The 123,693-nt window shown below is 45.7% G+C and overlaps 2 protein-coding genes across 2 annotated transcripts; one reads left to right on the forward strand and one right to left on the reverse strand.

The window, feature by feature from the left end:
• Positions 1–9,369: 9,369 nt before the first annotated feature.
• CMPK1 (cytidine/uridine monophosphate kinase 1) lies at positions 9,370–21,600 on the reverse strand. Its single transcript, XM_088479305.1, has 6 exons — positions 21,377–21,600; positions 17,855–18,001; positions 17,005–17,157; positions 14,378–14,454; positions 13,934–14,030; positions 9,370–12,449 (listed from the first exon to the last, which is right to left on the reverse strand). The coding sequence occupies exons 1-6, from the start codon at positions 21,524–21,526 to the stop codon at positions 12,408–12,410; spliced, it is 666 nt and encodes a 221-aa protein (XP_088335431.1). The 5' UTR covers positions 21,527–21,600; the 3' UTR covers positions 9,370–12,407.
• Positions 21,601–37,917: 16,317 nt separating this feature from the next.
• On the forward strand, positions 37,918–100,572 carry STIL (STIL centriolar assembly protein). Its single transcript, XM_088479306.1, has 17 exons — positions 37,918–38,096; positions 42,327–42,412; positions 43,999–44,106; positions 44,813–44,925; positions 46,504–46,688; positions 57,740–57,987; positions 58,921–59,004; positions 67,533–67,619; positions 67,856–68,003; positions 68,089–68,189; positions 68,599–68,713; positions 76,589–77,542; positions 91,031–91,175; positions 95,538–95,763; positions 96,388–96,562; positions 96,745–97,001; positions 98,660–100,572. Exons 2-17 carry the CDS (start codon positions 42,342–42,344, stop codon positions 99,465–99,467), a joined length of 3,825 nt encoding a protein of 1,274 aa, XP_088335432.1. The 5' UTR covers positions 37,918–38,096; positions 42,327–42,341; the 3' UTR covers positions 99,468–100,572.
• Positions 100,573–123,693: the final 23,121 nt, after the last annotated feature.

Below are 123,693 nucleotides of genomic sequence, written 5' to 3' on the forward strand. Positions count from 1 at the left end.
TAATGTAGGGGACCACTATGCTTTTTATCCCCTGTATTTTCAAAACCAGAACTGGCTTAGAGCCCATTGCTGGGTGTGCTAAATACAGGAAACCCCTAAGTCTTTTGTCCCCTGTATTTTGACAACTAGGACTGACTCTTTAAAGCCCCGGTGCTGGTTGTGCTAAATACAGGGGACCCTACATCATTTGTCCCCTGTATTTTGCACAACCTGGCCCGGCTCTGAAAAGCCCAGGGCTGGTTGTGCTTTGGGGAGGGGAGAGCGCACGCTGTTTTTTTTTAATATTTATTTACACACTTTAAATTTTTTTTAACACAGGTGCAAGGATGGATCTCCCTGATCCATCCCTGCATCTGTGTCTTATTGATATTTTTTTTTTCAAAAATGCTTGTAGCACGGATCACACTAATCCGTGCGTGCATCTGTGACAGATGCCTGCATCACGGATCTCCCTGACCTGTGCAAGCATCTGTCTACTATCGTGCACGATCTAATGGTATGCAAATCATTAGATCGTGCCTGATAGATCTTGTGTCACATCGTGCAGCTTTTGCTGCACATTGTGTCCTGGTGTGCCAGGGAGAATTGCTCACGATATCGCATCGTTGAGCACATCGCACCTTGTGTAGGGGCCTTTAGCTCTTACACAGAGGCATGCGCAATCACTCTGTTAATAAGAAAAAAAAAAAAAAAAACATCTAGGTCTACAAACCACACCATATTGTATATGTAATACTATCAGGCCTGATAGTGCAGCGGAGACATGCTCAACAACTACAATACTATTGAGCTAAACATAGCTAAGCCTTTCTATAACACAGAGCTGAGTTTGGTGGTAGATTGGTTCCCATGGCCTAATGTTTACAGATAATATAATTTGCAGATACAGGAAAGATCTATTATCCAGAAAGCTTAGGGTTTGGAAAAAGTTTTCCATAATACAGAGTCAAATGCTTACAGTATAATTAACGACATAAAAAATATGGCGTTTTATTCTCATTACATACCGTACACCATTTTTCCCCGATGGTGTCCGCCTTGTATTTATGGAGCACTTAGCCTCTCTCAGTAGGATGTTCTCACTCATCATAGTGAGCGTGGACATAGCTCTATCCTGCCCTCAAGACGGGACACATGTACAGACGTAGGGTCTGATTCAGAGATGTGCGCTAATGCAATCGCAACTGCATTTTGTCACGGATCGCTGCTGCTTATAGTAATGTCTTCCAAAGCACAGTCGAGAATAGGGACGCCCACTGCTGCCTTCTCATATCCGTACAATGACATGCAACAGCGTAAATATCGGTACCATCGATGCACATCGGGCAGTCACGCAGCATGCAAGTCACATCTGATCCGCTGCAAACACTGCAGCTCTCCTGCCATGTAGAGAGCTCTCATGCTACACAGGAGATCGCAATGGCTAATATATGCACGCCCACAAAATGGCATGTAAACGATCAGTCAGGCCTGCGTTCTTCTAAACCCCCGTTACCACGCCCCAAACGTTGACTACCTGGTCACTCACTTTGTAAATGGTTTCTATGCACGGACGTAATCGTAATGGAAATCGCTGCACGTGCGCAGTGCGGCTTTCGTGCATGCACATTTGCAAACAATCGATTGTTCTGCGAAAATTTCGGCTTTGCTTAAATCTCTTAATCAGGCCCTTATCTCACAGTTAATGTTTAGCAGTGCTCCTTGCAGTGACTGAGGGGGTCTATGTGCTGAGCCTTGGTGAGAGATAAAGTGGACAACCAATCAGCTCCTGTCATTTTTCAAACACAGCCTGTAAAGTGACAGTTAGGAGTTGATTGGTTAGTACTTTATCTCTCTCCAAGGCTTCGTACATAGACCCCTAAGAGCTTGACTCTGAGGTCCACGCAAAGAGACTGTAGTTACGAGCAGACGCAAAAGCCAGATTTTACTACCCATCGCCCCTCCCAAAACGCCCTATTTCACAGAAAGACAGATCTGACCAAGTTCTGTCCCGCTCAGGATAGGAATGACACACATAAGAAATACACGTAGTCGCTACTGCTAATGTGCTGCATCCAAAAACTTACCGTTTGCGCCTGTACTAAGAGGTCCATACAACTCAGAATCAGGCCCTGTGTGAGGGAGCACTCAGTAACCAGAGGGACTTGTCTACTTTTTTCCCTTCAGGCCTTTGGAACTTTTTAGGCAGGTTCAGACAGCAGACCCTCTTATCTGTAATTTGTCCCAGTCCAGTTAATCACAGGGTGAGCAAATACAGGCCCTCATTCAGACCCACTCGCGAGCATCTGTCGGCTCGCAAGTGGGTCGATGGTCTGCACTGCGCATGCGCACGACGGAGGAAGCTCCGTCGTGCGCATGCGCGAGACGCGCCGAGCGAAGGACTTTCCTTCGCTCGTAGTGTCTCATCAAAGGGGGCGTGCTGTCGATGTTGACTGACAGCACACCCCCTTTGGTGGGCGTGCCTGCCAGACGGAGGCGTTCCCCCACTAGTGATGTCAGTGGGAGTGATTTTGGCTCTGATAGAGCCAAAATCACTCCTGGCCTTGCGGTTGAAAAACTCAACCGCAGGCTTCTGTTCGCAGTGGCGATGGTCAAGACCAACGCGACCATCATCCTGCACACTCGTATATGCTGTGGGTGGTGACCCACAGCTATACGAGTGTCCAGGAGGACGCTCCATATTAATGGAGGTGGGCCCTGATTCAGAGCGAGCGGCTCTGAATCAGGGCCACAGTCATTTATTTTTGTTCTTTTTGTACATGACCTGTTTTTTTTTTATTATTATTGTTTTTTTGAAAAAAAAGGAAAATTTACAGAATCCTTATGCTGGGCACACACTAGGCGATATATCGTGTGTAGAAGCGATATAAGATATGTTGTAGCGACAATCTTTATGTGTGTACTCCCAATTCATCTTTGGTATAATACGGAGAGTTTGCTTCGGCTGTGCTGCATGGCTGATGCAATATATCAGTAGGATAGGTTGTTGATATTGTGTTGTGTGTACGGTCAACCAAAGGACAGCCCGATAGGTCGGCCGCTGGGTGTTTGGAAACTTCATCTTCAGTGATATATGGCACAGTTCAATATGAAAATCTGACAGCGTGTACAGAGAGACGATTGATTGGTCATGATCCTCTGAACAGACATATTATTCCTATGTTTAGTGTGATATCGTTTGTGCTCGATCGTTAGGGACATCGTTAGGTTGGTCGGTAGTTACACTGTTCAAGTGTGTACCCCACATGAAGACCTCAAAGTGTTATTTCTTTTAAGATTAACTCAAGTAGGGAGTATAGCACTTATTATACTACTTTTGTTGACATCAAACGACTGCGCTTTCCCAGCTATAAAATCACAGCAGTCATAAGAGCTGAAGCATTAGAGGAAAAGGGAGATCTGAAGATAAAGTCTGCAGAATATTTACAGACGTAATGCTCTAATATGACAGGAGAGCAATGTTTTGCTTTAACTTCTGTGTGACAAAATGGCAGCTATCTCTGACCAATTGAACACTGCGCTTTTCTAGCTGGAAAAGAGTAAATGGGCGCCACCAATCTACCACGTAAACAAAATAATTCTCAAATGCGCAAATTGCCCGCAAGCTGCCTGGCTATTGATTCAAAACTGCGCAAGTACAAATAAACAAAATACCAGTATGCTATTACATAAGGGTCATTAGCCATGACTATTTCAATCTTCAAAAATTAATAAAGAGTTAAGAGCCAGAAATATGTGACTAAACTAGATGGCAGTAAAGACAGAGTCCTAACCGTACACATACTGCCAGATTGTCGCCATTGGCCATCCAGATTTCACGCCAATCATAAGCGACATCAGATCAATTCTGGGCAGATGGCTTTGCTAATCATGTTTGCATCCGAGCATGTGGCAATTTGGGACTGGTATAATGTAAAACGACCAAAGTGACCGTTCAAACCACTGCATTAAAGGAAGCTGCACAGACATGTATAGAAAAGCCTTGATATGAAAACGGATCACATTGGATGTATGAACTCTGTGCAATACAGATATAGGGCCTGATCCCGCAAGGATCGCAGAAGCTACGCAGACCCCTCGCAGATTGATTGACAGGAAGCACCATTTGTGGGTGGTGAAGGGGGGCGGTCGGCGAAACGCAGGCATGCCAGTGCATTCGCACACCGTTGCAGGGGTGTGCATAAACTAGCAACAGCGTTGCCATAGCCAGTGTCAGGTCTCATAGCGTGCGCAGTTCTTAGCAATTTCTGAGTAAGGTCAGAGCTTGTGCAAGGGTGTGTGAGGCTGTGATGGTTCTACATTGTACCAATGGTCTCACTATTCTGCTATACATAATGGTTGTGCGTAAGGTAAAGTGTGCTGAGTTTGCATTGTGCTCGCAGTGGATTAGCTTGCTATCGCAGTTGAGACGCGTGTGTTTGCAGTATTGCAATCCATAGTGAATCAGGCCCATAGCTATTTCACACATTATAGGCGCCTACACACTTAGCGATATTTTACACGATTTGCCCGATTCCGAAGCATCATGATGATAAATCGTGGAAAATATGCCCAAATCCTGAGTGTCCACTCACAATCACGATGCCAATGCACGTCCCCGCTGGTCATACATCGCATCTTCAGATCTGCCGTGCTGTAGGGTAGATCTGACAATCTCAGTCACGGTGAACTGGAATAGTTTTGAGGCACGACAGATCGTGTGTCACATGTTCCAATTGTAAAGCGCAACGGAATATGCTGCGCTATACAAGAAACTGTTAATAAATAAATAAATAATAATTGGACAGTTTTTAACACCAAATCATGTGCAGGACTGCTGGGGAGCGTTCAAGAGGAAATCGGAAACAATGTCAGATCATGACCACATCGCCTAGAGTAGACACATTCTGTTGCTGTTTCTACGGTCTAGGAAGTCTTTGGTAGGTCAAACCTTCAACTCACTCTATTTTTAGTAATGTCCGACTCCTTTATACAGTAAATGGCAAATTTATAAATAAATATTAGTAACAAATTTGCTATGTAAACTTGATTGATTTCAGAACAGGGAACAAACTGCTGTGTTGTGATTTTTTTTACATAAAGTAGGGGCCGATTCAATTGGAAGCAAATTCTGTGCTGTGTCATCAGGGGGCAGAATTCACACACATTGGACGAAATGTTCATCAATCTCCCCAACTTTTGCCTACTGATCAGCGTTACAAATGCACCTAACCCAATTCGCTCATAGCTGAATTGACCCCTTTATGGTCTTTCTCATCCTGTCATTTAAGGTTGCTTTTCTGCAAAATAATGATCAGGCACATGTGTTTAGAGACACAGGACACAGATTTAAAGGAGAGTTTGAAGAATGAGGAGTCACAGGTGCCCGAGATTGTGTAAATGCGATCACTGAAATTACTATCTATTTTATAACCATGTATGGTGTAGTTACACAAGTGTAGTGGACAGCATACACATGTCCACTACACTAGTGGTGACAATTAAGAGACGCACATCACCACAACAGTCCATGGCGCTCAGTGCAAAACGATATACCACTGTGCGGTCACACCCATCCCACAACAATCTTCTCCCGGTTCAAAAAAACAAAAACCCTGGGTGTCTTCATTATCTGTGATCTGCATGACTCAAGCACGCACACGTCAAGCCCCACCCGATGGAAATCTCTAGTCCTGTAAATAGGACTAGCGATTTCTTGTATGTGACTACAAGTCAAATTCATGTCTTTGAGCCAAGCACCTATGTGACGGACAACACATGTTGCAGACACCCTAAAGACTCATTTTAAAGAAATGGGTCATTCAAATCAACTACTGTACATGACTCCGTAAGACTTACTGTAAAAGCTTTTCAGATTGGACAGGGTACAGTAGTCACTACATTATACATCATAAAATACAGCTTATAGCGTACACAAATAAAAAAGCTAAAACAATAAATAAATAAAAAACTAAAACAATTTAGAATTTAATTTTTTTTACTGAAGAGAATAGAATAGACAGAAATACTTTCTACAACCACCAATAAACAGTCAAGTATGGAGAAGGTCAAATATTGATACACCCCAATAGTTAATACAATTCACTCAATAAAAGTATGTTTTCACCTGGAAGTCCTATATAGCTGTAAAGAGATGGAGGACACTTCTGGTCCAAAAGTATGGTGTAATAATGTCGCTGTAGTGCATATTAACCAAATAATTCCTTTTATTATGTCAAATAATTGAAGTATCAGGTTGCTGTGGATTATAGCACTTACTATGCAGCTGCCTGCGCATCGGTTTTACTAAATGTCCCCCAATGACCGTTCACTGCAACATTTTATTTGATTACAGTAAGGTGGCATTTCCAGACGTCCGTTTCCTCAGACAATGGCAGCTCTGTGTCCCATCAAACTGGAACCTGCATCTTGTCCTTAATGAAGTTATTACTGCAATACAAGTGTAGCAAAGTGTAGTTGTAACGTTACCAACTGTGTATAGATGGTTTGTGATGACAAATGTGTGCGGAACGGAATCACATTTATCTTTGCACGCCTGAGTATTAGAGCAAGCTCTATCAGAGCCCTCTCGGTATGTCATGCAAGAGAAAACATGTTCCCCTGACTAGAATACAGGTCTACATAGCTGAAGGTGAATGTACAAAAATGGTTACACATACAACAAAAATCCTCCAAAAACATCATTATTACATTTACAAAAGACAGACAGAAACAAACTGTATAAACAGCAAACAGAATTATATGTTCCCTTTAAAATTGTGTGAGAGATATCTATACACTAATATAATAAGAACGTTGTGTCTGTCTGTTCCAAGCTGGCGCAAAAACTACTGAACCAATTTTCAAGAAAATCATTGTGTAGTGGAAACTAGTAGAAATAACCTGCACCTGGTTTCATCTCCATCCGTCACGTTAAAGACGGGCAATAACAGAAACAAAATGTATTGACATTATCAGTGTAAGAGAGAAGTGTGGCACCGTGCATGTGACCGGTAAGGAGTGGGGGGAGAGGGGCTTTGTGCCTGCGTTTGCTTGGCTAGGATAAGCTACATAGCAGTCTGAGCACAGGGCACACAGTGACATTGGTGTGAGTGGTGGGTGAAGGTGCTGCAGCCACCAGTCTGTATAGCGCTGCTGGTCACATGGCCACTCCCGCAACAGGGCCCCCATGCAACGCAATACAGCTAGAGCACTTTATATAAAAGAAAACGGTCAAAAAGCGATTCCATTGTGGGTGAAGCCGCAGGGGGCGGGAGAAGAGAGAGAATAATATATATATATATATATATATATATATATATATATATATATATATATATATATATATATATATATATATATATATATATATATATAGAACAGTGGAAGTCCGGCACTCCAAATCATCAGAAAAAACAGCTAGCCCAGGTGCCCGTCCTGAGGAAAAACTCATGGATAGCAGAAGAAAATATGAACGGCACTCCGGGACTGGTTAAAAATCACAGTATACCTTGAAAGTAGTTGCCAACTACTTTCAAGTATATATATATATATATATATATATATATATATATATATATATATATATATATATATATATATATATATATATGTTAAAAAAAACAAAACCTATTTGAGACAGTACAAGAAAAAAAAATTACTTCTGCCATTTGCTCCCTGGATAAGCACTGCGGCTTAGGCTGTTTAATGTGATAATTGATCCGGCCAGTAAGCTAAACAGCTCGCCCAGCAAGCTAACTGCAGCCACTCCTGTCCCATAGCTCTATTCCACCAACCCCCCTACCAGTGCTGAGATGAAGCAGAAGGCCTTCAGGTGAGGGACTGACTGCCCCCCTTGGTATCATCAGCCTATAGAGGGCGCCTCATATCCCATCCCGCTCAGATGTACCAGTGGGAGGGAGGAGAAATTCTTCTTGTAAACAGGCTTTGAAGTGATGTACATGGGAAACCGGCAAAAAAAAGGTCCTTCTTAAACATACAAAAACCCAATGAAAATAAATCAACAAGACCTGATGTATGACTGGACGGTAAAGGTCCCAGGATTAGGAGATCGCTATAGGACAAGCATTAGTATGAATCAGATATGCTACATTAATGATTTAGTAACTATGACTGGACACAACAAACCTGTGGTAGCATGGACTATGGATGTTGTTTCTGTTTGGAGTTTGGTTCCTGGCTTACAGATATGGTACCAGCCCACTACAAATATCAATGCTAATAAAATGTCCATCTTTACAATGTCTAGTGAAGGTTTTATAGTGTACACCAGGCCTGGCCAACCCCTGGCTCTCCAGCTGTTCTGAAATTACAAGTCCCAGCATGCTTTACAAGGTGATCACTGGGACAGTATGCTGGGACTTGTAGTTTCAAAACAGCTGGAGAGTCACGGGTTGGCCAGGCCTGGTGTACACAATGCCTACAGAGTGCAGGCAGCTATTTTGTGATCAGAACCAATAATCAGGCAATAAATTCACTAGTGATGAGTGACATTACTGAGGCATGCTTTGGGCCTCATGCCTCAGTACGTGTTCAAACCAAGGCTGAAACAAACTAGCCGCCAACTCATTTTTTTCTTTAAAAAAAAAATATCTCTTCATTTTATTTTACACATAAATCCAGCTAAAAACGTACTGATTGCATTACCTGATCCAAGGAAAAGAATCAGCCAAAGTCTTGTCCGCTAACCAATTAGAGTAGAACAACATTTCTGCATATGCAAAATTAGCGGGAGATTGACTTTACAACCGGAGGTCAAGAAGTCAATCCAGCTCTAACCACCCACAGCCCTTGAGAATGACTATAGCCAATGCAGGGGTTTGTCAGTGTAGACTTAAGGTCCCCAGACATCAGAGATTGGGGGGAGATGTATGAAGCCCAGAAGCGGTATCAGCGCAACCGCTTCTCCCCGATGTATGATTGGGGGTCTGGGCAGTAAATGACAGGGGCGCTATGCACCCGTCATTATCAGCGCTGCTATCTACAAGATAGCAGCGCCGACGGCAGGGCCATGTACGAATGGTCATAACGCATGCCCGTTCAGCCGGCTGTAGCTGTCGTTATCGACAGCTACAGCCTGGCGCTAGCCTATCCATACAGCAGGGACAGTGCTGTCCCTGCTGCGGCGGCTGTTGGCTCCAGGGCTCCACGCGGGGATCTCGCGATACTTGCGAGATCCCGTGCATGCTCAGTGGAGCCGGCCGGGACAGAGACACAGCGCGTCAGCACTAGGCTGATGCGCTGCTGTCTCTAGCGGGTAGCGCCGGAGGGGGAGTTAACGTTTACACATCTCATCGGTAGTGAGATGTGAGATGTTTATACATCTCATCGGTAGTGCTTCCTGCTTCGCCTCGGTAAAGAGGCGAAGCGTTATAGCGGCACGTTAAGTGCCGCTATAATACATCTACCCCATTGATTGCTACAATCGTGCAATTTGCAATCGATTGAAAAAGGGAAAAATTTTAATAACCAATCGATTGTGGCAATTCTGCAATCGATTGAAAAAGGGAAAGATTTTTATACACTATCGATTGCAAATTGCACGATTGCTGCAAATCAATCTGTGATGTATGGGGGCCTATATTGGGCAATAAAGTGGATGTTTTCCAGGTCTCCTCACAGAATCACAAGTGAAATAATTAGTTCCACCTGTGGATCTTTTAAAATGTGTCAGTGAGTAATGAGTACACCTGTGCACCTGCTGGGTGACCTGCAAAACATGAACTGTGTGGGGTCCTGAGGACAGAGTTTGAGAACCACTGCACTAGGAACTAGCGGCACCACTGGGGCAAGAGATGCAAAATGGGTGTGCCGGCAACACAGCCACTTTAACATAAGCTGTACCAATTATTGTAAATCCTGTGCTTCCAACATGTGCGTTTTTCTAATAAGAGCACCAGAGTTTAAGGAGAACAATCCTAAACTAAAAGAATAAACAGGAGCTGGTCTTATACAATGACAAAGTAGACACGGCAGCTTGACCCCCAGTACCCTGCCCCTGCAAAGAACGCATCCTGCCCCCGTTCTGGTCAATATAACTATTTTGGATTTAATTCTTGTTTCCACCTAGATCAGAGGGATTTATTATATATATCAGCAATTAAAATTCACAAGTTATGTTGCAGCTCCCATATCACTACAGCAGGGAAGATATGATATGAGACAGTGGGGCTGAGATAAAGTGGAGAAGTTGCTCAAAACAACCAGCTTCTAACGGTCATTTATGTAGCTCAGCCTGTCAAATGACAGCTAGGAGCTGATTGTTTGCTACTTAGGGGTTGATGTATCAAACAGTGAAAAGCGTGGAGAAGTGGACCAGTGGGGAAGTTGCCCATAGCAACCAATCAGCTGTGAGTAAATAACAGGCAGTAGCCGATTGGTTGCTATGGGCAACTTCTCCACGTTTTACACTGCTTGATACATAAACCCCTTTACCTCCTTCCAATATTTGATAAATCTCCCCCTTTGTCAGACTAAACTTTACAATCAATTGTCCCTTTTAGACTCAGACAGGCGAACTATAAGAGCCTTCAGTCGTGTTACAGAAGAGACGTTCGGTGAGATAGAAACCAGTGCCTCCCGTATGCTGAAAATCGTTTCGGAAACAGTCTGTACATCTGATATTCTATATATAAAAATGGGATACGTTCAGTATCCCAACAGAGAGGAAGCCGGTGATGAGAATACAGATGCCGGATTCCCGTCACCTGTCATAATCCCGCCACTGGCATCCCGAAGGTAAGTAGCAGGGTTGGGGAGATGGTTAGGGTTAGGCACTAGGGGGGATGGTTAGGTTTAGGCACTAGGAGGGAGGTTAGGTTCAGGCACCAGGTAGGGAGAGGGGTTAGGATACCTACCGATAGCTGTCGGTATCCTAAACCGGTCGGGATGCCGGTGTCGGGATTTGGACCACCGGAATCCTGAGCGCCGGGCATACTGTACCCAACCCATAGCAGATCTGCATCTCATTAGTAAATCTTTTATACAAAATCAACTTAGTCCTATTTGCTTTAGAAAAAAGGGTAAAAGCTTAAAAGCTTGTTCTCAAACAGCTCTACCAATGCACGGTTATCAGCGCAGCCACGAGCACACGTGCCGACATGTTCTACTTACTGATTTTCCTGTAACCAAGACAAGAAGGGCATTGTAGAACACCATCATTTTCTAACCAAGAAGTCACTGCATTCTGAAGTTACTATGCTTTCAGCATTACATAGTACAGTCACTATGTGAAGTCAGGGGAGAAGGTGGCATTCACTTTCCTTATAAGAAAACAGCTGTGGTGTAAATATCCTGTCTGACAATGACTGAGTTGTTGTTGACACCCAAGGACAGCAATACACCTTTGAGAGCCATTGGTTTCCACATGTGATTAAGGGGCAGATTTATCAAAGCTAGCTTGGAGAGAGAGCCAACCAATCAGCTCCTGTCATTTTTTAAACAAAACCTGCAAAATTACAGTTAGGAGCCGATTGGCTGGTACTTTATCTCTCTCCAAGCTTTGATAAATCTGCCCCTAGTGCTTTTACATTCTGTGCTGAGTAAACAAAACCCATTAAATTACGTTACAGTAAATTTATTTTAAAAACTGTGTGCATTGTACACATTGCTATAGAAGACCTCCTGAAAGAAAGCCGTTATGCTTCAGTAGAGGACACGACACTTACATTGGTACATAAACTGGGATAGGCGTTAGGATGGGCTTAAAATATATATGAAGACTTTATATAATGTGCAAGGTTCCAATATGGCAGCCATGACAATGTAAACATTTAAAATTGCAGAACCAAGTTTAAAGTGTAGCTCTTGCCTCATGCAATGGAGGCAGCCATATTGAGGCCTGATCCAGAACGGACGACCAAGTAATTATCAAATTACCCATAAATGACTGTTCCATAGATATGCAGCCCATCGACTAGTGATGTCGCCGAGCCACTGCGCAATATTGGTGATGTCGCTGCCGAACAGGCTGCGTTCTCTCAGGCATCCATTTAAGCACAAAATGGCTACCACCACTGTGTGTAGGCATGCCGCTGTACTTAAGACTCGGTCAATGGGAGAGAACAGCATCCCATGGCTTAATGTTAAACACATTTGGTCTGTTTTGTAAATAAATAGGCAAGGTTTTCCTGCATTTGTTAATTAAAACCCCTTAACTTACTACCAAAGGTCTGCTATGCATCGGAAAGGACAACATAGCAAGGGGCTCATCTTAGGTCAGGGAAACCGGATAGAAACCTGCAGGCTGAAACAAGCAGACAGAAGGGACGTAGCGGTAACAATACATTTAAACCCAGAATTACAGTGTTTCCATTATAAAATAAAGAATAGAAAAACAAGTAAATATGAAGTATGCGCTGGAGATACTTTATCCCCACATGACTTGAATGCATCTGCGACGAACGTCGTCATCCTTCCCATTCAAAGATTTCCTGGACTTTGAGGAAAACCTGGAACAGAAAAGTGAGCAAGTGCTTTAACACCAATGACACTGGGCCACTAGTTACACTATCCACCTTCTATCACTAACTCTCACAGGTCCCTCCAATTGTTTTATTTGGTCAGAAGTTGCTGCTAACTGGACAAATGGCCGATGCATGACATTCTGGTTCAACGTATATGGTTATGGGGGTAATGGTAAAAAGAAGAGTGTGTTGTTAAAGAGGGGTGTAACAATCTAAAATATTCAGTAATAACACACATGCCCCGTTTAATAAATCTATTCACTGGGTTTTCAATATTACATGAAGCCAACAGAGCTTGATTGTGGACAAGTTCTAAAACCCCCTCCCATCAAAGCAACACCTCCACATAACTGTCCCACATCATTTATAACCCCCCCATACCTATCCCACATCATTACACCTCCACGTACCTATCCCACATCATTACACCTCCACGTACCTATCCCACATTACACCTCCACGTACCTGTCCCACATCATTACACCTCCACGTACCTGTGCCACATCATTACACCTCCACGTACCTGTGCCACATCATTACACCTCCACGTACCTGTCCCACATCGTTACACCTCCACGTACCTGTGCCACATCGTTACACCTCCACGTACCTGTGCCACATCGTTACACCTCCACGTACCTGTGCCACATCATTACACCTCCACGTACCTGTGCCACATCATTACACCTCCACGTACCTGTGCCACATCATTTATAACCCCCCCATACCTATCCCAAATCATTTACACCCCTCCCCATACCTGTCCCACATCATTACACCTCCCCATACCTGTCCCACATCATTACACCTCCACGTACCTGTGCCACATCATTTACAACCCTCCCGTACCTGTGCCGAGTAATTTACAACCCCCACATTCCTGTCCTGCGTCATTTACAACCCCCACGTACCTGTCCCGCGTCATTTCCAACCCCCACGTACCTGTCCCGCGCCATTTACAACCCCCACGTACCTGTCCCACATCTTTTACACCCCCACATACCTGTCCCAGGTTAGTTACACCCCCACATACCTGTCCCACATCATTTAACCCATTAATGAGCTTTTTAGAGAAATTTACCTGATAAATGTATTAATTGGCCAAATTATGCCATGTAAACCCCTCCCAAGGGCAACATTATTCATTGGGAGGAGTGTACCAACATTTTTACCTTAAAATAAAGATTTTCTCTGCCTTTTTTCCTGCTCAGGGGTGAGCGCACAAATAACGTGAACTTCCTCTGAAAAGTCAATGCGCGTTTGGAATTGAATTGCAAATGGAATTCGCAGTGAGAACAGCTCATAGGACCCAACTCGCACCTAATTGGATTAACCCTTTAGAAGGAGTTCACCAAGAGAATATCAAATACAAAGTTATACTTGTCTTCAGGGCGATGCTCCCTCTATTGAAATGTCCAGTACTAGTCTTATATCGCTTCTCTGGTCTGTCACATTGCCTTTTTACCTACCTGATCTACAGAATGGGAGGCATCAACTTTTCGAACTTTTCCTATTTTCTCATACAGGTCTATGATGGGCCGGGTGGACTGAAGGTATGTCTGAATCCTGGAACAAAGGAAATGCTCCCTGAGATTTCCATTTATAGGTTTATTCTCACACATACACACATCTCTACAGAGGCAATCTGGATCATTTACTCTTGTCATGCCTATATGATGCCACAATATAGCAGCATGCACAATTTTATAGCACACACTTAGACTTATCTAAGGTGCACCTGTCACAGTGGGGTAACCATTATTACATGACAGCCTATCGCTTCTTTAAGACTTCATTTTGTGAACCAATCGGCTGCAGTCTCATGACTATTGGTTTAGCTGACAAAATGTCTGCCCAAACTGTGTATAAAGAACAAATGCTCTTTAATAAGGAGGGTGAAGAGCTTTAGTTACCGCTTTTCTAAGCTCTCCCTGTTGTCATCGCTTCTTCCGCTGCTCTTCCCTCGTTCCAAGCAACGGCCGATGCAAGTCTAAGGTAAAGGATACACAGAAGCGAGTTCGGACATTACTATGAAAGCATGTGATTGATCCATATAAAATTATACATGAAAGCACGATTGCATATCCCTATCCCATCCAGCACAAATAACAGCCACATCCTACAGAGCTTCTATTGCCCGATCAAGGTGCTTCATAGTGTGATCTGATCTGTAGGCTGTTATCCTTTACATCACAGGTTCTCAAACTCGGTCCTCAGGACCCCAAACAGTGCATGTTTTCTAGGTCTCCTCACAGAATCACATTAGCTCCACCTGTGGATCTTTTAAAATGTGTCAGGGAGTAATGAATACACCTATGCACCTGCTGGGTGACCTGTGAACTGTGTGGGGTCCTGAGGACAGAGTTTGAGAACCGCTGCTTTGCATGATGGTGCAGAGAACTTGGAACACACTCATCCAGAGCCAATGTACAGATGTTCACTCATTCGTGAAGGTTTATTACTGTTCAGCAGAGGACTAACTTCGCACAGCATGCAAAAGGGCAACTATATTAGGATTGGTTTTATGTTGCCAGTTCAGACATCTGTTTACTGTGCAGTTGTGTGTACAGATGTGTCCCTGCTCATCTAGCCTCAATGCAGCGCGATATGCCTGGTGTGAGTGAGCAGTCAGGTCCCGCACAACACTGCTAGCGTCGGGTGTTTTTTTGCCGAAAAAGCGTCTGAGTAGCAATGGCATGCACCAGGAGACGGAATCGGTATGATGCATGGCTGGCGGTTCAAATCCCAGCAGCGGCAGCCCGACAGAGGAGGAAATCCTGATCATCCCCAGATAAGTATAAACTAACCTAATTTTACCCCCTAACCCTCCTTTAGGGTGCCAAACCATAACCTCCCCCCCTGTGCCTAACCCTAATCCCCCCTGTAAGTGCCTAAACCTAACCTCCCCCCGGGGGTGCCTAACCGTCCCTCCCCCTAGCCTAACCCTAAGTCCCCCCCAAGAGCCCTAAACCTAAAAGTCCCCCCCCCACGCAGCTGTCCGCACCAAGCATCCCTTCGATCAGGATGCCGGGCGCTGGTCTCCCGGCGTCGGTAAAATGACAGGCGTCTAAATTTAGACGCCTGTCATTTAACCCTCACCGGGATTAAGTAGTCTAGAAGCCGGCGGTCGGCATTCCGTCCGCCGGCTTCATAAACGTATACCCAGGAGACTGTGCCAATTAATTTGATATGTGACACTTGTATATCTGTGCGCTACGGAGACTGTAAATGGAACTTGGTGTGGAAAAAGGCTGCGGCTGCTGCATCCTAGCACTTCACATGCTGACTGATAGTCGCACACAGATATACAAGTGTCACATATCAAATTAACCAATCACAGTCTCCTCGTGCATCCTAGTAGCATCACACTGCGACAGACGCATTTTCGTCAAAACAAAGAAGCAAAAAAAGACGCCTGGGGCCAGCAGTCTCAGGGGACCAGGCGCGGTGAGAGGGGATGTTTTGGCGCGACGGCAGCAAAGAGGAGTGAGCACACACCTGTAGGTGACAGGTATTGTATGCGGATCCCGCTCACAAGAGCCATCTATTCAGATGCTGCGCCATGTCCATCTGGCACTCTGCTCGCACCTGTTGCCCATCATCACAGGTCAATTTGCAAACTGGATGTAAACATCGCCAAAACGATCTAACGCGGTGTGTAAATGTGCAGACGTTTGTTACCAATACAAACACAAAACACACAAAAAATACCCGGAAAAGGTAAAGCAGTTCCAGCAAGTGATATTATTGATCCTGCACCTTGTACAAGCAGAGACGTGTACAGATAAGTGCTGTGAAATAGGAGAAGGCAATCACATAGGCGTAAAGCCAATTTCACCCTGGCTGCAATAATTGCAGAAAAAGGCGTCAATCTTCAGTATGTGATGGGGAAGCTGATATTCATTACTCAAGACACAGCACATTCAGGTATATTAGTACTAAAAGGTTCATTTGAATCACAATTTGAAAAATCCAGGTTGTTTAGATCAATACAAAAGTTGAAAACATAAGTAGCTTTATATACACAGCCAACAAGAACATTCACATTGCTTCCTTACTCGTGGCACACCAGTCATCCAGCACCTGCCTGTCTAGTAAGAGACTCAGACATTACATACTTCATAGTATAAAATGCATGATAAAAAGCACAAGACCTTCCGTACTGTAGGTGGACACATGCAATGTATGGTGACTGTTACATATACAAGATGCCTTATCATACTTGCTAAACAGGTTTTGGTGACCAGTTAACATTTTTATAAATCATAGCCATTGTCCAGCAATTGCTAGGGCCACACTGAAATCTTCTTGTACTAGACCAGTGTTGGCTAACCCTGACACTCCAGCTGTTGTGGAACTATATATCCCAGCATGCCCTGCCACATTTTTAGCATGCCCTAATAGCAAAACTGTAGCAGTGCATGCTGGGTTATGTAGTTCCATAACAGCTGGATTGTCAAGGTTAGCCAACACTGTACTAGACCATACTGAGGCTCTCTAGGTAACCGACCGGCCAGACCTGACAATCTGCGTGTCCTACCTCATTATCGCAATCAAAGAAGAGAACAAAGGACACCTCTGCCTTCCCAGTCATTGTCCTGTCCCAGCCTTGTAGGTTGTCCTCGTTTCTGGGGAAACCATCGATGAGGAATTTGTTCTTGTCTGCGTTGGCTGCCATAGTTAGCTCCATTGCCTGCAAGTTAAAATGAGCGTAAGTGATGGGAATAAGGTCCGTTCACCACGGCACCACTCTTCAATGGGATGAGTCATTTAGTCATTTAACATAACATCTGTAGGACTGTAGAACATTCTGCTAGTTCTAGATATGGATCAAGTTAATGAAAGCCACATATTCCATTAAGCCCATATTGGAAGGATCATAGCAGCAAGAGCTAATTAACATTACATGAATTTGGTAGAGCAAATGATGTAGTGTCAAGTATTCTAGTGATACATTTAGGGATATTTCTATTAGGTTATGTCATTTGCAAAAACGTTTCTGTTTAAAACGTATTTAAAGCTATTTACTAACATTGGTGCAAAAGTGCTTAATAATAGTAACCCAGAACAGCCAGACTTCATTGCCCTAACTTGCACTAGATCACTCACAACCAATGTACGAATGGCTGCTATGGTTTTTTGGGGAATTGCGTTCTTAGACCTAATTCTGTCACTGTTGTGATGAAGATACAAAAACTGCACTGCAATAATATATTAACAATTAAAAATTTCTATAGGTTCAACCCCTGAAGCAGCGTGATGATTTTTACCCTCATAGCAACTGCATCCTAAACGCTACAGAGACTTGCATCGTTACAGCTGTGAAGTGTCTTACAGAGGAGTATTTCCATCCACACAGCCTGTCAGTCACCCACTCCAGTAATACTTACCCTTTGCAGCAGGCTGATTGTAATCTCAACCGGAACGATCTTCCCGTCTTTTATGTACGTCTCAATGAGCTCTCCATACTGAGAGCCTGGCCTTTTCCTTTCATCACGAAGCAGGTCGCCGGCTGACAGATGGGTGTAGCCATACTTCTAAAAATTGAAATTAATATTTTTTTTTTTTTTAGTCATGATGCCTTAAAAGGAAAATAAAAATATATGAAGTGCTGAGTAGCCTTGGACATCAGACATGTACCATAACTATTAAGTATTCCCATTTCTCTTCAACCCCATCACAACAACATAGTACTGGGTCGGTAAACCGAGAACTTTACAGAGCATGCTCAACAGTACACGACTTTACTGGGAGGAAGATGGTGAGCAGGGGTGAAGTTTCTTCAAAGGTCTTTTTTTCCCCGTGGAAAAGGTAAAAGGGGCCCATACATCAACAATAATCTGCCAAATTCTGCGTTGTGCCAATTATTTGGTAAAAAAAAAAAAAAAATCAATCCGTTGTATCCACAAATTGCTGATTCCGACCAAAATATGATCAGAATCGGCTAAATAAAATTTCCAACCTGTTGTATTTTGCTGATTTTTTTTTTTAACAAAATCATGAGCAAAAACGCAGAATTGGGCCGAATGATTGTTGGTGTATCGGCCCCATAATAAAGGCAATGGTATTGGAGGTAGAACTAGTAAAATAGCTGTTGCATTATATTTGTAATTATAGAACCTGCTCGTGCTTTTGCACTACTGGGAACAACTTTTAGTTCCTTACAGAATGATCTGTTGCACACCGTGTGTTTAGGATGCATGTTTAATTTAAAGTCTCATTCTACTTCTGGGAAATGTGGCTTTTCCTTGTAATTTGGAAATGCAAACCGTTTTGTTCTAGGTCTTTCACCAACAGCAGATCTGTCATTAGAGTCTGAAATGAGGCCACGATTTAAAAAATCTTTCCAGATTGCTGCACAGCCGTCTTAAAATGTGCTTTTCATTCTCAAATTTATTTTTTAAACAAATTAAAAAAATATAATGTAGAATAGTGCATAACGGTCATCCTGTATTCTTCATAATTGGTCAATGGTGTTAGAGATATCATCATACAGCTATCAACATATTAGCATTAGAGGATAATTAGGTTTTCATTTTTTTTATCCTACCTTTCCGATTATAAATAACCCCGCCTCCTACCTTTCCGATTATAAATAACCCCGCCTCCTACCTTGTCGATCATAAATAACCCCGCCTCCTACCTTGCCAGTCATAGAAAACTCCACCTCCTACATTGCCGATCATAAATAACCCCGCCTCCTACCTTGCCAGTCATAAATAACCCCGCCTCCTACCTTGCCAGTCATAAATAACCCCGCCTCCTACCTTGTCGATCATAAATAACCCCACCTCCTACCTTGCCGATCATAAATAACCCTGCCTCCTACCTTGCCGATCATAAATAATCCCGCCTCCTACCTTGCCGATCATAAATAACCCCGCCTCCTACCTTGCCGATCATAAATAACTCCACCTACCCATTCTCCCTTCATTGTGCAGAGTTTTGTTGCCATATTGAGGAACCAGTTTTCCTAAACAGCAAATCACTTTTTAGCAGAGAGTTACTCATATTATATAGTACAAATAATTTTAATATAGCAACCGTATCACTGGGAAACATTATTTGAATGAAGATTTAAAATAGATATACTATTATAAAGGACAATATTAACGGGATGCAATAGGGAAGCCGGCTGACATTATACTGACAGCCGGCTTCCCGACTGTCATATCCTGGCGAGGGTGAAATGCCCGGCCGTCGGTATTTCATACCGATTCCATATTAACACAAGGGGAACTGAGACATGAACAGGATCATTTTCAGAGAGAAGGTGTTGTCCACACTGTTTCCAGCCTCATCCATAATTATACTATTTTTAACATAGGCTGATCTCTACACAACTGTTGGACACACAGAGTGTTCCTCCAATATGCAGCTAATGTTTGATGCTGCAGTGTGTGCAAGCAAATACAGATCTCGTGATGGAAGTACCAGACTGGCATTGTAACCCATGTGCTCAAAGGATTGTTGCCACACACATCCCATTACGTAGTAAGTTTTCTTTTGCCAAGTGTTACTGAGTTACTGGCACTTAACCACATCTGTGTGAAGCAGTCACTAGTGACCTATGATGAAACAGTAATAATAAGGTACTATTGCCTAAAACAAGCATTGCCCAGAATCAGTGTCTGTACTATGTTACACACAAGCAGATTCCACTACTTCATGACAGTTTGAGGTTTCATTCCTGACACACCCTACAGAACACTGGAGACGAGATGAACTTTGCAAGTAGGAATTAGTGCTGAAATAGCTGACAGTATGATAGCTGCAGCTGGACTGAAGGTCCCTGACAAATGTGTAACTATAACTACCAAGTAACAATATAAAAGATAACTAGTCCAAGGAATAATAATAATAATCAGGCAGCTTATTTCTTTGTCATCAGTGGACACATCAATAAACAAAACAAAAAAAAGTTAGACTACTTATGTATTGTTTAAAATATCACTAACTTCTATAATTTAAAAAGTAATTTAAAGTGCAGTGTGAGGTATAACTTAGGTGCCCAGTCAGCATGGGGAAGGTTTGGTAGAGTGCTTGGGGTATGCAGTCGGGATGCCGACGGTCTAAATGCCGACTGTCGGTATCCCGACTGTCTAATCCCAGCAAGGGTCTAATGACAGGCCTCGAAATCCCGACACTTGTCATTTTACCTACGCCGGGAGCCCGGCATCCCGATCGAAGGAAAGCTGGGCGTGGAGAGCTGTGGGTTAGGGGCTCCCGGCGGAGACTTAGGGTTAGGCAGCTCCACGGAGGGTTAGGCTAGGGGAGGGGGGGGTTAGGCACTCCCCGGGGAGACTTAGGTTTAGGCTGCGGGGAAGGGGGGGCGTTAGGTTTAGGCACTTACAGGGGGGTTATGCACCCCTAAGGGAGGCTTAGGGTAGGGAATTAGTAGGGATCTTCATCCCTGCCAGGCTTCCGCTGTCAGGATTTGAACCGCCAGCCATGCAACCGGCAGTAAATCATACTGATTCCGGGCTTGGGGTCAGCCCATCTGTTGCATGAAAAAAATGTTAATATGATTCTTGGCATGCTAATGTGGAACTACAAGTCCCATAAGAACCTGCTATATATAAAGCAATGGGGACAATAACACAGAGCAAACGTTTGTCAGAAAGCCCTTAAGTTGTTTTGGACAACTGACATATAAACGTATAACATAGGATTCACATAGCACTTACACACCTATACATAAAGCAACGTGGAAGGGGATTTACCATGGTATCACTGACACATTCAGACCCCCATAGAGGATGAATATGGGGCAGTCAGGGATTGCTGGGACTAGCAGTTCCCCAGCAGCTGAGCCATAGCTTGCTGTACAGGATAATGGTAGCGAGTGATAGTAATTGGGAATCAGTGACCCCTTTCTATAGCTGCAGCCTACAAGCTCCCATCTCACTCACCTCTACTATCTTCTCACACTGGGTGCCCTTCCCAGCCCCGGGACCGCCGAGAACGAACACAACCAGGGGCTTCATGACGGCGCTGAGCAAAGAGCGGGCAGATAGTGCAGGAGGGAAGCGGGACAGGGCGCCCAGGGCACGGAACAGCATACAGAGGGAGGAGAAAGCCGGCAGCCTGCTGAGGTGTCACTGGCAGGAAGTGACAGCACCACCACTGCGCTGACCCCCCCTTGATTGGTCAAATCCTTCGTCAATCATCTCATGAAGTACTTACAACCAGCGCCTTCGTAACGATTGGTATTTGCCAATACTGTGATTCAACAGAAGCCATGATGGTTGCGGGCAGTTGCCCTTCCACCTTATCAGTAGACTTGCAAAAAAAGTTGCAAATGATCCTGAATGTGTTATGGAAAGTATGTATAGAATCAAATTGAAATACATTTACTTGTCATAGATGACATAAGAAAACCGTACTTTATTATTAGATTTTATTGATGTTTCCAGCAAGCTTACATTGTTTTACAAATTACACTTTTGCAGCTGTTTAAAATTCATTTTATTATACTTCCCAATATTAAATCATGTGGAATTGGGACATATAAGCCTCACTTACAATCAGCAGGAACCATACTTGCCTACTTTTGAAAATGCATTTCAGGGAGATTGTGAAAGCATCACCTATGAGCGCGGCGGTAAAGTGGGCGTGTACTGCTACATCTGAGAGGCGTGTCATAACATTTATTTACATCCACATGTAAACGAGCCCCAAAGCAGTTAGTAAGATCTACTTGTTGATATTGATGAATTGAAAACACACTGATACCTCTCAGAAAATGCATGTAACCATAGGGATCATTGTGCCTTATAACCAATGCAGGGAAATTATACTAATGATCCCATTTGAATGTATATATTTCATAGTTGCCGACATTCAGCTTCCTCCTTCCAGGAGGGAGCTGAATGCCTGCCAACAGCAGGGGACGTGGCTGGGCAATGGGTCCATATTGGGGACGGGGTCGCACGGTAGCATCATTGTGGCCCCACCCCCTCCTCACAATGCCGAAAATAAAGGCATTGTTAAGCAGGGGGCGGAGCCACGATGATGCAATTCAGCGCAAATCGCGTCAATGGGCCCCCGCTGCGGGGGTTTCTAGCTGGTAGTAGAGGGGGCAAGCGTCAGCCAAGAGGCTTGCCTGCGTTTCCGGGGGGTCGGGAGCAGCACCCGATATTCGGAAGGCTCCCGACCAAATCGGGAGAGTAGGCAAGCCTGATATATTTCTATTTTATTTTATATAACAGCTTCATAATGGGGTTAAGCTGCAATCAGGGAGATTCCTGGACTCTTCAGGGAGTCAGGGATTTTGCTATTACTTCAGGGAATCTCCCTGACAATGAGGGAGAGTTGGCAAGTATGGCAGGGATCCCAGCCCTGCCCAGAAACAACAACTTCGGTCAACCCTTTATCCACTCCAGGGCTGCAACTAGGGGGGGGGGGGCATTACTATATAGGCACTTCTACAGGAACATTACCTCAGGGGGCATTACTATAGGGGCACTGCTGCAAGGAGCATTATTATGGGGGAATTATCAGGGGGGCGCCAAATTACTGTCTTGCCCCGGGTGACAAAAATCCTAGTTTTGTCCCTGTCCACTCAGCAAGTTGTTATTGTCAGGCGGCTCAGGCCAAAATATGCTCAGTTTTCATAGTGCTCAATAGTCCCTATTTTGGGTTGTCCATATCCAGAGGCCCAGTTTGGGGTGTGGCATTGTGACATACTTGCCGACTTCTGACACTTCCTCCCCAGGAGAAAGCCGGGGAGGAGAAGCAGGTGGGCTATTTTGGTGGCGGGGCAAGACAATCCACATAATTAAACCCTGCCAACTCACGGTAAACACAGTGATTTTCACATATTTGAATTAGGGTGGGTCTAAATTATGCTATTATCAAATAATCGCATGGATAGGCTCCGCCCCCTACTCGCGGACCCGCCAATTAGCGAGAAAATGTTCCCTATTCTGCCCTGCCCATGGTTTGGGTTGATTGAGTGTGGTTGGGTGGATCTGGGCTATAGTTTGTGTGGTTTAGTGTATCACTTGAGGAGATTATTTATGTACAGGGAAAATGGTCGCCGCGGCCATTTTCCTGGTGACCTGTGCACACACTATAGACTCTGGGCACACTCTAGTGCCCAGAGTCTATAACTTCGGTGCTGGCTGCGCACAGCTCAGTGCGCTGCCGGGCGGAGAGGAGGGGGCCCCTGTCGGAGACTGCACAAGGGGCCCCCTCCTCTCTAGAAACGCCCCTGTTATGTCCTGATTATACTTCTGTTGCTATAGACTTGGTTATTGTTGCAGATGTATAGTAGACACCTGCCAGTCACTATCAACCTATCACTGCACACATCCAATGAGATCCCTGCCAGGGAAATAAATCTCAGTTTAAAAACAAGCACAAAACGAAGAAGCCGAATCAGCCTCCTTCTGCAACCCTCCTCCACCAGGAGTCAATAACAGCAGGGTCCTAAATATATTAATATACCTTTAACATCCTGGAGGAATGTATAATATGCAGAGTGCGGACACAACCCGTCTGTGACAATATCACTGGGATTCTGTATACCTATTACCTAATAATGTACAGTACTTTCAGTCTGTTGCTTACAAACACTTTTTAGGAGCTGTCAGACAGCTCTTGGTTGCGAACAGCTCTTCATCAACGGGCTCCTCACGAACGAACGCAAGGCGCCGTAATGACGTCACGCCCGGCATTCTGGAAGGAGTTGAGGTCCGGAGGGGAGTTATATATCGGCGGCGGCAGGTATTACCTTAGTAGTCAATCAATGACTGCTAGGGTCAGTACATCTAGCTTTCCCCCCACCATCAAACTAGACAGCGCCGGCAAAGTTACTGTCCCTTGAGCCATCCCTCCCTCCGGCAAAGGTTGAGAAGGGGAGGAGGACATTCACTCCCAAGAGGTGGGTGCGGCGCCCCTCTGACATTTCCGGCGACTGGAGCTCACGCTCCGCCAGAACCGCACTCCCTATGCCCCTGACAGCAAACACCCAGTTGCACAGCGGATTACTGACGCCATAACAGCTATGCTGGTATTAGATGTGCGTCCAGTATCTGCCATTAATGCAGTGGGTTTTAGACAGTTAATTGAGGTCCTGTGTCCTCGCTACCATGTCCCTTCTAGATTCCACTTCTCTAGAATAGCAATTCCCAATCTGTACAAGGACATTTTTGATAGAAACCTTATTAATGTCCTCCAAAATGCTGTTGTGCCCACTGTCCACTTAACCACAGATATGTGGACTAGTGGGACAGGGCAAACTAAAGATTACAAGACTGACAGCCCACTGGGTAGGTGTATTGCCTCCAACAGTGCAAACAGCAGCAGCAGCATCTAACAAATGCCAGCTCATTCAGAGGCAGGCTACTCTGTGTATCACCGGTTTCACTAAGAGGCATACCGCTGAGAACCTCTTAGAAAAACTCAGGGATATCATTGCAAAATGGCTTACCCCACTTGGACTCTCCTTGGGATTTGGGATTTCTGACAATGCCACCAATATTGTGCGAGCATTACATCTGGGCGAATTCGAACACATCCCATGTTTTGCTCACACAATTAATTTGGTGGTGCAACATTATTTTTTTTAAATTACATGGGCGTGCAGGAGATGCTCTCGGTGGCCCGAAAGATTTCTGGACATTTTTGACATTCAGCAACTGCGTTTTGAAGATTGCAGCACCAGCAAGTACTGTTAAATTTGCCCCGCCATCAGCTAGAGCAAGAGGTAGTAACTAGGTGGAATTCTACCCTCTATATGCTTCAGCGGATGGAGAAGCAGCAAAAGGCCATCCAAGGCTACACAACGGCCTATGACATAGGGAAAAGAGCGGGAATGCACCTTAGTCAAGCGCAGTGGAGAATAATTTCTGTGTTGTGCAAGGTTCTCAAACCCTTTGAACTTGCCACACATGAAGTTAGTACAGACACTGCCAGCTTGAGTCAGGTCATTCCCCTAATCAGACTTTTGCAAAAGCAGCTGGAGAAACTGAAGGAGGAGCTGAAATAGAGTGATTCCGCTAAGTATGTTGGACTTATAGATCAAGCCCTTCATTCGCTTTGCCAGGATCCAAAGATCGTCAATCTCTTGAAATCAGATCACTATATTTTGGCGATTTTTGATTTAAAAAATTATTTTAATTCTTTTAATCAAACATTAAAATAAATTAATTAAAAACGAATCAATCCTTCCGTCCTTTCCCTAGTCTTCAGTCCATAAACATATTCCAACTCCGTCAGGCCTTGACCTAGTTAAGGAAAACATTCTTGGTTACTTCCTAGGGGTCGTATAGTTTATTAAACTGCCATTCTGTCTACCACTGCAATGCCACTCTGTACCATGTTGGAAGCTGAACTGCCACATGTTAGTGCCGCTCACTGCTGTCACTTAGCTTAGTCAGTCAGCTAGCTGGATGCAACCTTTTGGCCTAAATTAGATTAAATAATATTGTGAGCTGTTGATGTTATTGAGGTTAATAATACTGTAGGAACAAAAACATCCCCAAATTATGTGATTTTAGCTGTTTTTATGATTTTAAAAAAAAAAAAAAAAATACAGATCCAAAACCAAAATACGCAAGGGCGGTTTTGGAAAAACAAAATCCAGATCCAAAACATGAGGAGATACAGGCTCTCATTCAGGACGCTCGCAAGCGGGTCGATGGTACCCAAATGCGCATGCGCGAGACTCGGCGAGCGACGGGGAAGCCGTCGCTCGGGGTCTCGCACCAAAGGGGGCGTGCTGTCAATCAACATCGACATGGGAACGCCTACCGTCTGGGTCCGGCCCCACTGACATCACTAGTGATGTCAGTGGGAGTGATTTTGGCTCTGATAGAGCCAAAATCACTCCAGGGCTTGCGGTCACCGAGACCCTACCGCAGGGTCTCGTCGCAAGCCCGATGGTGGCGATGGTCTTGACCATCGCGACCATCATCATGGACGCTCGCATAAGCTGTGGGTGGTAACCCACAGCTATGCGAGCGTCCAAGAGGCCGCTCCAATATTAGGTAGGAGGGCCCTGATTCAGAGCGAGCGCTCTGGTCAGAGCGTCCGGCTCTGAATCAGGTCCACAGATCCAAAACCAAAGCCTAAACCAAAAACATGGAGGTCGGCGCACATCCCTAGTAGAGATGCAGAGGGAAGGTGCTGGATGCGATACAGGGGTATGGCATCTCTCCAGGATGTTTTATCAGGGAAGTTCACATTTTGCCCTGCCCCAAAACTTCTTTTACGATGAGGTCTATTTATTAAGCAGTGACGTGCATCGGTGCTAATTTATTATACAACTCGCTGCAAGTAGCAGCGGTGGATATAAAAATACCAGAGCAATTCAACATTATGGAGGAAAACCATAAAAAAACTCAGAGGGGTGGCATAAAAATAACTAATGGTGCATACACACGATCAGATTTTTCCTTCAGATATGAACGATAACGATTTAAAAATCGTTCAGTCGTTCATATCTGAAGGAAAATCGTTCATATCTGACATGCCTGAACGATGGACGATCAACGATGCACGTTCCCGTTTGTCAGATAACGATATCTGACATCTGATGGGTTTGCAGTCAGACTTGGACGATTCCATTCATTTTAATGTAGTCAAAAATCGTTCAATCGTTCAAATCGTTCAAAACTTTGGTAAAATCGTTCAAATCGTTTAATCGTTCATCTGAAAAATCTGACAAATCTGACCGTGTGTACGCTCCATAAGAGTGACACTAATGGTGTAGAACAATTTTTTGTCCTTTTAAGTGACCTAACGTTGTAGTCTCAGCTGGTGGCAGGAGTCTAAAATGTATTTCACACTAGTCCCTAAAGCCATAGCTGCCTACTCTCCTGAAATTGCCGGGAACCTCCCGAAAATCAGGTGTCACTCTCTGCCCCCCTGAAGAGTGGGCAAGTCTCACAGTGTGTGTGCACATGGTATTCATCACAGTCATATTCAGGGCCTGATTAAGGCTTGGGGGGGACCCAGGTCAACTAAGTTATGGGGGCCCCATCAATAAAATTGCCACGGCCTCACGCTTCAACTACTATGCCCCTTACCTTGTCTCTAGTCTCTCCACTGACCGGCAAGGTCGCAGCATACTACTTCATGTCTGCAACACTGCTGGGAACCGACTGCCGGAAGCATAGCGGACATGATCTAGTACACAGCCCGGGGTAAACGCAGGATTTTGAGTGGGGCGTTAGAGAGAGAGAAGGAGGGAGGGAGAGATGAGGAGGGAGACATAAAGAGAGAGAAGGGGGAGAAAGGGAGAGAGAGGAAGGGAGGCAGTGAGACATAGGCCCCCATTTATTAATAATTGCAATGCGATCCAGGCATGACATTACCGCCCATGATCGCATCGAAATATGCGATCATATCGTCCAGATGTATCATCCGGCACATGCAGGGACACAGGCTCCAAAAGGCCGGAGAGAAACGGGGGCTGCTGTGCATGCACAGTCACGCTGACTGCACATTTATAGCTGCCATTGCCTGGGAGAGTTCCAGAGGTTCCTGCGGTCCCTCCTTAATACATTCGGGGGAGACTTCATATTTGTAGTTAACCCCCGAACAGGTGTTTTCTGGGATTAAACCTCAAATATTCAATGATAAATGGGCCACATAAAGGGGAAGGGGGGACAGCAAAATAGAAGGAGAGAGGGAAAACAATAGAGAGGGATAGAGGCCCTGATTCAGAGCCGGACGCTCTGAAAGAGCGCTCGCTCTGAATCAGGGCCTTTTTTTTTTTTGAGCGGCCTCCTGGCCACTCGCATAGCTGTGGGTGACCACCCACAGCTATAGCGAGCGGCCATGATGATGGTCGCGATGGTCAAGACCATCACGACCATCGGGCTTGCGACGAGACCCTTGTGGTAGGGTCTCGTGGCCACAAGCCCCAGAGAGATTTCGGCTCTAACAGAGCCGGAAGCTCTCCACTGATATTTCTCGTGATGTCAGTGGGGCCGCCCCCAAAAGGCAGGCGTTCTCCTCTGTTAGAGCAGGAAGCTCTCTGGGGCTTGCGATGGACAAGACCCTACCACAATGGTCTCGACGCAAGCCCCGATGGTCGCGATGGTCGCGACCATCACCTGGCCGCCTGCAAAAGCTGTGGGTGGCCACCCACAGCTTAGTGAGCGGCCAGGAGGCCGCACCAAAAAAAAAAGGCCCTGATTCAGAGCGAGTGTTCTTAAAGAGCGTCCGGGTCTGAATCAGGCCCAAAGACCACATGCACACTAACCTGTTTCAGACTTGCGGCATCAGGCAGGCTTCTGATGGGGGTGGGCAATTCATGGCATTAGGCTCCGCCCCCTACCCATACACCTGCGAATTGCGGAAGTATGTCAGCAAGGGGGCGGGGCTTCTATAGTCAGCCACGGTCCACCATCAGTGACTGTGCTGCCTGTCACTGCTTCTTCTGTCTGCTGCCGGGAGCCAGCCAGAGAGGGTCTAGAGTGGTCCTGAATATATGCAGTAATATGGGGGCCTTCAATGTGTGGGGGCCTCTGGACTACCGCCCCATCCGTCCCGCCTATAATCCGGCCCTGGTCATATTGAGGTTTAGTTTGCTCTTGCGCATGCTTTTTAAGTCCGTATTCAATTAGCAGCGAAAACGGATGTTTTTTTCGCCATAGACTAAAACAGACGTTTTCGCCAAAAAATCGGCGATATTATCACCAAAAAACAGGCGAAAATGGCAAAAATGGAAACAAGCAAGGATGACCAGCGCTCTATAGTTAAAAGTAACTTGCAAATTTAATAATGATACCGGGTAATAACCCAAATCACACAGTAAATAGCGAAAATGGCAAAAGGCGAACAAAAAAATGGAGAAAAGTTTTCTCCATCCCAGACCAGGCGAAAAAAAATGCAAAATCCCTATTTTTGGCTAAAAATCTGGGGATTTCTTTCAGAACCCTTTGGACACACCCCCCTAATGATAAATTAGTGTGAAAAAAAATAATAAGTTGCGTACTTCGCTGAAAATCGACTGCGCACATTTTGGGCGGAAAAAAAAAACATTGAAAAAAGATAAAAAGCAATTTTTTTCCAGGAAATTACTGTTCCATGTAAACTGGGGGTACGTTAAAATGGGTGCAAGTATATTTTCATGTCATAAAAACACAATTTTAAAATACATTAAAAAAAACACCTGCTGCAACCGTATGCGATATTTAAAACACTTGACGCAGCCATACCGCCCATCGAAAAATCAGACCCAATACCTTAAAACCATTTTCAACAATTTTTTTTTCGCCCCAAATTTGCGTGAGTAACTAAAGTTTATTCTGCGGTTCCCACCATTGACTTCAATGGAGGGAGCCATTCATTGGCTGAGTGAGGCGGGGGCTGACCTCTCTCAGCCAATGAATGCTCAGATATGGCTCTACATAGGGTAGAGCCGCGTCTGAGCTCTTCATTTGAGAGGTAGCAACCATCGTGGTTCTTGCCTGTGGCGTGGATCGCGATTCTCGTTTTTTTATTTTACCAAGACCATGGATGCCTACAGGGAGAAGGGGACCACTCCAGGTAATATAGGTGAGTATGTGTGAGTGTGTATGCGTGCAAGTATTAAAACTTTACTATCATGGTGTGTGTGTATTGTATTTATTTACATTCCTTTACAGGTGAACTACAGGTACCAGCTGGCCCTTAATGCCCCGCATGCTGGTACTTGTGGTTCTCCAAGTACTGTACCAGCATGTGGGGGAGGCTTGCTGGGACCTGCAGTTCTACTGTAAAGACAATGTTTATAGTCTTACATTTTTATACTACACCTACAATATGAACCCGCCACCCATCATCCAGGGGTGGCAGGGATAGCCCCAGGCTATCAGCCTAGGCCAGGGGTGCCCTGGAGAGGGTGACCCCTTTATGGGGGGGGCAACTCCCCAGGGATACCTGGCCTGGGCTGACTAGTGGTCAGGGCTGATGCTTCGGCCGGGGGGCCCAGCGAAAGGGACCCCCAGGCTGTGGCTCCGCCCCCCCCTCCATTAGAAAGGGAAGGTGCTGGTTCTGGGAATTACAAGGGGAACCCTATGCATTTTTTCCCCTGTAATTCCAGAACCAGGACAGGATCAGGACCCAGTGCTGTTTGTGGTAAGTACAGGAGGAACCCTACGCTATTTTTCCCCTGTACTTACACAACCAGGACTGGTTATTAAAAGTCTGTGGCTGGTTCTGTTTTAGGGGGGGACCCTACGTCATTTAAAAAAAAAATGTAACTCTTTCTAAGCTTTTTACAGTAAGATACATGAATGCATCTCACTGATGTACGGTATGCATGTATCTGTGTGAAAACGAACTGCTCATGCTGAAAATTAAAGCATGAAGTAGTTCTATTCAGTTGGGGCTTTGAAGTTCATTTTTAAGTGGGATTTGCTGTTCGATTTGTACATGAACATGCCAAATCGAACAGCAAATCACTGTTCCAAACCGAACCAAATCGAATTGGATTTAGAAAATGCTTCTAAAATCAAATTTTAGTAAATGTGGTATTTGAAGAGGGATCAAATCAAATGATATTGGCCAGTACACGCTCCCATGAGGTCGCACATCGCAGCACCCCAGATCTTACTGCATGTTCACTTGATCTGGGGATGTGATGTACGATCCCATGAAGCGCTATGCGGGTGTGGGAGGGGAGAGCCGCATATCGGACAGGTCGGCCACCCGATAGCTCCGTGTGTGGGGACTGTCCGATATGTTGCAGCTCGTGGTGCAAGGTGCATATCGCACCATGTATGGGCACCTTAAGTCAGAGCCAGGGCCGTAGCTAGGGTAGTGCGGCCGGTGCCATGGCACAGGGCACCACAGGTCAGGAGGCGCTGTTTGGGCCTGTCAAATTTCTGTTTATTATCATTCTCATTTATAACTTTCTCTTATTTCATCCCCAGCATCTCCTGGCATCCCCTATCTTTTCCCTGGCCCTTCCCCATGAGGCAATTCCCCTTTGTTGGGTGCATCATGTCCCTTTGAAAAATGAGGGGGGCGCCAATGCTCTTTCTGGCACAGGGCACCAAAAAGTCTAGTTACGGTTCTGGTCAGAGCATCCCAAACTGTGCACTGTAGCTCCATGGGGGATGCCATGGGATAGATAATACAGACTCATAGAAAGAGATCACTTATGTATCCTAAATATTGTGCTAAAAATAACTTTTGTTAAGCTTGCATTAAAATAGGCTTCACTACAATACAAAACCAGCAAAATTATTAAACTACAGATCTAATGCTACAGTCAAAATTAGTGTCTGAGAAAAAAGGTGCACTGAGCGCTATAAATGTGTCTCTATAAATGTTATGTCCTTGTTCATGAATAATGATATATAATACATACTTGCCTACCCTCCCGATTCAGCTGGGAGCCTCCTAAAAATCGGGTGCCGCTCCTGGCCCCCCGGAAAGGCAGGCAAGACTCCCGGCTCCTGGCAACCTGTTCCAGCTGAATCGCGTCATTGTGGCCCCACCCCCTGCTTCACAATGCCGTTAATCTAGTGTTGTCACGCCCATGCCCCGCCCCAATGATGCGTCATTGCAGCGTCACACACCCTTTTGCCGCGACACTCCCCCTGCCATGGAAGCCAGACAGCTCCCTCCTGGAAGGAGGAAGCTAAAAGTAGGCGAGTATGATATAATACCTATAATAGCAAGCAGGCAAACTGAATAAGAGGTTTGTGTCCTCCTCTTATGTCACACAGGGTGGCATATACTACAGCCTATGTCCATATATTAGTCACCACTATAATAATAATAACCCTCTTACCTTCTTGGGTCTACGCTTTCTGTCTTGACTAATGGGGTAAGTTCATCCATCTTTAGCCTTCGCAATGGCATTCTAAAAGGCTTTCCTTTGTCCCCTCTAATCAGTGCCCTCTATATAGATCATCTAGCTGCCAAGATTAGATTAAATAATAATCATTTTATTTAAACAGCACTTTTTTCGATAGGAGTCAAAGGGATCTATTTACTAAGCAGTGTTAGGAGACAGAGGGCTTGATTCAGACCCGCTCGCAAACATTATGCGCTCGCAAGCGGGTCGATGGTGGGGCACTGCGCGCTTGCAGCACGCGTGCGCAAGCCCCATAGCGAGTGAGAATTTCACATGCTCCGGGGCTCACTACAAACGGGGCGGCTGTCGATGTTGATCGACAGCTCGCCCTGGTTTGTAGGCGTTCCTGAAGGAACGAGTGCCGTTTGTGGGCGGCCCTACTGACATCACTCGTCATGTCAGTAGTGAGCTTCCTGCTCTGTCAGAGCAGGAAGCTCACTGGGGCTTGCGGGAACGAAACCCTACCACAAGGGTCTTGTCGCAAGCCTGATGGTTGCGACCATCGCGACCATCACCTGGCCGCTCGCAAAAGCTGTGGGTGGTCACCCACATCTTAGCAAGCGGCCAAGAGGCCGGGTAATAAAAAAAAGCGGCCGCCCTGATTCAGAGCTTCTGATTCAGGCCCAGAATGAATAGTGATAAGGTGCCAGCCAATCAGCTCCTAACTGCCATCTCACAGGCTGTTTGAAAAATTACAGTGGGGAGCTGATTGACTGGCACCTTATCACTTTTCACTCTGTCTCCTAACACTGCTTAGTAAATAGACCCCAAAGTGCTTTACATTTGCAAATTAAAAACACATGATACAGAATCAAGATGGTCTCTAATGCTGGGTACACACTGGCAGATATATTGGGCGATCAATTGATTGGCCAATATATCAGATGCCCGTCGGCCAGTGTGTACCAGCGATATGTCTGTGAACGTCATTCACAGCCATATTGCGTCAGCCGATGGCAGATACATCTGTCCATCGTGCAGTGTGTACGGGTGGTCGGCAGAAACTTGCAGCAGTGGCCGAGGGAGGGGATCGCGTTGCGACTTCCGGCCAGCGGGACCCGCAGCTAGGAGAAAAGATGATGGTTGTTCAGTGTGTGCCCAGCTTAAGAAATACAAATTCTTGCTATTTGCAGATAAAGCATCATTCATATAATAATATATAGCATACCTTTTATCCCCTACTGTACCTCAGTGTCATCACATAGGCTGTATGTGCCATAATCAGCCTCATCCAGGGCCAGATTAAGGGGGGGGTGACAGGGGCGGTCGTCCTAGGGCCCCCACACACACACATAGCAAAGGCGCGTCAAAAAAATGGGCATGGACACATACCGAAGGGGCGTGGCCACTGAAAATGGGGCGTGCAAACATGACATGCAACCCATTTCTCGTCACTCTGGGAACATTCTTTTCCATTCCATATGCATCTTTACGGTGATTTCTCACAATGTGGGACCTCTGAAGAAATGTATCCTCCCTTGGGAGACGGAGTCTTCAGTCAGTATTCACTATTCATGTAGGTCACATCGTCCGGAAGATGCCTGTTTGTGTAGGAATACTAAGAAGGTCATCATCATACAACAGCGGTTCAACCAGACTTGTACCCCCTGTGTAACTTCCTTCCCCCTGCGTCGTCTCTCAGCCATACCATTGCCTCGCCCCTGCGTCATCTCTCAGCACACCATCACCTCCCCCTGCGTCATCTCTCAGCACACCATCACCTCTCCCCCCGCATCATCTTTCAGCACACCATCACCTCCCCCCCTGCGTCATCTCTCAGCACACCATCACCTCCCCCTGCGTCATCTCTCAGCACACCATCACCTCTCCCCCCGCATCATCTTTCAGCACACCATCACCTCCCCCCCTGCGTCATCTCTCAGCACACCATCACCTCCCCCTGCATCATCTCTCAGCCACACCATCACCTCCCCCTGTGTCATCTCTCAGCACACCATCATCTCCCCCTGTGTCATCTCTCAGCCACACCATCGCCTCGCCCCTGTGTCAGCTCTCAGCCCCACCATTGCCTCCACCCCGTGTCATCTCTCAGTACACCATCACCTCCCCTGCATCATATCTCAGCCACACAATCGCCTCCCTCCCTGCGTCGTCTCTCAGCACACCATTGCCTCCACCTCCTGCGTTCTCTCAGCACACCATTGCTCCCCCTGTGTCATCTCTCAGCCACACCATCACCTCCCCCTGAGTCGTCTCTCAGCACACCATCACCTGCCCCCTTCGTCATCTCTCAGCCACACCATCGCATCCACCCTGTGTCGTATCTCAGCCACACCATTGCCTCCCCCCCTGCGTCGTCTCTCAGCCACACCATTGCCTCCTCCCCTGCATCATCTCTCAGCACACCATCAGCTCCCCCCTTCGTCATCTCTCAGCCACAACATCGCATCCCCCCTGCATCGTATCTCAGCCACACCATTGCCTTCCCCCTGCATCGTCTCTCAGCCACACCATCACCTCCCCCCTTCATCGTCTCTTAGCCATACCATTGTCTCCCCCCCTGCGTCGTCTCTCAGTCACACCATCACTGCCCTCCCTATGTCGTCTCTCAGCACACCATCATCTCCCCCCCTGCATCGTCTCTCAGCACACCATCACAGATACACACACACTGACACACACACACTGACACATACACACACTGACACACAGGTAGCAGAGATATGCTACAGTCCCTCCTTCATACACGGGGGTGATTCTAAATATTTGCGGTTACCCCTGTGTTTTCTGGAAATAAGCCACAAATATTTAATGCTAAATGGGCCCCTAAATTCTTAATAGTAGGCTGTATAGGTCCATACCGCCTTACTTTCACTACTGCTTATCCCATATCAGCAGTCGATTGAGAAATGGATAGGATTATTATTTCTTTTCAGAACAAGAGAAAACAGGGTCTTTAAATACACCTAGTTTTTACACTTCTATGGATGTGAAGATTGGTTGGCTGGTTTGTATGATTATCGTGCAGTATGTGGCCATTTTCACAATTACATATCTCCTAACCAGTGGCAGCAACTAACTCTATCTCCCGGGGGATCTGGTCACTGGTGCCCACTGCTGTTCTGAAATGTGCGCATGTTCGGCATCACAATCCTGCGCATAAGCACAAATCAACAAGCAAGCAAGTAGGGACTGCATCGGCTGCTGCCCCTATAAGTCAGACTGTGCAGACGTTATAGCAGGGGCAGGGCTGTCATCAAAAATTATGGAGCCCTGGACTGACAAAATAGGCAGCCCCCATGTTTCTGCAGCTCCAGCCCCACAGTGTTTCTCCAGCTCCAGCCAGCCCCCTTCTGTCTCTCCAGTCCCCTTACTGTATCAACAGCCAGCACTCCTTCTGTCTCTCCAGACAGCACCATCTGTCTCTCCAGCCAGCACCCCTTCTGTTTCCCCAGCCATCACCTCTTCTGTCTCTCCAGCCAGCACCATCTGTCTTTAGAGCCAGCACCCCTTCTGTCTCTCCAGCCAGCACCCCTTCTGTCTTTCCAGCCAGCACCATCTGTCTTCCAGCCATCACCTCTACTGTCTCTCCAGCCAGCACCCCTTCTGTTTCCGCAGCCATCACCTCTTCGGTCTCTCCAGCCAGCACCCCTTCTATCTCTCCAGCCAGCACCATCTGTCTTTAGAGCCATCACCTCTTGTCTCTCCAGCCAGCACCCCTTCTGTCTCTCCAGCCAGCACCATCTGTCTTCCAGCCATCACCTCTTCTGTCTCTCCAGCGAGCACCCCTTCTGTCTCTCCAGCCAGCACCCCTTCTGTCTCTCCAGCCAGCACCATCTGTCTTCCAGCCATCACCTCTATTGTCTCTCCAGCCAGCACCCTTTCTGTCTCTCCAGCCAACCCTTCTCCTGTATCTTCTGGCTGCTCCTCTTCGCACTGCCGCCAGCTCCTCTGTCTATGACGTCATGCGCGCCTTGTTTCAATAAAAAAAAACTGTGTTGCACATGGCAACCACTGGCAAGCGATTGCCCGGATGGACCCCACAGTAATGGACAGATCAATCTATAACTGCTGACTGCGCCACTGTAGTGATCAGCTGGGTGCATGCAGCAGTTATAGATGGATCTCTCTGTGCCCCCCTTATAGCTGCGGCCCGAAGGCCAATGCATCCATGGCCTCTGGGAGTTGCACCACTGTGCAGTTCTTCAGGTATTGGCGGTAGGAGCCAGGAGCGAGCACCCCTCTCCGGATTTTTGTCCCAGAAAAACGTGACTGTTCCGCTGAATGCGGGACAGTTGGGAGGTATGCTTTTACCATATCTATAGGTCAAGGCTGGAGACTTGCTTCACATTTCCTGCTGCTACAGTATGCCCTCCTGCTGAAGGAATGCATCTTTAATGCATTTCACGTGAAGGTACTTGTGAAGCAACACACTGGAAGCTGTGAGTGCCGTGCTCAATATCTCTCTCTAGGCTTGCCATAATATCCCTTTAATCCGGGACACAATAAATTACATAGGTTATGTGGCTGGCTAAATTCAAGCCTAGATTTCACCTGCTTTTAATTAGCCACAAAACCTGCACAAATCATAAGTGGCCTGAATTAAATGGATATTATGGCATGGCCTGATCATAAAGGGGTGTGGCCTAATGGTACGCCTCCGTTTACATCACTAAGGGGCGTGCCCAGCATCTCCGAGATGCTGGGCGGCCTGGGCTTCCCCCCTTACTGTGAATAGAGGCTGTGCGGATGCGCACAGCATCTATTCTCGTTCCGCATACCCGCTGCTCTGCTATGCTTCCTTTCCCCCCCCACCGCGGAACACTGCGGCTCGTGGGTGGGAGAGCGGGACAGTCTTAGAAAAATGGGACTGTCCCGCTGAATGCGGGACAGTTGGGAGGTATGTATATAGATATATATAGTATATTACACACACACTTAATGTACCTATGTCTATCTTTAATATTAATGTTCACGGATGCTGCAAATATTATGCTCAGCTTTTTTCAGAGCAGAGGTAGTGAACAATTTTGGAGTGACTTTAGTGGCCCAGTGATTTTTATTTGCAAACTGTAAATGTATGTTTACATAGTACTACTGAATGCAACTCTGCAAGACACAATATGAAGTTTACAGGCATGACCTGGCTACTTGTGCACTAGTCATGGCTCCAATACAATGATCATGGGGGCTCATTCCCTAATAACACAATAAGGCTGAAGTTAGCTTCTTATTCACTTCTTATTCGTGCTCCAGCTTCTTATTCAGAACAAGTTATATTAAAACAAATCACATAGGATCACAATTTTAACATTATAAAAACAAAAAAGCGCATCCCTTACACAAATTTCAACTGTATTTTGCCTGGCTCGTAATAATAATTATAACACACAACACTGCGTCCCTGCATGAATCATACGACCGGACACATTTGGACGGAAGACTCAGAGTCCAGCGTCTGCACAGTTGCTAGGCAGCCAAACTCCTGTCACTAGAGCGCATGAGCGGATCCTTTCCACTATTATCTCCCTCTTTGCTACCGTTAGCTGCTTTGAATTGAAGTGCTATGATTGGCTGACGATCTGATGTGTCGTATTTGTTATTGGTTGAGACCGTTCGTGAGTCGCTGTTGATTGGCTAAGGGGCGGGACTAGCGTCCCCGGGCCCTTGGGACGTGCTGGCGCCATATTAGCAGCAGTTTCGGCTGGTGGATGGGGTGTGTGAGGAGGATCCGGTAACTGTCACTGTGCATCACGGAGACCCCTCCCTGGGGAGCTGCCGCCACCCTTACCGCCCAGGTGCGTTATCGATGTATCCTGGAACAGGACAAACAGCAGACAGGTGACTGCATCCATGCTGAGCTCCAGGTGAGTCCTGTGTTACTGCTGCAGACATGTATTGTGTATGAGGTGCTGCAGACGTGTGCTGTGTATGCCGATGCTGCAGGCGTGTACTGTATGTGCACCGATGCTGCAGACGTGTACTGTATGTGCACCGATGCTGCAGACGTGTACTGTATGTGCACCGATGCTGCAGACGTGTACTGTATGTGCACCGATGCTGCAGACGTGTACTGTATGTGTACCGATGCTGCAGACGTGTACCGATGCTGCAGACGTGCACTGTATATATGTTGATCAGTGGTACAGATGTGTACTGTATATCCTCGCTGCAGATGTGTACTACAGATGTCATTCCTCGTCTATCCTCTGCATTTGCGTTACACAGGGCGCATGAGAGCCGCAGGCTCCCGTGTACCTCGGCCAGCGCGGGTGGTTTTTTTTTTTTCTCCGCAAATGCGTCTTATTCGCAATGCGATGCGAATAAGGGGCAGAAGCAGACCGCGCTGATTAAAATATGTGGCATGTGTATGTTCTGTGTGCGACCGAGTCTGTGAACTCACAACGGAACGTGGGGCGGAAAACATCCGCTGACACTAACATATTTCATATTCAGATACAGTTGCAGTCACACAGAATGTACACATGCCGCATATCATATTAATCAGCATAGTCTACTTTTGCCTCTTATTCGCATCGTATTGCGAAAAAGACCTATTGAGAAAAAGATGCACAAAAAGATGCTTCTAGCACACTTGGCTGATGCAACAAACTGCTGAAATACAGCACTCTGTGTGCTAGAAGCACCAGAGCAGAGTGACACCCCAGGCAGGATAGAAGTACTGCACGAGTTGTGAAAGGTGCAGGGTGCTAGAATGAACACTGCTATATGTACTGGTGCTGCATACTAGTATTATATGTCGCAGCGGCCAATGCTGCAGAAATAACACCCCTGGCTCTGCCTGCTCTCTTACAGTACAGTCTACATTTGTCTTGATGTTTTCTTAGTAAAATCACCATTTATGAGGAATTCTGCCCTAATATTCTCTATTTTCTGTGTAAATCCTGTTTCACTGTGACTGTACTGCACATTAAAAGCAAATGCATCAAGCGGTGATAACCCGACTTTTTTTTTTTTTTCATTATTATTTATTTATTTTGCTGAACATTTTTCAAAATACAGCAAAAGGCAGATTGTGGAGAAATCTGATTCCTTCATCAGCGCCTTTGGCTTCTCTCCAAAGCAAAGCTTGATGGGCTCTTAGGGTGTTCTAGTTTCTTATGAGTCCTGCTGCCGTTAAACGTTCGCCTTCATGTGCAGATCTCTCGCAATGAGATAATCTATCTCGTGAATGGTCAATGTTGGCTGTCCAGGAGTATTCCATATATTGTTAGCACTAGGCTGATGTGATACAGACAGGACAGAGCTCACTGGAGACGGGAGTTCCTGTAACACCTCTCTGATGATTAACTTTTTAATACATTTCAGCTCTATATTGGACAATTTGCCGTTTTGAGGGGAATCGGAATGACCAATCGTCTAGTGCGTATGCATTATTGCGTCTTCCTGTGCATCGTTCGTCGTATCTTCAGATCTGTCTATCTGAAGATGCGACAGACGACTCCATGCTTCTTATGCAGCGGGGGATTGATATATATCAGGCAGTCATACACCAGATTGTGCATTATGTACGGACCGCCCGATACATCGTGCCGTCGCTGGGTACCCAGCATAAGACATCCTGTATCGCTGTCATAAGTTGCAGTGCAGGATGCCTCTTAAGATACAGGATAATACGTTGACCTCCAAGTTACACAGGGCGGAATGTACTGCGCATCGTGTTATGGATGCGGTACATCCTGACACTTATCTGGTACATATCGGTGTTAATATTACCAGCATGTACCTAGAGCTGAGACTAAAATCGCAAAGGGCAGCCCTTCTCAGAAAAGCTGTCATTTGCGAAGAGAGAACTTCCAGGTGTATGACCCAGAAGTCCCTCTGCGCATGCTTTGGTATGACGCACACGCCTCAGGGGATGCTGGGAGGGACCTGGTTGGATTCTTCTTCAGCACAATGTGCAAAGAAGCCCACAGGGTTCTATTGGGCAATGCGTACTATAGATGGTGTTGCCCATCAGGTGCAAGCTCCAGACAGTAACACATTCCGGAGCTTGGTACATATGGGAAAGTGGCCAAAACTCAGAAAACGCCAGTTTTAGTAGTTTTGAACGCATTTTCTCCTTATTATGTCCTGCCCAGAGTCTCTATACTCAAACCACCCATCAATCAAGCAGATTTATTTCATGTTACTTCATCTTTGCTTGTATTGGTGTGTGTGTGTGTATGTATGTATGTATGTATGTGTAATATAGATCGATCGATCCGGAACAGAGTAGCACTCACTACATAGACATGCAGCTGCTGTGGTGCCAATACACTCAGGCTTAGTCCACCAAGGAAAATGCTATAATAGCCAGAAAAAAATCAGACTGCACTCACCAGGCTTGATTTTTGAATGATTAAAAATATTCAATGTTTATTCTTCCATAGATGCAATAAGACAGTTGTCCCAGGTCGACGTTTCAGCCCATGCAAGGGCTTTTCTCAAGACCCACAATCTGCCACCATAAGAACAGCCATTATGTAGATGCTGGTCACGCTAAACGACATTCTACGACTATAAAGTGTCGGCAGCGAGGCTGTTGGCACCGCGCTAGGCCGGAAAACAGCATCGCGGCAGGCACTCTTAAGTCGGATTTCTGCTTGCACCTCAAGAGGCAGCGTGCAGAAATCCTCTAGTTGGACCGCTGTCAATTGAATATCTCCTTCCCGGTCTATTCAACATCGTGCTGAATTAAATCAACCCCCATGTAAATATTGTGGAACGATGGCTCCTTATGAATGATTTGCACTGTAAGGTGGTCTAGGATGGGGGTTTCTCTTCATGCATTTTCCATGATTCAAATAACAGTAAGTGGTTTATTTACTAAATTGAGGGTTTATAGAAGTGGAGGTGTTGCCCATAGCAACCAATCATATTCGACTTATTTATCTAGCACCTGCTAGAAGATAATATCTGACTGGTCCTCATGCAATGGGCGACACTTCCACTTCTATAAACTTGCACTTCAGTAAATATACCCCTAAGTTTCTACGAAGCTGTATTAAGGAGTGTGCTGCCTTATCTGTGTTGTTATATAACGCTGCCTGGGTTCAGTACTGGTCCATCTCTGTTGCTAAGCACCTTGGGTGGAAGTGGTGCTGGCATGGTCCCAGAGATTGGGTGGTGGCATTTATGTTTGTTACGGCTTCTGTTGTTTAGCTAGACTAAGTTGTGCATAGAATAAAAAAACGTGCACGAACCACACAGAAGTTTGTATTTTTTTGCTCTTCAATTAAGACAAGAATGCACATTTTAGGAGTATTTTTAGGTCCCTATTTATCCAGAAAACAGTGCAGGGGACAGTTAGGCAGTATTCCGCAGCCATGGCAATACTGTCCCATTGAAATGGGTAACTTACTGCTTCATCTGGCAAGTATCTTTAAATTTGGGCATGTGTTAAGGCACACATCCACTAGATGATTAAGTTGAGCGATTGAATTATAACAAAATTGTTCAAAAATCGTTTGCAAATCGTTGAAAAAAAAAAAAATGTCTAAAACAACCAGCGATGCGCACTCCCAGTGGTCATTTAGACGTCTATCATCGGGCAAACATGCTGGACAACCTGATGATAACGTCAGGTTCAGCATGTGTGCAGATGATTGATGCTCCTACACTGAACGACTGCACGTTCAGTGTAGGCACATCAGACTGACAAACGGCTGCATGATTACAATGTCGTAATCATACTGTAGTTTTCATGTTTTTAAGTGGATGTGTGCCATTAGGAGGCTTGCGCAAGCCAAGATGAGCGTTCAGTTAAGCCAAATAAAAAAATGCATCTGTTCTTGCCACCAGTAAGTTGTTCGCCTTTCAATAATTATGTGGTTTAAGTCGGTGAAATTCAATTAAACAAGATGTACTATTGCTGGGTACTGTATTACAGATATGTATTGTACCAGTAATATCCTGCAGGTGAATTGTCTCCCTCTAGTGTTTGCGTTACTTTTGCTTACAGTGCTTTCATTAGAATAAGTTTTATCTACTTTAACTATTGGACATCAGAAATTGTGAATGTGTCATGTTAAGTAGAAACAAAGCACAGACAGCTTCCCATTGTATTTGTGTTTGACTGTATCTTATGTTTCAAGGAGACGAATATAAAAATGAGTTTGAAGAGCCTGCAATATCACAAGGAAGGCAATCCTACTCCCAATGAAAATCAGATTAATATGAGGTAAATACTTTTATTCTATGGCAATCCTGGCAATAGTCTGCTAGTAAAATCATTTTGTTTATGTCCGGTTTGCATCCCTTTTTTGATGATAATGTTGGTCTTGTGCTACATTTGCATCTGGTAACATTGCATAAATTAATGGTGCTTTGGTTTAAATCTTAAAAATGTACCATCTAACACAGTGTTCTCCCAAAGATCTATTTCACAGCGCTGGTTCTCTTTACATGCCGCTGGCACCATCCTAATTCTCTGGTATGATCCACTGACCACCAATCGGATGGCTCCTTTGCACAGTGTAACCAGCATTTCAAATTAACTCAGCTAATAGCACCCTATTACTAGCCTAACAATGGGACACCATTGGCTGAGCTCTGTGTCTGGCACACAATAGCAAAGCTTGTTACCACTGTTAAGGGCACACCATGGGTGAGCTATCTGATCGGGGTCTGCGTCTTAAAGACGGAGGCGGGATCTCTGATGGGAGAGAGATCTGTGACTGCCTCTGATCAGAGACACTCTTCGCTACATTACTTTGACAGGTATAGTTGCAGATCTCCCTCCCATCAGAGATTCCCAGAGTTGCCCTTTGCTGATGTTACTGTGACTGGCAGTTAGAGATTATTCCCTCGTCTTTAAGCGGTTCGGTGCGTTTTGGATGTTGGAAATGTTGCAGAGAGTGTAGACATGCACTGAGTCTGTGTCCAGCACTGTCATCAGTGTACATTGCTGGACACCATTAGTGTATATCCATTTCCAGCCAGTGGCAAAACACTAACTCGTAACAAGGTCGTTAATATGCAAAATGTTTTTTCCTTTGCGGTCATTATTTTATACAATTTGAACATGTACTAAAAACTTTGTTTAGTGTTCTAGTTGGGGTGCTTGCGCACCCAAAAATGGTACGAGACCTTGTGGCATGCCATCCTTTCCATCACTCTAGGGAAGAAAGTACAGTAATAGCGAACCAATTAGGCATTGTGCCATCAGATCCATAACATATACTGAAAAAATGGCATTAACAGTGTACGTAAAGTTTCTGACACTTTATCGCATATCGTGACTGTGAGCTGAGTGCATGTCAGTGTAAAATTCATATAGGAGAGTCTCACCAACTGCCACCCCAAACGCTGCCTAAACATTGCCGACCAGGACTCGCTGGCAGTTGGTGAAGCTCTCCTATTTGAATTTTGCACTGACACACACTCAGCTCACAGTCACTGCGGAGGGACTTTCTGAACTCCATGTATTACGCTTGCTTTGGTATGCGATAAAGTGTCAGAAACTTTTCGTAAACTTTTAATGCCCTGTACTTCAGTATATGTTGTGGATCTGATGGCACAATGTCTAATTGGTTCGCTATTATTACTGTACTTGCCTCCTGTGTTTATGTCCTGGACAGATGGCAGGAGGCCCCTTTACCTGCTGGAAACACCCCCTACATCTGTTGGAGGTGTCTAAAAAAAAAAAGAAAATCATATGTCTCTGACTAATGTGAGCTTATCACTTCCCTCCCATCTACTTCAACACCTGTACATTCATTTTTAAAATGTCCTAAAACAATCTTAAATTTATGTTTTTTTCTTTAGGAATATGTCACACAAGATGCTGCCTATTACCTTCCCTCCATCTAGAACTGTACTCTGGGATTCAACACCAGTGGGAGACACCATAGGATTGCATTTCAGCTATTACAGGTAGTTATATCATATTGCCAATTAATTCTCTGTCAGCTTAGTATCGTGCCATTAAATAGTATGGATTGTCTGTATTATATAATTCTCTTGGTTTTTTTGTAGCAGTTCACTTTCATAATGTTAAAAAAGTTAGTGATTTTTCAAAACAAACTTTGTATTGAACATATAACAAGTCGCTTTTGGATGTACAGATCCGACCTGACTCCATAAATGATACTTGCTCGTGGTATGTGTGTATTGGGTGTGCCCAGGTCTTTTAAAATGCTAGGTCGCCCCCACACCCCCTCCCAAAAAAATCTCCTTCAATGTCACATGTACCAATTGTATGGACATAACTCTCAACTGCACCCGAATCAGGACCGTCCCCAGTTAAACTGGTGTAATATGAAATGTTGACAGTCAGAATATTGACAACTAACTTGTCAACATAAGGTTTTGTTTTTTGTACATTTTAGCCTAACCCTAAAAATAACACAAAAAATTTATTAACATTTTGAAGCGGTCTGCCTTCTGACCTGTTACCCAGCTATAAATCTTGACTGTTTTTGGTGGTGTGCAACCTGCGTGACAGATTGGCCCTGAATTTTTCATTTAATTTCGTATGTAATGCAAAATCCTGAGATCAAAACCGCCATTTCTTAAGTGACAATTTAACTATTTTGGCACTCTTGATAACACATCTTTATTTTTGTAATTCCCCACTCAGAAATCCTCGCGTGCAGCTGTCTGAGAAAGCTTTGCGGCTCTCTTATCGTCATGCAAAGACAGACAGAAGATTGTTCTCATGCTTCTTACTTGGATCGTTTTCCGTGGATGATGGTCTGTGTTACTTTGTATTACTACTTATTATTTCCTCCAGTAATTGGCTGTTATCTCTCACAAGCGCCTATGAAATGCTGGTTGTTTTTAGATTTTTTTTTTTTTCTTTATGCTAAACATAAATGCTTTTTGTCTGTTGCTGTTGGCTGTATAACAGTATATGTCTGTCATTTTTAAATTGGATTTTAGTGGTCACCTTCTTTACCTAATAAGCAGTACTAATCCAACCCACCTACCATGGCATATATTGTTTTTCAGCACTCAGTGCTGTATTCCAGTGCATCTCCATGGAAGAACCTCAACCAAATTGCTGCATTTGGGAAGATGCTGGTTCTAAATTGGACAATCTCTTAAAGAGACTTATCCAGCCAAAGGACCCTCCTTACCCTTAAGCATATATTGTTCCTCCTGAGTCGAATAATGGATGGGATTTTCCTACTAAAAGGGTCACCCACACAGATACTGTGCCTGCAGAATTTGCTGAGTTGCCAAGCGTTGAAGAAAACTTGTACTGTAAATGTATGGGGGGTTCCAGAATGTCAACATTCTACAGCAGAGGTTCCCAGACTCCGCCATTACAGTCCAGGTTTAAAGAATGTCCATGCTTTTGCACAGGTGACTTAATTAGTACTTAAGTTAATATGGCTTTAACCATATGGATTCAAGCATGGATATCCTTAACCTGGACTGTAATGGTGGAGTTTGGGAAACTATCTTCTACAATGTAATAAGAAAGGAAAGCCAATGGGGATCCAGGAGGTCAAAGTTCTAAAAGATAAATGTATACCAAAGGTGAACCACCAGTCTGATACTGTGATTTTCATAGCCAATAAATATAATGTCATTTTAAAGCTGACTGAGGTTGGGGATCCTAGTTTTTACTGCCAGCTTAGGATAAAGAATAAGGGCCTGATTCTCAGTCTCATGCTGCTCCGTATATTGCCGCAAATAGCTATTTTAGCAAAATACACAGTAGTGAATGTATGCATCTTTGTGTATCTCCAGGCGATTGAGTCAGATGGATTTTGGCAGGATCTTTGTTCTCCTAATGGGCATTTCTGGACATCCGGTGTTGCAATCGCATGCAAGCAATCTGTTCTTTAGGAATGTAGCTAGAGTTCCATGCTATTCAATCAGGCGCGCGTGCAGCGAAGGGAAGGCTGTGTCAGATGGAACTCTTGTACTCAGCATGGGGGGGCGTTTGCAGCTGTGGATGATAAAACTGGGCAGTGCGGCTTCTTGCTTGAGGCTGCAGGGATACATACATTGGCATAGAGTAGTGAATCTGGCCGCTGACTCTTCCTGCACTAACAGCCACTTTTATGTTCAATGCTCAAAATCAGGTCCTAAATGTATAGGGGAAGATCTGTTCTTGTTTCTCCCTTATAACCCAATGATATAATTACCTTTGTACAATTGCGATTTTTTTTTTTTTTAGTAAGTCTCTCACTGTTGATGTCTTGTCATTTTTAGAGTCCTATGTAAGTGGCTTCTCATTCTAATGGTTTTATATCTCTCTTGTAGTGCGAGTCTATCTCTCTTAATAACCCACTTTTTTATTTATTTTTTCTCTTTTAGATGAGGAAGGAATCGGCTTAACAATTGATAGGTTTGATCCAGGCCGCGAGAAGTCAGGAAACGTTGGAAAAGTTCCGTCTACTTTCTTGCCCGGAGATTTTGCTATCCCCTGCTGTATTTCGCACAAGGAATCTGGGGGGAATGTTGTGCTACATACCCCTGAGGATTTTAAAACCTCTTTTACGGTAATTATTTTGGCATTTCTTTAAAGCAGGGATGGGGAACCTCAGGCCGGGGGCTCTTAAAGATAAATGATCACGTGTATATAAATCCCATATTTAGGTTCTGTGTTAATGGACAGTCCTGCAATAATATATAGATAGCGGCTACCCTTCTGCGCCATAAAAGAAAACGGGTCCTGATGTATTAGGAGCCGCTTCCATGCAGCACTCTGATATGCAAGGTGGGCTTTAATGTTGCAAACGCTGCGGCTTTGTATAAGGAACTACAGTCCCAGTATTGGTGACTTGGATGGTTTTACTGAGCCTACGAAGGGTTTAGCGTGTCTGGGCTGTTCCACCTACCCTCCACATGTGTATGAGACGCTCACGGTCCACGCTCAGTGCACCCTATAGCTGTGGTCTTAGGAGAATCTGGGTCAGTCTTCCTGTATACCTCTCCCTTGGTTAAGGTATATGGTGCTCGATCTCCTACCATTCATTTGCGTTGCTGTAGTTGATTTAGAGCCGATTGTAATTATATTACATATGCATTGTATGTGACTGTTTGCTAGCTGCTGATTGACACTGTCTTTTATTTCTAAATCTGTCAATTATAGCTATCACTGTTATCTCTCCATCCTAGTGGTGTAGAGGTTTCTTTGAGTACTTCACATTCATTAAGATATTTGTGACGGTGGTCACATTGCATTGCTACCTATATATGCTAAGCGTAAAGGGAAATAGGAGTACAGGAAGGTATTATTTATGACTGTCAGTTATAACTATCAATGCTATTGCTCCATTTGACCCACTGGAGTCCTACCAACTTTTTTACTTGTATAAGTTGATGCATTGCCGATTTGCAAGAATATTTGTATGCATTGCACTTATATCCTACCAATGTGATTGCGATTTAGTGCCCATTTGCAAAAAAAATAAAAAAATGATATACTTTTTTTTTTTTTTTTTTAAGGTGTATTTATTAAAGATCCACACAAAATACAGCAAAATAAGTCTATAAAAAGACAAACAATCTTCACTGAAAATAACAATAGAAGTACACAAGAACAGAGTTCAGTGGTATTAATAAAACTGGGATAAAATGTAAAATTGTAAGAAAGAGAGTAAAAAAAAAAAAAAAGACCAGCAAAGACAGCAAAAGATGAGGAGAAAAAAGGGAGACGGCGTGGCTAGTACTGTCAAAGAAGGGGGAGAAATAGAGAAGATTAGGTGAATGGGGAACTAGCATTGAAAAAGGGGAACCAGGGGGCCCAGAACTTATCAAATGTTTTGCAAGAGTGGCTAAGGATACTGGTCATGTATTCCATTCGCTGAACCGACCAGAGCCTATTGATGACAGAATGCGAGGAAGGAGGCAATAGCTGTTTCCAATCACCTGACAGGTAGCAGCTGAGAGAATCTGCCTGATTAATTTGTTTTGGTAGTAGGTGGCAGTCGGAAAGGGTAGGGTTAGAAGAGAGAATTTGGGAACCAAAGGGATCGGGAGATGAGTAATTGAGATAATCAAATTCTTAATATCTAGCCAAAAACTAGTGAGTTTTGGACAGCTCCACCAAATGTGGAAAAATGTGCCTTCTGACGAGCACCCACGCCAGCATCTTTCGGATGTATCAGGAAATATCTTTTTCAGTCGGGAGGGGACCAGGTGTCATCTGTAAAGAATTTTATAGACATTCTCTTTTATTGTAACACATATGGAACTGGAGGCGGCTCTCTCCCTAATCTCCTTCCAATCATCAGGGTTTCACCCAAATCCTGCTCCCAAGCTAACTCGTGTGGAGACTAAAGAGCTCTGAATATAGAGCCGATATCAGGCCAGCAGTGGAGGAGTGGCGTAAACCCAGCATCTCTGTAGGAGCCAGAGAACGGTGAACAAGTCGGTGTTTAACTATGTTTATGAAAATTCCGGAGTTGCAACTATTGGAAAAAATGTTTGGAGGGGATATGAAATTTAGACTGGAGTTGAGCAAATGAGGGAAAGGAGGTGTCGCTGGTCAAATCATTGACCTCTCTAATACCAGCCATTTGCCAAGGAAGAAAAGCTAAAGCTAAAAATTTACGGGTAGCTATGTCCCATAATGAGAAATAATGAGGTGGTCACGAACTCTTAGGGCGACGGGCTCTAGGGAGCCTAAGGAGGGAGGCAGGAGAAAGCAGTCCCATGGCCTCTGCCTCAATCTGAACCCATATTCTATCAGACCTATTCCATAAGGAACATTGAGCGAGCTGAGCTGAGAAATAGTAATGTTTAAAATTAGGAATACCTAGACCACCAGCCTGAGACGATCTATGAAGAATTCGGAGACGTACCCGTGGTCGTTTTCCTGACCAAATAAATTTAGTTGTCTGGGACTGGAGAAATTTGAAAGTGTGGGGGGGGGGACATGTATAGGGAGGGACTGGAAAAGATAAAGGAGTCTAGGCAAGATATTCATTTTAATCGTATTAATACGACCTATCCAGGAGATGAAATGACGGGACCACGAAGTAAGGTCTAACTTGATTTGGGAAAGAATGCGGGGGAAATTGGCCTGGAAAAGTTGATAGTAACGTTTGGTTATAAGAATACCCAAGTACTTAATTTTTTGGAGATGCCATTTAAATGGGAAAAGATGTTCCAGAGAGACTCAATTTGTGGGATATAAAAATCGAGGACTTCTGTTCTATCCAGGTTAATTTTATAACCAGAAAAATAACCGTATATTTCAATTTCAGTCAAAGTAGGGGAGTGCCATGTAAGCGGACTCGAAATGGACAACAAGATGTCGTCCGCATATAAGGCCAATTTGTGCTCCGTGGACCCGACTGACACTCCGGATATACCTGAGTTAGCACGGATTCTTGCAGCCAGGGGTTCTATTATAAGGGCCAAAATAAGTGGTGAGAGGGGGGCAGCCCTGGCGGGTGCCATTGGATATACTGAATGGGGTAGATGTAGAGCCATTAGCGGAGACGGTGGCTGAGGGAGAGCGATATAGAGCTGAGAGACCTTGAAGGAATTTGCCAGAGAAGCCCATCGACCCAAGGACACCAAACATAAATGGCCATGAGATCTGGTCAAAGGCCTTCTCGGCATCCAGTGACATCAGTAATGAGGGAGTTTTGCCTTCATGGATGGTGTGTATTAGGTCGATAGTCCTCCTAATATTGTCAGGGGCCTGACGTCCATGGACAAAACCCATCTGTTCAGGATGTATTAGGGATGGCAGAAGGGGATTCAATCTAGTGGCCAATATTTTAGCATAGAGTTTTATATCTACATTGAGTAAGGAAATAACTTGAGCAGAATGCGGGGTCCTTCCCGGGTTTTGATATCACCACAATATTTGCTTGTGTCGTAGCAGAGTCAAATGATGCACCTTATTAAAGAAATCTGTTAGATGGGGAATTTTAACTTTCGGCCATTTTTTTTTTTTTTATAGTATTGAGCCGAGAAACCGTCGGGGCCAGGGGCAGAGGAACCTTTGATGGATTTAATGGCTGCCCGTACTTCGTCCTGCGGAATATCAGCATTTAAAGAGGAAAGATGGGGCAGGGACAGCTTAGGGAGAGGGGTGTCAGCTAGGTACATCTCCAGGTCAGCAAACCTGGGAGGGGCGTCTTGAGAAGGGGTTGAAAGATTATATAGTGAGGTGTAGAACTGTCTAAATTCTTTAACAATTGCTAGAGGATCATAAGTAATGGAATCAGAGCTCTGAGAGTGAATTTTATCAATTAAATTCAGAGCACGTTTCTTTCCTAACTTTATAGCCAACATTGAGTCAGCTTTGTCATAGAAACGTTGCTGAAGTTTTTGTAGGATAGAGGCAGCTTTCCGAGAAAGCAAGGAATTTAGCTGTCCGCAGATAGAATCAATCTGATGTGTATAAGTCAGTAGTGAGGTTGAATTTATGAGCGTTGAAGTGTAGAGTCGTTGTTCTAGAGAAGATATCTCTGCAGCGGCATGTTTGCGGGCCGTCAAAGCAGAACTAATGAGTTGGCCACGGATGGTCGCCTTATGGACTTCCCATATGATTCCAGGTGCTATATCGGGAGATGAGTTAAATGTGAAGTAGTCCGATATGGCCTGTTTGATGGTGGTAAAAGTGGATGGATTAATTAAAGCGCATCGTCGAGACGCCATCTACGGGGGCAAGGGTAAAGTTGTAGAAGATCAAGGAGAATAAATAAAGACTCCAGCGTGATCTGTCCAGGAGAGGGGGGTAATCCTGGCTTGAGAGGTCTCAGGAATCAGTGAATGGGATACAAACATGTCAATGCAAGAGTAAGTGCTATGTGAGACCGAATAGTAAGTGTAATCACGTGCTGACAAGTTAAGGCGCCAGGAATCATATAAATTATATTGTTTAATCAGGGAAGATAAAGTCAGTGCGTCCTTGCAAGGAGAAATATTTGATTTATTGGTAGGGGGTGGGGATTTATCAAGGGCTGGGTCAAGTGTAACGTGAAAATCCCCGGCTATTATGAGGTGACACTGAACTAGTCGCTCAATGCATCTAAACAATTTGAAGAAAAAGGAAGCCCTGGTTTGGAGCATAAACCGAGACCAAAGTAATATAGTGGAACGTAATGTACCAACAACTATAAGGAAACGACCCTCTGGGTCTGAAAAGGTGGAAGAGTGCCGGAAAGGGATCTTGTTATGAATAAGAAACGCAACACCCCGTTTCTTGCAATCTGCCGAGGCAAAAATGGTCTGGGAGAACTGCTTTCCCTGCAATTGTGTGAGTACCTGTAAGATGGGTTTCCTGAAGGAACACAACTTCAGCCTTTTCCCTCCTGCAGGCACTCAGGGTGACAGTACGCTTACATGGCAAGTTGAGGCCATTGACAATAACTTCAAAGCCATGGTGCCAGAGAGGAAATATCTGCAAAAAAAAGAAACATTGAGAGGGCCACAAATATTAAAGAACTTTGTTCCCAGAAACACAGTATAGAAAAGGAAAAGAGAAGCCACCAAAAAAAGAAAAGGGTGAGGGAAAAAGAAAAGTGAGAGGAGCCCATACGGGCGACAACTCTTAAACACAGGAACCCAGAAGGGGTTCAAAACAGATAAATACATAACATATGAATAAGTGTACAAAAAATACAAGGAGCATGGGGGGTAGGTCATAAGACAAGAAAAGGAAACCCCATAGGGGACCTAGGGCCTCTAGCAAAGAATGAAAAACACTATGCAGAAAAAATGAATTGCACACGCTTACATCTGTAAATATTTTCACAAAAACATACAATCTAAATAGAACCAACGGAAAATAAAAACATTAATGAGGTCATGAGTGACCTAACTAATAGCTTGCAAATATATTTATATGCATGTAGATTCTGCCAAACTTGTGTGTTTAGGTAGTAGATTTTAATGCCCTTTTGCAAATGTATGCATTTTATGTGACTTATGCTAATTCTGATGTAAAAAAAAAAAATAATTTTGGTTTCCTTTTTTGTTTTTTCCTAACCCCCAACTACCTGGTGTTTAGGGGTTAGAGAGTACTTCATTTATTTTTATCTGTGAAAAGGATCACATTGCATTAACCCTACACTGGTTGTAGGTTACTTGCAAGTATTTCCCATGTCTCAGGACAAGGGTAAACAGAAGACTGTTGTTCCTGTGCTGGTTTCATGTAAACCCTGCACATTTGACATCTCAGGATTTCATACAGGATGGACTGTGTTGATTGTTTACACCACAACAGTCCACCTCGCCAGCACCTTTTCATGGGTCACCTTGAATGTCCTCCTGGTCTCAGGTTATGAAACAGTTAGGACCGCTTATCAGCCCCCACACTGCCTCCCACTTTGGATTACCCACAGTGATTACAGCCTGCTATGTTTCCTCTTCCCATACATCCTTCCTGGATGGAGGGTTATGTCCACTCAGTGCAGAATTTGGCTTTTAGCATCTGCAGATGTTACTGGCGAATAAGGCATTAGCCATCTAAGCATATAGATGGACTGCACCATCCTCTCAGTCCACCCTGTTTTCAGATTTTGATATATAATTTGAGGAGGCAGAGGATACACAGGTTTCTCCCTCTGGGCCTATCTCGGAGAGGAGGAGCATCATTCATCAGTGGATGTTCCTCTTTAGCAGGGGCGGTTAATTCAATCCTCATTATAGAAGATGAAGTAACTGCTCTTAAAGCCTAATAAACCTGGTGTTCAGACACCAGAAGGTGATTTTATGCTGGATTCCCTCCATCTGAGCTTATTGAGGAAGCATGGAACACTCCAGGTAAACTGTTCCACTGTGCATTAGGTAGAATCCCCAGTAGGCAGGAGGATTTCCTTACATGACACCTTCCTAAAGGGTTACTCCCCAGAAGGTTGTTTGCACAACTCCCCCATCAGATCCTATCAAGGCCATTCATGCCCTGCTAAGTTCAGGGCTGATGATCCGGTTCCTTTAGCTAACAAGGAAGTAGTTATTACTCAGTAGTTTTTGTTTCTGAAGCTAAATGGGTATAGCTCTATTCTGAATTTGAAATCTCTCAACAGGTTCATCCATGTGCCAAAGTTCAGTATGGAGACCCTATGGTCAATTATGCTGGCAATGGAACCTGGGGATTTCATGGTTCCCTGGACATGATGCATATCTGTATGTACCTATTGCACTATTCCACCAAAGGTTTTCTGAGTTTTGCTGTTCGTCAGCAACATTACCATTGCCCTTTGGTCTGTCCACAGCCCCTCGGGTGTTTACCAAGATAATGGCGGTTATGTCTGCTCATCTCAGAAGGAGTCAGGCTACTGCCATACTTGGACGACCTCCTGATATTGGCAGTCTACGGAGGTTTTAAATCATCATCTGCAGCTGACCACTGCCTGTCTACAGGAGGAGGGCTGGATAATCAATTGGAAAAGGTCTTCTCTTTCTCCAACACAGCATATAGTACATCTGGGGGCGCTACTGGATTCCCTGGCACAAAGGATTTTCTATCAGTGGACAAGTTTTCGGCTCTACAATCGGAGGGTATCCATTCACTCAGCAATGCAGGTCCTGGGGTCAATGGTATCCACCTTCAACATGGTGGAATATGCCCAGTTCCATTCCAGGCCTCTACAAAAATTGATTCTCTCCAGGTGGAACGGACAGCATCATCTTATAAGGTCTCAGAGGTTCGTCACTCTCTCCTGTGGTGGCTGAGAGAGGATAATCTAAACAAAGGGCGCCCATTCTGGATTCCAAATTGGGTGCTTTTCACCACAGATGCCAGCCTTCACGGATAGGGGGCAGTAACAGTTCATCACACCTTTCAGGGAAGGTGGATTAATCAGGAAAGTAATCTGCCAATAAACATTCTGGAACTCCGAGCAGTATACAGAGCACTGATTATGGCACAGGACCTGCTCCAGGCCAGGCTGGTCCAGATCCAGTCCGACAATGCGACTACAGTGGCCTAGCTCAATCATCAGGGAGGCATAAAAAGTTACGCAGCCATGAAAGAAGTGACAAAGGTTCTGATTTGGGCAGAACGTCATCTTTCGGCCATCTCGGCATTGTTCATAGCGGGAGTGCTAACTTGGGAAGTAGACTTCCTAAGTCACCAGGACTTACACGCTCGAGAGTGGTATCTCCATCCGGGAGTGTTTCAGCTCCTGGTAAACAGATGGGGTCTACCGGAGATGGTTCTCATGGCATCACGCCACAACCACAAGTAGTGTTCACTCTAGCTCCGGCTCCAGGCAGAGCGCCGGAGCCAGAGAGGGCACTTTTGCGCGCACCCAAAAATGGGATTCCCATTGAAAAGTGGGCGTGTCTATAAGATGCGTCCCCTTTTCATAAGTCTTGGGGGAGTGCCCGGCACTTACGGACACGCCGGGCAGCCCCCAAGTGCTGCTGACGGGTAGAATAGATGCTGGGTGCATGAGCCCAGCGTCTATTCACTAGCGGTGACTGGGTCACCACACACTTCCCCACCTACGGGACACTGCGACCTACAGGTGAGGACGCTCGTGGGGCGCTGCGCAATGAGGGCAGGGTGCTTTTTGCCCTCCAGAAGGAGGGCAGGGCACAGCGCCCCTCTAAAACAGCCTAGTGGGAACGCTACACAAGGTCCCCAAGTCCAGGTCCAGAGACCCATCAGCAGCATTCGTGGATGCACTGTCAGTATGATGGGACTTCAAGCTGGACTATCTATTTCCTCAGATTTCTCAACTCCCTAAGTGTTCTCATAAAATTCAAGCATGAAGGTGGAACGGTAATACTGATTGCTCTGGCTTGGCCCAGACGTCATTGGTTCACCAACATACAGAATCTGTCCATAGGCAGTTCTTATCCTCTTCCTCTATGGCAGGATCTGCTAACACAGGGTCCTTGCCGACATCCGCACTTACCTCATCTGGCTTTGACAGCGTGGCTCTTGAATCTACCATCCTAAGAGCAAAAGGTCTTTCCAATTCTGTAATCCAAACGATGATTAGGGCACGGAAGCCTGCCTCTGCCCGCATCTGTTAGAGTTTGGCATGCCTTTGGTCAATGGTGTTTCCATAGGAAATTTGATCCTACGATATTCAGGTTTTCCAGGGTACTGACTATTCTTCAGGAGGGATTAGATAAAGGTCTCCGCCTGGCAACTTTGAGAGTGCACATTTCGGCACTATCAGTCTGGTTCCAGAAGAAGATTGCTTCAATACCAGATATTAGAATTTTTATCCAAGTAGTTCTGCGAGTGCAGCCTCCTTTTTGTTCCACCGGTCTGCGTTTGAAGTGATTAACAGCGAAGAACCTTTTTCTTCTAGCTATCTCTTCTGCTTGCAGAGTCTCTGATTTAGCAGCGCTGTCTTGTCGCTCCCCATTTATTTTTTTCACCAGGATAAAGCTGTTCTTTGTACAAGGGAACGTTAACTTTCTAAGGTAGTGTCCCGTTTTCATGTGAATGAAGAAATTGTTCTAGATTTTTAGGCTCCAGACCTTTCTGTAGGTGAAGCCTCCCTGGATGTAGTTGGTGCTCTCCAGCTAACAAGCAGACACTGGCTCAATGGTTACGTATGACTATCTCTCAGGTGTACACACAGGCTGATCTCCCTGTCCCAAGCATAGTGAAGACACATTCTACTCGGTCTGTAGGGCCATCGTGGGCATTTAGTTGTGGTGCCTCTGCTGAACAATTGTGCAAGGTAGACACGTGGTTTTCTATCCACACTTTTCTTAGGTTTATGCCTTTGGTACTTTTGCCTTTCGGTATGCTTGCTTTGGGCGACGAGTTCTCCTCCTTTCTGCTCAGGAGTGTCCCCCACCATAGGGTAGCTGCTTTAGGACATCCTCATGGTATCCCTATGGACCTCAAAGAAGAAAATTTTGAGTTATGGTAGACTTAACCTAGATAACGCCTTTTCTTCGAGGTCCATAGGGTCTTTCGGTCACAGATTTCCTCATTTTGTGTAAGAGTGTTTCTGGTGTACGATTGTTCTTCCTTTTCCTCTTTCCTTCTCCTGCCTTGAGGCTTGTTAACTAAACTGAAGTCATATGGCTAAGGGCGGGGTATATATGGAGGAGGACCCGGGGGCATCCTGGGAGCTGAAGCTTTAAGTGTTTGGTGCGGGGGTCTTCCAATCATAATATCCCCATGGTATCCCTGTGGACCCTATGGACAACGGAAAAAAGGAGTTATCTAGGTAAGTCTACCATAACTCAAATTTTTTTTTTAGATTACTATTCCGGAAGGGCACATTCTTGGTCCTGTTGGGATTTAGGTGACTGTTCTGGAGGCTGCTGTTTGCAGAAATGTAAAGTGGTGGGAGTGTGCTGTAGGCTCTGATTTTATTCCGGCGTTACCACATTTTTATTTACCATCTCCTCTCCTTCTGCACCAGAAGTAAAGGAGTTTAAAGTAAGATATGATAAATTGGCATCTACTGGTGCTTAAGGCAGGTTTGTGATGTTAGCTGTGTATTCTAAGCCCAGAGAAAAGACTATTGATAATTACAGGGAAGCTTTAAGTGCAAGTGAAGGCACTATTCAGCATTCTCCAAAGGCTATATACATGAGATCACTAGAGTGTTTATATTCTTATTAAATACATCATCCTCTGCAGCAGGCTGTCATGTCTGGTACTTTGTACCCGAGTAGAGACAGTGACTGACATGTTGGCAAATTGTCTTTTTTAAATGCGCTCTGCACTGGTGGGTCCATACAACGGTAGTGTTTACGCCTACAGTTTTTTCGGGCAGGGTGTTGATCACAGAGAAGAGTACGTGATCATCTTGAAGGGCACATTTTTGATGGGACGCTGAAGATACAATGGGTAGTTGGCGCACAATGCACAGCACCTATGCTTATACGTTTTTATACATATTTATAGTATATATACCCCACATACATATAAAACAGTAGAACACAATATACTAAGGGGGAATACAATTGGCTCCGGGACTAATTACCCGCAGCCAGCAATTCAAGTAGCGGGGTTAACACAGCACATCATCTCCCCCCTAGATGGACTTTTCTTTGCAGCTTCAGGAGATGGATGGAAAATTCCGCCCAAACAAAAAGGCACCATCGGAGGTTTAATGCGCGGGGGAAACTCTATTGATTCCGCAGAATTCGTGGGTTTCCAGTTCCCCGGATTTACCATGCAGGGAAAATGCAATTCCATTATCGGGAACAAATTGGGCCTTCTAGTCCAAACAATATGGTACACTGAGATTTGTGCCATATGGTAAACTTTATCCGCGTTCCCTTCTCTTTTAGGCTTGCATCTCAATGTCATAGAACAAAGGCCAAACACTTCATGTGAATGGTGATCTTGCTGTACTAAATATGGCAATGGTGGGACTGATACATATCCGGTTATATGGAAATAGATTCCCCTATACCTATGTTGGAATACATGTTCTCTTTAGAAGATAACCATTATTGTGTATATTTTTGGGGTTATTGCTATGATCTGTCTTTTTTTCGAGGGTTATTTCTTTCTTCCGCTCCATCTTGCCTACAAGGCTGATCTAGCCCTTTCTGAATGTCAAGTAGCAGGAAGGAGTTGGGAATTACAGCCGTTGGGCTTTAATTGTATTGTTTTGCAGATGAAAAGAAATTCTTGTATTTTTGTTTTAAGGGCCTGCAGAGCCATCTTCACAGCAAAGAAGCCTTGGATCTCTCTAAATTGCTGACAGTGAGAGCTCATATCACTTACTCTGAGAACATGGACAATCTTCACTTTGATCTTCGCTGGGCGGCTGTCACTGTCGCGAATACATTTGAAAGTACTCCCATAAAGCCTGTCCCAATTATACCCACAGCCCTAGCCAGGAACCTGAGCAGTCACCATAATATTGCACAGCTTCAAGGCACACACAAATGCGGGTAAGTGTTCCTTAATGAAATCAAAATAGTGTGTTTCCACAAATGCTTGTCCTTTTTCGCTGTTGCAGTGAAGTGTATTGCAAAGCACTTGTTTCTGTTTTACTTATTCAGTATATTTATTTTATGTAATTTACTTTGAATATATGGAAACAAACTTTTGAAGTGAGGGGCGGGGAAACAATGTAGCTTAATCAAAAATATTGAGCTTGATGTTATGTCTCGCTGAGCCAGGTTTAATTTGAAATGTATTTAAACTTTATGAAATGTTTTCAGTGAGGAAAATACAGTTCTAGACCATGTCCCCAAAGTCTCGTCAGAATGCCGACACTTTGCAGCCACGAACACTAGCAAATATCCCTTACATCACATAACGGTGTGTAGGAAAACTAGGATTGTTGAGCTGCCATAATTCTAAAGTTTGCTGCTGAATATTGCGGTGGCTCATTGCAAACAATCTAATTCACTCCCCCCTCAACAGCACATGTATTTCTTCAATGTTAATGAATTGCATATATTTATATATTTTTAAATTGACTGCCTTAAAAAAAAAAAAATATAGTATAAAATTACCTTCAGGCTGTGTATAAGGTGTATATGAAACAAATGAATTTCATGTATGTACACAAACTTTGAACCACAAAATTATTGAAAATATTGTATAAAATGACCCGCAGGCTGTGTATAAGGTGTATATATTACACATAAATGCATTCTGTTTTTAGATTTTTGTCTCATTCCCAAGATATCTTATTATGGTATGCAACTATTCCAAACTACGGAATATTCTGATATCCAAAATACTCCTGATCCTAAGCAATTCGTTTTTTGGATACTGAAGACTCACGTGTGTGTTTGTTTTTTACTTACTTTTATTTAGCACTAACACTGTTTTTCTAGACTTACATTTTTATTGTTTTCCTCCTATGCAAATAGGTATCTGACAATGGACCAAACTCGGAAACTGCTCCTTGTACTTGAATCTGACCCAAAGGCTTATACGTTGCCACTTGTTGGAATGTAAGTTTAAACTGACTGCTATTTAAATCCACCCCAGAATGCTTTATATTGAAGGGAGTCTGGTATGTTTGCTTGTTGCGTATTAATGTTTTTTTTTTTTTGTTTGTTTTTTTTGTCTGTTTGTTTTTTTTCCTCCCTTTCTAAATCTGAAGCTACAGTATCTTTAAAAAAAAAAAAAAAAAAGGATAAAAAAATTATTTACTATATTACTGTGTTTCCCAGCTGTTCTGTGTCTCCAAGCACTACTCCCTACTGATGACTGTACTATGCACCACACTCTCATACACCAAAAGAACTGAGGGGTCAACCAGGTTACATCTATATGATCTACGTATCGCCCAGTTACCGGCTATGTTTCTGTATCCATTCCTCCCGCTGCCTCTAGTTGTGTTCACTGGCCTGTTCTGTTCATACTCTGCATGTATAGAGTGTGCTGTAAATTCAACGTGGCCAGCATATCTTAGTCCTGAACACTCTGTCTCTCTCTGTCTCTCTCTGTGACTGCACCAACCAGTGTTCTTGTTGGAGAATTTGTTGTGTATTTACGAACGTGCAGGTTTATAAAAGTGGAAATGTTGCCCATAGAACTCAATCAGAATCTAGCTATTATCTTCTAGAAGGTGCTAGATAAATGTTAAGTAGAAGCTGATTGGTTGCTATGGGCAACATCTCCACTTCTAGAAAGCCGCTCGTTAGTAAATATACCCCATTGTGTCTCTGCTGAGATTACATCACGAAGTTAGAAGTTTATATGTGCTTGGGCAGAGTAGTTGCTGCTGTGTTTGGGGAACATCAAATTTTACTTTTTTGCATGCAAGTGTCCCTTGTCCTTTAATCAACTTTATATATAATGTGCAGATAGGAGTAGTAGAAATCAAGGAAAGATGACTCTTGTACCATATACTGTAGTTGTAGCATGTTTATGAATAGATGCAACCTAGCGATGAGTTTATCACTATGCTTATACCCTGGGTTCCATATAAAATAACAAATGCAAAATGCTAATGTATAACACAATATTGCATATGTAACAAAAAAGTGTGCTAAAAGGGAAAGTAAAGATGCATTTCTCTAGTGATACTTAATAATCCCAATGTATAGAAGCTTATAAATACTTATCTTGAATGTATTGTGGTCATTTTCCAAAGACTCATTTTGTTATGGCTCATGGTTCAAACTTTGTGCAGAGTCCTCCCAACCTTTACACAGTGCTGACAGCGGTGCTTGCGTGCCCAATGTGAGATGTATCTGCCCCTGTGTAATGTTTTCTCTGATGTGACCCTCATGCTACATGTACAGTCAGGTCCATAAATATTGGGACATTGACAGAATTTTCAGATTTTGGCCTCTATTCACCACCACAATGGCTTTGAAATGAAACAAACAAGATGTGCTTTAACTGCAGACTTTCAGATTTAATTTGAGGGTAATTACATCCAAATCAGGTGAACGGTGTAGGAATTACAATGGTTTCTATACGTGCCTCCCACTTTTTAAGGGGCCAAAAGTAATGGGACAAACTAAACAATCCTAAATCTAACTCACTTTTTAATACTTTGTTGCAAATCCTTTGCAGACAATTACAGCCTGAAGTCTGGAACGCATAGACATCACCAGACACTGGGTTTCATCCCTGGTGATGCTCTGCCAGGCCTCTACTGCAAATGTCTTCAGTTCCTGCTTGTTCTTGGGGCATTTTCCCTTCAGTTTTGTCTTCATAAAGTGAAATGCATGCTCAATCAGATTCAGGTCAGGGGATTGACTTGGCCATTGCATAACATTCCACTTTCTACTTCAGGGTCCATAGGGTATCCACAGGATACCTTGGGGGTATAGGTGTGACGTCAGTCATCGGGCACCATAGAGTTAAGCTTTTCAGCCTCCCAGGATGCACTAGGTCCCCCTCCTATACCCCACCCCCGAGCCAAGGCACCCCAGTTTAGTTTGGTGCCCGGCCGGAGTCGGGTGCACCTGTCGGAGTGGGGGCTAGAAGAGCCCCTGAAGCTTTCTTCCCTGTCTCACAGCCGGCGCCTCCCCCGCTGCACACAGCCCTCTCTGCACGCTGCCGACTGGTCCTGTGGCAGCGCTCCTCCCCCAGGCCAGCCTCCTCTCTGCTCCTCGGCGGCCATCTTCTCTGAACGCATGGTAAACGCTGCTGGAAGCCTGGACGGAAGCATCGTGGTCTGGGTCCCCCTGCATACCTCTCCTCCGATTTGGGTCAGGTCTGTGTATGCTGCGCTGTGTCCTACCAGGCCCTGTGTCTGTGTAGTTGAGTGATCAGCGCTGTTAGTGCAGGAATTGATATTTCTTTGCATTGTATGTGACTGTGCTAGCGCTGCTGCCTGTAACTTTTCTTCTGACTGTCAGCTTTATTACTGTCCCTGTTCTTTCTGCTAAGCCCTTGCGGTGCGGTGCTGCAGGGTGGTCTCTCGCCTATTTAATATATAATTGGTGAGAGGGGTCACATACGTGGTGCCATCATGTCTGAAAGTGATTTTCCCCTCCGGCTACAGTGTACTACGTGTAAAGTACCGTTAGCGGAGGGGGAGGGTAGCACGGAGGGCCTCTGCCGGCAGTGTTTGTCCATGGCGCGGCCTCTTACGGTTACAGCACCGGTACAGGAGCCGCCCTGGGCTTGTTTCGCTCAGGCGCTTACAGCCTTAGTGGGCCAGTTAGCTCCGCAGCCCGCGTTTACACAGATGGGTTTGTCCCAGCGGTCAGTGGTGTCGTCACCCATGCAGGGTTTCCCACGACAATTGGTGGTACCCCACAGTCTCCCTATTTCCCCGCTCCCGGTTTCTCAGGAGCCAGCGTGGGTTAACTCCCTGACGAGTTCTGTACAGCACTTGTCGGATGTGTTACAAGGGGAGTCTGTGATGCGGCGACATAATCGGCCGGTGGCGTCTCTGTAGGCTCCTTATGAGGATGACGAAGGGACGTCTGATGATGGGGAGATTCTGGATCCTTACGATCAGGAACCTCTCCATACTAAGGACGCTGACGCTAAGTCCAAAGTATATATTCCTGGACTTATTCGGGTGGTCCGCACAGCCTTGGTGATTGAGGACGAAGTTCCCCCAGCGGCTAAATCCAAGTATGCCTTTTTCAAGGATGAGAAGGGCGATGCCACAGTCTTTCCTCTTTCGGGTCAGTTAGTGGACCATTTAGAGGAGGCGTGGAAACAGCCCGGCAAAAGATACCAGCCGCAGAGGCGCCTGGCGGTGGCTTATCCGTTCGCGGATAATTATTTTGCAAAGTGGGAATCCCCTCCACAGGTGGATTCTCACGTGACCCGTCTTGTCCGTAGTGCCACATTGCCGATGCCATCCATGTCCTCCCTTAAGGATGCTACGCACTGCAAGGTGGATATCTGCCTGAAGTCCGCTTATTCCCTTGCGGGGGGGGGGGGGCAGCACGGCCGGCTATGGCCATTTGCTGGGTTGCCAGAGCAATGGAGCGCTGGGCGGATTCATTAGAGGCATCTTTTGAGTCCGACTGTCCGGCCGAGCAGGCGAAGTTGATTGGTAATCTCCGTGATTCGGCCACTTATATCAACGAGGCGGCCTTAGACATTAGTACTCTGGTGTCTAGAATTTCTTCAGCAGCGGTGGCTGCTCGTCGCACCTTGTGGCTGCGATCCTGGAAGGCGGACGCAGATTCCAAAAAGGGTCTGGAGGCGTTGCCATTTACCGGAGAAGTTCTCTTCGGTCCGGATCTGGATAAGATTGTGGCCACGCTGGCGGCAGCCAAATCTGCTTGTCTCCCGTCGGCTGCTGCTCCTTCTGGTTCTGGACCATCGTCCTTTCGGTCATCTAGGGCCCAGGGCAGGCCCAAACCACAGTCGTTTCCTCAACAGGCTGGCCCTAAGAAATCGGCCAAGCCCCGGAAGCAGGCATGGAGTACCAGACGTCCGGCCCCCAAGCCAGATGACAAGCCTGCGGCCTGACGGTCCGGGCCTCCCTTTGGGGGATCCCAAGGTGGGAGGCCGCCTGCTGCAGTTCGCCCAGTGTTGGTCGGCCACTACGACAGACACTTGGGTTCTCGAGGTGGTCTCCCACGGGTACGCCCTCTCCTTCTGGCACAGACCCCCGGCTCGATTCTTCACCACGGGTCTACCATCAGACCGGAACAAGGCTACGGAGCTGCGGAAGGTATTGCACACTATGCTCCAGGCTGGAGTTATAGTGCCTGTTCCATTCTCCCAGAGGGGCCAGGGTTTCTATTCAAATCTTTTTTTGGTACAGAAACCCAATGCGTCATATCATCCGATTCTCAACCTCAAAGCTCTCTTCCGGATGGAGACCCTGCGGTCCATCATTCTGGCACTGGAACCTGGGGACTACATGGTGTCATTGGACATACAGGACGCTTACCTGCATGTCCCTATTCTTTTGCGCCATCAACAGTTCCTCAGGTTTGCAATCCGCAGCGACCACTTCCAGTTTCGGGCGTTACCTTTTGGCCTGGCGACAGCACCACGTGTGTTCACCAAGGTGATGGCGGTCATGGCGGCTTCTCTGCGGCTGCAGGGAGTCCGCATGTTGCCGTACTTGGACGACCTTTTATTGGTGGCAGGATCTCCAGAGCTCCTTCTTCTACGCCACTTGGACCTGACCATTGCGCTACTGCAACGGCACGGCTGGATAATCAACTGGCAGAAGTCCACTCTAATCCCATCTCGGAGGATTCTGCACCTCTGAGCCTTATTGGACTCGGAACAGCAGAGGATCTTCGTGACGGAGGAAAAGATCTCTGCTTTACAGTCGAGGGTGCGCAGTTGTCTGCTCAGCCGCTGGGTGTCTCTACACTCGGCGATGAGGTTACTGGGCTCCATGGTGTCGGTGTTCGACATGGTGGAATATGCCCAGTTTCACTCCAGACCTCTGCAGCACCTGATTCTGTCCAAGTGGAACGGGCTGCCTCAGTCTCTGAAGTCCCAGACGATTGTGCTCACCCCGGAGGTTCGCCTGTCCCTTGCCTGGTGGTTACAGACGACCCATCTCAGCGGGGGACGTCCGTTCTGGGTTCCAAATTGGGTCCTGTTGACAACGGACGCCAGTCTTCGGGGCTGGCGAGCAGTTTCGGGTCCACACTTGTTCCAGGGCAGGTGGACGCCGACAGAAGCGGAGCTTCCAATCAATATCTTAGAACTCCGTGCGGTCTTCAATGCTTTCCAGCAGGCACATCGGGTTCTCCCGGGTCGTCCGGTACAGGTCCAGTCGGACAACGCTACCACCGAGGCCTACATAAACAGGCAAGGAGGAACCCGAAGTCGGGCGGCTCTCGTGGAGGTCTCTCGGATCCTGGTATGGGCGGAGCGCAATCTTCCGGCCATATCAGCGGTCTTCATCCCGGGAGTGCTAAATTGGGAGGCGGACTTTCTAAGTCGCCAGGACGTTCATCCGGGGGAATGGTCCCTGCACCCGGACGTTTTTCAACTGCTGGTGGACAGATGGGGTCTTCCAGAGATCGACCTCATGGCGTCCCGGCACAACAACAAGTTGCCGGTGTACGGGTCTCGCACAAGAGACGAAGGGGCGTCTCTGGTGGATGCTCTGTCCGTCCGGTGGACGTTCCGGTTCGCATACCTGTTCCCTCCGGTCTCCCTTCTTCCACGGGTAATCCGTAAATTCAAACAGGAAGGAGGGATGCTCCTGTTGATAGCTCCCGCGTGGCCCAGGCGGCACTGGTTCTCAGACCTTCAGGGTCTGTCCGTGGACAGTCCTCTGCGGTTGCCGCTACGACCGGACCTTCTGTCTCAGGGTCCTTGTCTTCACCCGGACCTGACTCGGCTGTCTTTGACGGCGTGGCTGTTGAGACGGCCATGCTGAGGTCCCGGGGGTTTTCCAGCTCTGTGGTGCGTACCATGTTGCGAGCTCGGAAACCGTCTTCGCGAGGATATACCATCGCGTGTGGCATACGTTCTTCCAGTGGTATCGACCGAGAGGTTATGCACCGCGGGAGTTTCGTCTGTCTCGGATTCTCGCCTTCCTGCAAGCGGGACTAGATCATGGGCTTCACCTTGCTTCTTTGAAGGTACAGGTTTCGGCCCTGTCTGTCTGGTTTCACCGTAAGATTGCTACAATCCCGGATGTACGCACCTTTATGCAAGGTGTTCTCCGCATTCAGCCGCCCTTTGTTCCACCTGTGGCGCCTTGGGATTTGGCTGTGGTCCTGAGGGCTCTCCAAGGACCGCCGTTTGAACCACAGTGGATCTTAAATGGTTAACAGCTAAGACTGTTTTTTCCTTCTGGCTATTGCTTCGGCCAGACGTGTTTCTGATTTAGGGGCTCTTTCTTGTAGACCCCCTTTCTTGGTTTTTCATGGGAACAGGGCAGTGCTCCACACTCGGCCCGAGTTTCTTCCCAAAGTTGTTTCCCAGTTTCATGTTAACGAGGAAATCGTTGTTCCGGCCTTTAACTCACCGGGTCTTTCCGTGGGTGAGGCCTCTTTGGATGTTGTGCGGGCCTTAAGGACTTATGTTGACCGCACTTCTTCCTTTAGGAAGTCGGACGCTTTGTTTGTCCTCTATGGCTTCCGTAAAAAGGGTTGGCCTGCCTCAAAGCAAACTTTGGCAGCCTGGATCCGTATGGCTATTTCTGAAGCTTATCTTCATGAAGGCCTACCGGTTCCTCCTTCTCTGAAGGCTCATTCCACTAGGTCTGTGGGTCCTTCGTGGGCAGCTCGACGTGGTGCCTCTGCAGTTCAGATCTGCAAGGCTGCTACGTGGTCCTCTGTCCATACCTTCATGAGGTATTACAGGTTTGACACCTTCGCCTCTCAGGATGCTTCCTTCGGGCGGCGGATTCTCCTTTCTGCACAGGAGCGTCCCCACCCTTAAAGGATACTGCTTTGGGACATCCCCAAGGTATCCTGTGGATACCCTATGGACCCTGAAGTAGAAAATATGAGATATGGTAAGAACTTACCCTTGTTATCTCTATTTCTACGAAGTCCATAGGGTTCCACAGGACTCCCGCCCTGTCGCACCTGTGCTGCAGATGGGCTTTGCTCTGGTCACCGGTTTTTCCGTCTCCCTCTGGTGAGAATGTGATTCTTGTGTATGTGTCCAGATCTTTTTTTCTCTCTCTTCCTTCTCCTCCTCCGGCCTATGGCTTGGTAACTAACTGAGGTGCCTTGGCTCGGGGGCGGGGTATAGGAGGGGGACCAAGTGCATCCTGGGAGGCTGAAAAGCTTAACTCTATGGTGCCCGATGACTGACGTCACACCTATACCCCCAAGGTATCCTGTGGAACCCTATGGACTTCGTAGAAATAGAGATAACAAGGATAAGTTCTTACCATATCTCATATTTTTTAGCCTTAAAAAACTCTTTGGTTGCTTTTGCAGTATGCTTTGGGTCATTGTCCATCTGCACTGTGAAGCGCCGTCCAATGAGTTCTGGAGCATTTGACTGAATATGAGCATATAATATTGCCCGAAATACTTCAGAATTCATTCTGCTGCTTTTGTTAGCAGTCACATCATCAATAAATAAAAGGGAACCAGTTCCATTGGCAGCCATACATGCCAACGCCATGACACTACCACCACCATGCTTCACTGATGAGGTGGTATGTTTTGGATCATGAGCAGTTCCTTTCCTTCTCCATACTCTTCTCTTCCCATCACTCTGGTACAAGTTGATCTTTGTCTCATCTGTAAATAGGATGTTGTTCCAGAACTGTAATGGCTTTTTTAGATGTTGTTTGGCAAACTCTAATCTGGTCTTCCTGTTTTTATGGCTCACCAATGGTTTGAATATAGAGGGTTCACCACAAGATGCACTCTTGTGAAGTCTTCTCTTGATTGTTGACTTTGACACATATACATCTACCTCCTGGAGAGTGTTCTTGATTTGGCCAACTGTTGTGAAGGGGTTTTTCTTCACCAGGGAAATAATTCTTCTGTCATCCACCACAGTTGTTTTCCGTGGTCTTCCGGGTCTTTTGGTGTTGCTGAGCTCTCTGGTGCGTTCTTTCTTTTTAAGAATGTTCCAAACAGTTGATTTGGCCACACCTAATGTTTTTGCTATCTCTCTGATGGGTTTGTTTTGATTTTTCAGCCTAATGATGGCTTGCTTCACTGATAGTGACAGCTCTTTGGATCTCATATTGAGAGTTGACAGCAACTGATTCCAAATGCAAATGTCACACCTAGAATCAACTCCAGACATTTCACCTGCTTAATTGATAATGAAATAATGAGGGAATAGCCTACACCTGTCCATGAAATAGCTTTTGAGTTGATAGTCCCATTACTTTTGGCCCCTTAAAAAGTGGGAGGCACATATTGAAACTGTTGTAATTTCTACACCGTTCACCCGATTAGGATGTAATTAACCTCAAATTAAATCTGAAAGTCTGCAGTTAAAGCACGTCTTGTTTGTTTCATTTCAAAACCATTGTGGTGGTGAATAGAGGCCAAAATCTGAAAATTCTGTCAATGTCCCAATATTTATGGACCTGACTGTATGTGCTCTAGATATGTCCCCTTTCCCTGAATAGGATTTTTATTTCCTTTTTCAGTTGGATGAGTGGGATTACTCACATCCACAGTCCCCAGGTGTGGGCGAGTTGTCTGCGCTATATGTGCAGCTCTTCAGTTAAAGAAAGGTGAGTAACACTGAACGGCCCCATCATAACTCTCCATCCTAATTGAATTAATTAATCTGCTGGGTACAGGATTATATTTATGTACTTTAGTTTAACATTTATCCCTGCAAAAGTGCTATTTTTTTTTTTTAAACTTTGATTTCCAGTATCAGCGCTACTGGAATTGTCATACTACAGGAAAATACCCTTTTTTTTTTTAACTGCTGTGTATTTATCCATCTTTAATGTTCCCACAGGGTTCTTTCAGAGGGCGGTAGCTTCCTCATAGTCCTTTATTCTCTCACCCACAAGGAGCCGGAGTTCTATGAGTGCACTCCTTGTATTGACCACGATCCTCTTGGCTTTCAGTTGTTGACCTGTGAGGATGGCTTACATCTTTACAAAGTGAGTCACAGCTCGGGTTGTATTGATTACTCTAGAAGTGGGTGAGAAGTAATACAGCCTTTTCTAAAATGCGGATTTATTTCAGAATGTGGAATCTACAAAACAATCATACCTTCAATATGAGCTCACTACTCAGAGCCAGAATTCAGAAGCGTGCTTATTTAATGAAGTTTCCAAGACTACTCTGTAAGTTTCTTAAACCTCTTATTTAATTCCTCTGTTTGTTTCTTGAATTCTGACATTTTAAAAGTAAACCAATGTTTAGAATATTGTCGCTGCTCTATCTTGCATTGTTTTTGGCTTGGGAAGGGATTAAACACATGACCCCCGTCCTATAGAATGATTTTTGTTAAATAACAAAAACGATCAAAACATTGTTGGGTTATTTCATCTTTTCATTATATAATTCTCTCTAAACAGGACACATTGGGAGGAAAAATTGTGAATTGATATATATCCCATGTAAATACTGTATTAAAGCTTTGATGTGTTAACTGTTTCAGTCGTCAGGGGAATTCCGCAGTCTGATGGCCAGCAGACCGTATAATTGGGGAATATAAAGTTTCACCCTTTTCCTATACCTCCTCCTTTTCAGATTGAAACAAAACATATCTCCCAGTAAGTTATCTGTAAGTGACCATGATTCTGGAGTAGAAGATGAGGATTTTTCTCCTAGGCCGTCTCCTCGGCCTCACCCTTCTTTTCAACAGGTAAAAATGACAGTTTGTGGTTAAAAAGGGATAAAAATCCCATTAGAACAATCCTAAATTTAATGTTTACCTTTTTAAAGCAACAATTTTTAAATCTGCAGGTTTTTTTTTTCTTAATGGCGCTTTTAGAAATCATTATCTCTTCTCAAAATGTCTCTGGAGGGCAAACAAAAATGGTTTCAAGATGGCCAGTCTGTGCAAACTTTTAGCATGTCATGTGATAGCATATGTGGTGTTAAGAGGGATGTCATGGTGCACAAAGAGCACAGAGGGGTGTTACAAAACATCTCTGCTCACTACATACCTGATCTATGTGTGTGTGTGTATATGTATGTATGTATGTATATATATATATATGTATGTATGTATGTATGTATATATATATATATATATATATATTTCTACTTCAGGGTCCATAGGGGGTCCACAGGGTTGACCTTGGGGGTATAGGTTGGGAACCAAATCCGGGCACCACGCAGTTAAAGCTTTTAGCTCCCAGGATGCACTTGGGTCCACTCTCCCTATAACCCCGCCCCCCAGCCAGAGGCACCTCAGTTTAAGTTGGTGCCCGGCCGGAGTCGGGTCACCGTTACTGCAGGGGGGCTGCTTAGCAGCCTCTAAGCTTAAAAGAGTTTTGTTTTATTATTTTTTTACTACTCTTCAGAGCGGCAGCATCAGACTGTCCAATGGACGTCTGAGCTGCCGCTCCTACACCCCGCCGGCGCTGCGACGCCAGTACAGATCTGGGGATCGCAGCGGGACCCCAGAGTCTGTACTAGCCGGGCTCTGGAGGAATCCCTGGGCTGCTGCCGGATCGACGGGGACAGGTAAGTCGCGTGGTCACCGCTTGCGGTGACCCGCGTGTACATGCAGCCTTATGCCTCCGGTCTCTGGGGACAGACCGGAGGCGCTAGCGGTGGCGGCGGGCTCCCCCTCCATGGAGGCATACCCCGCGTGTCCACAGCCCACCAGGGATTATAGCGGCAGCGGGAGCCGGCATCCCGGGGGGTTAATTGCTAGCCAGGGGAGGAAGCCTTCCCTGTCTAGCGGCTCCTCCCCTCAGCTCAGCGCGCCTTTCAATAATACAGTCTGGCGTCGCTGAGCTGCTTCCTCCGCGGGCCACGATTCTTCTGAGGTCTCCAGTGGCCATTTTCTCTCTGTGGTGCTGCAGAACTCTTAGGATGTCAGTGAGCCCAGTCCCCCTGCGTACCTGGCCATTTTGGGTGAGTGTACACAGCACTATAGCCTTCCCAGACACTGAATCTGGGCAGTTGAATGTAGCGACATTGTGCAGTATATTATATGTCATGCTTATGTATGTATATATATTTTTCTGCATTGTATGTGACTTTTGCTAGTGCTGACTGTCTGCTTTTTCTCTCACCTGTCAGTGTATATCTATCCCTTTTCTTTATCTGCCCTAATACAGGTGTACCTGGGGTGGTTCTGAGACCTCACATATATATATTTGTTAATATCTGTGAGGTTTGTCACATACTGTTGCGTGCTGCACGTTGCCATATTTTAGATGGAACTGTGAGTTGCGTACGCTGATAATGGGTTCCTGCAGCTAATCTTAGCGTCAGTCAGGACCGGTATGGCGCTGCTTAATATTTCCGTCAAGATAGTCAGATATATCTGACCAGGAGATTGCACACGATACTGCACCCATTATTGCTATCCTGCAAGTCATAGCCTGCAGGAATTAGTGCGGAGGATTTTAACTCAGAAAGGTTTACGTATGCGGCACCATCTGGTGCCGGGCCCCTTGCACGACCCCCTTAAAGGGCGTTGTTTCTCAGGATCCTCTCCTTTGAGGATCGCCGGGCGGGCCCCATTGTCGTCACTCGCTTGGAGTTACTTCACCATACTGCCCTTTTGAACTCGGGGTATCTCGCAATTTCTTGCAATTTACCCCTGTGTCACAGACTATCGCTCCCTGCCGGGGTTTTTCACAGTACATGAATTACCTCCGATACCACATCGGTCTGTCATTCCCCTTGCAGGGATTACCACAACGGCCACCCTGGTGGATGTCGTTTTATACGAAATACTAATTGGCGTGATATACGCCCTGTGGTTACTGACCAGTGGCTCTGCTGTGAACTGGATGGTATATTCGGCTCTTTCCCTCTCACATGGGGGGAGCCGATCTCAAGTAGTATTATCCCTGCTTTGGGGCTGGTAGCCAGGCTCATTCTGGATATAGAGAATGTCGATCCTGCACCAGTATCATACATCTCCCGTTTTCTGCCCAGCGGGTGGATCTCATAGCGGGAGTCTGGCTGTCCCCAGATACGAGGAGTCACAAAGGCCTCCTGTTTCCCATTCCCTGAGGGTCCTCACAAGTAATGGAAATCCCCTTCTGGGATGGATTTGTATGTTAATCATCGGGTTACAGGCATTAATACGCCTCCCATCCCGGCCTGGACGAATTTTACGGATCCGTAGGTGGTAACTTTGCCTGAAATCAATGTACTCGTTTTCAGGGCCTGTTGCCCGTCCTACCATGGCTATCGCATGGTGATGCTTTTGTGACGTTTTTCCCCTCCAACACGTCTGAGGTTCAAATATCTTTTTGCCGCTCACAAAATATGCAGTGGTCATATGTGGGATTACCTCATGGGATGCCGGTCTTCTAACTTTCAGGGTTTCGGCGGCGTCTGTATCCGCCGCAGTACTCTATGGCTGCGTTATGGGAAAGCAGAGGTGCACACTCCTTCCAGGGGGAAGTTCTTGTTTGGTCCTGACCTTGACAAGATCGTTGCATCATTGACAGTATCACTAATGGGGAGATACCGTCTTTAGCTACTCCCACTACATTCGGACTAACTCTGTTAAGTCTTTTTGTCCTCAGGGTCAGCCTAAAGGCCTGTTTTTTCCTAGGCTGTCGGCCTCCACGGGGGCCACCATATCCAGTACCGAGCAGTCCTGGACTTCCGGACGACCCTGTTTCTACACCTGAGGATATACCCTCAGCCTGACGGGACAGGTCTACATCTGGGGAATTTCCAGAGTGAGGTACTGATTCTCAACGGCCTCTCATTGCTCATGCAGCCTCCTCACAGGCATTGTTACACGGGCCCTTCTTCAGAACTGATCAGGGCCTTACAATCCCAGAAAGCTATACAGTCTTTGTGGTAAGCAGAGCTATTTCGGCCAACCTCACTATCTCAGTGAGGGACTGGTTGTTCTACTTTCTTTTTGGGGCGGTGACCGACTGGTCCTCCTTTGCCTATACTCTGTCTCAAATCCCTGAATCAGATTACAACGGTGCCTTGACTCAGGTGGAATCGTCCATGCTCCATCATCCGATGTTTGGAACCTGGGGATTTTATGGTATATCCGAGTATTCAGGATACGTACCTACGGGTACATACAGAGCCCTCTCATCAGCATGGGTTCAGGTTTGCTGTGCCACAGCAACACTTGTAAGTTTCGGGCTCTGCCTTTTGGGGCTGTCCTCAACTCCACCGGGGTTTACCAGCTTTATGGATTTTCTGACAGTTCACCTGTTCAGTGTATCCGAATGCTCCTTTCTCTGGACGGTCTCCTGCTTTTAGCAGGATCACCAAGGTACTTTACCGCCAGGTCAGGATAACCGGGGCTTCTTCTCGGCACAGATAATTAGTCAACGGAGGAAAAGTCCTCCCTGCATCCCTCACAGGGTTTTCTTCATCTGGGAGCACTGCTGGATTCTCAGAATCTGAGAATTTTTCTGGCGTAAGACAAGATCTCCACTCTTCAACTTCGAGTGTGCGGATATCTACGCAGTCGACATATGTCATTACTCTTTGTGATGCGCGGTCTACCAGAGTGTCTACCTTTTGGTAGGGTGGAATGTGCTCAGTTCCATTCCAGGCCTTGCCATAATTGACTCCCCTCCAGATGGATCGAGTTTTTTCCATCGGATCGCTGTTCGAACGATGATACTTTCTCCGGAGGCGAGTTGGTCTCTGTCCGGGTGGCTATGGCCATCTCGTCCAGGGTGTTCTTTGCTAAAGACAGTGTCTGGTCCGCATTCGTTTCGGGGCAGTTGGACGTCTGTCGCTTCTGCCCTGCCACTTAACTTGTTGATACTTTAAGCTGTCTTGGACTTTCACTCTGGCCTAACCCATTTGTCACGGTAAACCTGAATAGGTTCAGTCCGACAGTGTCACAACAGTGGCTTCCATCTAGGCAACACTGGTAGTTGGGTGGCAATGTTGGGAATGTCACCCATTCTGACATAGTCCAAGGGTCTTCTCCTGGCCAACTCTGCGGTGTTTATTCCCGGAGCTCTCCATTGGGAAGCGGGCTTCCTCAGCCGTCACGGCGTGCATCCCGGGGACTAGTCTCTTCTCCAAGAGAGGTTTCAACTCCTGGTGAGCAGAGGGGGCCTCCCTGAGGGGATTGATCCCCATGGCCTTCTGACTCGATCACATATTACCGGTGTTACAGTCCAGCTCTAGGAGTACTGAAGCTACCTTCAGTGACTCTGTCAGTGAAGTGGTCCTTCCACTTTGTGTACCTGTGTCCTCCGGTCTCCCTTCTTCCTCGAGGTCTTCGGAAGTTTAATTCGAGACGGAGGGGCTTTCCTTCTGGGGGCTCCAGGTCGTCCCAGACATCACTGGTACTAAGATTTTCGGAGTCTCCTCCTCAATGCTCCGTTCCTACTGCTTCACTATCTGGACCTGTTGTCTCAGGGTCCTTGTTTTTCCCTGGATCTGGATCGCTTGTCTTTAACTGCGCCCCTACTGTGGTCCTCGGGCTTCCCTGGCTCTGTCTTCATTGAGATGTTTAGAGCAGATAGGCCAGACTTTGCTGGGATCTGCCACGGACTGTGGCATACATAATTCTTATGGTATCGTACCTGTCGATACGATCCTCCGGTGTCCAGGATTTCCAGATATTCTGGCATTCCTTCCAGCTGGCTTGGGTTTCACCCTTGGCCTGGCCTTCCTGACAGTGCGGATCTCTACACTGTCGGTATGGTTAAGATATGGAATTGCTCCGCTCTGGTATCCAGTTCATCCTTTGGAGTGTTTTCTGGATTATGTCTCCACTTGTCCTCCCTAGGGACTCCTGGGGAGTTAGTAGTGGTTCTTTGTTCCCTCCGGGGACAGTCAATGGAACCGCTGGTTGTGATAGCCATTACATGGTCTATTGTTTAAGCTCTCTCTCTCTCTCTCTCTCTCTCTCTCTCTCAGGGTGTTTAAATCAACCAGGAGAGTGTCTGAATGGGGAGCGTTCTCATGTGGCTCCCTCTTCTGGAGGGCATCATGTCAGGGTGTGAGTTGCTCTCGCCCTGTGTTTCTTCTTAAAGTGGTTTTTAGGTTCCATATTATTCTGGAACTTGAGGTATGGCCATTCAGTTCCCAGTCCTCTCGGCTGTTGTGGCCTCATGGACTGTGGTCCGGCCTCTTTGGCTTTATGTGATCCGTTCAAGTTCCTTATGGTAAGCGGACTCCTTATTGGTGGTCTGCGGTTTCTGGTTTTAACAGGAAACGATGGCCGGCCTATAATGAAATGTTGACTGGATGGCCTCGTATGTCTTCCTCAGGGGCCTACCCATGGGTGGGCATTTCTGTCGTTGAGGCTTGTTTTTTTTTTTTCTCGGGCCGTGTAACCCTCGTGGGCGGCTCGTCGTGGCGCCTCGGCTGTTTTGCCTTACTAGGTGTCCACGTGGTCTTCTGTCCATACCTTTTTAAGGTTCTAGGCATTGGTTTCCTTTGCCTCTCAGGATGCTTCCTTTTTGGCGACGGATTCTCCTCTCAGCACAGGAGCGTCCCCACCCTTGGTTGAACTGCTTTGGGACATCCCCAAGGTCAACCCTGTGGACCCCCTATGGACCCTGAAGTAGAAAACAAGAGATATGGTAAGAACTTACCTTTGTTATCTCTGTTTCTACGAAGTCCATAGGGTCCACAGGGCGCCCGCCCTGACGCACCTGGCTTCATATGGGCTGTGTTACTGGTCACCGGCTTCCCGTCTCCTTTTCTGTGAGTATGGTTCTAGAGTGTTCCAGTTTTCTCTCTTTTTCTCTCCTCCTCCGGCCTTTGGCTACTTACAATCTGAGGTGCCTCTGGCTGGGGGGCGGGGTTATAGGGAGAGTGGACCCAAGTGCATCCTGGTAGCTAAAAGCTTTAACTGCGTGGTGCCCGGATTTGGTTCCCAACCTATACCCCCAAGGTCAACCCTGTGGACCCTATGGACTTCGTAGAAACAGAGATAACAAAGGTAAGTTCTTACCATATCTCTTGTTATATATATATATATATATATATAACCTGTAATGTATGTATATATATATATGTGTGTGTGTGTGTGTGTGTGTGTGCGTATATATATATATATATATATATATATATATGTGTGTATGTATGTATATATGTGTATGTATGTGTGTTTCACGGGATTGCTGTTTCCTCAAAAGAATGCAAAATGGAACACATCTCCCACATGCACTCTTTTTATTTGCCTTCTTAAAGTACCTTGCACTCCCAGTCAGTCTCCTAAAAAGGGGGTTCTATGTTTCATCAACTGGAGGAGTGGAGTTTTTTTTCGGAGGAACACTAATTGTATAATGTGAGTAGACAGTATAATCAAGAACGGGTTTTCGGATGTGCACTCCCCTTTAGTTAATATTACTTCACAGACTGCATGTATCTCCTCTTAAAGTGGTTCTTTCAGATGAATAATCCTATTTACTAATGGGTTCAATAGTTTCATACTGCTTAAAGTATTTACATTTCTTTACTTTGTCAGTTCTTGCAATGGGTAGAAGTATTTTCTAGATAGGTAGAGACAAGTAGTTTAAAATCTCCCCAGGGTGGTGTATGATCAAGGTCTTCCACTTCCCCAGTCTCTTCCTAGGTTAAGCAGACAGGCAGCGAGTTTTTCAAGGGTTTACCTTCTCTAGATGAATCCGGGATGTACCATTCATGCTGCAGAACTCCAGATAAGATTGGAGATCCAGGTGCTACAGTCTGCTGCCTAAGGAGCAGTTCTGATGGCTAAAAATGTATTTGCTGCCTTTTTCTAAGCCAGTATTCTGCATATGAGTACTCTTTCAGTGTAACTTATACATCAAGGTCCGGTGGAAGCGGAACAGCGCTCTAAGCTGAGACAGCAGTAGCAAGCACTGATGGAGCTGGAACCTGCGATTCAGCCTGAGCCTACACCCAAAATATGGGCAGACTTGCGATGCCTGCATTTCTCAGGCTATTACAGTGGCCCAATTGTTGGATTGTGAATTAGTCAGCTGATTCCTTCACAACAGATGCGTTCTTAACCTTCAAAACAAAGTAAGGCTGGGTACACGTTATGACGACCGGCAATTGTGCAGATGATCAGAGCAATTTCCCTTCACCGGGCCATCACAGATTGCCAGTACACTAGGCGATTTAATGAAAAGGTTTCATACACTATTGTTTGTTTGTCCGTACTGTACGGTCAATCAAATGATCTCGTATGTCTGCGGGAGCAAGTAATTGAGGGTACACACTAGACGATGTAGACTCTTTGTCGTTCCAATATGACATATTGTCCTAGTGTGTACCTACCCTAACTTTGTCTACGGAGAAATGTCTCAATCTACATTGCTTAGCACCTCAAGTACAAGCTACACAATATACAACAGGAAATGCCTCAAACTATTAGGACCTTTCCACAATAGGCGCACCTCCCTGGACAAGTTTTAAAAATACCTGTCTCTACCTACCTAGAATTTGCTTCTACCCATTGTAAGGTCTACCCTCCGGGTATTTTTCAAAGAGCAGGAATTTCTGTAAATTATAATTCAACATACTGCAATAATTTTTTGTGTTTTGGGTCTTTTTAATGCGACTGTGTATAGTGGATAAATCATATTGAAATGTTTTGTTTTTAATGCAGGTAACGAAAATCCATCCATCTGTTCCTGAACTTTCTCTGGTGTTTGGAAGTACTATAGAACCAAAACATTGGGCTCGGAATCCAGAGAACAGTAGTAAGAAAGTTGAGCCGTGTTCCTCCACTCCGAAAGTAATTAATCCATTTATGAATACACCGTATCAAAATAATCCACACGGGAAAGCGACTTCTCTAAAGTCATTGGTGGTTCCTTTAAAAAATGGCAAGACCCAAGGAACAAAACCATCCAGAGGGAAGTACTCTACAGGTGACAAACTACCCACTCACGTGAACTCCAGAAGCTCTACATCCTCCGCTTCATCCTCTTCTCTTTCCACACCTCAAACCGGCTTGTCTCCTGACACGTCTGCTCATCAAGTCAGAGGCTTATCTGAACATCAGCTAAGCTGCAACGTGAATGGGTCATGCCCGGAGCAACCATTCATGACACCCACAGCATATCCTAGACCGTCATCTATGCTGCAGTCTCCAAACCACAATGTGACCTTTCCTCTTCAGACAAGGCAGAATGCTGAGTCAGCTAATTATTCCCCTTGTCATAAACCCAGTGTTTGCAACTGTTGTCACAATATTGGTCCAATACAATGCCATTCTAATCCTTGGCCAGCGGTGAGTTACATAAACCATTGCGGCATGGAGAGTCCATTAGAAGCTCCTGGAAATGTCATTTCACCTTATCAAAATATGGCCTGCTCGAATGTCTGCTGCAGTTGCCAAAAAAGTACTGGGAGAGTACGCTGCTGTTCACCTCCAGTAGACAATATAACGTCACCTGGTAGAAGGGATTCCTTGCCAATGAATGCTTGCAGCTCACACCCGTACCTGCATGCTGTACCTCCAGCGATGCCTGCCCCCAGTGGAATGTTAGGACTCTCTACAGAAGCCTATCAGCTCTTAGCAGAGCAGGACAAGCAACTGAAACTGCTGCAAGCTCAGGTTGGTGAAGGTTATCCCATTTCATTTTATATTCTGCCCAAAACCTGTTCCTTGTCGGTTCTTCCTAGATTAAAGGGTCCTTTTTAACTCTAAAATTATATGTAGCATTACAGAAAATTAAAAAATAGATTTTAGAAGTGTCAAAACCTTTTTCATAGTTGAAGATCTTTCAAGCAAAGGTCCACCTAGACTTCTGGTCTGCTGACAGGCACTGCATAATTTCTTTGTGAGCCTAATGCTGGTCACTTATACGATGGATCGGTCAACAGGCCGAATTGTACACTATACACACACTTGCCAATTGGCCGATCAGTATGTGTGCCAGACGTGATAACTGCGCGGGCATCTAAATTTTCCCGCCCAGTTGTGATGGTGGTGTCGGCGGTCCCTGCAGCCAGTGTACGGAAGATCGGCTTGTTGTCCATACTCACAGCCAGACGTACTGATCGATCTACAAGACATGTCTGCATCGGCTGTGCTGTAGAGCTGTCCTGATATGTCTGACTGACGACGTTCAGACATATCGGGTGTACACGCCTGCCGATGCACTCACAATATATTGTTCGTCGATCGAACGATATATCGACTAGTGTGTACCCAGCTTAGCATTCCGGCAAATAGAACTTACATTTTTTTTTTTCTACTTCAGGGTCCATAGGGTATCCACAGGATACCTTGGGGTATAGGTGTGACGTCAGTCATCGGGCACCATAGAGTTAAGCTCTCAGCCTCCCAGGATGCACTAGGGTCCCCCTCCTATACCCCGCCCCCGAGCCAAGGCACCTCAGTTTCGTTTGGTGCCCGGCCGGAGTCGGGTGCACCTGTTGGAGTGGGGGCTAGAAGAGCCCCTGAAGCTTTTCTTCATGCAGCTGTGGCTGCACATCTGGATGTAGAGCATGGACAGTCAGTCCTGACGTCCATGCTGTCTTCCCTACACCCCCGCCGGTACCAGAACGCCGGTACCGAACCGGGGATGCTGGTGAGCATCTGGGGTCACAGCTAGCGGTGACCCCAGATGTTCCGGACCATGGCCGGATTCAAGGGGGACAGCAAGGTAAGCAGCGGGGTCCCGCGGTGGGTCCCCGCTGTTACATGGTCCAGAGTCCCCAGGCAGGGGGCTCCCTGGGGACTGGCTGCAGCGTGGAGCCAGGTAAGAACCTGCGCTTCCACTACCCCCCTGGGACAGCGGACCGCAGCAGAGCGGTAGCGCTGCGGCGTCCCGGGGGTTAAATGCATGCCAGGGGAGCGCGCCTTCCCTGTCTCACAGCCGGCGCCTCCCCCGCTGCACACAGCCCTCTCTGCACACTGCCAACTGGTCCTGTAGCAGCGCTCCTCCCCCAGGCCAGCCTCCTCTCTGCTCCTTGGCGGCCATCTTTCCAGAACGCATGGTGACCGCTGCTGGAAGCACTGGACGGATGCATCGTGGTCTGGGTCCCCCCGCATACCTCTCCTCCGCTGTGGCAGGTCTGTGTATGCAGCGCTGTGTCCTACCAGGCCCTGTGTCTGCGTAGTTGAGTGATCAGCGCTGTTAGTGCAGGAATTGATTTTTCTTTGCATTGTATGTGACTGCTAGCGCTGCTGCCTGTAACTTTTCTTCTGACTGTCAGCTTTATTACTGTCCCTGTTCTTTCTGCTAAGCCCTTGCGGTGCGGTGCTGCAGGGTGGTCTCTCGCCTATTTAATATATAATTGGTGAGAGGGGTCACATATGTGGTGCCATCATGTCTGAAAGTGATTTTCCTCTCCGGCTACAGTGTACTACGTGTAAAGTACCGTTAGCGGAGGGGGAGGGTAGCGCGGAGGGCCTCTGCCGGCAGTGTTTGTCAATGGCGCGGCCTATTACGGTTACAGCACCGGTACAGGAGCCGCCCTGGGCTTGTTTCGCTCAGGCGCTTACGACCTTAGTGGGCCAGTTAGCTCCGCAGCCCGCGTTTACACAGATGGGTTTGTCCCAGCAGTCAGTGGTGTCGTCACCCATGCAGGGTTTCCCACGACAATTGGTGGTACCCCACAGTCTCCCTATTTCCCCTCTCCCGGTTTCTCAGGAGCCGGCGTGGGTTAACTCCCAGACGAGTTCTGTACCGCACTTGTCGGATGTGTTGCAAGGGGAGTCTGTGATGTGGCCACATAAACGGCCGGTGGCGTCTCTGTCGGCTCCTTATGAGGATGACGAGGGGACGTCTGATGATGGGGAGATTCTGGATCCTTACGATCAGGAACCTCTCCATACTAAGGACGCTGACGCTAAGTCCAAAGTATATATTCCTGGACTTATTCGGGCAGTCCGCACAGCCTTGGTGATTGAGGACGAAGTTCCCCCAGCGGCTAAATCCAAGTATGCCTTTTTTAAAGATGTGAAGGGCGATGCCACAGTCTTTCCTCTTTCGGGTCAGTTAGTGGACCATTTAGAGGAGGCGTGGAAACAGCCTGGCAAACGTTGCCAGCCGCAAAGGCGCCTGGCGGTGGCTTATACGTTCGCGGATAATTATTTTGCAAAGTGGGAATCCCCTCCACAGGTGGATTCTCACGTGACCCGTCTCGTCCGTAGTGCCACATTGCCGATGCCATCCATGTCCTCCCTTAAGGATGCTACGGACCGCAAGGTGGAGATCTGCCTGAAGTCCGCTTATTCCCTTGTGGGGGGGGGCAGCACGGCCGGCTATGGCCATTTGCTGGGTTGCCAGAGCGATGGAGCGCTGGGCGGATTCATTAGAGGCGTCTTTTGATTCCGACTGTCCGGCCGATCAGGCGGAGTTGATTGGTAAACTCCATGATTCGGACACTTATATAAACGAGGTGGCCTTAGACATTAGTACCCTGGTGCTCGTCGCACCTTGTGGTTGCGATCCTGGAAGGCGGACGCTGATTCCAAAAAGGGTTTGGAGGCATTGCCATTTACCGGAGAAGTTCTCTTCGGTCCGGATCTGGACAAGATTGTGGCCACGCTGGCGGCAGCCAAATCGGCATGTCTCCTGTCGGCCGCTGCTCCTTCTGGTTCGGGACCATCGTCCTTTCGGTCTTATAGGGCCCAGGGCACGCCCAAACCACAGTCTTTTCCTCGACAGGCTGGTCCTAAGAAATCGCCAAGCACCGGAAGCAGGCATGGCGTACCAGACGTCCGGCCCCTAAGCCAGATGACACGCCTGCGGCCTGACGGTCCGGGTCTCCCTTAGGGGGTTCCCAGAGTGGGAGGCCGCCTGCTGCAGTTCGCCCGGTGTTGGTCGGTTACGACGACAGACACTTGGGTTCTCGAGGTGGTCTCCTAAGGGTATGCCCTCTCTTTCCGGCACAGACCCCCGGCTCGATTCTTCACCACGGGTCTACCATCAGACCGGAACAAGGCCACGGAGTTGCGGAAGGTCTTGCACACTGTGCTCCAGGCTGGAGTTATAGTGCCTGTTCCATTCTCCCAGAGGGGCAGGGTTTCTATTCAAATCTTTTTTTGGTGCAGAAACCCAATGGGACGTATCGTCCGATTCTAAACCTCAAAGCTCTCAAGTCTTTGCGGGTGCCGAAGTTTCGGGTGGAGACCCTACGGTCCATCATTCTGGCGCTGGAACCTGGGGACTACATGGTGTCATTGGACATACAGGACGCTTACCTGCATGTCCCTATTCTTTCGCTCCATCAACAGTTCCTCAGGTTTGCAATCCGCAGCGACCACTTCCAGTTTCGGGCGTTACCTTTTGGCCTGGCGACAGCACCACGTGTGTTCACCAAGGTGATGGCGGTCATGGCGGCTTCTCTGCGGCTGCAGGGAGTCCGTATGTTGCCGTACCTGGACGACCTTTTATTAGTGGCACGATCTCCCGAGCTCCTTCTACGCCACTTGGACCTGACCATTGCACTACTGCAACGGCACGGCTGGTTAATCAACTGGCAGAAGTCCACTCTAATCCCGTCTCGGCGGATTCTGCACCCCGGAGCCTTATTGGATCAGGACAGCAAAGGATCTTCGTGACGGGGGAAAAGATCTCTGCTTTACAGTCGAGGGTGCGTAGTTTCACAGCCGCCGGGTGTCTCTACACTCGGCGATGAGGTTACTGGGCTCCACGGTGTCGGTGTTCGACATGGTGGAATATGCCCAGTTTCACTCCAGACTTCTGCAGCACCTGATCCTGTCCCAGTGGAACGGGCTGCCTCAGTCTCTGAAGTCCCAAACGATTGTGCTCACCCCGGAGGTTCGCCTGTCCCTTGCCTGGTGGTTACAGACGACCCATCTCAGCAAGGGACGTCCGTTCTGGGTTCCAAATTGGGTCCTGTTGACAACGGACGCCAGTCTTCGGGGCTGGCGAGCAGTTTCGGGTCCACACTTGTTCCAGGGCAGGTGGACGCCGACAGAAGCGGAGCTTCCAATAAATATCTTGGAACTCCGTGCGGTCTTCAATGCTCTCCGGCAGGCACATCGGGTTCTCCAGGGTCGTCCGGTACAGGTCCAGTCGGACAATGCTACCACCATGGCCTACATAAACAGGCAAGGAGGAACCCGAATTCGGGCGGCTCTCGTGGAGGTCTCTCGGATCCTGGTATGGGCGTAGCGCAATCTTCCGGCCATATCAGCGGTCTTCATCCCGGGAGTGCTAAATTGGGAGGTGGACTTTCTAAGTCGCCAGGACGTTCATCCGGGGGAATGGTCCCTGCACCCGGACGTTTTTCAACTGCTGGTGGACAGATGGGGTCTTCCAGAGATCGACCTCATGGCGTCCCGGCACAACAACAAGTTGCCGGTGTACGGGTCTCGCTCAAGGGGGCGTCTCTGGTGGATGCTCTGTCCGTCCGGTGGACGTTCCGGTTCGCATACCTGTTTCCTCCGATTTCCCTTCTTCCACGGGTAATCCGGAAATTCAAACAGGAAGGAGGGACGCTACTGTTGATAGCTCCCGCGTGGCCCAGACGGCACTGGTTCTCAGACCTTCAAGGTCTGTCCGTGGACAGTCCTCTGCGGTTGCCGCTACGACCGGACCTTCTGTCACAGGGTCCCTGTCTTCACCCGGATCTGACTCGGCTGTCTTTGACGGCGTGGCTGTTGAGACAGCCATGCTGAGGTCCAGGGGGTTTTCCAGCTCTGTGGTGCGTACCATGTTACGAGCTCGGAAGCCGTCTTCCGCGAGGATATACCATCGCGTGTGGCATACGTTCTTCCAGTGGTGTCGACCGAGAGGTTATGCACCGCGGGAATTTCGTCTGTCTCGGATACTCGCCTTCCTACAAGCGGGACTAGATCATGGGCTTCGCCTTGCTTCTTTGAAGGTACAGGTTTCGGCCCTGTCTGGTTTCACCGTAGGATTGCTACAATTCCAGATGTGCGCACCTTTTATGCAAGGTGTTCTCCGCATTCAGCCGCCCTTTGTTCCACCTGTGGCGCCTTGGGATTTGGCTGTGGTCCTGAGGGCTCTCCAGGGACCGCCGTTTGAACCACTGGGCTCAGTGGATCTTAAATGACTAACAGCTAAGACTGTTCTCCTTCTGGCCATAGCTTCGGCCAGACGTGTTTCTGATTTAGGGGCTCTCTCTTGTAGACCCCCTTTCTTGATTTTTCATGGGAACAGGGCAGTGCTCCGCACTCGACCTGAATTTCTTCCCAAAGTTGTTTCCCAGTTTGATGTTAACGAGGAAATAGTTGTTCCGGCCTTTAACTCACCTGGTCTTTCAGTGGGTGAGGCCCTCTTTGGATGTTGTGCGGGCCTTAAGGACTTATGTTGACCGCACTTCTTCCTTTAGGAAGTCGGACGCCTTGTTTGTCCTCTATGGCTTCCGTAAAAAGGGTTGGCCTGCTTCAAAGCAAACTTTGGCAGCCTGGATCCGTATGGCTATTTCTGAAGCTTATCTTCATGAAGGCCTACCGGTTCCTCCTTCTGTGAAGGCTCATTCCACTAGGTCTGTGGGTCCTTCGTGGGCAGCTCGATGTGGTGCCTCTGCAGTCCAGATCTGCAAGGCTGCTACGTGGTCCTCTGTCCATACCTTCGTGAGGTATTACAGGTTTGACACCTTCGCCTCTCAGGATGCTTCCTTCGGGCGGCGGATTCTCCTTTCAGCACACGAGCGTCCCCACCCTTAAAGGATACTGCTTTGGGACATCCCCAAGGTATCCTGTGGATACCCTATGGACCCTGAAGTAGAAAATATGAGATATGGTAAGAACTTACCCTTGTTATCTCTAATTCTACCAAGTCCATAGGGTTCCACAGGACTCCCGCCCTGTTGCACCTGTGCTGCAGATGGGCTTTGCTCTGGTCACCGGTTTTTCCGTCTCCCTCTGGTGAGAATGTGATTCTTGTGTGTGTCCAGATCTTTTTTCTCTCTCTTCCTTCTCCTCCTCCGGCCTATGGCTTGGTAACTAACTGAGGTGCCTTGGGGCGGGGTATAGGAGGGGGACCCTAGTGCATCCTGGGAGGCTGAAAGCTTAACTCTATGGTGCCCGATGACTGACGTCACACCTATACCCCAAGGTATCCTGTGGAACCCTATGGAGTTCGTAGAAATAGAGATAACAAAGGTAAGTTCTTACCATATCTAATATTTTTTTTTTTCTTTATGTAATCTGTTTTTATTGAAAACGCAAACAGCACAGTACATATATGGCCTACAATGGCCCACAAAGACAGCAAATAAAATCAAATAACAATAGGAATTCAGTGGACAAGTATAATCATAAAACATGAAATAAAGGAGCAAAAGAGAATAAATCTCAGATCGCTTAGTTTTGAACGTGCTTTCAAATATTACTAACTGAAATAAAATAAAATTTAAAAAAAGAGACAAACAATATAAAAGCAAAGATCAAAATAACTAATAAAATAAGATACATAAGAATTAAGAAAGGAAATAATATATAAAAAGATAACAAAATAATAGGGAAAAGTAAGAGGATATCGCCATATCCTAAGAGACACTTAAGTATTTATTTTGTTCTCAGCAGTCTCTTTAAAATTCAGCCAGCAATACCAAATGTCAGTAAATTTTTATCTGTCATATGGGAATGCTTTGATAATATTGCATGATCACTGGAGGGCATTTACAAAGTGCAAATGTTTTGGCAATGCAAAAGTAGCGTTGTACCCACCTCTTTGTAATTCAGGTTTAATGGTTGCTTTTAAAAGGAAGAGCTCTCATATTCTTATAAAGAGATGTTTCACATTATGGGGTCAATCCAATTAGGTGCGAGTTGCTGTTCCTCTATCATCCATCTGAGGAACACAGTTGTTAGCCATTACATGTGGGATTAGAGGTCTAGGCATAGGAGCTTGGCACTGAACTAGTTAATAAAAGCAGAAACAAACCCTGCCCCCTCTAACGCAAATAACCTCAATTAGTCCCTGATTGGGAGGATGGATGCGTTCCATCAGACTCTTCAGATACAGGACACTGATAATACAGAGCCTGCTTCTACTTCTTCAGGCGTAAGAAGTCAGTGGCTGTTTTTCCACAGTTTCCTCACTTTGGGTCGACTTTAAAAGAGGCTTGGCTTAAACCTGTTACAAAATTTCAGGCCCCTAGAAAGTTCCGATTTTTGTAGCCCTTTGCAGATGACGATACAAACCTTGGGAGATTCCCCCTCTGGTGGATGCCCTGGTAACTCGATTGGCAAAGACCACTGTTATCCCTACTGTTCAATCGGTGCCGTTAAATGATCACACGGATCGAAAAACTGATGCTGTTCTGAAGTTCATGTATACCCTTACAGGAGCTTCTCTTCATCCTGTCTTGGCTAACGCCTGGGTTGTTAAAGCTGTAGAAGCCTGGGTAACCGAGATGTCGTGTGGTTTTTGCCGTCTGATGATGCAAATTCTGATTTAGGTACTCTTATGAAACTAGTACAAGAGGCCCTTATTTATGTGGGTGATGCTTTGTTGGATACAATTTCCATGTATTCCAGAATTTCTGCATTAGCGATATCGGCCCGGAGGTCGATCTGGCTATGCTCTCAGAATGCAGATCCTGAATCAAAGCGGACCCTAGAATCTCTGCCTTTTTGAGGGTGAGTTTCTATTTGGTTCCGAAATTATGAAGATCATTTCACAGGCTACTGAGAGCAAGAGTCCATATCTTCCAGTTTCTGCTCCTAAGATAAGAGCCCCTCGTTTACGTGTCCTTTCGAGGTATGTCCCTATTATTATTATTATTATTATTATTATTATTATTATTATTATTATTATTATTATCACGAATACCAATCAACCTGCTTCCAAACTAACAGAGAAGTCTTCTGCATGACTATCTGGGGGCCCGGCAACACTCTCGCTTATTTGTGACCCGCTTCCTCCAGTTCCGAGATGCTTGGCCTCAATTAGATCCGGATCGGTGGATACAAGGCATAATAACCACAGCGTACATTCTCGGTTTGGACGACTATGTACCACAAAGTTTTCTCTCAACTCCTTTACCACGATATCCAGACGGACATCACGCTTTGCTGCAGTCGATTTTGTTCTCTTTAAGATTCGCCAGTTATCACTCCGGTTCCCATTCAGCAACAAGGTGAAGGTTTCAATTTCAACCTTTTTCTATTGGACAAACCAGATGGGTCTTTTTGCCCTATCCTGAATCTAAAATATCTAAATCCATACCTTTTTTCTGTCAAAATTCAAAATGGAGTCCTTGCGCTCTGTCATTGTAGCTATGGAAGCGGGCCAGTACTTGACGTCCATAGACGTTAAGGACGCTTACCTCCACATCTCCATTTGGAGAGAGCATCAACACCTTGTCTGGTTTGCGGTGGGGGATCAGCATTTCCAATTTCTCGCCCTACCTTTCAGACTTGCTACAGCTCCAAGAGTGTTCACGAAAGTTATGGCTCATATGGTCTCTATATTAAGGATCACTGGGGTAACCATAGTTCCATATTTGGTCGATATCTTGCTAAAGGGTTCATCGGAGGACCTTCTGCTCCAACATCAACAGTTCACAATCTCTACCTTGCAGGCTCATGGATCATCAATTTTCAAAAATTGAGCCTTCTGCCGGCTCAACGGATGGTGTTTCCAGGTCTCGTATTCAACACAGTTTCTCAGTATTTTCCTTCCATCACAAAAGGTACAGGACCTCCAACCCGGAGTATGATCTATCCTTCAGCAGCATCGAGTCTCAGTACTCAGGTGCATGCAAGTTCTGGGAAAAATGGTAGCAGCCTTCGAGGCTGCTCCATTCTCCAGATTCTTCTCCGTTGGTTCAAGACCAAGTCCTCGAATAGACAAGCAGTTTCTCAGTCTGTCTCCTCAGACTCGTAACTCCCTACAGTGGTGGCTTCACACCCCAAATCTGACAAATGGCTCCTACTTTCAAATTTGGAATTGGGTGATCATCACAACAGATGCCAGTTTGTCAGGATGGGCTGCAGTGCTTCTGGACCAACTTTTTCAGGGAAGTTGGTCTCTTCAGGAGTCTGTTCTTCCCAGCAATAAGTTGAGGGCAATTTGTTTTGCTCTACAACAAGCTCAGACATTCTTACCTGGCCATCCGGTTCGGATTCAATTGGACAATGCCCCAGCGGTGGCTTATGTAAACGAACAATGCGGAACTCTAAGCATGCAAGCCATGAGAGGTATCTTGCATCTCTGTTGGATGTAGCTTTGGGTTCCCTCCATCTCTCTGCAGTACACATTCCCGGGGTGGACAATTGGGAAGCAGACTCTCTCAGTTGCCACACTATTCATCCCGGAGAGTGGGAGTTACACAAAGAGGTATTTCAGACAATTGTGGACAGGTGGGGGCTTCCCGACATAGACCTCATGGCTTCTCGTCTGAACAAGAAACTACTTTTGTATGGCGCAAGATCCAGAGACACCCTCAAGCGGACTTAGAGGATGCAATGTCGGCTCCTTGGACCTTCAATCTAGGGTATCTGTTTCCGTCTCTGTCCATGTTACCCCGAGTACTTCAAAGAATCTGGCTGGAGGGTCTCCCGGTCATTCTCATTGCCCAGACTGGCCTCGTCGCCAGTGGTTTCCCTTAGGAGTATGCTGGACCCAAATCTGTTCAGTCTTCCGTTACGGGTAGACCTTCAAGAAGGTCCATACCTACAACAAAATTTACGTTATATGGCTTTGACGGCATGGCTCTTGAAACCAAAATCTTAAGACCTTGAGGGTTCTCTCGACCAGTGGTACGGACTATGATTCAAGCTCGTAAGCCTATAACTTCCAGAATTGACCATCCGGTCTGGAAGCGTTACATTTCCTAGTGTGAAGGATGAGGTCTTTCAGATGCTGGTTTTCACGTACCACGTCTTTTGTCCTTTTTTCAGGACAGATTGTCTCAAGGTCTTCGATTTGTCTTCTCTGAAGGTGCAAGTGTCTGCTCTTTCTAAATTATTCAGCGACTGCCAGTATTTCGGAAGTTCAGACCTGTATACAAGAGGGTCTTCATCTTCAACCCCTATATGTGCCTCCTTCTCCCACCCTCCTCCTGGGATTTAAACTTTGTATTGGAGGCCCTTTTTGAACCTCTTGAATTGGTGGAACTCAGTTTCCTTACCTTTTTAAAGGTGGCATTTTTGTTGGCTAGAACTCCGGCCAGAAGAGTTTGAGTTGGCACCCCTATCACTGTAGACCATCTTTGGTTATTTTTCATTCGGATCGAGTGGTTTTGCGTACATAGCAATCTGTTCTGCCTATAGTGGTGTCTAAATTTCACCTTAATCAGGATATAGGGCCTGATTCAGACCCACTCGCGAGCGGCTGTCCGCTCGCAAGTGGGTCGATGTTATGGACTGAGCATGCGCACGACGGTGGGAGCTCCGTCGTGCGCATGCGCCAGACGCGACGAGCGAAGGAAAGTCCTTCGCTCGTTGTGTCCGATCAAAGGGGGCGTGCTGTCAATGTTGATTGACAGCACGCCCCCTTTGGTGGGCGTGCCTCCCTGACGGGGGCGTTCCCACGGGAACGCCTCCCGTCAGAAGCCGGCCCACTGACATCACTAGTGATGTCAGTGGGAGTGATTTTGGCTCTGATAGAGCCAAAATCACTCCGGAGCTTGCGGTTCAAAACCTCAACCGCAGGCTCCGGCTCGCAATTTCGATGGTCTCGACCATCGCGACCATCACAATGCACGCTCGTATAGCCTGTGGGTGGTGACCTACAGCTATACGAGCGTCCAGGAGGACGCTCCATTAAAATGGAGCCCGGCCCTCATTCAGAGCGTGCGCTCTGCTCAGAGCGTACGGCTCTGAATGAGGGCCATAGTTCTCCCGGCTTTTCCCAAGGATTAGTCTTCCACAACTATTTCCTCGCTGCGATTGTTGGATATGGTCTGAGCTCTCCGTCTGGATCGAACAAGCGCCATGAGGCGTTCAAAATCCCTCTTGGTAGTATTCGATGGCCTGTATAGGGATTGGCCTGCTTCCTGGGCCTCTATTGCTCTGTGGGTCACCTCTGCCATTTGTCAGGCTTGCGTATCTTTTGGATGTTCCGGATTCTCTCAGGGCCCATTCTACATGGGCAGTTGGAGCCTTTTGGGCTGTGCGCCATGGGGCTTTTGGTGGAGCAGCTGTGCAGAGCAGTAACCTGGTCCTCTGTGCATACCTTCACTAAGTTTTACCGATTTCATACCTTTGGTATGGGAGACTCCAGTTTTAGGCGTAAGTTTTTCGTGCAGCCCTACCGCCCGTGTCCACCCCCACCCCCTCAATGTTAGCCATTACATGTGGGACTTAAAAAAAAAAAACAAGCTAACGGCAGTGTTCCCCAGATATGACAGAGGAAACTAGATTTTTGTACTCGCCGTAAAATCCCTTTCTCGGAATCCGTCTGGGGAACACTGCGATCCCTCCCTGATATGTTGTTGTAAAATATGGGGCTATAGCCCTTTACTAATTTATCAGTTCATTAGTTTTTCTACTTCCTCTACGTGGCTTTGCTAAATGTTCAAACTGAGGTTATTTGCAGGAGGGAGGGGTTAGAGGGCGTGGGGTATCAGTTTATGCTTTTATTAAGTAGTTCAGTGCACAGTTCCTATACCTAGCGCACTAACCCCACATGTAATTGCTAACCCCAGTGTACCCCAGATGGACTTCGAGGAAGGGATTTTACGGCAAGTACAAAAACCTAATTTTTCTCTTCAAATTCACATAGCGAATTAATTTTGCAATCCAATTAGCAACTTTGCACATCCCTGAGGGTGAGAGAGAGGAAAATCTTTATTATAAGGTTAAAATGTTGGGACAACGTGCTGAAGTTTCCAATTGGCTTAATTAGTCCTATAATTACATGTAATTTTATGGTGTTGAAAAAATGGCCTCAAACAACTCCAAAAGCAACTTTTTCATTAGTTTAGGCACCCCAAATTTCATTTTATTATAGTATTTATTTATTTCCATTTAAAAACTATTTCTTGTAATCCTTTTTTGCTTTACAAATTTTCAAAGTGCCCTCAGTACCCCCAAAAATCTTTTTGTATTTTTTTTTTTATTATTTTTTTTTGCATTTTTCGTTTTAATTCGTTTTGTGATTCGTTGTTTTGCAGTTTAAAAAAAAAAAAAAAGCAATTTAAAACCATTCAGTACTTTCCTAATGCCCACCAACAGCCTTCTATACGGTCCTGCTAACGAAATTATACATTTTGGGTGGTCCAGGATGGGCTCCCCACTTTTTCACGCACTACTCTCTCACATCGCATTTAGCAGTCAATTTGCAAAACCCCGCTGCGCGTACCGCGAATAGGTTTTTTTTTTTTTTATATTTGGATTGTAGAATTCTCGGGTGCGCGCATCCGTGTGAAGTCGTCGAGTTTCATGAATTAAACTTGCAATTAGCACCTAATTGGATTAACCCCTATGTGTGCTTACGGTCTGTAAGGGAGAGCATACTACTCTTTTTATCAGCCACTTTAGGCTCTAAAAGACTCCATTTATTTGTGCTTATTGTTTTATGTAAGCGTCCATTCAGTTATGTTAAAGGGAATCCTGCAAGTGACTAACGCATTATCTACTCTACATAGGATGTAAGTGTAGGAACATAGGGAAAGTGTATACAAAGTATGCCCCTTAACTGGCAAATTTTTTTCCCAAAAACCACTATAATTTTTTTATTTATTTATTTTTTTGTTGAAACCCTTAACATTGAGTTTTACTACATTGGTCATCGATCTATTGGACTATCAATGTTTGGAACATCTGCCAGCCAGGTACACACTGGGGGGCAGCCGCAGGGTGGGGGGTTCTGCTGTGTTGACCGATCAGCAGCACGGCAGACACTGGGTGTAGGGTGCAGGGATGCAAAGGGACCGGCAGGGCCCCCTGCCATTGGCGGCTGCTGGAAGATCATCTTCCAGCTGCCGTCCACTATGCATATATGACAGGTCGCATCGTTTGCAACCAGGTCAGGTAGCGTGCAGCCTGGCGCGATCGCAAACGATGCAACCACGCCAGACGAGAGGTTAAACAAAATTTGCATGTCCACATGTTTTCTCATACCTGAATGAATTTTCTTTTAGTGTAATTGCCGAGTATGTGAATGTAAAGTCTGAGCTGTGTAATAATTGTCTTAACTTTCAGATTCAGCGCTTGTTAGAAGGCCAAACGTCCCAAGGTGATTCCAAGTGTTCACGTTCCACACAGAAATGCGCAGAGTCCACCACCGCTGCAACAGAAACCGCTGAGCACACGAGGAAAAGCAGCGTGAGCATAGCCGTCAGCACAGGTACTATACCCACTAAATACTAGTAGAGCGCGGTCCGTGGTGACAGCAACGTGAAAAAGGCAAAGCACGCAGGATGCACAAAGTGGGCAGACGTTTAGCATTTCCTATCCACATAATGTAGCCGATGCCTGCGTCACACGATGAGAGCAGATCGCTATGCCCCATCGCCGAAGGTAGCTTAGTGGCTCTGTAGGAAGTCTGAGACTTTTTTTTTTATTATTTTTTGTAGACTTCAACCTAGAATATTATCTAAATAATAGTTAAACATGATCTTTAAAGATCACGTAAGGCCAGCATTGGAAATTAATATGATCTGAATTGTTTGGTTATACACATGGCCAAATAGATAACCTTGCTATGTTACTAAGAATTTGGTTCTCTGACCAATCACACAGGCTTTAATTGACCGCGTTGCAGACTTTGTGTAGAATTTCTAGGCTCCTGCGCAGGACAGGGCCTGTGATGTCATGGTAACTGAAATGCCTGAATTCTGCAATTGGTTTACACTGTCTGTAGTGGAGTGGAAGGTAATGGGTTTTACTTCATAACGCCTACAGAGGAGAATATGTTTCCCTTCACAGTGTAGATCTGAAGAGCTTAACGTTGTTTGGTGGGATGTGGTATATTGTGTCGACATTCAGACAGCATAATGTTAACATGTCTTGAATGTCGACATTGGGATTTCCCTCTAAACCTAACCCTAATTGCAGCCGAATGCTAACCTAACTCTAAACCTAATTGGTGCCTAACCCTAAAATCATCTGTCACATTCTGTCAGCGTGGACATGATGACCGCATACCACTTAGTGGCCCTTTTAAATGCACAACAAAGCAGCTCCCTTTGCACACTTCCCTATTAAAATACTCCAGGATTAATTCACGGAGATGAGACATTATTTTGAAAGTTTGCATGTAGCAGCAGTGTCTGGGGGTAGTGGTGCCATCTAGCGAAATACAGAGGGGTAGAGTGTATGTTGCATTCCACATGCCCCAGAACAAACTGTATGCAAGTATAGGCATTGGAAGGTGGTATACAGTTCACTCGCATATCCGTTTGCAGCTTGAATTACAAAATAAAATAAAAAAATAACTGGGATGTCTCATGGAGTCCTCACGTAGGCAAACCTCAGAGACTGGACGGGTCAGCGGAATTGGTGGCTTATGCAGGTTTGGATCCTGAGCTGTTCAGATTTTAGTTTGTGCACAACAGAGAGAGGGGGGTGCGCTTTTCAGAGCTGCCTTGGAAGTCTTATTCATAGGCGCAACATGAATCTTAAAAAATTACTGGTCAGAATAGTGTTCTGAAAGGTCCATATACAAAATTGCTAGAACTGCGGTTTGTAAATTAATAACCGTACTTTATTAAGTACAAATATTTTCATGGCAGAACATATAAGTCATAAAAGACTCACACAAGAGCCGATCTACTTCAACATTCTGACGTGTCTTGATAGATACCAATGTATCCACTCGCTGGCAATTTTCAGCAGTAGATGGAGAACTTAAGCTAGGTACACATACTATACGATGGTGTGAACCAGCGATTGTGCAGTATGATGTAACAACTTTTGCGCGCTCCGCACCCTGCAAAATCCGGTTGCGATGTCGTTGCATGCATTGTCCCATCTGATGTGCAGAACAGACGGATCGGGCGTACACACTATACGATGTGTATGACATGTCTTTCTGACCCGCGTCTGAACGATATACCGTTTGGTATAGCATATAGTGTGTACCCAGCTTAACGCCATATAATATTAAATGATGGTTATTACCATCTTCTCAAATGTTAGCTCAGAAGCTTGTATTAGATTTGCTCTTTGAATTGCCTCTAAATTGTGTCATTTGTGACTTGGATGCTTATGATGTGGTTACATTTGTCATAATTTCTGGTTAATTTACAAGATTTTGTATATGCACTATGCCGCATGCTTTCGCGTGTGCTGGGTTTTTTTATATATATTTATTTTTGAAGTATAGGCAAGTGCACGCTAATGATGCGTATCAATCGAAGCACACGGATAGGGATGTTTCAACTATATGTACAAATCTGCGTAGGTTTTGAAACTACACAATTCTACGCATAGAACACCAGAACTATTAGGGCCCACTTTCATTCAACTGTCAGCCCCTGAATATCCTAGATTTGTTCTCAATATTGTTTATAGTATTGTGCATGCATCGCTTGCTCTGCTAATGTCAAAGGTTTTGCAGTTTTTTATTGTAACTGAAAGGTGACAGTATGCATAATGGCCAGCAGGTGGCAGTGTATTGCAAAATAGAGAGTGATTACAGCTACTTGAATAGTGTGTGCGTGTATTCCTTTATCTGAGGGGCCTTTTGAGGAGGGGGTGGGGGTGTACTGCTAATGTGGAAAGTTAGAGGTGTTTGTCAACATTGCCAAACAAAGATAGATGTTGCCAGTACACATTTCTACAGTAAAATTCTTGCACTCACCATTTAAGTGGTGACTGTCTTTTGCACTCAGAAAAGAGAGAGGTGAGGAGCGATCTGCATGGTATCCGGTAAGATAGTAGACAGTAGCCATGTCGACTATCCGTGTCGCCATGTGAAATGTCAACAAGCTGAGGATGCCGGCGTTTGGCGAGACCAGGAGGGTTATAAGTGGGCTATGGGGGGGAGGTTAGGGTAAAGCTGTGTATACACTGAGACAATGGCCCTCATTCAGAGCCGTACGCTCTGAGCAGAGCGCTCGGCTCTGAATGAGGGCCGGGCTCCATTTTCATGGAGCGTCCTCCTGGACGCTCGTATAGCTGTGGGTCACCACCCACAGGCTATACGAGCGTGCATTGTGATGGTCGCGATGGTCGAGACCATCGCGACCATCGAATTTGCGAGCCGGAGCCTGCGGTTGAGGTTTTCAACCGCAAGCTCCGGAGTGATTTGGGCTCTATCAGAGCCAAAATCACTCCCACTGACATCACTAGTGATGTCAGTGGGCCGGCTTCTGACGGGAGGCGTTCCCATGGGAACGCCCCCGTCAGGGAGGCACGCCCTCCAAAGGGGGCGTGCTGTCAATCAACATTGACAGCACGCCCCCTTTGATCGGACACAACGAGCGAAGGACTTTCCTTCGCTCGTCGCGTCTGGCGCATGCGCACGACGGAGCTCCCTCCGTCGTGCGCATGCTCAGTCCATAACATCGACCCACTTGCGAGCGGACAGCCGCTCGCGAGTGGGTCTGAATCAGGCCCAATGTCGTTACAATTTGGCCAGATGGCAATGACATATGGTGCAGTGTGTATGCACAATGGTCGCTCCCGTGGTCACATGCAATGTCGTCTGGTTTGATGTACCACACATCAAACCTGAGTATATCGCTTGCGGCTCCATTCATGTTAATGAAGGACGGTACAAGGGATTGTTTTAATGGGTACCAAGGATACGATTGTCAGGCCAACCTATCGGCTGGGTACACATCGCTCAGTGTGTACCCAGATCCCCAGGCTGCTTGGAAGGGTTAGGCACTGGGGAGAAGGGTTAGGGATAAGAGGTTTAAGTCTCATTGGAACCCCGCTGGAACGTCTCCTCACATGACCGCCGGGACATGGAAAAAGACGCTGCAGCCACTAAACTACTAGGGACTGTTTGTCAACCGTTCAAATCAACTTATCTATGTCGACATGAACATGTCGATATTCTCATGTTGACACGAATGTCAAAATAGCTGTCAACCAATCATACCCAACCAGATCTGTATAGCAGTGCTGAGCTCTTGTTCAGGATGGCAACCCCATCTAAGGTGCACTAGGGTGGTGTCTGTAAGCACTACATAAGGGGAGATGTATCAAACTGTTCAGAGTACAGTTATAGAATTTGCCCATAGCAGCCTAGCTTCTGGCTATCATTTATCTAGTACATTGTATAACATGACCGGTAGAAACTGGTTGCTATGGGTGACACCTCCACTTGTCCTTTTTTAGAAGGCTTGGTACATCTCCCCCTCAGTGTAGTGAAGTGCTGTTACTACTAACATCAAAGCTGATTCTGCTAAGAGCTGACTAATGGTGTACAATGCAATGTCTGAGTGCACCAGGATGTCCATATCCGGGTACTCTGGGGTAGGGAAGTATTCAGTGGGGACAGGTTGGTGAAAATGCTTACAGTGCATTATTTATTCTGAGGACCTGTTGAAGGGGGAAGTTGGGTGCACCGTCGGGAGTAATTCTGAACACCGGGTAGTGTTTTGTGCCAATGTGAATGGTTGACGCTTCTGTTCTTTAGGTAAAGTTTATATTGACAGGTAAATTGATTGTGGTAGTTGGGATTGGTGTGAGCAGACTTAGGATGAGCATGAAAGTGTGTACGTTCTGGATTGATTACATTCTGTTGTACTTCTAGGTGCAAGCTTGTTTTGGAATCCCCCTCCATGTCCTGAGGAAGAGGAGTCTCTGAGCAAACAGGATGAGTCTGAGCTTTGTAATGAACTGAGCGCTGCTGTGAACAATGAACAAGATACAAGTCGTACCAGTATCGCTTCCTCCTTACAAGCTGTGGACATTTACAGCTTTGCAGAAAGCAGTCAGCTGACAGACTGTGGTAGCCGCTCTCCACCGGTGCCTCTGCCGTGAGTAACCTCTCTCCGACCTCCTTTTATAAGTCATTCTGAGATGCTGTAAATTCATAATTTCACTGGAAATACAAATGTATGTGTGTGTGTGTATATATATATATATATATATATATGTGTGTGTGTGTATGTATATGTATATATATATATATATATATATATATATATATATATATATATATATATATATATATATATATATATATATATATATATATTTTCATTCAAGTTTAGTTGGTTTACCATTTAACGAAAAAGTTCTCTCATAAATGTTCCCTCTTACACTGCTTGTTTTTATTCAATTTCTACCTTCAAAAACCAATTTAATAAAACTAAAGATTTGAAATGATTGTTTTTTTATTTTACAAATGTTCAATATACACACCTTTTTTTTTTTTTTTTTTTTGTACAAAAGTATATTTGCAAATTAAAGACAAAACAAATGTTTTTACTTTTATTGCAACAAGTTAGAAGTTGCCTTGTTGTAAATCATTTAATTATGAAAAAATTATATATATATTATAATTATTATATAAAAAAAAAAATTTTATTTTTTTTTCCTCTCTCAAATGAGCAAAAAGTTGTTAATTGGGCACATTTCCTTTCTCCTTCCCCCTACAGTGTTTGTAATGCACAGAACAAATCCTGTTCTTCTCAGTCGCAAAGTGATAGGCTGTTGTCTACCAGTGTGAGCATGGAGACTGCATCGCCGGAATATCCAGGGACCACGAACGCTGCAGATCTGGGGTTGTCTATGCCCGGTCTGCCCCCAGAAAAGTTTTACCAAGATTTACTTGTAAGCTTGAGTTACATCATCCTTTCTTTCCTACTGTGCAATGTTTCGTCCTATTAAAGTCTGCAAGCACCATCTAAACTGAATTTAATTTATGCGAGTTTTATTTTTGTTCAATGTTTTTTTTTTTGTTTTTAATGTCTTTTGAGATAAGTTGATCCTTTTTTTTTTTTTTTTTTTCCCAGAGTCAAGTAAACAATATGCTGAAGACCTCGTCCACTGCTAATGACGAATCTTCTGAGAACGGTTCCAGAGCTGGGTCTGGAACCTGCGAGTCTCATGCTGAGAAGACCAGCGAGCATTTGTCATGTAACACCAGTCAGGTAGAGCAGGGCGATGTACTGAGGGCCACACTTAAGCAGCTGAAGTCATTTGGAGTGGATATGAACACAGAACCATCTGTTATTAATCCGGACCATTCTGATTCTGGAGACAATGCATGGTAACTCAATGACTGTGCTTCTGTCTTATCTGTGTTTTACAGTGCCCCATTCTTTACACTTGTTAGACCTGGAATTTCAGGTGTACTTAACAGCTAGCACTATGAAATATTCATATTAAGTATAGTCTGAATATTTGTAGATCATATCTTGCGAGTTAGTGGACTTGCCCTCTACTCACCGCTAAGTGTAAAGGAAATTGAAATGCCGATCACAAATGTAAGCAATCAGCTTCAGGACTCTGTAAGAATCAAAGATAATGAAGATGAGGGTTTAAATCAGGGGTCTTCAAACTTGGCCCTCCAGCTGCTGTGGAACTACACATCCCAGCATGCACTGCCACCTTTTTGATATAACAGCATGCTAAAACTATGTGCAGTGCATGCTGGGATGTGTAGTTCCACAGCATCTGGAGGGCCAAGTTTGAAGACCCCTGGTTTAAATGATTCTGAAATGTTGGCTTTGGGTGGAATACTACAAATTATACCCCCAAAACAATGCAGGGTTTGGAGCAAGAAGCATTTGGCAGACCGCACTGAATTCTCCTCGCTCATGCTGGCTGGTCATATTATCAGATAACCAGCGTATAAAACTCACTGCATGTTGTACAGGAGCAAAGGGCGGCAGCAGGCACACAGTATGTCAGACCTGGGGATGGGGTATAACTGGATATTTGTTCTTGGAGTAGAGGGAAGGTTATTTCATTGTGCACATTAGCCTTCTTGTCTATAAGCCTATTGATGGGCACTGCAGGATCCCTCTCTGTGTAAAATAGGTTAAAACTTGTGTTTAGGTGGTGGTTCTTTTTTTAACTAGATGCTGAACAGATCAAACTGTTGGATGCTGTAATTGACCTTAAGGCTGTGCTGAAGTTGTTATACATTAGATCAGTGTTTCCCAAACTCATTCCTCAGGGAGCACTAACAGTGCATGTTTTCAAGGTCTCCTCACAGAATGACAAGTGAAATAATTAGTTCCACCTGTGGTTTTTTAAAATGTCAGCCAGTAATGTATACACCTGTGCACCAACTAGGACATATGGGGGAGATGTATGAAGCGGCATTGGCGCAAGTTATGTGCATCGATACCGCTTCTCCTTGATGTATGATCGGGGGTTTGGCGGTAAATGACAGCGCCCTGTCATTATTGGCGCTGCTATCTACAAAATAGCGCTGGTAACCAGGGCAATGTAGTAACTTGTCAGTTCGCCTGACCATTCCGCCCGCTGCAGCTGTCGCTATCGACCGCTTGGCGATGCCCTATCCCCAAAGCAGGGACAGCGCTGTCCCTGCTGCGGTGGCTGCCGGCTCCAGGGCTGCACGTGGGATATCTCGATACTTTGGGCCGGCCGGGACTGACACAGCGCATCAGCACTAGGCTGATGCGCTGTGTACTCAGGCAGGGATCCCCGGAGGGGGGAGTTAACACTCCCCTGCTTCGGCCAATGAGATGTTCATACATCTCATCGTTTGCGCTTCCTGCTTCGCCTCGGTAAGGAGGCAAAGCAGGAAGCGATATAGCAGCACTTAACGTGCCGCTATAATACATCTCCCCCCACGGAAACCATGCACTGCTAGTGCTCCCTGAGGAATGAGTTTGGGAAACACCACATTAGAGCAAATGTGCGTACTATGTGCATTAATTGTTCTGTTTTCTGCAGTGTTCTTGCATGTATCAACCCGGAGGCCGTCATCCCAAGACTGAACTACATGTCCTTCACCAATATCGGCCTAAGTGGTCTTGTCTCCAACGGAGTTGACTTGAGCATGGAAGCGAATGCCATTGCCTTGAAGTACCTGAGCGAGGCACAGCTCACACAGCTCTCTCTCAATCACACAAACAAAAGTAAACCCCCGGATTCCTCCTCTTTTCACAATCTCTTTTCTGGGAGCACTGAGAAGAGCATGGTCGGCCTTAGTTTAATTTCCCCGAACAACATGTCCTTTGCCACCAAGAAGTACTTGAAACGTTATGCCTTGATAGATAGCAATGACAGCAGTGACGATGAGCACGACCTGCCCTCAGGAAACTGCTGCAGAAATAGCGAGCAGCTGGGTAGAAGTAAGAGCGAGCCTCCTGGGCAGTCTGACAATATACAGAATCTGCGTTTTGCTTCTGAACCTAAACCAAACCGAAGATTTTCTGACTCCGAATCTCTTGAATCTACTCACAACCAGGAGGTAAATAAGTTGAGGAACATCACCAATGAGATATCTGGAAAAGTTCCCTTGGTGCAGGCATCTGAGGAGTCCCCTGTATGCTTTCTGAAAGATCTCAACGCCAAGACCAAATTTACAGCCGGAAAAGCCCAGTTCACTGGGCACCCTGAAAAGGAGAACGGCAGAAACTCGCCGCTCTTAAACGCAAAAGACTCCAATTCGTCCGGTAAAAAAATCACTGGTCCTGCTGGTTCAATGGGGGACATCTTGGATGTCAATCGCCTTCGCCAGCTCCCCAAACTATTTTAAGTACTTTTAAGCAATCTGTGAATCTAGTGAATGACCAGTTGTTGCGAAGTTTCCTTCCTATGGAAGTCCAAGACATATAGAGCTGAGCAAATGTGACATTAGGCCACTCTTCAAAGATCATTCGGTGTACCCATTGCCTGCAGACCATTGAGGAAGCCTGTTATCTAGGATGTAGTGAATTGAGGCAGTGATGTTCCTGGTAGTGGAGATTATGATTATTGGTTCTGCCCACTGAATGTCTTCCTCCGCTGGGTATAATCGGCAGTAACACTTAGAGTAACCTCAATCGTGGCCTTGCGCACGGGCACTTTAAGTTCCAAAGGACAAACTGTTCTCCTCTTGTTTTTAATGTTGGGATTTACAAGCTCTAGGTTTGAAGAGGCTAAATACACCAAGGATACAAACATTTTATAAAACAATATTTTGTACAGTATAGAAGGGTATTCGCAAATGACCATTCACTCACACACACACACCCTTAGCTTTAACATGTTGCTCAAAGTTCTCGTATATATAAATATTCCATTTTCCAGAAGTCGCTATTTGCCACCGAAGAGTTGGTGAACTCTCCAAGACTGGCGCCTTTGATTATGCTTACCCCCTAAACCTAACCGAATTCCAGTTATATTAATGATGCAAGGCTGTACTACCATGCTAAATATCAAAGGTCACATTTTGCACTTGTATTTAGGTGTGTGTATCTTTCTTTGTGTGTGTTATTTGACGTTTTATACGAATGGTGATGTCTAAGTACCATGTACATTTTTATTTATTGTGTTTTTATTTTTGTACTTGTGTATGAGTTATATATTTTTAATAAAGGTCAACAAATCTTTTTTTATTTAATGAAAGGTGTGAGCGAAGCTATTTTATGGTGAGGCTGGAAAGTAGTATATTGTTAGAGGGAATTCACTGATATGGTTTGTTTTTATTTTTATAGAATTTACTATTTCCTATTCTGGAGGGTTTAGCAGCCCTCTCCTGCAGTACCCTCACCCCAACAGATCTGTGCTGAGGAAATCCTCACAAGAGAATACATATAATTGGCAACAGTCAGGTCTATTTATTAACAGAATCCTTAATTGTCAACTGGCATACAATGCGTCGTGGATGTTTTGTAGCATATTGACAACCATAATACAATGCTGTCATCTAGCCTATTATTTCAGTTGAAGTTCTCCAACTTGATGGAAAATGCAAAATACAGTAGTAAGAACTTTTTTCAAAACTTAAAAATATCGTTTTGCAGAGGTTATAAAAGAAAATAAATAAAATTGGAATTGTAATGTATGTAAGCTGGCCATCTGTTATAAAGATTTATATCTAGAAGTAGCACATTTTTTTTATTTTATTTTTTTCTCTGAAATTCCTAGAGCGTTATCCAATTAGCTGCAAAAAGCTGCGGTTTGGCGAAAAGTTTACACTTGTGCCCACTTTTAGCTAAAATTTGCATCATGCTATCCTTTTAGCAGCAGCAAAATGTTTTCGCCATCTTAGAGCAGGTGAAAAAAATGTGCAAAACCCCTATTTTGGGCTAACAATGTGGGGACTTGGTGTGTGTCTCCCCCCCCCCCCCCCCCCAATGACTAATGAGGCACAAATACATTTTTTATTAACTTAATTTCCCTTAATATTGACATGTCATGTTTGGGTTCAAAATTTAAAAACTTTTGAAAATGGGTTTTAAGTATTGTGGTACTTGCACACATTTTTATGTCCCCCTAATTTTAACTGCAGTATTTATTTTGGTCAAAAAACTTTTTTCTATCATTTTTCCACTGTTAAAGAAAAATGCATTATACAGCCATTTGACACAATTTAAAAACCCCACACCCTTTGATTTTGCCCAATAATACACTTCTACACTAACATTGGGTAATAGTTTAGCTTTTTTGGGGGGTGCAGGCACTTTCCCATTTTCAGGCGCACTTTTTGCCATATTTTTCGGGCAAATGTCGCATATCGTTTTTTGTAATAGGATTGCCCGAAAACCCACATACGCCGTAGTGGCGAAAATTGACACATTCGGGCAAAGGGCCTGAAAAGTATGCACATGCGAAAACGTAACGTTTTTGCGTCTAATTGGATACGGCCCCAAGTTTAGTACCGACTTTTAAGCTTGAAATTGCTAGTCCTTTTACTTTGCTATCTTAGAAATCATTATCTCTTTCAATACCTACTCAGGGGGACAAGCAAGTATGACTGCTTAGATGTTGAAATAGATTGATTATAATCATATTGCAAAAGTCTACTCATCAAAATTGTGATGTGCCAAGAATAATCTTTTTCAATTACAATCCAAAAAAAACAAAAAAACCAACCTATTGATTGTGCAGGAAAGTAATCCTTCACGGGAAAAAGTTGTTTTCAGGTTTACTTTTTTTTTTTGTCTACCGGAATAATCCCGCAGATGGCTGAAACTCTGGGTCGCTGATTTATCAGTCGGGAGATTCACGTTGCCCTATGCGCAGTTTCACAAACAGCGAGCAAGATGTGGGAACATAACACTGCTATGATTTTATTATGATTTTCTTTCATTAAATACTACATGGGGGATGCACTGTTCAGGTTACCAAAGTGCTGTTGGCATGCAATAAGGACCGATGGCACGCAGGCACCCTGGGGACACCAACTTTGGCAATTGTCCCTCGCACCTGATAGAGGTGTGCAGGAAACGAAGCAATCTTGGACCACCGTAATTCTCGGTGATGTGTGCGGCCGAATATCTCTGATAATTGAATTCCCCTCTGAATACTTTGTTTTGTAAGCTGTGTGTTTTGAGCACTAGTGCAGTTCCTCTACTCTACATTGGTTTACTGATTTGGTTATATGGTTGCAGTGAACATTAGAAGTGGAGATGTTGCCCATAGCAACCAATCAGTTCTTGCTATTATCTTCTAGAAAGTGTTAGTTAAATGTGAAGTAGAAATCTGATTGGTTGCTATGGGCAACACCTCCATTTCTAAAAACTCACCTTTAGTAAATATATCCCTTAGTGCATTGAGCCCTGGTCATGCTTAGTACCTTTCATTTCAGTGTGCAAGTTGTTGCCCCTCTGCCTCTCTATTACAGATCAATTCTTATCTGGTTGTTCACACTATGGCTTGGGCAATTAAGCTCAAACCTTATAATCATTTTCACGTTGCAAACTTTTTTACAATTGCCTTTTATATACCGTCTGTTTAGCTACTGTTCATGCAATCACTGATGCCCATATAAATAATTTAGCTCCAGTTGGTATTCTATCTTTCAGGAATGTATTCTTTACAGTTCTAAAAATATATATAATTCCATGCAGATAACACGCTGCCCCCCGCCATCATTAGTGACAAGGTCGCACAATATATTTTAAACTCCTTTTTAGAAAGGCGTGAGGCTGTGTAATAAAATATTACTGGATAGCTTATGGAAAATCCTCCCAAATAAAATGCCTGATTTGTAACAGCTTGTAAAGTCTTTTAATCTAAAAATAACACCAGCTTTAGCGTCCTGGTCTGTTCCATCTCTAGCATATCCTGTTGGGCAGAGGAAGTGGGCTGGAACCGATAGTGTTTCCTGGATGTAACCTAAACATCAGAGACACTCGCTGGTGACCATGCTTTATACTGTAAATATCTTTTCCTGCTTTGTAGCATAGGCCCAACATTCTGTTTAGTAAGAAGGCAGACAGATAACACTATGCCTGAGACCAATATTACACCATACAGATTACACCTAGACGGGGAATGAACAGAACAGTGTTGGAGTTGGGTAACAAGTAATGATTACAATCCTTGTGATAATCCACTTATCTCCCATCTTTCAAGCAGTTCACTATTTCTCTTCTGCTCTGACAAGCTGCCAAGGTTCTAGTCGTGTATTCATACTTGCCTAACCATTTAGTGCAACTTTATTTTGTCACCCCTTTAGATCTACTAGTATTAAAGTTCAGCTAAGCGGTATGTACTAACTACAACATAAAGCCAGCTTGTGACTATCTACTGAATCACAACTCTGTTTGCGTCACAAGTTTGTTAGCTGGCAATGCATACCGAAAGTTGGAATTCAGCAGCTGGAGAACCCCAGGTGTATAATCCTGCACTGTTTATATCTGTATATCTTGCTGCATTCTGCAGCAATGTGCCTCTAATATTATTACTTTCTATATTTGCAATACATTGCAGAATTGTGAACAGTTAGTCTTAAGCTGGGCACACATTAGACGATATTTCTGACAATCTGGCGGATCGTTCTGATTATGTTGTCAATATCGTCTAATGCGTACCCACTGTCGGGCCATGCGCGTTCCCTTTTGGCCGTCTGTGAAATCGTCAGGTCGCCCCTACATGCAGTGCAATCTGACGATGCGACTGACTACCCCGTGCAGCGGGATGCGTCAGGGGCCGATATAGCGGGTGGTCAGGCATCGGATTGTCTTAACGAGTACTAGTTGCCCAATATGTCAGGCCATCGCCCTTCCAGTCGCCCGTCCTATCGCTGGGTACACATATTGTTTAATGTGTACCCAGTTTAACCTTTCCACATCAGTGTTTTAATAATGTAGGTGTTGTGTTAATGCAGTAAAAGGTTTATGGGTCTAACTATGAAGCCCTGAAAAGCCATATCCACGTCTGTTATAAAATGTTACCTCCGGCAAAGGCTGTCGCCAAGTATCACCGTATGCATGGGGAAGATATCTGCAAATATTTAATAAAGGCAGAAGTACCGATAACAATCTCCATCTTAGGATAACTATAAAGATACAGTATCTGTATCCTGTAGATCACAGGTTCTCAAACTCAGTCCATGTTTTCCAGGTCTCCTCAGAATCAAAAGTGAAATAATTAGCACCTGTAAAACTTTTAAAATGTGTCGGTGAGTAATGAATACACCTGTGCACCTGCTGGGTGACCTGGAAAGCGTGACCTGTGTAGGCTCCTGAGGACCGAGATTGAGAACCATTGCCTAAGGTCAGTGGTTCTCGACTCCAGTACCACCAGAACGTGGATTTATTTGATCATGCACAGATGAGTTAAACTATTTTGCTGGGTCAGTAATTATCTCACCTGCTTCCACAGACAGACGGAAATCCTCAAAACCTGTCCTGCTAGGAAAACTTGAGGGTTGAGAACTGCTGCTATAGATTGTAAGCAGGGCCCTCTTACCTCTTTTGACACACTATTACTACCCAGTTTTGTTTTATTTCTGTTGTTCCCAATTATAAAGAGTGGCTTTTGAAGCTCCCCCCAAATTACTTTTTTTTTTATTTTATTTTTTTTAATTAAGCCTCTTTCCAAAAAAAACTTTTATAAACCATCTTGCATGATTTATTTCATAGTATGCTGTTTACTCTACATTTTTTACTTGGGCAGCCCTCATTTTATTAACATTGGATGTACAGATTTAAACTAGCTAAACTGAGCATACTGTCATTGCTGGGGTTGGGACTTTGCACAGAGCATCTCAAAGCAAATTGAAACTCTCCGATGCCAGGTCAGAGATGGCGCAGGAAAGGGGCTAGGGTAATGAGACCTTTATGAAATCTGGAATAACACTTGCTTTGTTTTTGTTTCTTTACACCAATATTGGGGTTTTTGTTTTCATAAACATTTTCGGTTTGTATTTTGTAGCTTTTGCTTCCTGGCTAAAAAGCAAATGTTTGTTGGTTTTTGTTTTTATCCACTAAACTTTGAACTTCGTGAATGGGCAATATTTATCACCTAATCAGTTGCTTTTTATTTTTTTTGCCCAAACTGTAATGCTGGTTTGCAGCTAAATTTTTAAATCTCTAGATATCGGAGCAACTGTCGACGTTTCCGGAGTATTTAAGGTGAAAAATAATTGAGTGTCACACTTCATTACTATTCATTACTTTTTGGAGGAATAGCTGCTATGTCAGGCTGCGAGAAGAGGCTTCATGTTTAATTTTACCTCTACTGCCCAAGCATGGAAGAGTAGAAAATTGATAGAACTTGGTGTTCCAGTTTGAAATAGGTTTTATATATATATTTTATTTTTCTTAATCTCCTGGCACTTGAGAAATGACCTGAAAATGGCAGATAAGAACTTCTAAAATTGTAGTAAAGAATCCTGGTGTGACTCCATGTACATATATACAACCAAAGCACTGTATCGGTGTGACATCACTGGTAATGTAATGTCCATTTATAAGAGGTGCTCAGGATTTGACATGAAAATGCCCAGGTAATAGTCTTTCAATTCTATTTAAGCTAAACTCTATTTTTTTTGTTGAATTTTTTTTATTTTAAATTACATATTTCTTCTTCGAATTCCATAGGGTCCACAGTGTCTACCTTGGGGGTATGTAGTTGGATCACATCCAATGCACCAAACATTTGGAGCTCCCAGCATGCACTGGTCCTCCTCCCTACACACCACGCCTCCAGCCACAGGCATTCAGTTTTTTGTTTGGTGCACAGCAAGCTAGTTGCACCTATTATGCGGCAGGACTCGCTTTTTTTTTTTTTTCTTTGATTTGCCTTAGTTTTCAAAACTTTAGAGTTTAGCGGTACCCGCTGCAGGTAATGATGCTGTACTGCGACTGTCTGCCGATGCCGAAACACCAGCACCGCTATATGCCCTGAGGTTCTCGGCAGGCCTCAGCGTGGCTTAGCTAGCGGCTTAACGCTGAGGTCTGGGACTGCAGTCTGGTCACGGAGATGTCGGGTAAGCTATTCCTCTCTAGGAATTGTGCAGTCCCCCACCTCTGGTGTTGAGACGCATCGGAGGCGGCTGCAGGTGAAGGCCTCGTCTAACGTGTTCTCACTAAGGCGGCCAGGTCCATATCGTCTGTTGCCGGGGACGGGTGGTAAGACGCACTAGTCAACGTCTTGCTACCTTGTAGTTCAGCGTACACGGCCATAAAAATCACAGCCTAGGGAGATTGGCACTCCCCTGGCTGCTCCTCCCCGCGAGATGCAAACTTCTGGGAACAGATTACCACATCTGGTTTGCTATAATTGACCACCTATTATGTGAGACAGGCGCAGTTTAGCGTTTGTTCTTGCACTGCTGAAGCAGTTGGTCTCAGAGGTTTGGTCTGTCTATATACCTCTTCCTTGGGTTTGGTTTATAGCGCACTATATATCCTACTATCACCCCTCCGGGGCTGGTCAGTTGTTCCAGAGTCTATATTGCTGTAGCAATTGTGTGTGACTGTATGCTAGCTGCTGTACGTACAATGCCTATGGTTTCAAAACTGTCAGGTACAACTATCACTGTTTCTCCTCAATACCTCTGCAGGTGTGTGGGGTGTTTCACTGATACAAAAGTCACATTGCATTAATACTGTAAACTTTATACCATTCATGCATTTTTTTTATTTTTTTTTGTTATGTCTAAAGGTAAAGGGGAGGATGGGAGCCCTCCGGAGCTTATATCCTGTAAGTCCTGTTCTGCAGGCCTGTCTGACCAGGATGTTAATAAGAATGGGTTCTGTAAAAACTGTTGTAAACGGTTATCGAATATATCTGGTACACCTGCACCAGAGTCATCCGGGATGGCTATCGCACCTGAAGTTTTGTCCTATCTAATAGGTAAAGCCACGGAGGTATGGGCTCCAGCCGCTGTAGTGCCTCATGCTATGGAGTACTCACAGCATGTACATCATCCCATGTGTTTGCCCCCCATGAATCCCTGTTGGGTTAATGCGGCTGCTCACTGTAGCCAGAGTATACTATCGTCATCAGCCTCTCCGCAGGTGGATAGAACAGTGGTAGTGAATAAACAGGGACACAAAAGCTTCTCGTCATATGTTTCCTCAGGAGTCTGACTCGTCCTCCTATCGGCTAATGAGTCTGAATTCTGGGTCGGTCTCACTAAAAGAAAACTATCAATCCCTTGTGGATGTTCCCTCTCTAGAGCAGTGAGATCTGTTCTCAATATAGAGGAAGAGGAGGTCACTCTAACCTCTAGGGAGGTAATTTTAAGACGTCAGGCACTGATGAAGGATTATTTCCCTCAGTCGGGGCAGTTGACAAATCTCATGTCTGAGGCATGGGATACTCCTAGTACGTATTTTCATGCCACTAGGAATGTAACCTCTCGGTACCCATTTGCACCAGGGGCGTGTAGTAAATGGGAGGTTCCCCCAACGATAGATGCTCACGTGACTAGATTAATCAGGAGCGCTACGTTACCTATTCCTGCAGCATCCTCTTTAAAAGAGGTTACAGATAGAAAGCTTGATAATCACTTGAAAACAATATTTTCACTATCGGGGGTTCATTACCAGACCAGCTATGGCTGTAGCCTGGGCGGCCAAGGCTATGGAGGAGACTATAGTAGATCCAACAAAAGAGCAGCAGTCTCTTCTCGGCTAGATGCAGGAAGCGGCTATGTATTTGGGGGAACCTGGCTTCTAGGGTTTCTGCTAACTCTGTGGCAGCCCAAAGAACCCTTTTGGCTAAAAAACTGGAAAGCTGATCCAGGGTCTAAAAAGGCTCTGGAGTCTTTGCCTTTTACAGGCAAGGTACTGTTTGGACCAGGATTAGATTACATAATGATCTCGTTGGCAACACCGAAGTCTGCTGAATTGCCATCTTCTAGAAGGCAGTCGTCATCTTGGTCCTTTCGTCCACAGAGTAGGACGAAGAAACAGTCCTCGGCCAGACAGGGTCCGTCTCGTAGAAAACTGCAGCCCAAGAAATCTTGGTCAACCAAGCGCCCGGCTTCCAAGCCAGATGGTAAACCTACTGTCTGAGGAAACGGGCCTCCCCCTGGAGGATGTAAGGGTTGGAGGCCAACTTTTACAGTTATCCCAGGCCTGGCAGCAGACAACTATGGACGCCTGGGTACGAGAGCTGGTCTCTCAGGGTCAGAGTTTCGGGCTACCGGGAGTCTGTTGGGGCCCTCCTGGACTCTGAAGTCATAGTGCCCATTCCTGTGATGCAACAGGGAAAGGGCTATTACTCAAATTTATTTTTTATTCTAAAGCCCAATGGGTCGCACTGCCCCATCCTGAACCTAAAATCTTTCAACATTTGGCAGAGTGCCAAAATGCCGTATGGAAACTCTACGGTCAATTATGCTGGCGATGGACCCAGGAGACTTCATGGTTTCACTGGACATACAGAATGCATATCTGCATGTCCCGATTGCAAGATCCCACCAGGCCTTTCTCAGATTTGTGGCGGATCGGCAACATTACCAGGTTTAAGCTCTACTCTTCGGTCTGGCCACAGCCCCTCTGGTATTTACAAAGGTAATGGCAGTCATGATGGCTCATCTCAGACAAGGAGTCAGGATACTGCCATATCTAGACAACCTCCTGATATTGGCCCAATCTCAGGAGATGTTACAATGTCATCTACGGATGACCATTGTTTGCTTACAGGAGCACGGTTGGGTGATCAACTGGAAGAAGTCTTCTCTTTCACCAACTCCGCGGATGGTGCTCTTGGGGGTGCTGCTGGACTCTCTGGAACAGTGGATCTTTCTGCCGGAGGACAAGATTGTAGCACTACAGTCTCATGTGCACAATCTACTGTGCAAGCAAACCGTGTCAGTTCACTTGGCTATGCAGATACTGGGCTCCATGGTAGCTGCATTTGATAGGGTGGCTTATGCCCAGTTCCACTCCAGGCCCCTACAGCTGTGGATCCCGGCCCAGTGGGATGGTCAGTATTATCGGATAAAGCATCAGATGATTCGCATCTCACCAGAGATTCAGCTCTCTATGGCTTGGTGGCTGGAGATGACTCATTTAGACAAGGGTTGTCCGCTATGGATTCTGGAATGGGTACTCCTCACCACGGATGCAAGTCTGCGAGGATGGGGAGCAGTGATTGGTCATCACACCTTTCAAGGAAGGTGGACAGACCAGGAAAGTCATCTACCAATAAATATATTGGAGCTTCGGGCAGTGCACAGGGCACTTGTTCTGGCGCAGGACCTTCTTCAGGGTAGGCCTGTCCAGATTCAGTCCAACACTGCGACAGCATCGGCCTACATAAACCATCAAGGAGGCATACAAAGTCTGGTGGCCATGAAGCAAGTGGCAAAGATTCTGCTGTGGACAGAGGGCCATCTTCCAGCAATCTCAGCAATTTTCATCCCAGGTGTTCTCAACTGGGAAGCGGACTTCTTAAGTCGCCATGACATACACGCCAGAGAATGGGCTCTTCATCCGCATGTGTTCCAACTCCTGGTGGACAGGTGGGGATTACCAGATGTAGACCTCATGGCGTCACGTCACAACCACAAGGTCCCCAGGTACGGGTCCAGAACAAGGGACCCCTCAGCTGCCTTTGTGGATGCTCTGGTGGTGAGATGGAACCTCAGGTTGGCATACCTGTTTCCTCCAATCTCCCTCCTCTCAAGAGTAGTCAAAGTTCAAGCAGGAGGGTAGCAGAATGATACTAATAGCCCCTGCCTGGCCCAGGAGGCATTGGTTTTCCGATCTGACGTGTCTATCTGTAGGCGGTCCACTTCCGCTGCCTCTACAGCAGGATCTGCTGATACAGGGTCTCTGCCTTTTACCAGGATTTACCTGGCTTTGAAGGCATGGCTCTTGAGTCATCCGGCTTAAAGGCCAGGGGTTTCTCTGCTTCTGTAATTCAGACGATGCTGAGAGCAAGGAAGCCTGCTCCTGCTTGCATCTTTCACAGAATTTGGCATTCATTTTCTCTTTGATGCTCCCACAGAAAATATGATCCTAAAATGTTCAAGGTATCTAGAGTACTTGCTCTTTTGCAGGCAGAATTAGACTTAGGTCTTTGCCTGGCTACCTTGAGAGTCCAGGTTTCTGCTTTCACAGTTTGGTTTCAGCGTAAGATTGTCCCTCTGCCGGATGTTAGAACATTCTTTCAAAGGGTTCTTCGGCTGCAACCTCCATTTCTCCCACCGGAGGCACCATGGGATTTGTCTTTGGTTCTCAGGGCACTGCAGGTGCATCCCTTTTGAACCCTTGGATAGGGTGGATTTGAGATGGCTGACAGCTAAGACTTTCTCCTTGCCATCTCTTCAGCTTGCAGAGTTTCTGATTTTTCATCAACATAGAGCTGCCCTCCATACCAAGGCAAGCTACCTCCCCTAAGGTGGTTTACCGCTTTCACATAAATGAGGAAATTGTAGTCCCGGCCTTTCAGTCTTCAGACCTGTCTACAGGTGAAGCTTCCTTGGATGTGGTTTGAGCTCTTCGTGTTCACGTGCACCGTACCAGCTCCATCAGGAAATCTGAGTCTCTTTTTGTTCTATATGGATTTCACAGAAGAGGCTGGCCAGCAAACAGACGTTGGCTCGCTGGCTTCGTATGACAATTTTGCAAGTCTATACTCGGGCTGCTCTCCCTGTTCCTAACAGGGGGACAGCACATTCCACTCGGTAGGTTGGACCATCATGGGGGGGTAAGACATGGTGCCTCGGCTGAACAGCTTTGTAAGGCAGCCACATGGTCTTCCGTGAATACATTCATACATTTGCCTCCCAGGATGCTTCCCTTGGGCAGCGAATTCTCCTCTCTGCGCAGGAGCGTCCCCACCCATAAGGGAACTGCTTTAGGACGTTCCCCAAGGTAGATCCTGTGGACCCTATGCAACCTGAAAGAAGAAATACAGAATTATGACCTCAGTTGGGAGCCTTTTATTCACAGATTCCCTTTTCGCATGATTGAGTGTTTCTTGTGCAATTTTTCTTCCTTCACCACTCTCCGTCTCTTGCCACAAGGCTTGGTTACAAACTGAATGGCTGGGGATGGGGTGTGTAGGGAGGAGGACCAGTGCATGCTGGGAGCTCCAAAGCTTTGCTGTTTGGTGCATTGGATGCGATCCAACTCCATACCCCCAAGGTGGATCCTGTGGACCCTATGCACCTCGAAGAAAAGGAATTAGCAAAGATATGTTATTCCATAATTATGTATTTTAAAGTATCTTATTTAAGGAGTAGCTAAATTACTACAAGATGAACCTGGAGGGGAAGTAAAAAAAAGCAGCCTCATATCTTTCTATGGGAGCTACTTAATTGTGAAATTCATCAAGCTCTTTATATGGTGGCATGGTCCCTCCATATGCTAGAGACAGATTGTCGCAATTCTGCAATCCCCAGATGTTGGGTTGGAGGATAGGTAAAATGTATGTATGTATGAGAGAGATTTAATCCATAAAAACCATCAAAGAAGGGATAAATAGCCCAACAGCTAACAACAACCGTTCATATGACTCAAAGTGCAAAATGCAGTCAAATAATGCAGGTTCAACAAGATACTCATCATGTAGTAGAACCCTTGTTGTAGCTTCAAAGTGTGGCCCGGCCCGACAGCTGTTTCGGTACCCTCCGGTACCTTCTTCCAAGGGCACTCTGGTAGAGAAACTAGACGCCCGTGGTATATTGGACATAATTATAAAAAATTGCAAGTGAATAGATCCTTTACTGATTTAGAATCATATACCTTGTTAAGTGATTGCGATAGCACACAACCCAGGATTAATTTTTTAAAAGGGAACACCTCTACACGAAGCAAAAACAAACTAGAAAATGAAAATCTTGTAGAAGGGGCGATAGTAGACACAAATCCAAACAGAGGTGGTAACAGGAACAGAAAGAAACAGTAGTATTCATTTTATCTAAATACACACCACCTGTCTATGAATTGGAAGTGTTATCTAAGGGGCTGTCTTTCGTGAAGACTTATAAACAAAGGCCTTTTGAGCAAGAAGTTGATCTATATAAATTTCAGAGACAAATAAAACTTAAACATTTTTTTGCTAATAAAAGCTCAGAGCATGACTTAAGTAAAAAGGTCTTTAGAAATAAAAGTTCATTCGATCCTATTGTAAACAGCTCCGCTATAGATACCTTCATTAAATTAGTCATGAGGGATACCTTACCTATTATTCGTAGACAAAAAGTTTCCTATCATAATCTTACACTTGAGCAGACTAATGCAATTAAATCCTTGAGAGAGAATAAAAATATAATCATATGCTCCGCCGATAAAGGCCGAGGCGTGGTAATATGAGATCGTATGGATTATATTAAAGAGGTCTATAGGCAATTTGAAGATGAAACATGTTATCAGAAACTGACGAGTGACCCTACCTGGAGGTACAAGAGAGAGATTGAGAGGATCATCCACATGGGAATATCTAATTGTTGGATGGATGAGACGCTCTCTAATGTTTTGGTACAGGAACATCCTATAATTCCATTACTCTATATTTTACCTAAAATACACAAATCTCTCTCTAGTCCACCAGGTAGAATGATAATTTCTTCCCCTCAGGGGCGGATTGGGATGAAAAACCAGCCCTATTTGGGGCATGGTCTGATGAGGGGGTGGGTACTATCGAGCGGGGCGGGGTTCCTCCTCATACAGCCTGATTCTGAGTTGGATGCAACTATTATACATTCTAAAATCAAAGCACAAGACGGGGGCGCCACATTGTGCATCAAAGAGTAAAATAATTTATTGCCATCATAAAACACTGAAAAACTGCATGCGTACCAATATTGGCAGTTGAAAACACAACGAGTATAGTAAATTCACACAGCGGGGATGTAGTTGACATCCCAGGGGGTCATGATGCCGGCGCTCATAAAACCGCCACAATCCCGACGGTATTAGGTTCAGTGGGAGGGATAGTTTTAAAGTTAGCGTTAGGCCACAGGGGGAGGGTTAAGGTTAGGCTGTGGGGGGGGGGGGGGGGGAGGGAAGGATTCAGTTGGGTACACACTAGACAATATCTAAAGTGATTTTGCTGATTCCACCTCATCTGAACAACAAACCATTCATATCATCCAGTGTGAATGCACAATGCCAATGCGTGCTCCCGCTGGTCATCCGTCGCATCCTCAGATCTTTTGTACCTGCAGTAGAATCTGAGGAAGTTGCTAGCGATGCCATGCTGCCGAATGCAGCATGGCCTCCGCTAGCCCCTGCCTTTGCTCTGTCGCTGCAAGCAGCGGCAAGTGTGTATGCACTTACCGATGCCGGTACCCCCACTGGTTCCCATTGCTTATGAGATCGTGCTGGGTACATATTATCTAATGTGTATCCAGCTTTAGGCTGCGGGGAAGAGTGCTATGGTTAGGCTGTAGAGGGGGGGGGAAGGGTTAGGCTGCGGGAAACGTGGGTTAGGGGGAAGATAAGGGGTCAGGGTTAGACAACCAGAGATACCACCAACAAAACACCAGGCTTCTCTGGGCAAACACGTCAACGTCACAACACCAAGCCATGCTTGGAGCAGTGACGTTCCTGTGACGCTAGTGGATTTGGGTAAATTACTTGGAAAGACGCCAGCCACAAAATTCTTTGGTCCTAGGACTTATATGGTGGCTTCAACTGAAGGAGAGAGTTGTTCACAAGCAATCAATTCTGGGACCTGTTCCATTTTGACATTTAGTAAGGATTAGAATTAGCGCACTATTTGTTTGATATAGACAGACAGATATCTCTATAGACACACATTTTCTAAAAATAGCATAATTACCTCTAAATAACTAAATATTACAGGTGCAACCTACATAAATGTCAGTGTGCATGATATAGAAGTAACACCAACACATACAGCTATTTAGGCGTCACATATATATAAGCAAAGTCCAAATAGGGACAAATCTAGCACACCAAATTGAAAAAGTATTTAATGAAAAAACACCATCAGGGATAAAAAAAAACAGTCATTAAGCACAAAAATACTTAGCGCATAGTGGCCCTGATTCAGAGACGGACGCTCTGACAGAGCGCTCACTCTGAATCAGGGCCGTCCTTCTGAATTTTTAGAGCGGCTTCCTGGCCACTCGTATGGCTGTGGGTAACAACCCACAGCTACAGCGAGCGGCCAGGAAGGTGGTCGCGATGGTCAAAACCATCGCGACCATCGGGCTTGCGACGAGACCATTGTGATAGGGTCTCGTTGCCGCAAGCCCTGGAGTGCTTTTGGCTCTATCAGAGCGGAAAGCACTCCCACTGACATCACTTCTGATGTCAGTGGGGCCGGCTCCAGACGGTAGGCGTTCCCATGGGAACGCCTCCATCTGGCCAGCCACGCCCCAGGCACGCCCACCAAAGGGGTCGTGCTGTCACTCACCATCGACAGCACGCCCCCTTTGTAGTGAGACCCATAGCAATGGCTTGCCCGTCGCTATCCGGGTCTCGCGCATGACGGAGCCGGGTCCGTCGTGCGCATGAGCACTGGGCCAACATCGACCCGCTTGCGAGCGGGTCTGAATTAGGCCCAGTGTCAAATGCAGATAGCCTCCAATGGACCCAGGGAGCCATGCTCAGAAACGTATTTTTGTGCTTAATGGCTGTTTTGTATCCATGATGGTGTTTTTTCATTAAATACTTTTTCAATTTGGCGTGCTGGATTTGTCTCTATTTGGACTTTGCTGCTATTTACAGATATTATCCGAGCACCCTATATGGATTACTCTTGAGTGATGTGTGCGTCCTTCAAATCCTTTTTATTTATATATATATATATATATATATATATATATATATATTACTGCGCTTCCTAACCCCAACCCAATCCCACACTGTTCTCCCTATGTCACCGTGTACTCCCTATCCCACCCTGTGCTCCCTAACCCAACCCTATCCATCCTATCCTATCCAGCACTGTGCTTCCTATCCCACACTGCTCCCTAACCCCAATCCCACTGTGCACCCTAACCCACTTTTATGCTCCCTAACACAAACCCCACACTGTGCTCCCTATCCTCAACCCCACTGTGCTCCCTATCCCACACTATGCTCCTTAACACAAACCCCACAATGTGATCCCTATCCCACACTATGCTCCCTAACACAACCCCCACACTGTGCTCCCTATGCCCAACCCCACTGTGCTCCCTAACACAACCCCCACACTGTGCTCCCTATGCCCAACCCCCACACTGTGCTCCCTATGCCCAACCCCACAATGTGCTCCCTATCCCACACTATGCTCCCTAACACAAACCCCACAATGTGCTCCCTATCCCACACTATGCTCCCTAACACAAACCCCACACTGTGCTCCCTATCCCACACTATGCTCCCTAACACAAACCCCACACTGTGCTCCCTAATCCCAACCCCACTGTGCTCCCTATCCCACACTATGCTCCCTAACACAAACCCCACAATGTGCTCCCTATCCCACACTATGCTCCCTAACACAAACCCCACACTGTGCTCCCTAATCCCAACCCCACTGTGCTCCCTATCCCACACTATGCTCCCTAACACAAACCCCACAATGTTCTCCCTATCCCACACTAAGCTCCCTAACACAACCCCCACACTGTGCTCCCTATGCCCAACCCCACTGTGCTCCCTATCCCACACTATGCTCCCTAACACAACCCCCACACTGTGCTCCCTAATCCCAACCCCACTGTGCTCCCTATCCCACACTGTGCTCCCTATGCCCAACCCCCACACTGTGCTCCCTATGCCCAACACCACAATGTGCTCCCTATCCCACACTATGCTCCCTAACGCAAACCCCACACTTTGCTCCCTAACCCCACACTGCTCCCTATCCTCAACCCCACACTGTGCTCCCTATCCTCAACCCCACACCGTGCTCCCTATCCTCAACCACACACTGCTCCCTAACCCCACACTGTGCTCCCTATCCCCACATTGTGCTCCCTAACCTCAACCCCACACTGTGCGCCCTATCCTCAACCCCACTGTGCTCCCTATCCTCAACCCCACACTGTGCTCCCTAATCCCAACCCCACTGTGCTCCCTATCCCACACTATGCTCCCTAACACAACCCCCACACTGTGCTCCCTAATCCCAACCCCACGGTGCTCCCTATCCCACACTATGCTCCCTAACACAACCCCCACACTGTGCTCCCTAATCCCAACCCCACTGTGCTCCCTATCCCACACTGTGCTCCCTAACCCCAACCCCACACTGTGCTCCCTAACCCCAACCCCACACTGTGCTCCCTAACCCCAACCCCACACTGTGCTCCCTAACCCCAACCCCACACTGTGCTCCCTATCCCCAACCCCACACTGTGCTCCCTATCCCCAACCCCACACTGTGCTCCCTATCCCCAACCCCACACTGTGCTCCCTATCCTCAACCCCACACTGTGCTCCGTAACCCCCAACCTATTTCCACATTTTGTAACCCTCTACCCCATCACCCCCACACAAATGGAAAGGGACAGCCCAGGACCACCTTTTTCAGGTTTACCTGGCTCCTCTGAGTCTGATGACTGTGGTTCTGCTGCCTGTGTCACTCTTCTTCACTGCAGCACAGTACAGGGCCAGGCAGCTGCTGCTGGGCATGAGTCAATGAGAGGATGAGCAGCAGTGAGCAGTGCACTGGGTGGGGGCGGGGCTGCTGTCTGATGACTCCTCGGAACTCTCAGACAGTGATCTGAGGAGTCTGTGCTCATCAGGCAGCAGCCCCGCCCCCACCCCACTGCACAGCCTCTCCAGTCCCCGGGAGCAATGCTAAGGTACGCTGATGCTGGCCAGTTTCAGAGGTCACTTATGCCCAGGGCCAGCCCTGCATGTTCATGCAGCGTGTGGCCCCCCAGTGCTTCAATTGTAACAGCCCGGGGGGCAGATGACTGTGGGGAGCTGCTGCGGCTCGGCATGCACAGCAGCCCTCCTACAGCCAATTCACTGCTGAATGAGCTTCTGCGAATCTGCGCATGCGCAGAAGCTCATTCATTACCGCTGCCCATTCGGAGCTGAGCTCCAATCGTGGTAGCGGCCGTTAGAGCCGTCAGCTGCTCAGTGTGATTAAAGCGGCCCAGCAGGTGGGGAGAGGGGACCGGCCCAGCGGGAACCTTCCCGCAGTCCGGCGGCCAAATCCGCCCCTGCTCAGGGGTCTTTATGTCATCCAATCTCACAATATGTGGATTTTCTGTTACAACCTCTTGTTCAGAATACAGACTATTATGTACGTGATACCACCCATTTCTTAAATATGTTGAGAAATGTTGTTTGTCCATCTCAGGATGTGTTGCTTGTTACAATGGATATTGTCAATTTATATACTAATATTCCTCATGCAGAAGGAATACAGGCTGTTAAAGAGATGATCACCTCCAGCCCACACTATGAGGGACCACCAGTCGACTTCGTCATTTTACTCATTGACATCATATTACATAAAAATTATGTCTTATTTGATAACACCTTTTTTTTGCAATGCCGGGGCACCGCGATTGGTTCGAATATGGCCCCGGCGTATGCTAATTTATTTATGTATGTCTGTGAGAAGAAGAACATCATGAGTCATTTTTTTGCAAAATATATTTTATTTTATGTACGATATATCGATGATGTATTCATGGTGTGGTCTGGAGGTGAGAAAAGTCTCTTAGAGCTGGTAGATTGTTTAAATACAATCAACAGCACTATAAGGTTCCCACTTAACTTTAGTAACATTAGTATAAATTATCTTGATGTTACGATTAAGAAAGCAGATGGTTTATTTAAAACATCGGTTTATACAAAAAAACCCCAATAAGAATACTTTATTGGCGGTAGATAGCTTTCACCCATGGCCCTTAAAAAAAGGCTTACCGTATTCGCAATTATTGTGAGTAACACGAATAACATCTAATATTACTGAGTTACTAAAAGCTCTGCAACAAATAGACAAGAAATTTATAGAAAGAGGCTATGATCCCAATGGAATCAAACATGCTACAGACAAATGTTGACAAATCGATAGACTAACTTTGTTAAATAAAAAGGAGATCAAAGACAAAAGACCTGAAAGGTTAATTTTCAATACAACATTTTCAGTTTGTTCACAAACCATCAAAAGGGCAATTTTACGCCACTGGCACATTGTGCAAATGGACCCGTCCCTATCAATCAGCTGTCAAGATCCTCCATTAATCAGTTATAAACGCAGTAACAACATCAAAGATATTGTAACAAGATCTGATGTTGGGATTAAAAAGCAGAATACCTGGCTCACACTGAAAAATTGTGTTTTCCGATGTTCAGGATGCATCAACTGCAGGTTTATGATAACTGACGATATTTTTAAAGAGCCCCATACCAACAAAGAATATAAGATACAACATCGATTGAACTGTGAAAGTAAATACGTGGTATACGTGATAAAATGTCCTTGCAACCCATTATATGTAGGTAAGACTGTTCGCATGCTGAAGGAGCGAATAGCTGTACACAGATCTTCAATACGAAAAGCATTTGTTGGAATAGATAGCAACACTCCACCAGTTGCTAAACATTTTGTTGAAAAGGGACATAGCCTCTTGGACTTTAAAGTAATGCCCATTGACCATATACCCCCATTATTAAGGGGGGGTGACCGTAATAAACTCTTGCTCCAGAACGAGTGCCGTTGGATATATGATTTACATACAGTTTCACCTGGTGGACTAAATGAAGAACTTAACTTGAACTGCTTTTTATAAGCTGTCTTTATAAGTAGTTTTCACATATTTAGATATGTCCTTTTCCTGTGTTTTTTCCATTTTGCTTTTATGTTTTGTATTGTCTTAATTTATGTGTGTTTGTCTTTATGGCATCTCTGAGACCAGGCTTGAACCTTCTGGTGTTGACATAATGCACTAAAATTAATTTACATGTTATATTATTAATTGTTATAAGTTATTTGTAGACATCGCACTACAACCGGAATGTCACTTCCGGGTGGTGGAACATAAGCTCCGGTTCCCCGTTGGACGCGTGGTTCCACATCTGCGGAGGTTTCAGGCGAGATGACCGTCTACAGGTGAGTGCTGCTGATTGACACAGATTGTTTCAGGTGCAGGCTATCAGGGTGCTATAAAGACAAGTGGCCTTAGTGAATGTGGCAGTGCCCTTGGAAGAAGGTACCGGAGGGTACCGAAACAGCTGTCAGGCTGGGCCACACTTTGTTGCTACAACGAGGGTTCTACTACATGATGAGTATCTTGCTGAATCTGCATTATTTGACTGCATTTTGCACTTTGAGTTATATGAACGGACGTTGTTAGCTGTTGGGCTATTTATCCCTTCTTTGATGGTTTTTATGGATTAAAACTATTTTTGCATTTGAAAAGGGTGTGCTGGTCGTCTGGACTTATGTTATATATATATATATATATATATATATATATAATTTTTTTTCAGGATCCATAGTGATACCATGGGGATATTATGGTTGGAGACCAGGCACCAGACAGTTAAAGCTTCAGCTCCCAGGATGCCTCGGGGTCCTCCTCCATATATACCCCGCCCTAGCCATAGGACTTCAGTTGTTCTTTTGGTGCTGCAGGATCAAGACGCACCTTTATAACAGGGGACTGCTATGGCAGTTCTAAGCTTTTATTTTATGTTTTTGGGTTGGCAGTACTAAGCGTCTGAATTAAGATGCATATACTGCGACTCCATCTACCTCCGCCGGGCTGCAACACCAGTAACTGGGCTGGTTATTTCGGCGGTTACTCTGCTTACGGTGAATTGCACACGACAGTCCTTGTTTCTGTGTCAGACGCACCAGAAGCCGCTGCTGTCAGTGCCTGGGATTGTCTGCGTCCTCACTACACCACCGGGGCCTTATTGTCTGATGCCGGGGCTAGGCAGCAGAAGCTTCTGCCACGAGCCCAGCGTACCTGTCTGGTTAACGCAGCTTTGGGGAGGTAGGCGCTCCCCCTAGCAGCTCTGACCCAGACGCAGTCCCTATGAAGGGTTTTGTGCATCTGGGTTGCTCTGCCTACCTTCCACCTGTATATGAGACGCTCACAGTCCACGCTCAGTGCGCCCTGTAGCTGTTGGTCTCAGGAGGGTTTGGGTCAGTCTCCCTGTATACCTCTCCCTTAGTTAAGGTATATAGTGCTCTATAATCCTACCATTCCTTTGTATTTGTGTAGTTGAGTTAGAGTAGATTGTAATTTTATTACATATGCATTGTATGTGACTGTTTGCTAGCTGCTGTATTGACACTGTCTGTTATTTCTGTCTGTCAATTAAAACTATTGCTGTTTTTTTTCTCTCCAACCTCTTTCTCTGAGTACTTCATTCAGTTAGATTTTGTGAAGGCTGTCACATAACATTGCAAGTATTGCCTTTACTGAACATGTCAAAAGATAAAGGGATACAGGTGGGGGAGCCCCCTGCTGGTTTCATGTAAAGCATGTATGACTTATTGTCCCCTCAGGACATTAAGGATGGTTTGTGTGTTGTATGTCATAAAGATCCACCTAACCAGTCCAGTGTACATGTTCCTGGACAAGTGCCTTCTTGGGCAGCCTATTTTTTCACTGCTAATGAAACAGTTTGTGGAGCGTATGGCTGCTCCCACTATGCCTCCTTGGATGGGGTGCCCACAGCATGCTGTTTGCACCTCCTGTGCATTTTTCCTGGGAGGATCTTGATGGCCATTCCAGTCAGAGTATGGCACTATTTAATGCTGATTGCAGATTGTTAGTTACGAAGGTGCCTAAGCTTTTTATCAGTCTGCTCAACTTATGGATTCAGACGTATCATCAGAGGATTCAGATGATGTTCATAGTTCCTCTCCAGGGTCTAGCTCGGGGGAGGAGGACCATCCGTCCACAGTGGATGTTTCTTCTTTAGTGAAGACGGTTAAATCAATCCTAGACATTCAGGATGATGAACCAGCTCATAGTAAGAAGGCTCCAGTGTTTAATCACCACCAGAAGGTGGTCAAAACTGAGGTCCCTGTATCTGAACAGCTCACTGAGCTTATGGATGAGGCATGGGGTAGCCCTGATGAATGGTTTTATGTGAATAAGAGAATAACATCGTTTTATCCTTTCCTGGCTTCTGAATATACTAAGCGGGAGGTACCTCCTGTGAATGCTCATGTGATGCATTTGATTAGAAATGCTACATTGCCTATTCCTTTGGCATCTTCCCTAAAGGATTCCACGTATAAAAGAAAATTTAAGCATGTCTTAAGACATGGGTACTTCAACCTTTGGCCCTCCAGCTGCTGTGGAACTACAGATCCCAGGATGCCCTGCCACAGTTTTAGCATGCTGTTTTATCAAAACAGTGGCAGGGCATGCTGGGATGTGTATTTTCACAGCAGCTGGATGGCCAAAGGTTGAAGACCCCTGTCTTAAGATGATTTTTTTTCATCATCTCGAGCTGTTACTCGTCCAGCTATGGCTGGAGCCTGTGTAGCCAAAGCTGTTGAAGAATGGACGGAAGCATTGGAAAAGTCTCTATCAAATGCTACCAGAGAGAAAATGATGTATATCTCCCATATACGGGAAGCGGCTTCTTATCTGGGAGGAGCTGCTGTAGATGCTGGAATTTTAGTTTCTAAAGCATCAGCAGCTTCTATAGTGGCACACAGGACCCTTTGGTTAAGATCCTGGAAAGCTGATACAGGATCAAGGAAGGTGCTGAAAGTTTTACCTTTCTATGGAAAACTACTTTTTGGAGCAGAGTTGGATAAAATTATAGCTACTCTGGCAGCTTCAAAGTCAGCAGGTCTGCCATCTACGGCGACTATAATGTCTAGGCAGGTTTATTTTCGGTCCTTTCATTCTCAGGGACGAGCAAGGGAACAGCCTTTCTCGAAGATCTCTTATTTTTCTAAAATATCAAGGTGACAAAATGAGGTCTTGTCCAGCAAGACATCCAGCTTCTAAACTGGACCACAAACCTTCTGCCTGATGGGGCAGGCCTCCTCCTGGGGGATCCCAGGGTGGGAGGCCAACTTCTTTAGTTTGCGTATTGTTGGCATCAAACAACATGCCTGGGTCTGAGAAGTGTCCTCTAAGGGGTATGCACTCACATTCAGGAGGCATCCTCCCCAGAAGTTTTTTTTGCACAGATCCTCCAGCAGATGTGGGAAAGGCTTTGGCCCTTCAAGTAGCCATTCACTCCCTGCTGCCGGCAGGGTTAATAGTCCCGGTTTCTGTGTCTCAACAGTGAAGGGGTTATTATTCCAATCTATTTCTGATTCAGAAACTGAATGAGGCCAATCCCAATATACTAACTCTAAAAACCCTCAACCAGTTTATCCATGTACCCAAGTTTCATATGGAAACTCTCCAGTCAATTATTTTGGCAATGGAGCCAGGGGATTATATGGTTTCCCTGTGCATTCAGGATGCATATTTGAATTTTCCTATTCTACTATCCCACCAGCAATTTTTACGGTTTGCTGTTCTTCAGCAACATTACCAATTTCAGGCTCTACTCTTTTGGTCTATCTATGGCTCCCCGGGTAGTTACCAAAATAATGGCAATCATGACGGCCTATCTCAGGTGTCAGGGAGTCAGAATTCTGCTAATGGCACAGACTCCGGTTGTTTTACAAAACCATTTTACAAAAGCACAGCTGGATCATCACTTGGAAGAAATCATCACTTTCTCCAACACAGCAGATGGTAAATCTGGGACCTGGATTCTCGGGCACAGACTGTTCCTGCCAAAGGACAAGATTGTGGCCCTATCATTGCGAATATGCAAGCTGCTACACAAGCGAAGAGTATCCATTCAGTTAGCAGTGCTTGGGATCAATGGTATCCACTTTTGACCTGGTGGGGTATGCCCAGTTCCATTCCAGGCCTCTGCAAAGATTGATTCTCTCCAAGTGGAACTGACCGTATCATTGAATAAAGTCCCAGAGGATCCTTCTTACTCCAGAGATTCGTCACTTCCTCCTGTGGTGACTGAGAAAGGATCATCTGAACAAAGGACATCCATTCTGGATTCCACATTGGGTGCTTCTCACCACAGATGCCAGTCTTCGCGGATGGGGACCAGTGACAGGTCATCCCACAACTTTCAGGGAAGATGGACAAATCAGGAAAGTCATCTGCCAATAAACATTCTGGAACTGCGAGCAGTGAACAAAGCACTTGTCATGGCACAGGACATGTGCCAGGGCAAGCCAGTACAGATCCAGTCCGACAATGTGACAACAGTGGCCTACCTCAATCATCAGGGAGGCACAAGAAGTTACGCAGCCATGAAAGAAGTGACCAGGGTTCTAATTTGGGCAGAACGTTATCTTTCGTCCATCTCGACAATATTCATACCGGGAGTACTCAATTGGGAAGTAGGCTTCCTAAGTCGCCAGGACATACACACCGGAGAGTGGTCTCTCCATCCGGGAGTGTTTTCAGCTCCTGGTAAACAAATGGGGTCTACCAGCGAGAGATTTCATGGCATCACATCATAACCGCAAGGTCCCCAGGTATGGGTCCAGGTCCAGAGACCCATCAGCAGCTTTTGTGGACGCACTGGCAGTAAGATGGCACTTTAAGCTGGCATATCTCTTTCCTCCGATCTCCCTTCTCCCAAGGGTTCTCAGGAAAT

The sequence above is a fragment of the Taudactylus pleione genome, unplaced genomic scaffold (genome assembly GCF_031769625.1).
Source record: "Taudactylus pleione unplaced genomic scaffold, aTauple2 ptg000230l, whole genome shotgun sequence".
NCBI classification, from domain to species: Eukaryota; Metazoa; Chordata; class Amphibia; order Anura; family Myobatrachidae; genus Taudactylus; species Taudactylus pleione.

What these genes read in the sequence shown, in the direction of transcription:
- CMPK1 (XM_088479305.1), bottom strand. Translation starts at nt 21,526, where the DNA reads ATGCTGTTCCGTGCCCTGGGCGCCCTGTCCCGCTTCCCTCCTGCACTA. An exon ending in CAATCAGCCTGCTGCAAAGG is followed by an intron (nt 17,158 to 17,854) that starts GTAAGTATTACT and finishes TTTAACTTGCAG; the next exon opens with GCAATGGAGCTAACTATGGC. An exon ending in AGGGAGAGCTTAGAAAAGCG is followed by an intron (nt 14,031 to 14,377) that starts GTAACTAAAGCT and finishes CCTTTGTTCCAG; the next exon opens with GATTCAGACATACCTTCAGT.
- STIL (XM_088479306.1), top strand. Translation starts at nt 42,342, where the DNA reads ATGAGTTTGAAGAGCCTGCAATATCACAAGGAAGGCAATCCTACTCCC. An exon ending in ATTTTAAAACCTCTTTTACG is followed by an intron (nt 46,689 to 57,739) that starts GTAATTATTTTG and finishes TTTTGTTTTAAG; the next exon opens with GGCCTGCAGAGCCATCTTCA. An exon ending in GAAGTTTCCAAGACTACTCT is followed by an intron (nt 68,190 to 68,598) that starts GTAAGTTTCTTA and finishes CCTCCTTTTCAG; the next exon opens with ATTGAAACAAAACATATCTC.